The sequence below is a fragment of the Bos javanicus genome, chromosome 20 (genome assembly GCF_032452875.1).
Source record: "Bos javanicus breed banteng chromosome 20, ARS-OSU_banteng_1.0, whole genome shotgun sequence".
Classification (NCBI taxonomy): domain Eukaryota; kingdom Metazoa; phylum Chordata; class Mammalia; order Artiodactyla; family Bovidae; genus Bos; species Bos javanicus.
In genome coordinates, this window is record NC_083887.1 from 21,850,818 (window position 1) to 21,992,975 (window position 142,158).

At 39.2% G+C, this 142,158-nt stretch overlaps 1 protein-coding gene and 1 long non-coding RNA gene across 5 annotated transcripts; one reads left to right on the top strand and one right to left on the bottom strand.

Moving 5' to 3' along the window:
• Positions 1-55,612: 55,612 nt before the first annotated feature.
• Positions 55,613-120,046, bottom strand: GPBP1 (GC-rich promoter binding protein 1). 4 transcript variants are annotated; one of them, XM_061393478.1, is made up of 13 exons: positions 120,014-120,046; positions 118,511-119,473; positions 86,185-86,304; positions 74,343-74,466; positions 73,987-74,210; positions 73,044-73,110; positions 71,942-72,001; positions 64,901-65,085; positions 64,159-64,299; positions 62,187-62,354; positions 61,544-61,731; positions 58,256-58,358; positions 55,613-56,582 (listed from the first exon to the last, which is right to left on the bottom strand). In XM_061393478.1, exons 3-13 carry the CDS (start codon positions 86,245-86,247, stop codon positions 56,424-56,426), a joined length of 1,482 nt encoding a protein of 493 aa, XP_061249462.1. In that variant the 5' UTR covers positions 86,248-86,304; positions 118,511-119,473; positions 120,014-120,046; the 3' UTR covers positions 55,613-56,423. The 4 variants fall into 4 exon arrangements, with proteins under 4 accessions (XP_061249462.1, XP_061249461.1, XP_061249464.1 ...); XM_061393477.1 differs by lacking the exon at positions 120,014-120,046 and having other exon boundaries at positions 118,497-118,585; XM_061393480.1 differs by lacking the exons at positions 71,942-72,001; positions 120,014-120,046 and having other exon boundaries at positions 118,511-118,600.
• On the top strand, positions 87,941-89,151 carry LOC133233555 (uncharacterized). Its single transcript, XR_009731752.1, has 2 exons — positions 87,941-88,299; positions 88,884-89,151. It is a non-coding gene; the product is annotated as an uncharacterized LOC133233555 (long non-coding RNA).
• Positions 120,047-142,158: the final 22,112 nt, after the last annotated feature.

Below are 142,158 nucleotides of genomic sequence, written 5' to 3' on the forward strand. Positions count from 1 at the left end.
TCTTCTGTGTATTCTTGCCACCTCTTCTTGATATCTTCTGCTTCTGTTAGGTCCATACCATTTCTGTCCTTTATTGTGCCCATCTTTGCATGAAATGTTCCCTTGGTATCTCTAATTTTCTTGAAGACATCTCTAGTCTTTCCCATTCTATTGTTTTCCTCTATTTCTTTGCATTGATCACTGAGGAAGGCTTGAAAGTGTTAAAAAAAAATACATAATGCAAAAAGCTTATATTAACATGAAGTTCCAAGCTGGAATTCATGGTCTGTGCCTGCAGAGCCTACAGTTTTGACTGCCCCATAAACATCAGTATTTTGCAATTTTCCTCATTATACAAGACCATACGGTACTTTATGGAAACATAAAATTGGTAACTCAGTCCTTAAACCATATGTTTTAATAAGCAGCAGCTCATCAGGCATCATGTTTGCAAGTCTGCTATTTTGGGACTATTTCAACATCTCCCAGGGACTGTAAATGTCCTTATTTGCAGGAAACTGCACCCAAAGTAGAAGCAAAGTATAAGCCACAGCTATGCAATTGTGCTACTATGAGAATGTGCTCTTTGCAGGTGAGAAGGTGAGCCCAGGCAAGGTGATTAGGAAAAAACCTAGCAATGAAGGTAGCCCTCGGGAGAGAACAGGTGAGGGAATGCAGCCTCTGAGTAGACATCACTTACCTCTGATGCAAAGAACTTAGCTTTGTCTAAATACTGAGCTCACTGTCATGAGATCAGTTGTCTACTAGCTTGGGACTGCCCTTGTTACAACCTTGGCTCAAAGGTCAGCTTTACTTACTTTTTACAAAGAGAGAGAAGCATGAGAAGACTGAGGAAAGCAGGGGAGAGCAAGTTGCTTCTCCTTGTTTGTAAGAGCTTGAAGTCAATCAACCTTTTATTTTTCTGAAATGAGGAATAGTGAACTATCAAGTGACGTCTGCTGCCCTGACAAATGATAAATGCTTATTAAGCAAAGAAGGTCTGGCCCCCCAAAGTAGCATAACTTGGACACTTTCACCCGTGCACTTGCAGGGGTCTTATCACCCTAAATTCCTCCTTAATTAGCATTTGAGGAAAACAGCTGCACCTTTTCCTGCTTTAAAGTGCAGAAGTTCAGGCTTTAAGACACAACTCAAGCAGAGTCTCCCTGAAGTAACTTTTTGGAATTCCCCTCTGAACTTTCACCCCTCAACCCAGTGGCTAGGTTGGACTAAATAGCCCCTTCTCCTTGTTCCCAAAGCTCCTGGGATATAGTGATTCCACTGGGATTTTTGAGTGTCTTCTTTCACTGCCACAATTTGGATGAAGAAGTACACAGTCAACTTATTCATTCTTGTCCCCTGCCTGCCCTGCCACAGTGCCCCACATCTCCCATTAGAATGAAAAGACAGAGACTGTGTTGTATTTTCTTGTTTACTGCCAGTGGCTGGAGGTACCTGGCACTTTAAGAACCTCCAACACACAAAACCAATAACAACAGCAACACCTGAATTTATTCCATTGTGAGAATTACATACACAGTTTCCATGTGGGTCATGGCACTAAGCTAGTTGGGGAGAGAAACTAAGGAGCATAAGTTATAGTCTCACCTTCAAGAGACATACAATCTAGTTCAAGAATGAAGTCAACTAGGAATTCTCAATGTGTAATCCCCAAACCAACAGCATCAGATGGAAACTCTGAGAAATGCAGATTATCAAGCTACAGCCCAGACCTATGGAACCAAAGTCTTTGGGGGAGGTGGGTCAGGGTTGCGTCATAACAAACTTTCCCTGTTAGTGCTTCTGACAGTTCAGGAGGATAGCTGGGCAAAAAGAAGAATCTAGACTCTGCCAAGAGGTGGCTCTACTGAACCACCCAGTGCCTGGGGTTAGTTTCCTGCAAACTGAACTCTAGAAATAAGTGCAAGCTCCAGATAAACCTGCTTTCATTTGTAGCTGGACTGCAAGTCATTTGGGTGCCCACAAGGTCTCAGATCCTAAAATTAAATCCACAGGATCCTGATATGTACCACAGGCATCCAGCAGAGGCAAAAGAAAATTCTCTCTGGAGACAGATAACATTCTAGGCCTCAAATTATGTTTACAAATAATGTTTTCAAATACAACGTCCAGCACACAATCAAATATAACCAGGTCTCAAGAATGCAAGACACTATGAACAACAACCAGCTCAAACGACAATAGAAATGAACACACAGGTTGTCCAGATGATGAAATTACCAGACACAGATTCTAAAACTACTGTGACTCATGTGCTCAAAGAAAGAAAAACAAAACTAATCAGTTTCAGCAAGGAACTGGAAAAAGAATAAAACTGACATTGCAGACTTAAAAAGGACACAGGGTGAAATTTAGGAACATAAAAATACAATGACAAAAATTAAAAACAACATGCTGGTTTACCAGCAGATTAGAGAAAACTGAATACAGAATGCATGGACTGGAAGATATGTCAGAAAAAGCAGAATAGTATAATGATGATAATACTATAAACAAATAGAAACAAAAACAGTAAAATGAATGAAATACAAGAGGCATGGAGAAGAGACAAAAAAAAAATCACAGTGAGAAAATCAAGAGTGTGTTTAACTGGAGGCCAGAAGAGGCCAGAAGGGGCCAGAAGACGACATGCTGCTGTGACATCCTAATCGGTCAGGTGAAGTGAATCTCTCTCACGGGCTCTTGGAACTGACCCTACAATCAACCACTAAGTGGCAGATGCTGTGTCTGGGAAGCGGGTGGGGTAGGGCATAGAGGAACCACTCACATTTATCCATTTCAAATAAATACTTTTTCAACCAATACAATTTAAATGTTTAAATTATTTAAATGCTGGCTTTAAATAACAAATTCAACACCAGTGGTTGATTGATTATCACATTATCCAAAAAGGAAACACTCCAGTTTGGAAGAAAGGCTCTGAAGGGGTTGGTTGGAAGTGGGTTAGCCGCTGAATGAGTGCACCGGAGACAGAGTCTGAGGGAAAAGACAGAGGAGGAGCCATCAGCACAGTCTGACACCGCGACTCAAGCCGGTGTCAGACTGGCTGAGTCCGAGAGGGCCTTTGCGAGGAAGCTGAAGGAACTGCTTTCAGGAAGGACACAGCAGACTGCTCTGTATATACGCGTGACAGGGAGCTCGGAGTTGGCAGTGGGCAGTCCCCAGTTCATCAAGGAACAGGGCTTGGCATTTCCTCAGGCAGGACTTCAGGAATGGGGCCTTCAGTTGGCAACTTGGGACCAGCAAACAGAGAGCTGGTTGCACAGCCTTCCAGGGGCAGCCTGCAGCAGGGGCAGTGGCCGTGGTGAAACAAGCGCCCTCCTGCATTTGCGGGGAACACACAACCCTGGGAAGTGTGAATGCTATGCTATGCTAAGTCACTTCAGTCGTGTCCGACTCTGTGCGACCCCATAGACAGCAGCCACCAGGCTCCCTGTCCCTGGGATTCTCCAGGCAAGAGCACTGGAGTGGGTTGCCATTTCCTTCTCCAATGCATGAAAGTGAAAAGTGAAAGTGAAGTCACTTAGTCATGTCCGATTCTTTGCGACTCCATGGACTGCAGCCTATCAGGCTCCTCCGTCCATGGGATTTTCCAGGCAAGAGTACTGGAGTGGGGTGCCATTGCCTTTTCCGGGGAAGTGTGAATAAGCACCCTTATAACTTGAGAGCAGGTGAGGCGAGCAATGCCCCAGTGAGGTGCTGAGGAACCACCATGGAAAAGAAGATCCCCTAGAATTCGCTGTTGTGATTTATTTACTCTGGTGCATTTACTCTGTTTAGTGTACAGAGAGCCAGAGATCAACTGTTCATCTGACCAACTTTCCTCCCAAGGACTGAATGGGACATTTTAATACAGAAATACTGCCCAGCCTTTATTTTGTGCTCATGTCAAAACACTTCCAGTGAAAAAGCAACTGGGAAGCAAAACAGAAGCCACTAGAGAAAGCAGATCCACAATGTAAACAGAAATTTCTCACCCTTTTTTTGTTGTTATATTTTAGGGAAAATCCAATGCAAACATGAGGCCAAGTTCTGATGGAGTATGGTAAAATGGTCGTGTTTAGAGGTCTTGTGCTATAGATTTCAGCTTTAGGCTGATGATAAGAATAACTCCATTATTTAAAACATCTCATTAGTATGTTCCTCCTTTAGAACATATCAAAACCTCAAATGTCACTGGAAGACCATTTATACTAAAAGAAACCGTGCTCTTAGTCTAAGAGAAAATTTGGGATCACTACAGAAAAGGTACATGGATTAAATGAGTTCTTGCTGTTTTTTAGTTTTGACGAAACAGTTTATTTTAGACCTAAACATCCCCCTGCTGTACTGTGAGCCTAAAATTGTTGTATATTTTAACTGGAAAGAGAAACTAGCCAAAAATAAAGGAGATAAACACATTGGCTCAATAGATTCTCATTTTCAAGCAAAACTACAGGCAAACTGTAAATGACGCAGAAAAAGCAAAGGCCTTAAATGTTGCAGTTCCAACTTAGCTAAATGAGTATGTGTGAGAAAAGGAACGTCTTGCTGTCCAGAGAGGACATCACGAGGCAGGTGGGTCTACCCTTACTCCCAGCTTGGCTCTTTCCCAGGGACTCTAATGGCCTCCCACGTAAGGAGCTAGCTGCCAGCTGGGACTGATCACATTGGGCTCACACTTCAAGAGTCATAGCGATGGTCCTGCCTAAGCCCCCTTTATCTTCACAGCAACTCCATGAAGTACCACCATCATGACCCCTGACTATCTACAGGTGAGGACACCAAGGCACAGGCTGGGCGCCCAGCCACAGTCACACGGTCGGCCCGGGGCTGCAGGCTGCCGGCCAAGACCTTCAGCAGTGCTTCCCAGAACATGGGCCACACACCTGTCCCAGGAGGAGGACTCTTTGTTTCTGATATCAACTGCAAGTAAATCCTCTGAGACTATTATAGAAACGTGCTCCAGAGTAATCTTATCTTTCTTTAAATCAGATCATTTTTAAGTGAGGCTTGTACTGGGTTTTTAATGTAATGTTTCACAAAGGTAAAATTTTCTTGTTAAACAAGTATCAATCTGTGATGGATTGGGAAAGACAAACATCATATGATATCACATATATGTGGAATCTAAAAAAAAAGACTACAAATGAACTTTTCTACAAAACAGAAACAGTTACAGGTGAAGAAAATAAACTTATAGTTATGGGGGGAAGAAGAGGAAGGGATAAATTGCAAGATTGGGATTGACATATACACACCACTGCACATAAAATGGATAACAAATAAGAGTCCACTATACAGCACAGGGAACTCTACTCAGCACTGTGTGATGGCCTCCGTGGGAAAAGAATCTAAAAAAGAGTATCGATAACATGTGTATTCACCATTTGAATCAGTTCTAATGAGGTGGATGAAACTGGAGCCGATTATACAGAGTGAAGTAAGCCAGAAAGAAAAACACCAATACAGTATACTAGCGCATACATACGGAATTTAGAAAGATGATAACGATAACCCTGTATGCGAGACAGCAAAAGAGACACTGATGTATAGAACAGTCTTTTGGACTCTGTGGGAGAGGGAGAGGGTGGGATGAATTGGGAGAATGACATTGAAACATGTATAATATCATATGTGAAACAAATCGCCAGACAAATCGCCAGGCCAGGTTCGACGCAGGATACAGGATGCTCGGGGCTGGTGCACTGGGATGACCCAGAGGAATGGGATGGGGAGGGATGTGGGAGGCAGCTTCAGGACGGGGAACATGTGTACACCCGTGGCGGATTCATGTTGATGTATGGCAAAACCAATACAATATTATAAAGTAATTAGCCTCCAATTAAAATAAATTTATATTAAAAAAATGTGTATTCCCTTTTCTGTACATCTGACACTAACACAACATTGTAAACCAAATACACCCCAATAAAATGTTTTATAAATAAAGATAAATATCTATTTGCTTTAAAATATAAAAGCAGGTCCTTCATCACAAAGATGAAGAAGACAATGGCAACCCACTCCAATACTCTTGCCCGGAAAATCCCGTGGACGGAGGAGCCTGGTGGGCTGGAGTCCGTGAGGTCGCACAGAGTCGGACACGACTGAAGTGACTTAGCAGCAGCGGCATCACACAGTGGGAGGAAGACTGGTCCCAGAGCTCAGAGAGCCCTCAGGTTCAGGGCTAATGATCAGGACCCTGGCTTCCCTCTGTCTCCAGCAGGAACTGCTCTTAGTGGCAGAGTTCATGTCCTGTGAAAGAGCCACCTGCCCACTGAGAATGACCACTGAGAAGACATGGGAGCTGGGGATGTTGAGAGTACAGGGGTTCAAGGCTGGTCATCTTAAATTCTCTTTGGTGATCCCTGAAATCTCCTGCTACAGTAGGTATGTCATTTTAGGAAGAAATTGTGTTTCATATCCTGCAGAGATCCATAAGAATGTCACTGCAAGTGAACCTGAATAAGGTCATCTAATGCCTCTCCTTTCCCCCGAGAAATGAAACTACACGGGGACAGGGCACCGCGTCCCTCAGGAACAGCAGCAGTCGCTGTGGCACCTGCAAGCCTATTTCATTGGTCTATCTGATCCCAAAGGGCCTCTCCCAATAAACATGGTGTTTGTGTTCCCTTCTCCTTGTAAAACAGGACACAAATGCATCAACCCCTCTCCTTAGTCTAGAAAGGAGCATAGAAAAGGACCCTGAATATCTGAAGCAAGTAAAGGATTAACTGGAAGCCCCAGATGGATAGTCCCTTGGACCTGCAAGGAGATCAAACCAGTCAATCCTAAAGGAAATCAATCCTGAATATTCACTGGAGGGACTGATCCTGAGGCTGAAGCTCCAATCCTTTGGCTACCCAGTGCGAAGAGCAGACTCATTGGAAAAGACCCTGATGCCAGGAAAGATTGAAGGCAGGAGAAGGGGATGACAAAGGACGAGATGGTTGGATGGCATCACCAACTCAATGGACATGAGTTTGAGCAAGTTCTGGGAGATGGTGAAGGACAGGGAAGCTTGGTGTGCTGCAGTCCATAGAGTCACAAAGAGTTGGACACTTGAGCAACTGAACAACAACCAGATGGATAAATGAAAGCCTTCCTGGCCCACAGCGGGAGGGATAAAAAGGACAGCACAGGACACACTAGGGTCAGCGTTCCTCAGACTCACAGGCTTTGTTTTCTTGGAAAGCCTATCCCAAATAAACCAAGACGGAGCTTTTGTATCTCCAAAGCCACAGTGCACCATAAAACCTAACATTTACAGAGAAAGTAAACAACTGTACTGGGGAAAGCTTCAGCTGAGGCACTCTGGACCACAAGGAACATTTTTTGGTAGATGAGATGCATGCGTGTGAAGGGAGCTTTGGAGAGGAGTCAGCCGAGGCCAAGCCTATGAAGATGTGGGCTGTTATGGTTCGTGGAAAGTGAAAGAGAAAACCCAGAGAGGTCACTCACCATGGACAAGCTAAAGCCCAACCTGGTCTCTTGCTACCTTTAAGACATTTGGCCTGAGAGGCAAAATTCCAACACTTCTGCTCAATAGAATTCGTGATAGCAATAATGGCAATATTATTATTAAGGTTTTATGGCTTTTTATAATTTACAAAGTCACATTATCTCATTTGATCCTAATCTTCATCCTGAGCAATAACCAGTAGAGATTTATAATCCCCTTTGGAAAGTAATCATGAGTAAAGAAGAAGAAACTCAAGACATTTTGCCAAGATTGCAGGGAGAGTCAGTGGCAGGGAAGTTCCTGGCACTAGAACATCAGCTTCTCTCTCCAGAACTTTTCATGCATCAGCTACTTGATTCTATGTCACTCATTTATCGGTTCATATGTCCTAAGGGGGGTTCATTTTGTCAGCTACTATCAGGTCAGGAGACTTAGAAAATAAATAAGTAATGATACTAATGTAACCTAACCAAGTACCTGTTACTATACAAATTTTAACTGTGTGTGTGTTTGGAATAGTTAATATAGTCTTCCTTCATTTTTTTTTACTGGATCTGAATTCCAAATGGACTCATGTAGACCTTTACATCAGCATTTTTTTTTACTAAATTTTTGGTGAATTAAAAATGAGTGAATGAATGAAAGAAGGTTAGAATACTTGCTATGATGCTCATATCCTGGTGACCTGACCAGAATCACCTGGAATGGGCTGAGTTCCCCTTCTTCCTCACCCCCACCACCCAAATACACATGCCAGGAGCCCAGCCCCAGAGACCGTGATTCTGTGGGAGAGGACAGGGTCTGGGGAGCTACTGGTTTCAAATCAGAAGCAGAGGTGTGCTTCTAATTAAGAGTTACTATCTAGGCCAACAGTATATAGTTTTTAAAAGGAGGAAATAAAGGTCATTTCATTTAAGAAATGAGGAAATGAAGGTCCCATGATCTGCCCAACCTCACACAGCTCGTGGGCGCACACCACCACAGCCCACCACTCCAGGTCATGCTGGAACCGCCTTTAGAAGAACTAACCAGAAAACATCACATGGTACCAAATCCTCTGTGAGTCCAGATGAAGACCTCCTCTCTCTTGCCAAAAACAACTATATTTGACCACTTGAACAATCCAAATGCAGCACATCTTTTTTACTTCAGTTTGGATGAACTATGCAAAGTTCTCGTTAAGAAGACATCTTGGGTAAATATGAATAATTCCTAGACTTAGCAGAGGAAACAGACCTCAGTGATTCAGAGCAAAATTTATAGACAAAAATATCAAGCCAAGTTAGCCTCTGAGTGTACAGAAGTTCCCTCGGGACAGTGCAGCGTCTCCTGGTCACCCCAGTGAACGCACCGTGGACTTGTCTCCTGGAGTCTTAGCACCTGTGAGGAGGTTCTGGGAGATAATGTGCTGAGAGACCCACAGCTGGAGACCGGCTCTTCATCCCTCAAGATGCAGGAAGTGTACCTGTCAAGCTGACTGTTTCCAGAAGAGGTGGTGTGTCCTTGAGGATCAACTTTAGGAGTCTGTGAGAGAAGAGCTAGGAGGGTGCCCTGTAAGAAAACACTGAGCGAAGTATATGAATGTGCCTCATGAGAAGGTAAGGAGTTACTGGGCTAGTGTTAGTTGCTCAGTCGTGTCTGACTCTTTGCAACCTAATGAACTGTAGCCAGCCAAGCTCCTCTGTCCATCGGATTCTCCAGGCAAGAATACTGGACTGGGTAGCTATTTCCTTCTCCAGGGGATCTTCCCAACCCAGGAATAGAACCCAGGTCTCTTACATTGCAGGTTGAGTCTTTACCGTCTGAGCCACCAGGAAAGCATAAAGAAACACTCAGGTAAGGAAACATTGAGCATAGTATGTGACTGTGCTTCATGAGAAGATAAGTGGATACTGGGATAACATGGAGGGAAATATTGAAAAGATTGAAACTGCCACTCAGGTTAGAGCAGCTCTGACCTCGGGGCTGCCCTTTATAGAAGACAGTTATCACACACATCATATTTTTCAAGGAAACCGTCTTTTTTCGCCCCACTGAATTTTGTGCAGCCTGTCCTGTGAATGGCGATTTGCTGCCCCCTAGTGTCCATTTTCTTTTACTAAAATTCACAAATCATTAGTCTATTTTCCTTTCCCTCCCAGTCTCTTCAAAAAAAATCATCCCTTGACTGTCACTACAGTAGCCAAATTAAATGATGACCAAGTTGACCTACAGACAAGGGCTTTCATATCACACCCGTGACAGATGTTCTGCCTCTCTTCCCATCACCACTCACAAACCCGAGCCATCACTGGTGGGAAGGAACCCAAGGACCCGCACGACAAAGCCAGAACTACAAAGTCACCCTTGTGTTACTCCAACTGCGTCTATTTAAGGAGAGTGTAATTCTCTCCCTGAGGAAAGCCATCAGCGACCCCAGTGGTTCTCATATCAGGTAGGGCATCTAGGGGGCAGTGTTTAAAACACCTAGTCCTGGGACTTCCCTGCTGGTCTAGTGGTTAAGAATCTGCCTTACCATGCAGGGGACAGCTACTGAGCCCAAGCTCTAGAGCCGGTACGTAGCAACAAAAGATTCTGCGTGCCACAGGGAAGATCCCACGTGCCACAGCTGAGACCCAACACAGCCAAATAAGTAACTATTTAAAATAAAATAAAATCCTGAGTCCTGCAAGGCAGGGGTCCCAACCCCCAGGCCATAGACCAGTACTGTCTGTGGCCTGTTATGAACACAGCAGGAAGTGAACAGCGGTAAAAACCAACACCATCTCCCCCACCCCCATCCATGGAAAAATTGTCTTCCACGAAACCAGTCCCTGGTTGGAGACCACTGCTGTAAGGGATTAATCTCCAAAATATACAAACAGCTCATGCAGCTCTATGTCAAAAAAAAACAAATAACCCAATCAAAAAATGAGCAGGAGATCTAAGTAGACATTTCTCCAAAGAAGACATACAGATGGCTAAAAAAAAAAAAAAAAACACATGGAAAGAAGCTAAACATCAGTAATTATTGGAAAAATGCAAATAAAACTACCATTAGGTATTACCTTACACTGGTTCAAATGGCCATCATCGAAATATCTAGAAATAATAAATGCTGGAGAGGGTGTGGAGAAAAGGGAACCCTCCTACCTTGTTGGTGGGAATGTATACTGGTACAGCTACTATGGAGAACTTACAGTGGAATACTACTCAGCCATAAAAAAGAATGAAATAATGCCATTTGCAGTAACATGGATGCACCTAGATCATACTAAGTGAAGTAAGTCAAAACAAGGATATCATATGATACCATTCATTGATCTCTCTGAAATGTGACCCTTCCGTATCTACAGTTGCCACTTTAATCCTGATATCTAGACAGGAACCAAGGTCAAAGGAGACAGGGTCTGTTCTAAAATATTTCTTTACAAAACCTCCTACTTAAAGATATTCCGCTGGTTCCATTTTGTGTGTTTTAAAGGATAATTTCCCCAGATTCACACTAGACTCCTCTTTTAATAAACCTTCAAAAAGTGATGGCATAAAGGCACCTCGTTTTTGTGGCCAACTGAACGTGTATATTTCTCTTCAATTCTTTTGCAAATTGGCAAAAAAAAACCAGGAAAGGCATATGAGAGGTATAAATCGGCAGGGACAATGTTCCAGGGGAGGACATAACAGCAGACGTCCTGTTGGAGAGAAGAAAAGAAAAAACACACAAGAAAATTTCCAAGAACTGTAAAAAATTCCTCTTGCCTAACAGAATAAACAAGAGACTCATTCAAAGTAATATTTTCACAAAATTTCACGGGGCTAGATAAACAAACCTTTTGGAAAGAATTAAAGTGAAAGTGTTAGTTGCTCAGTCATGTCTGACTCTTTGAGACCCTGCCAGGCTCCTCTGTCCATAGAATTCTCTAGGCAAGAATACTAGAGTGGGTAGCCTTTCCCTCCTCCAGGGGATCTTCCCGACCCAGGGATTGAACGCCAGTCTCCTGCATTGCAGACAGATTCTTCACCATCTGAGCCACCAGGGAAGCAAAAAGAATTAAAGCAGGTCACATACTGAAGATCAGAAATCAGAATACCATAACCTTCTCAATTACAATAAGAGAGACTGAAAGGCAATGGAGAAATTCTGCAGGAAAAAGATTACCAACCTGGAAATACATAGCCCACCAAAGTGCATATCAAGAATTAGGACATGCTCAGACTCACAAGGAACTCAAAATAGTAACTGTGACCCTATCTTGAGAAGTTCCTAGAAGATGTGCTCTAGCAAAGAGGGAATAAACCAAGAAAAGGGAAACATGTAGTAGAAGAGAAACTGAGGCCTATTACAATTTTAAGTGTTGACTGGAGCTACAGCCTATTCAAATTGGGCAGAGCCAAACCTCACCCGAAGTGATTAGGAGCACTTTGCCTATAGGAGCCAGGAATAAAAGACTTATACAGAGGAGGTGCAGAAGCAAGATTATTGATTGCTGAAGGAGGAAATGGCCCTCTCTCCAGTATTCTTGCTTGGGAAATCCCATGCACAGAGAGGCCTGGTGGGCCACAGTCCATGGGGTCGCAAAGAGTAGGACACAACTGCACGCATATCCATACATACACACACAAAAAGGGTAAAATAATGCCATTTGCAGCAACATGCACAGACCTAGAGATTGTCATCCTAAGAAAAGAGAGTCGGACAGAGAAGGAAGAATATCATATGATATCACCTACATGTGGAACCTTATGCAAATGAACTTATTCTAAGAAACAGACTCACAGACACAGAGAACAGACTCGTGCTTGGTTATCAAGGAGGAGGTGGGGCGGCAGAGGGATGGATTGGGAGTTTGGGGATTAACAGATGCAAACAATTATACATAAAATGGATAAACAAGGCCCTACCGTATAGCACAGGGAATTGTATTCAATATCTTGTGATAAACCATAATGAAAAAGAATATGAAAAATAATATATATATATGTATAACTGAGTCACTTTGCTATACAGTAGCAATCAACTATCCTTAAATAAAATAAATTTAAAAAAATTTTTTAAAAGATTGTTGATTGGCTATAGCTGAAAGCCTGGTCAGCTGTTTGTGGTGGGCTGTCCTTGGTTTTGATTTCTTAACCTTGAGGCATTTACAGGCTTAGATGTTGGTTTGCTCATCTTTGTAGGTACCAAAGCATTAGAGGCCCCTCCATCTGGTGGCCTCCTTGAAACTTAACACATGGGACCCAGACATGAGACTATTCCACAGGGTAGGGGTCAGAGGTAAGTGGGAGGGTCAGAGCTCTGCAGGCTACGAGCACAAGCAGTTATGCTTAGAGTAAAAAGACAAAACATGGATCAAGATATGCAATATATTTGGTAATTTGGGAAATATCATTGGTGTTTGACAAATCTGATGGTGTGCATGGAAAAATCAGTGATAAGTGCATGAAAAAAGCTAATCCAATGAAGCAATGACTCCAAGAAAACCTAATGTTTTATTTAAAAAAAAAAAATAGGGTGGGGGGAAATTACTGCAGTATTTCGCTCAGCAGTGAAAAATATTGTCTACCAAAATAACATGATTATTGGGACTTTCCTGGCAGTCCAGTCAATTAAGACTCCACACTTCCAAGCAGGTGTTGTGGGTTTGATCCCTGCTCAGGGAACCAAGATTCTACAGCCAAATAATAATAATAATGTGCTTATTATGTTTATATCAGGTAGTAGGGGAAGGGACTGGCATGAGGAGTACAAGACCAAACCTTCATCTAACATGTTATAAAGTCAGTAGCTAAATTCTCAGGTTAAGTGGAGAAATAGGACTTAATATGTAAATTCTGAGGGACATAGATGGGAAGGAGACTTTTCTCTGAATTCCTATTGGAAGGTTTTGAATCATGTGATGGTATTGCTTTTCTAGAATTATTACATTTTTTAAAAGACTCATCACATAGAATCTCTCTGGCAGGATATTCAATGAGCTAATTATAGTGGTTGCCACTGGTGAAGGGAGCTGTACTTTCTAAATCTGTACTTTGTTAGCGAATTATTAAAAAGATACAAATTTTTCCCCAAAGGAACAGAAACAAGAGTTGAAAATGATGCCCTCTTGGGAGTAGGACTGGAGAGAGTGAAGGGGTGGAAACGGTAAGGATCTTTTATATCATTTTGTGGTTTTATACACAAAAAGCTTTCTGTATTAATTTCTGGTATTACACTTTAAACAGTGTACATGTTATTCTATATGTAAACTTTTTTTAATTTTTAAATGGAAGCTATGGAATTGCTTCTTGAACACAAAGATTAAACACTGTATATTCTGTACCTTAAGGCAGGCAAAGGTAATTCTGAGCTTCTTCCTGTAGTCAGGAAGTTTCTAAACAGTGGAAAGCTCGCTGGCTCCCTCTGCTGGTAAGAGATACTCTTGTAAAAGTGTATTAGTCTTGTTAAGAACCTCTGGTAGGCTAACAAATTCATTAGATGAATAGTTTCATTTCTGTTAAAAACCCCATTAAGCTGTCTGACTATGTTCCACATTCACTGGTGAGGTCATAGAAGAAAAAATTTCATACTTTTCTTTGAATTCCAAAACCTTTCTTACCCTCAATCAATATTTTCACATACTTAAATAAAACCCTGTCTTCTGGTATTCAGAGAAGCTTTCCTCTTGTGCTAGAACAGTACAGAGAACATCAAATTGTAAAGTTATGAAATTTTCACCCTTGTCGTGTAAGTTCCAGGTGCCAAGTGGACAGAAACAAGCTCTCTGAAGGCTTGTTAGTCTTTGCTGTTTGACGAAACTTTCTCCATCACCTGCCTCAGATAGGAGGGCTCCCTGGAGAGAGTCCAGACAGATGGAAATCTATCTAGTCTCACCCACAGTATCTGGAGGACGTACAGAGTTGCAGAACACCTTTACAGATTTTCTTTATTTTTGAATGCCTAAGTAATATATGCTTGCCTTAAAAGTTAGACAATTTTTTTAATTTAAAAAAAAAATTCTAAATGGCACAACTCTTTTAAAGAAAATTCCACAGGATCTATTTTAAAACTTTTTTTAAATTTTATACTCTATGATCGATCCATTTCACTATTTGGTGACTCTCCTATAGAAACAGGAACACATGTACAAGTCCACAAGAATGGCCGATGGGGCAGCTTGTAATTGCTAAAAAATGGGAACAATTTAGTTGCCCACTGGCAGGAGAATAGCTAAACAGATCATCTATTATCCATGCTATGGCATCCTACTTTGCAAGTTAGAAGAATAAGGTAGTTTACATATACTAACATGGATACATTTCTTTAAAATACTATGGAATTTAAAAGTGTATTGTAGAAAGATCCACACAACATGGTATCATATAGTTTTAATACGATAAATTCTCTCCATGATATAACCATGTAAATACACAGAAAATATCAGGAAGGCAACATCAGTTCAGTTCAGTTCCGTGGCTCAGTCATGTCCGACTCTTTGCAACCCCATGACTGCAGCACGGTAGGCTTCCCTGTCCATCACCAACTCCAGGAGCTTGCTCAAACTCATGTCCATCGAGTTGGTGATGCCAACTGTGATGCCATCACAGTTCAAAAGCATCGATTCTTCAGTGCTCAGCTTTCTTTATAAGTCCAGCTCTCTCATCCATAGATAACTACTGGAAAAACCATAGCTTTTACTAGACTGACCTCTGTCGGCAAGTAATGTCTCTGCGTTTTAATATGCTGTCTTAAGTTTGTGCTAGCTTTCCTTCCAAGGAGCAAGTGTTTTTTAATTTCATGGCTATAGTCACCAGCTGCAGTGATTTTGGAGCCCAAGAAAATAAAGTCTCTCACTGTTTCCATTGTTTCCCCATCTATTTACCATGAAGTACTAGGACTGTATGCAGGTCAGGAAGCAACAGTTAGAACTGGACATGGAACAACAGACTGGTTCTGAATAGGAAAAGAGTATGTCAAGGCTGTATATTGTCACCCTGCTTATTTAACTTATATGCAGAATACATCATGAAAAATGCTGGGCGGGAGGAAGCATAATCTGGAATCAAGATTGCTGGGAGAAATATCAATAACCTCAGATATGCAGATGACACCGCCCTATGGCAGAAAGTGAAGAGGAACTAAAGAGCCTCTTGATGAAAGTGAAAGAGGAGAGTGAAAAAGTTGGCTTATAGCTCAACATTCAGAAAACTAAGACCTTGGCATCTGGTCCCATTCATGGCAAATAGATGGGGAAACAGTGGAAATAGTGGCTGACTTTATTTTGGGGGGCTCCAAAATCACTACAGATGGTGATTGCAGTCATGAAATTAAAAGACGCTTGCTCCTTGGAAGGAAAGTAAAGACCAACCTAGACAGCATATTAAAAAGCAGAGACATTAATTTGTCAACAAAGGTCCATCTAGTCAAGGCTATGGTTTTTCCAGTAGTCATCTATGGATGTGAGAGTTGGACTGTAAAGAAAGCTGAGCGCCAAAGAATTGATGCTTTTGAACTGTGGTGTTGGAGAAGACTCTTGAGAGTCCCTTGGAGTGCAAGGAGATCCAACCAGTCCATCCTAAAGGAGATCAGTCCTGAGTGTTCATTGGAAGGACTGATGTTGAAGCAGAAACTCCAGTAATTTGGCCACCTGATGAAAAGAGCTGACTCATTTAAAAAGACCCTGATGCTGGGAAAGATTGAAGGCAGGAGGAGAAGGGGACGACCGAGGATGAGATGGTTGGATGGCATCACCGACTCGATGGACATGGGTTTGGGTAGACTCTGGCAGTTGGTGATGGACAGGGAGGCCTGGCATGCTGCGGTTCATGGGGTCGCAAAGAGTCGGACACAACTGAGTGACTGAACTGAACTGAATTGATGGTACTGGAGGCCATGATTTTAAGTTTTTTTAATGTTGAGATTTAAGCCAACTTTTCACTCTCCTCTTTCACTTTCATCAAGAGGCTCTTTAGTTCTTTGTGTCATCTGAGTATCTGAGGTTATTGATATTTCTCCTGGCAATCTTGATTCCAGCTTGTGTTTCATCCAACCCAGCATTTCACATGATGTACTCTGCATGTAAGTTAAATAAGCAGGGTGACAATATGCAGCCTTGACATACTCCTTTCCTGATTTGGAATTAGTCTGTTGTTCCATGTCCAGTTCTAACTGTTGCTTCCTGACCTGCATACAGATTTCTCAGTAGGCAGGTAAGGTGGTCTGGTATTCCCATCTCTTGAAGAATTTCCCATAGTTTGTTGTGATCCACACAGTCAAAGGCTTTGATGTAGTCAATAAAGCAGAAGTAGATGTTTCTCTGGAACTCTCTTGCTTTTTTGATGATCCAACCAATGTTGGCAATTTGACTCTGGTTCCTCTGCCTTTTCTAAATCCAATTTGAACAACTGGAAGCTCATGGTTCATGTACTGTTGAAGCTTGGCTTGGAGAATTTTGAGCATTACTTTACTAGCGTGTGAGATGAGTGCAATTGTGCAGTAATTTGAACATTCTTTGGCACTGCCTTTCTTTGGGATTGGAATGAAAACTGACCTTTTCCAGTGCTGTGGCCACTGCTGAGTTTTCCACATTTGCTGGCATATTGAGTATAGCACTTTCACAGCATCATCTTTTAGGATTTGAAATAGCTCAACTGGGATTCCATCACCTCCACTAGCTTTGTTTGTAGTGACACTTCCTAAAGCCCACTTGACTTCTCATTCCAGGATGTATGGCTCTAAGTGAGTGATCACACCATCATGATTATCTGGGTCATGAAGATCTTTTTGTATAGTTCTTCTGTGTATTCTTGCCACCTCTTCTTAATATCTTCTGCTTCTGTTAGGTCCATACCACTTTTGTCCTTTATTGTGCCCATCTTTGCATTAAATGTTCCCTTGGTATCTCTAATTTTCTTGAAGAGATCTCTAGTCTTTCCCATTCTATTGTTTTCCTCTATTTCTTTGCATTGATCACTGAGGAAGGCTTTCTTATGTCTCCTTGCTATTTTGTGGAACTTTGCATTCAAATGGGTATATTTTTCTTTTTCTTCTTTGCCTTTAGCTTCTCTTATTTTCCCAGCTATTTGTAAGTCCTCCTCAGACAACCATTTTGCCTTTTTGCATTTCTTTTTCTTGGGGATAGTCTTGATCACTTTCTCCTGTACAATGTCATGAACCTCCATCCACAGCTCTTCAGGCACTCTCTCTATCAGATCTAATCCCTTGAATCTATTTGTCACAATTTTACACTATTTCCACTGTATAATTGTAAGGGGTTTGATTTAGGTCATACCTGAATGGTCTAGTGGTTTTCTCTTCTTTCTTCAATTTATTCTGAATTTGGCAATAAGGAGTTCATGATCTGAGCCACAGTCAGCTCCTGGTCTCGTTTTTGCTGACCATATAGAGCTTCACCATCTTTGGCTGCAAAGAATATGTAATCAGTCTGATTTTTGTATTGACCATCTGGTGATATCCATGTGTAGAGTCTTCTCTTGTGTTGTTGGAAGAGGATGTTTGCTGTGACCAGTGTATTGTCTTGGCTAAACTCTGTTAGCCTTTGCCCTGTTTCATTTTGTACTCCAAGGCCAAATTTGCCTGTTACTCCAGGTATCTCTTGACTTCCTATTTTTGCATTCCAGGCCCCTATAATGAAAAAACAGAGAAGGCAATGGCACCCCACTCCAGTACTCTTGCCTGGAAAATCCCACGGATGGAGGAGCCTGGAAGGCTGCAGTCCATGGGGTCGCTGAGGGTCAAACATGACTGAGCGACTTCACTTTCACTTTTCACTTTTCACTCTCATGCATTGGAGAAGGAAATGGCAACTCACTCCAGTGTTCTTGCCTGGAGAATCCCAGGGATGGAGAAGCCTGGTGGGCTGCCATCTATGGGGTCACACAGAGTCGGACATGACTGAAGTGACTTAGCAATAGCAATAATGAAAAGGACATCTTTTTGGAGTGTTAGTTTTAGAAGGTCTTATAAGTCTTCATAGAACCATTCAACTTCAGCTTCTTCAGTGTTACTGGTTGGGACATAGACTTGGATCACCGTGACATTGAATGGTTTGCCTTGGAAACAAACAGAGATCATCCTGTCATGTTTGAGATTACACCCAAGTACAGAATTTTGGACTCTTTTGTTGACTATGAGGGCTACTCCATTGCTTCTAAGGGACTCTTGCCTACAGTAGTAGATATGATGGTCATCTGAGTTCAATTCTCCAATTCCAGTCCATTTTAGTTCACTGATTCCTAAAATGTCGACATTCACTCTTTGCCATCTCCTGTTTGACCACTTCCAATTTACCCTGATTCATGGACCTAACATTCCAGGTTCCTATGCAATACTAAATACATAAGAAGGGAAAGAGAAGGGAGGAGAGCCAGGAGTGGTATTCAAAAGGGCCAACTTACAAAATATGGGTTCATTAATTACTTGAGTAATCAAAAATTAATGTAAAGATCATCATCTCTCCATTCTCATCCAATCCCACATCCCCCGAAATAATCAGTCTTAAAAGTCCTCCCATAACTTGCTCTACTTCCATATAAAGACATACAAATATACATGCACACACATTGTTTTCTAATTTTCTAAAAGAGGATCAGACTATACATAACACTCTGCAGTTTTCTTTTTTCACTTAGTAATATTTCAAAGATACCTTTCCAGGTAATATACAGAAATATCTCATGCTTAATAGTTTCACTATAATCCATAGTATGAATATATCATTGTTTATTCAAAATTCCCTTATCTATGAACATTTCAGTTGTTCTGGTGACTTTTTTGCTACCATATCACATAAGTGTATGATATATACACATGTATCAATTAAAGAGTTTCCCAGGTGGTTCAGTGGTAAAGAATCTACCCGCCAATGCAGAAGACACAAGAGATAAGGATTTGATCCCTGGGTTGGGAAGATCCCCTGGAGTAGGCAATGGCAACCCACTCCAGTGTTCTTGCCTGGAAAATTCCATGAACAGGGAAAGGGGATGGGCTATAGTCCATGCGAGTCACAAAGAGTTGGACATGACTGAGCAACTGAGCATGTAAGAACTAAGCAAGTTCATCTACCACAACCTCTTGCTTTACAGGTACAGAAGCTAAGACCCAAAGACATGAACGTATTTGCCCAAATCACACAGCACCTAAATAAATGAACTGGAAACTAGAACCCAAGTCACTTGCCTAGTATCCATTCCCCCCTTTATCTAGTAACAGCTCCCTGATTGAGGGGAAGGTAGTGAGTGGAATATTGGGCGCCCCCGAAAAAAAATCTGTGACCTAATCCCCAGAACTGTGAACGTGTTACCTCACATGGCAAAGGGACTTTCATGGTGTGATTAAGTTAAGGATTTTGAGATGGGGAGATTAACCTGGATTTATCTGGGCCAGAATGATAAGATTTCCAGCTTTGAAGGTAGAAGAGGGCCATGAGCCAAGGAATGCAGGCGGCCCCTAAAGGCTGGAAAAGGCAAGAAACACTCTCCCCTAGAGCTTCCTGAAGGAATGTAGCCCTGCTGACTTTAGCTCAGTGAGACTCATTTCAGAATCCTGGCTCCCAGAACTGTAAGATAATGAACTGGTGTTGTTTTAAACCACACTGTGCTAATTTGTTATAGCAGCGAAAGAAACAAATATGGGGAAAGAACCAGCTTCCTCCTACTCTGTAGTTATTTTAATTTCACTAATAAACTCAACATTCAGAAAACTAAGATTATGGCATCCAGTCCCATCACTTCATGAAAAATAGATGGGGAAACAATGGAAACAGTGAGAGACTTTATTTTCTTGGGCTCCAAAATCACTGCAGATGTTTACTGGAGCCATGAAATTAAAAGACTCTAGCTCCTTGGAAGCAAAGCTATAACCAAACTAGACAGCCTATTAAAAAGGAGAGACATTACTTTGCCAACAAAGATCCATCTAGTCAAAGCCATGGTTTTTCCAGTAGTCACGTATGGATGTGAGAGTTGGACTACAAACAAAGCTGAGCACAGGAGAATTGATGCTTTTGAAGTGTGGTGTTGGGGAAGACTCTTGAGAGTCCCTTGGAGTGCAAGGAGATCAAACCAGTCAATTCTCAAGGAAATCAGTCCTGAATATTCATTGGAAGGACTGATGCTGAAGCTGAAACTCAAATAATATGTTGGCCACCTTTTATGAAGAACTGACTCCTTGGAAAAGACCCTGATACTGGGCAAGATTTAAGGCAGGAGGAGAAGGGGACAAGAGAGGATAAGATGGTTGGATGGCATCACCGGCTCGATGAACATGAACTTGTGCAAGCTCCAGGAGTTGTTGATGGACAGAGAAGCCTGGCGTCCTGCAGTCCATGGGGTCGCAAAGAGTCGGACTTGACTGAGTGACTGAACTGAATTGAACTGAATATACATTAGTCCACAACAAAGAAGAGACACAGAAAATTGCAGTATATACAAGATTTGACTACTTACAATACATTACAATAAATAGGGCATTTTATAAGCAATTCAGCATTGGATTAGAATCTTTCCAGGGATGGCTAATTCTAGTTAGCAGAAATATTACAAATCCATTGCTATTAGGATGACAGAAGGCTTTCATTGTTGCTATTGAGTACTTTAAGCTTAATGTTTTTAAATCTGAGTTTTCTGTGATTTTACATTGTAATCAATGTTTTTTAAGGAAAGTAATTTAAATCTAACAGTGTTTACTCTGACCTTAGTTGAATTTTTATAACAAAGGTGAAACTTTTCCCCATACCTCATTTTTCTTTTTGCAAAAGTATGAATCATTTAGAAGCTTGGTGCTATATTCCTCTTCACCAACTCTTCAGTTTAGTTGGGGAATGTGGAAAAGTTAGCCAAGGGCATATTACCCAGGCTTGAGTAACCAGCATATGCCATGCCTCAGGCCAAGGTGACTTGGATCAGCAGGTCGACAATACTAGCCTATGAGAGCCAGACCCAAAGTTTGTACTGAAACTGTTTGTTAAACAGAATTTCTATTTTCCACTGGATTTTACCTGAAAGCATATAAGCTTGGAACTTCCCAGGGCTCCTATGAGGGGGAAGCCTGCCTGAGAACAGAACAGCACAGAGATGAATGATGGACAGAACCAAGAGATGCACGTAACAGCTCCCTCCCCAGTGCTGTTTACACACTTGATCAATCTGAGTATGAAGACAATTTCAGTCTGCTTTTCATTGTTTGTAGCCTAAAACAATTCTGCCTAGTTCACCAAATTCTCAGTCTTTTGTCATTATGATTCTTTCTGAAGAGAATTTTGAGCTATTTTTTCAGGCAACTGACATACTAGAAGATGATACAAAACCATAGAACTATCTACAAGCACAAGGTTAATAATTATTTAATAGAGCATTAGCCAAGATGCCAGGGTCATAAGTTCCTTTCCTCAAGTGTAATAAGGAGCATCACTTTCAGTTAAAAGCAGAATGAATTGAAGTTTGACACAGGAAAAAAAGAACTTATGGACTTCATGGTTGTAAGATAGGAACATGTTCTAAAATTAACAATGTTTTCCAGAAATCTCTAAGAGCATGCAAGCCAATTAGGGACAAATACCAGGGGGAACAGTAAGTACCTCTTGCTCTTTTGTCTGACCCTTGGAAAGAAAGTCATGGTCTAAACCAGCCTGTTGGTTACAGATATAAACCTGATAGAGCAGGGGTAGCCAGGTAGTTTGTAAATAAAGTTTTATTGGAAAAAAATCCACACCCACTTGTTTTCATATTGTCTATGGCTGCTTTCCCGCTACAAAAGTAGAGTTGAGTAGCTGTCCACAAAGCCAAAAATATTTACTATCTGGACCTTTAGAGAACATTTGCCAACCTTTGAACTAGAGAGTTGCCTTATTCTGGGTCAGGCTGGGAAATATGGCTTCATCAGAAGTATGGTTAAAGGCAGGGAAGCAAACTAACTGTCCATCAATTGATGAATGAATGAAGAAGCTATGATATGTATATACAATGCTGCTGCTGCTGCTACTAAGTCGCTTCAGGCCTGTCCGACTCTGTGCGACCCCATAGATGGCCTCCTACCAGGTTCCTCTGTCCCTGGGATTCTCCAGGCAAGAACACTGGAGTAGGTTGCCATTTCCTTCTCCAATGCATGAAAGTGAAAAGTGAAAGTGAAGTCGCTCAGTCGTGTCTGACTCTTCATAACCCCATGGACTGCAGCCTACCAGGCTCCTCTGTCCATGGGATTTTCCAGGCAAGAGTACTGGAGTGGGGTGCCATTGCCTTAAAAAAGAATGAAATTTTGCCATTTGCCACAACATGAATGAACCTGGAGGGTATTATGCTTAGTAAAATAAGTCAGACAAAAAAAGACATACATATATTATCACTTATATGTTGAACCTAAAAAAATGAAACAGATTAATCAATATAACCAAATAGAAAAGAAGAAGAAGAATTAGACCAGTCTACCAGAAGGGTTAGACCTCACATCAAACCAAACACTCCCCGATGCTGGAGTGCCTGTTGTGTGCGGTACTGTGCTAGTGCTGGGAGTGTAAAGATGAAGAGCATTCAGGCCCTGACCTCTAGGAGCTGAGGAGTCTTCTGTCTCCAAGAAAACACAGATACATAAACAAAAGCAGCACAGCATGATATGGGATTTGAGAGATGCATTTAAACAAAGCAACATGCAGAGAATGTTTGGCCAGTGCCTAATACCTGTTCAGTCGCTCAGTCGTGTCCGACTCTTTGCAAACCCATGAATCGCAGCATGCCAGGCCTCCCTGTCCATCATCAACTCCTGGAGTTCACTCAGACTCATGTCCATTGAGTCGGTGATGCCATCCAGCCATCTCATCCTCTGTCGTCCCCTTCTCCTCCTGCCCCCAATCCCTCCCAGCATCAGGGTCTTTCCCAATGAGTCAACTCTTTGCATCAGGTGGCCAAAGTATTGGAGTTTCAGCTTTAGCATCATTCCCTCCAAAGAAATCCCAGGGCTTATCTGCTTTAGAATGGACTGGTTGGATCTCCTTGCAGTCCAAGGGACTCTCAAGAGTCTTCTCCAACACCACAGTTCAAAAGCATCAAATCTTCGGTGCTCAGCTTTCTTCACAGTCCAACTCTAACATCCATACATGACCACAGGGAAAACCATAGCCTTGACTAGACGGACCTTTGTTGGCAAAGTAATGTCTCTGCTTTTTAATATGCTGTCTAGGTTGGTCATAACTTTCCTTCCAAGGAGCAAGAGTCTTTTAATTTCATGGCTGCAATCACCATCTTCAGTGATTTTGGAGCCCAAAAAGATAAAGTCTGACACTGTTTCCACTGTTTCCCCATCTATTTCCCATGAAGTGATGGGACTGGATGCCATGATCTTCGTTTTCTGAATGTTCAGCTTTAAGCCAACTTTTTCACTCTCCTCTTTCACTTTCATCAAGAAGCTTTTTAGTTCCTCTTCACTTTCTGCCATAAGGGTGGTATCATCTGCATATCAGAGGTTATTGATATTTCTCCTGGCAATCTTGATTCCAGCTTGTGCTTCTTCCAACCCAGCGTTTCTCATGATGTACTCTGCTGCCGGGGTCCAGCCCCGGCTGATCCAGGGGACGGCATCGGCGAGGATCAGGATACAATAGCTTCAATTAGATATTAATTAGAGATGTAAATAGTAATAGAATGAGGATAGCTCAGCAGGAAAATTCAGTGGAGAAAAGAGGCTGAGTAGCTTGGTTTATGCGGGAAACCAATAAAACTTCAAGACAAGAAGCTTGCACCACTTACATAGGCCGCAGGCGTCCTTCCATTCTCCCGAAGGAGAGGAGACACTGAGGCCTCCTCGGTTGGATCTTAGAAGCCCAGGCATAATTAGTAAGCATGGCGGCTCCACGCTCCAGATGGAAACTCAGCCAGAGTTTGAGAGAGAGAGAGACATGGGGAGACCAGTATTTCGAGGAACTGATCCCAATTCTTTATTTTCCAGAGTCTGTTTTTATACACTGAGATGTTATACAAAAGTCACGCAGGGACAGCAGTCCTGACTTTTATTAAAGTCAGGTGCTTCATACAAATGTATACAGAGGTCTTAGGGGTGTTACATCATCTTCTGGCCAGGGGGGCCTGCTGACAATTTATGACCCTCTCCTTGTGACAGCGGTCAGTCAACACTTTTTTCTCCAGGGGTGATTATTCTTAAAACAGACGCCACCCAAATAAAATTACATTCCTATAGGGTGAGGGTGTAGTGGGTTTTAGTTAAGGAAAGAATTTACTTAGCCTAAGGTCTGACGTGATTTACATCAAAGGTTAATACTTATTTCTTCTATATATTCATTAATGTGTGTAAGGGCAGGGGATGTGGAGTCTTAGCAAACATGGGCTCAACAAATGAAAAACCCTTCACCAATACAATTTCTAATCAGCCCACTATACTTATACTAATGGTTTTCTAACTTTTCTAAGGAACCTGTTTTTAGAAGATTTAAAGCATCTCATGCCTCTCACAGTTGGGAGGCTGTGAGCAATCACATGTGGCCGGACAAGCCTGTCAGACAGGCTAGAGAACCTTCAGAGGAGTTTGTAGGTTAAAACACTCTTGTCACGCCCAGGAGTTTTTATTAACTGGAGCTCTAAGTTAACTCCTTCTCCGAAAGAGGTGGTAGGGTACAGCCCCCTGTAAAGTCAGAGGTGTAGGTGAGAGCACAAAGTAGTAAAGTAGGCAGGCTCTGGTTATGGGGGTAGATGCTCGAGAATTTCCAGGGGGACTCCTGAGGCTCGATCCCACCTTTGCGTATGTCAAGCCTCCTTCCTCATAACCTTTGCCATGGGTGGAGGTCCTCCCGCCAGCTCCCCACACTCTGCATATAAGTTAAATAAGCAGGGTGACTATACAGCCTTGATGTACTCCTTTTCCTATTTGGAACCAGTCTGTTGTTCCATGTCCAGTTCTAACTGTTGCTTCCTGACCTGCATACAGGTTTCTCAAGAGGCAGGTCAGGTGGTCTGGTATTCCCATTTCTTTCAGAATTTTCCACAATTTATTGTGATCCACACAGTCAAAGGCTTTGGCATAGTCAATAAAGCAGAAATAGATGTTTTTCTGGAACTCTTGCTTTTTCCATGATCTAGCGGATCTTGGCAATTTGATCTCTGGTTCCTCTGCCTTTTCTAAAACCAGCTTGAATATCTGGAAGTTCATGGTTCACGTATTGCTAAAGCCTGGCTTGGAGAATTTTGAGCATTACTTTACTAGCGTGTGAGATGAGCGCAATTGTGCGGTAGTTTGTAAGCAATTAATAGATGGTAGCTCTTTTTGTTGTTCAGTTGCTAAGCCATGTCTGACTCTTTGTGAACCTATGGACTATAGCATAGCAGGCTTTCCTGTCCTTCACTATCTCCTGGAGTTTGCTCAGACTCATGTCTATTGAGTCAGTGATGCCAATGGACTCTGCCAGCTCTATGGTAAGGGCTAGTGGCAACCTCCTCCAGGAGGATTTGTGCCAACATGCCACACCTCCCAGGACTGCTGCTGCCAGTGCCTTCTGTCCCCACAGAAGGCCACGGCTGACCCACACCTCTGCAGGAGACCCTCAAACACTCACAGACAGAAGATGAGCACACATCCTTCTACTCTGCCATCAGCAGAAAACTGAATGAAAGATTTACCTAGCATGGCCCTGCCCACGAGAGCAAGACCCAGCTTTCCCCACAGCCAGTTGCTCCCATCACCAGTAGCTCTTAACTTTTAAGAGCTACTTAACAATTTTTACTGTAACTCCCCAAATGCTCTGAGAGCTACCTAGCCCGAACAAAGGTCAGAGGGTTTTCTCCAGTTTAGTCTCTGAAGCAACAGAGCAAGAAGGAATAGCATGACTCCAGGCGTGGATAATTAGCCTGTGAGTATGAAAAATACCTGTTTTGTCAGAGTGCAGCGAGTAATCTGAAAGTCCTAGGCTTAGCAATTGCAGAAGGGAAGACTCTCTTAAAGCATCTGAGACTCAACCATGAAGGATTCCTTGTGTTTCAACATACAAAGAGCAAAAGGATGAAGAGAGAGATAGGCTCAAGAAAGAGTTTGTTTTAGGATAAAGAAACACTAAAAGGCTTGTAGGCACAGAGAAGAGAAAAGAAGGGAAGGAAAAAGAGACAAAAACACACGCCTTGAGAAGTAGGTATCTTCCTGTGCTGTGCTGTGCTAAATCACCTCAGTCATGTCTGGCTCTTGGCAACCCCACGGACTGTAGCCCACCAGGCTCCTTTGTCCATGGGATTCTCCAGGCAAGAATACTGGAGTGGGTTGCCATTCCCTTCTCCAGGGGATCTTCTCCACCCAGGGATTGAACCCGCTTCCCTTATGTCTCCTGCATTGGCAGGCAGGTTCTTTACCACCAGTGCCACCTGGGAAGCCCAGGTGTCTTCCTGCTGCTGCTGCTGCTAAGTCACTTCAGTCGTGTCCGACTCTGTGCAACCCCATAGATGGCAGCCCACCAGGCTCCCCCGTCCCTGGGATTCTCCAGGCAAGAACACTGGAGTGGGTTTCCATTTCCTTCTCCAATGCATGAAAGTGAAAAGTGAAAGTGAAGTCACTTAGTCATGTCCGACTCTTTGCGACTCCATGGACTGCAGCCTATCAGGCTCCTCCGTCCATGGGATTCTCCAGGCAAGAGTACTGGAGTGGGGTGCCATTGCCTTCTCCAAGATGTCTTCCTAGGAAAAAGCAAAGAAGGTGTTGCTTCAAAATCTGACCCCGTACACTGTAGGTAAGGAGAGACCAAAGGAAGAGACTGGTCACTCACTCCAGATGGGTAGGTGGCAGGTTTAATAAGCATGGAACTTATGTACAAGGCTGGTCCTGGGACCTGTAAGATGAGCAGACCTACACACTGGTCGGCAGGATCTTAAAATGTATATAACAGCTTTAATGGGGTTCAGTCCTGTATTCAGAAAACTCAGATCATGGCATCAGGTCCCATCACTTCATGGCAAATAGATGGGGAAACAGTGGAAACAGTGGCTGACTTTATTTTTCGGGGTTCCAAAATCACTGCAGATGGTGATTGCAGCCATGAATTTAAGATGCTTACTCCTTGGAAGGAAAGTTATGACCAACCTAAACAGCATATTAAAAAGCAGACATTATTTGCCAACAAAGGTCCATCTAGTCAAGGCTATGGTTTTTCCAGTAGTCATGTATGGATGTGAGAGTTGGACTGTGAAGAAAAGTGAGTGCTGAGGAATTGATGCTTTTGAACTGTGGTGTTGGAGAAGATTCTTCCTGGGTGTTCATTGGAAGGACTGATGCTGAGGCTGAAACTCCAATATTTTGGCCACCTGATGCAAAGAGTTGACTCATTTGAAAAGACCCTGATGCTGGGAAAGATTGAGGGCAGGAGGAGAAGGGGATGACAGAGGATGAGATGGTTGGATGGCATCACCGACTCGATGGACATGGGTTTGGGTGGGCTCCAGGACTTGGTGATGGACAGTGAGGCCTGGTGTGCTGTGGTTCATGGGGTCTCAAAGAGTCGGACACGACTGAGCGACTGAACTGAACTGAACTGAGTCCTGTATAAGGACTGTCCAGATGGTCTCAGCCATGCATCGCCATCTCAAGGCCCTGTCCTTGGGGCAGCTCTTAGTGCAGGAAAGGCAAGCAGACACCTGTGCCAAGGACAGGGGATGGGGGAGGGGCCTCCGGCTGCCCGGGCCCAGCACGAAGGTCAACCAGCAGTCATGTCCTCTCTGTGACCTCCTCCAACACTCCATCTCTCAGACAGGCTCTTATAACCTTACACAGATCCTTCAGTATTAGCATTAGGGGCCCCTCCTCTAGTGGATCTCTGACTGTACTGGAGGCAGATCCTACAGCAGCAATAGAGGCACATGCAAGAGAAAACACAGATCAAGATAATGATTTTCAAATAAGTAATTTTTTCCACCAAGAGCTCCATGATCTAAACCACTGATCACTTAGTCCACTGGGCTGGGGGTCAGATCAACTGGGATGTTCACTTGTGTCTGCGTGTGATTTTACAAAATGATATATTAGCAGACTCATCAGCTCTGAACACATAGCACTTCATCTGGATGATGGCACAGGTGTTTCTCAGTGAGGCAGTCATAGTGTCCAAGGCCATCCTATTTATTTTTTTTAATAGTTATTTTTTATTCGGCTGCACCAGGTCTCAGCTGCAGCATGCAGAATCTTCAGTTCTCGTTGCAGCACGCTGGATTTTTTAGTTGCAGCATGCATGATCTAGTTCCCTGACCGGGGATCGAACCCCAGCCCCGTGCATTGGGAGCATGGAGTCTTAGCCACTGGACCACTAGGGAGGTTCCAAGGCCATCCTATTTTAAAGGACAGCTTTCCTTGTTAGAGGCATTTCAGTGTTGCATAAGAACAGATTTTGGTAGCTATCACTAAAGACTTGGTGAATTTCATCAGAGCTTCCCTGTGTGCTGTCGTGCCCTCCAGGCCAGTGGAGCAGCCAAATGATGGAGCCAATGGAACAGAGACCACCTGGCCTTGAGGAGAGGGAGGCTGGCAGCATTAGGAATTTGATCTGATTGTACAGATCATACATGTTGGCCAGGGGAAGCAGCACTGTCTGACATGACATGAACAGGGTGGTGGGTCAGGGGCAGAGTTAGGGTTCAAACCAAAGCTTTCCCGACTCTAGTCTTAATGACCTTACCATTTCCCATGGTGGTTAGCAATCATCTCAGGCTTCTGACACTTTAACTTAAAACACGGCCTTCTCTCTTCGGCCACTTGCCAGCGTTTGACACCATCCTCCACCTTCCTCCCTGGCTCCAGCACACTTTTCTAGTCTTCTTGCGGCCACTGGCCACTCGCTTCACATCCCCTGCACCTGGTCTTCCTTTGCTTGGCCACACCTCTGCACATGCTCCTCTTCCAGCCCAGTTCTCTCAAAACAAATCCTCATGAATTTCTTGCTGAGTTCAAATGAAATACTAACCTAAAAAAAATTTACAACATATCATCGTGACAAGAAAAGAGACAACAACCTGGTTTATAAGTGTCACCATTTTAAAGATTATTTAAGATTAGCCCCTGAATAAGAAAAGTTGTAATGCCTAAAACCTGACAGTTCTCTCATTGGTGAAGCACATTTGATAGAAGTTTTCTCAATTTAGCAATTCTAAAAATTTCCAAGTCATGAAACTAAAGGAAACTTTGCTAAAATATCAGTTCAGTCCAGTCACTCAGTCGTCTCCAACTCTCTGTGACCCCATGAACCGCAGCACACCAGGCCTCCCTGTCCATCACCAACTCCCAGAGCCCACCCAAACCCATGTCCATTGAATCAGTGATGCCATCCAACCATCTCATCCTCTGTCCCCTTCTTCTTCTGCCCTCAATCTTTCCCAACATCAGGGTCTTTTCAAATGAGTCAGCTCTTCACATCAGGTGGCCAAAATATTGGAGTTTCAGCTTCAATATCAGTCCTTCCAATGAACACCCAGGACTGATCTCCTTTAGAATGGACTGGTTGGATCTCTTTGCAGTCCAAGGGACTCTCAAGAGTCTTCTCCAACACCACAGTTCAAAAGCATCAATTCTTTGGTGCTCAGCTTTCTTTATAGTCCAACTCTCACATCCATACATGACCACTGGAAAAACCATAGCCTTGACTAGACAGACCTTTGTTGGCAAATAATGTCTCTGCTCTTTAATATGCTGTCTAGCTTGGTCATCACTTTCCTTCCAAGGAGTAAGTGTCTTTTAATTTCATGGCTGCAATCACCATCTGCAGTGATTTTGGAGCCCAGAAAAATAAAGTCAGTCACTGTTTCCACTGTTTCCCTATCTACTTCTCATGAAGTGATGGGACTGGATGCCATGATCTTCGTTTTCTGAATGTTGAGCTTTAAGCCAACTTTTTCACTCTCCACTTTCACTTTCATCAAGAGGCTTTTGAGTTCCTCTTCACTTTCTGCCATAACGGTGGTGTCATCTGCATATCTGAGGTTATTGATATTTCTCCTGGCAATCTTGATTCCAGCTTGTGTTTCTTCCAGCCCAGCGTTTCTCATGATATACTCTGCATATAAGTTAAATAAGCAGGGTGACAATATACAGCCTTGACGTACTCCTTTTCCTGTTTGGAACCAGTCTGTTGTTCCATGTCCGGTTCTAACTGTTGCTTCCTGACCTGCATACAAGTTTCTCAATAGTCAAAGATAAATTTCAGTTAATGACATTAGAGGGAAGAGGGGATTACCTTTCTATTCCACTAAAAAACATAAGAAAATGGCATCATATGAAAAAGAGATCAGAGAAAAAGCAGCCAAAAACTGTACTGGGAGAAGTGTTATATAGAGGTATGTCTGGGAACTATTAATAATTTTAAAATATTATCTTTCTGGACATTTTCAGTTTGTAGCACTTGTCATCTTTTTAAAATTTATGATCTGTTGTGATTTGTTCTCATTCTAAATAGTCTCTTTTGTAATTTTGAATTTTTCTTAACGTCCCCCAAATTGCATAAGTTTTAGACCACAAAACCTGAATCACCCCAACTAAGCTGAAATGGTATATTAGTTTTGTACAGGCAAATTACCACACACTTAGAGGCTTAAACGACACAGATTTGCCTTACAATTGTGTAGATCAGAAGTCTCACACGGGTCTCACTGGCTAAAATCAGTAGCAGGGCTATATTCTTTCTGGAGGCTCCAGGGGATAATATGCTCCCTTGCTATTTCTGTCTTCTGAGGGCTGTGAGCCCTTCCTCCATATTCAAAGCCAGTAATGACAGTCAAGTCCTCTCACATCGCATCACTCCGACCCTCAGTAGTCACAGCACCCTGTTAGCCTCCCGCCTCACTCTTCCATATTTAGGGAACTTTGTGACTCCATTGGGCCAACCTGGATAATCCAGGGTGTCTCCCTATTTTAAGGTCAGTTGATTAACAACTGTAATTCCATCTGCCATCTTAATTCCCTGTTACTATTATGTAAGTAACATGTTTACAGGTTCCTGGACTCAGGACGTGGACATCTTTGGGACTTATTCTTCTGCCTTCCACAGAGGGTTGTCAGTCTGGACTACTGTGCACCAGACTTCTCCACACCCATCCCCAAAGGCCAAAGCCATCAACAGAAAAGAAAACAAGAATAAACCCCAGGAGGTGGGCAAGGTGTGCAGTGAAGAGAGGGAGAAGGAGAGAGGGAGAGAAGGAGGAAGCATTCACAAGCCCTGGTCACACCGAGTCCCTGACTCTGCCCACTGTTCTTCCTTGTCCTTCCGCTTGAGCAAGTTTGAGTTCAGTTTCTGTCACTTGCCACCAGCAGAACCCTGATTAATAGTATAGTCATTTATTGAGTCTACTATATGGAAAGCACTGTGAAACACTTCCCACGCACTTGCATTTTTTTTAATCGTCATAACCATTCTGCAAAAAATATTAGTTTTTGCATTTTAAAAATGAATAAGCTAAGGCTCTATGAGGGGAAATACCTTGCCCCCGGTCAGCCACCAAGGCTCAAACCTAAGTCTGTTGAAAGATTTAAACAGACTTTATAGATGGGATTCGGGGCTTCTCTTTTGTGGGTCTTTTCCTTCTGGAATATCCCCCCTAACTTTCTGTCCTGTGGTTCTTCAGCCAGAAAGAATACAGGTTTTCTGTTGGAGTTCTAGCTGTTTGTAACTGGGGCCTGACTCAGGCTAGATGCCAGAAAACAGAAATCTCGGACGGTGCTATCCATTTTTTCAGAGCCAACGTCCATCCAGGTGTTTCTGGATGGTCTCCTGCCTGTGCCCCTCTGTGTATCAGTCACTCAGTCATGTCCAATTCTTTGTGATCCTATGGACCATAACCCGTCAAGTGCCGGGGTCCAGCCCCGGTGGATCCAGGGAATTCGAAGCGGGGACGGCGTCGGCGAGGATCAGGAAACAATTGCTTAATTAAATGTTAATTAAGGATATAAAGAGTAATAGAATGAGGATAGCTCAGTAAAATTCAGTGAAGAAAAGAGGCTGAAATAAGGATAGCTCAGTGAGGAAATTCAGTGGAGAAAAGAGGCTGAATAATTCAGCCAGAAGGTAAGAGAAAGAACGACATGGTGAGACCGAGTTTCGGTGAACAAGGCCCGCACTTTATTTTTCAAAGTAGTTTTTATACCTTAAGTTATACATAGAGGATAATGGGGGAAGGGGTAGAGTCAGGCAGCAAACCAGGCTTTCTTCCTGCAAACTTATCATATGCAAAAGCTTAGGTGATTTGCATCATCTTCTGGCCCGGAGGCCTGTTAACATTTTAAGACCTTTTCTTCAGAAAACTTATTTTTCTCTAAAGGTGATTGGTCAGGAGCCACCCTCCAAAAGCATTAGATAAAGTTGCATTCCTACAGAGCAAAGGTGTGGTGGGCTATAACAAGAAAAAGAATTAACTCAAGGGTCCCAGGTTACAAACATTAAAGCTACTACCTACACCAATTATATTAATCAATACACTGCCAGGGACACAGCAGGTAAGGGATATGGAAACTTAGCAGCAAACATTGGCCCAACAAGTGAAAATCCCTTCACCAATACAATTTCTAATCAATCTTTTAACTGCTCAAAGGAATCTGTATTTAGACAGTTTAGAACATCTCATGCCTCTCAGTTTGGAGGCTCTGAGCAATCACATGTGGCCGGAAAAACCTATTCAGGCAGGCTAGAGGACTTCCAAGGGAGTTTGTAGGTTGAAACACTGTCACACCCAGGAATTATTAACTGGAGCTGTAAGCTAACTCTTTTTCAGAGAGGTAGTGGGGGACAGCCCCCCGTAAAGTCAGAGGTGTAGGTGAAAGCACAAAGCAGAGAGTAGGCAGACTCTGGTTTTGGGGGTAGATTGCTCGAGAATTTCCAGGGAGACTCCTGAGGCTTGATCCCGCCTTTGCGTATGTCAAGCCTCCTTCCTCATGACCTTTGCCACGGGCGGAGCTCGCTCCCCACAGTCAAGTTCCTCTGTCCATGGGATTCTCCAGGCAAGATCCTGGAGTGGGTTGCCATTCCCTTCTCCAGGGGATCTCCCCACCCAGGGATTGTACCCAGGTCTCCTGAATTGCAGACATTCTTTACCACCCGACCCACAAAGAAGCCCTAGTCTTCCGCTCTCCAAATCTGATGACTAACTGCCTTTGAGACATTGCTATTTGAATGTCTCGAACGCAGTCATCCTTATTCCCAGAATACACTGTTCCTTCTGAATTTCTTATTTTAGTGATGACACAACCATCTAAACCAAACACAGGGCCGGCGTCCTGGACGTCTTCACTCCCTTACCTACCAAATCCTACTGATTCTCTGTCCTTAACGTTTCCATTTCATTCCTATTGAATTGCCTGAGTTCACTTCTTTTCCATTTGTTGCCAAAATGCAACATTTCAAATTCACTCCCTACTCCTCAGTTTACCCCCTTCTCATCTTCTTTTCACACTGTGGCCAAAGTGAACTTTCTGAAATGTGTGTACCTGCTCATATGACTCCCCAGTTTAAAACTTTTCGGCAGTTTGTGGCCTCCAAGAAAACCTGCCAGATGTTTATTTGAATAGTCAAGATCTCTGCCTGCCTCTTACAGCTATTCCTCCACACAGTCCTCCAATACCATCCACACACTAGCCCCGTTGTTGAAACATCCTTTCCTCCACCATCCAACTAACACTTAATTGTTCTGCAAGACAGGATCAGAATTTTACGTCTGCAGAGGATTTTCTGACATGCCTATATGCTTGTCACAGCACTTACGACGCTGCCTTGTTTTTAACTTTGCTGGCCTCTCTAGGAGAAGAGCTTCGTGAAGGACGAGACTCCCTTTTCAATATCCGTGTTCCCACAGCCCAGGATAATGGCTGATACATATTAGACTCTCCATAAATATTTGAACAAATAAATGAAATAAAATGTTTTAAAAATGGAAGGGTGGTCATGTTGTAAATATACTCTGTGGATGCATCTATCCTAGACTTTTCTCTATCTAGATAAAAATTTTAGTTCTTCCAAACTTTTAACACTTTGGTGAACTTCCACCAAAAACCAAACAAAAAAATCTCTTTAGTGTCCTCACATGGCATTCAACCTTAAAGCAAGTATAAAATTCTTGGTTCTTTCTACTACATTGACCATCAGTGTGGCTGAGTGATCCGCAAGTCTTTTTAATAATTTGGGTATTATAAGGAACTCAATACACCTAAGGCATGTCAGAACTGCCAAATTTGTTAATGATAACTGGGGAGATCACCCACATTTTCCATTTATGTAAGAGTTCCCTGAAAATAAATGCGGTCACCTTTGCTCTTTTGGTTACAAGTATGTGCACCTACAAAACCACAGAGTAAAAAACCTCATTTATTTTGGAACAGGTATAACAAGATAAAATAATTAAACTCAATTAAAAGAAAATTTTAAATATGCCAGACATTCGTAATATGAAATAATGTCTGCTCTCAAAAGAAATATAGACCCATAACAGGGTGAAATAACAAAGATTTGAATCAAAGGCAAGAGGTAATTTCAGAATATCAAGTACAAAACTCACCTCTCTCATCAGAGAAAACTAGCTGCAATGATCAGCTTTTCTTGGCAACAGGAAAGTAAGAAACCGTGGAGTATAGTCAATTGGTCAGCATCTTAATGCTAGTAAGAAACTATTCAGTAAAGAATATTATCATTTCAACCTGTATCAACATGAAATGGGACATAAAAAGTGGAATACAAGAATCTGTTTGACACTTGTAAGATAATTTGGAGTGGAAGAAAACTCTTATCAATCCAGAGAGGTAGCAACCTAAACCCAAATTAGGCTCAAAATTAAAAAATAATGCATGCAGTATTTTCCATAAGCTGCTTTGCACTACTATGCCTCTTGAGGGCACCAAAGATTTTTAAATACTTTGACCATGTTTTCTGATGAAATTAAAAATTCTCAAATTTTTTCAATGAACATTTATTGAAGACTGTTAATATGTTTTATGGACAAGGAGCCATGATAAAGATGCAAAGATAAACAAAACATGATCACTTCCTTGGTGACTGAGCTCAAGGTCTGGTGGGAGTGGCCTTAGCACTATTAAGATAATGGAGAACGTAATTTGGTGAACTAACTACTGGCATTAGGTATAAGCATATCTAATCTAGCCTTTACAGGGGTTCTCTAAGTAGGGGCCAGACTCCTGAGGCTATGACTCCCTTTTCAGGTTGGGAAAAGTCAGAACTCCTTTCACTGTAATACTAACATGTTTTTGCTTCTGTAACTTTCATTTTTCCATACATGTACAGTGGAGTTTTCCAGAGGCTACGTGACACATGATAGTGTTACTGCTCTGCTGACTGATGCAATGTGTATTTGTATATTGTAATTTTTTTTAGAAATTTCTAAGGCATAACTGGTTTAGGGTATGAATCCCTGCATTTTCAAAGATTAATTTTGTCCTCTGTTCTCCTACAGGGCTCTTGCTAGCTATCTTCAGTTATACTTGCTATGTTTTCTGCTAATTCATTATCCAATAAATCGTGATTCTGAAGCCCACAATATTTTCTTGTAACTCTGTGGAAACAACACTACTGAGTATAATTTTATATTTTTATATTCTTTAATATTGAATATAAAATTCAATATTTTAAAATTCTTGAAACTGTTTTAGAGTTTTACATAAAATATTAGGGTAGCTTAATATTTTATATGAAAATTAACTATATATTTTTCTTATGTTTTAGCATAGATGCCTTAAAATAGGGAGATTGAAAGACTGTTTTTTTCAATCCACGCTTGTGCCATCTACATTTAAAGATGTTGAAAGAGATGAAACTGACACCCATAGAAGGGTCCTATCTCATGGAAGGGAGAAGAATCTACATCTACTCCAAAGAAACCGGGCAAAACTATAAGCAAACAAAAGTACAATTAAAACTATCTTCCCCTTGGCTTTACAGATGTTTATAACTTGCCTTATTGTGCCTTATACAGGAGAATATTTTCATATAGTTTTTCAAATAGTTTTATAGTGCTACTTAAGTTGCAACATCATTTTGAGACCAGAGTTTAAAGAAAGTATATAAAGAGTTTAAAGAAAAAGGGATTGAGTTCCCACTGAGTTGTGTGCCGCCCCTCAAGTTCCTGTCTACCTTGAAAGTGAGAATGTCATTTGATGGAGGCAGGGTCTTTCAGACATAATCAACTAAGATGAATCATAATAGCTTAAGCCCTAATCTAATCACTGATGTCCTAAAAGAAGACAGATACTAGATACACAGAGGGAAAAGAACCATGTGAAGATGCAAACAGAGATTTCGTGTTACTTCTTGTTACTGCCACAAAGCAAGGAATGCCAAGCATTGTCAGAAAACACCGGAAGCTAGTTAGAGACAAGGAGGAACCGTCCCCTAGAAACTTCAGGAAGGGGATGGCCCTGCCAACACCTTAATTTCAGGCTTCTAGTCTCCAGAACTGAGAGACAATAAATTCCTGTTGTTAAAAGCCACCTAATTTGTGGTACTTTGTTATAGCAGCCCTATTATTTTTAACATGGACATGATGAGCTCTTTAAAAGCCAAAATAGTTTTAGGCATTTCCAGACTGGAAATGAAAAGGTCATCAAAGCATCTCACAGGTTTTTGTATTCCACTAACTAGAGAAACTCACACATTAGCTGAGAGGCATTTAATTTCAAGCCCTGATAGAACAGACAATATGGAATGCCTGAAAATTAAGTAAAGAAATCACAAGCGTGCTATTTTCCAATGATATGGTAATTTGGTGAATTAAAATTTTAGCTGCAAACATGGAGACTGAATTAATAGCTTATCTTTAAAATTGTACTTGCCATGTAAATGACTGAATTTGGGATTTGTTGTTTTGCTTATATTCACCTGGTATCAATATCAATTAATTACCAAAGAATATCTTCTTCTTTCATGTAAATGCTTGCCAACAAAAAAATTATTCAGTGCTTAAACAGTCAAACACTGAATGATTTCTTTAAAATATATAGTTCATAGTAGAACAATTGTGTTGAATGTGTACACCAATAGTACTTCAGCATGAATCGAGGTGCAGGCACCAAACAATATTAGTAATCATTGTATCTTTTCACTCCCAGGTACTAACAGTAAAGGAAAACAAAACAAAACAAAACACCAGCTTCATTTAAAAATGTTCTGCATAAAACAATAAGTTATTTTTACCAGATTTCAATTCTTGAATACATGTCTTTTTAATATTCTGTGTGATGCAAAGGGACACACACCTAAGGCTAAATATTCCAGGTCATGTTAGTCATAGAGTGCTATTAGAAAGCATGAGGCAAATGAATTACACAGAGCATCCAAGGGAGAAGCAGCTGAAGTTATTTATGACCTTGTAATGAGTCACAGTGAAAAATGGCAATTTAAAGAGCACAAGTTAACAAATTTCCCCTACATGAAACCACACAATCTAAGTCAAAAGGGCCATTTCAGTTATCTAGGTCAAGATTTTCCCAAATACAAAAAGCCCTTAATAATATCTATCAAAATTGGTCACCCAGCTCCTGCTTGACTACTGTCACTGCTCATACCTTCTCAAGGAAACCACTTTGTAAGAACTCTAGTAGGAAGATTTTTCATTCAGTGAGCTGAAACCTCCATCCCTCATCCAACATTCTCGGACTGGCCCTTAACCTAGTAGAAAGCACACTGAATTAGGAAATTAGACAGCCCCATTCATAATTTCCAGCGTACCCACGTGCTAGGAGGGTGACTTGAGGCAAATTACTAATCTCCTTGGATTTCAGTTTGTAAAAATAAGAGTACTTAGTCTTTTCAACTACACTCCAGCAACTGGTGTAAGGACCAGTGAAGAATATGTTTAAAACTACTTGTTAAACATAAAAATAATGTTTACTCATATGACACATTTATTTAGAAAAATACTTGCTAGATTTCTCAATAAGCTACATAGGGGAAAAACAATAGCAAAAGCTAATATTGCTGGTTGTTGACTACCTGCCAAGCTCTTAAAAGGGCTTTACATGTTTGAGAGGTTTTGTTAGTCTTCCCCCAATTTTTATAAGACAGCTCCAAATAGTATCCAATTTTTTACCTAAGGAAACAAGTACATACAAGTTAGGTAACTGGACCAACATTGCACAAAAACTATCTAATTAATCCCTCTTTTTCCAAGAGTCCTGCAAACTCTTAAAACCAGCCTTCTTACTTGCTCTCTACTTGCCTCATCTTTGGGGGACCCTTGCACACACATTTATCTTTTGCTAAAAATAGCCTGGAGTCTCAGCAATTGATAGATGGACCTTCTGAGACCCAAAAATGCCTGTGCTAATTAGATTCAACAAGATGAATGAATGCCTATGAAGAGTCACCCAGCCTGCATTGAGAGAGATGCTAGGAAAATCTAACCTCTCTTCATAATTATCTCCAAGTCAAAAACAACAGCTTGGAAATTTGCCAAAGTTAGCAACTGCAATTTCAGCAAAACTCCTGTCTACCAAATCAGTAGCTAAAATTCAAGGCAAACAACAAGTAATACTCTAGGAATTTTTTTATTAACATTACATCTTATAAAACATGTGATTTTTATTTTTTTTAACAAGCACACTGGAACTGGACCATCCAAATGACTATTGTTTCAGAGTAATCACATTGGTAGGCTGTACACTTCGGAAGACTCAGGAGAGGACCTGGACACACCAAAGTTGCTTAGATGTGCAAATAATTTTGGTGATATTGCCATTACTTAGATCATTTTTGGAATTCTTTTGGTTCTGTCCTCCAAAGTCAAGACATGTATTTATTTTAAATAATCTTTGATAGGAGCACTTCTTGGCCTTAGAGGATACAGCTTAGCACTTTGTGAATTTCTTCCTCTCAATTGTGAAATAAACCACAGAAAATTACATACAACATATGAAGAATTTGAACAAGCTTTAAGTGTAAATTCAATTTATTTTTGGAAATAACACAAATACCTATTCAAAGAGATTTTTTTAAAACAAACGTTCAGATACTAAGAATGTATCTAAGTAAGCTATACAAAGAATCAGACTTATCTTCCCTGGTCTTAAAAATACAGATATTTAGGTAAAAAGAGCATGTCTCTCGAGGAAGGACCATGTCTTTATATGTTGAGTCTCCTCATTCACTATTGCTACATTTTGTTTATGGTAATTGTCAAATAATTTTCAACTATTTGCTTTTTAGTATGAATTACTTTGGACTACCGGAAGCTGACTGTGGCTCAGATCATGAACTCCTTATTGCCAAACTCAGACTTAAACTGAAGAAAGTAGGGAAAACCACTAGACCATTCAGGTATGACCTAAATCAAATCCCTAATGATTATACAGTGAAAGTGAGAAATAGATTTAAGGGACTAGATCTGAAGGACAGTGTGTCTGATGAACTATGGACGGAGGTTCCTGACATTGTACAGGAGACAGGATCAAGACCAAGAAATGCAAGAAAAAGAAATGCAAAAAATCAAAATGGCTGTCTGAGGAGGCCTTACAAATAGCTTTGAAAAGAAGAGAAGCAAAAAGCAAAGGAGAAAAGGAAAGATATACCCATTTGAATGCAGAGTTCCAAAGAATAGCAAGGAGAGATAAGAAAGCCTTCCTCAGTGATCAATGCAAAGAAATAGAGGAAAACAATAGAATAGGAAAGACTAGAGATCTCTTCAAGAAAATTAGAGATACCAAAGGAACATTTCATCCAAAGATGGGCTCAATAAAAGACAGAAATGGTATGGACCTAACAGAAGCAGAAGATACTAAGAAGTGGTGGCAAGAATACACAGAAGAACTGTATGAACAACATCTTCACGACCCAGATAATCACGATTGTGTGATCACTCACCTAGAGCCAGACATCCCGCAATGTGAAGTCAAGTGGGCCTTAGGAAGCATCACTACAAACAAAGATAGTGGAGGTGATGGAATTCCAGTCGAACTATTTCAAATCCTAAAAGATGATTTTGTGAAAGTGCTGTACTCAATATGCCAGGAAATTTGGAAAACTCAGCAGTGGCCACAGGACTGGAAAAGGTCAGTTCTCATTCCAATCCCAAAGAAAGGCAATGCCAAAGAATGTTCAAACTACTGCACAATTGCACTCATCTCACACGCTAATTGGAGAAGGCAATGGCACCCTACTCCAGTACTCTTGCCTGGAAAATCCCATGGATGGAGGAGCCTGGTAGGCTGCAGTCCATGGGGTCGCTAAGAGTCAGACTCGACTTAGCGACTTCACTTTCTCTTTTCACCCTCATGCATTGGAGAAGGAAATGGAAACCCACTACAGTGTTCTTGCCTGGAGAATCCCAGGGACGGGGAAGCCTGGTGGGCTGCCGTCTATGGGGTCGCACAGAGTCGGACACGACTAAGCGACTTAGCAGGAGCAGGAGCAGGAGCAGCACACGCTAGTAAAGTAGTGCTCAAAATTCTCCAAGCCAGGCTTTAACAATACGTGAACCGTGAACTTCCAGCTGGTTTAAGCTGGTTTTAGAAAAAGCAGAGGAGCCAGAGATCAAATTGCCAACATTGGCTGGATCATCAAAAAAACAAGAGAGTTCCAGAAAAACGTCTTTTTCTGCTTTATTGACTAAGCCAAAGCCTTTGACTATGTGGATCACAATAAATTGTGGAAAATTCTGAAAGAGACGTGAATACCAGACCACCTGACCTGCCTCTTGAGGAATGCGATGCAGGTTAAGCAGCTACAGTTAGAACTGGTCATGGAACAACACACTGGTTCCAAATAGGAAAAGGAATACATCAAGGCTGTATATTGTCACCCTGCTTATTTAACTTATATGCAGAGTACATCATGATAAATGCTGGGCTGGATGAAGCACAAGCTGGAATCAAGATTGCCAGGAGAAGTATCAATAACCTCAGATATGCAGATGACACCACCCTTATGGCAGAAAGTGAAGAGGAACTAAAGAGCCTCTTGACGAAAGAGGAGAGTGAAAAAGTTGGCTTAAAGCTCAACAAAGATCATGGCATCTGGTCCCATCACTTCACGGCAAATAGATGGGAAAACAGTGGAAACAGTGTCAGACTTTATCTTTTTGGGCTCCAAAATCACTGCAGATGGTGACTGCAGCCATGAAATTAAAAGATGCTTACTCCTTGGAAGGAAAACTTATGACCAACCTAGACAGCATATTAAAAAGCAGAGACATTACTTTGCCAACAAAGGTCTGTTGAGTCAAGGCTATGGTTTTCCAGTGGTCACATATGGATGTGAGAGTTGGACTATAAAGAAGGCAGAGTGCCGAAGAATTGATGCTTTTGAACTGTGGTGTTGGAGAAGATTCTTGAGAGTCCCTTGGACTGCAAGGAGATCCAGCCAGTCCATTCTCAAGAAAATCAGTCCTGAATATTCACTGGAAGGACCGATGTTGAAGCTGAAGCTCCAATACTTTGGCTACCTGATGTGAAGAGTTGACTCATTGGAAAAGACCCTGATGCTGAAGGGATTAGGGGCAGGAGGAGAAGGGGACGACAGAGGATGAGATAGTTGGATGGCATCACCGACTCAATGGACATGAGTTTGAGTAAACTCAGGGAGTTGGTGATGGACAGGGAGGCCTGGTGTGCTGCAGTCCATGGGGTTGCAAAGTCAGACACGACTCAGTGACTGAACTGAACTGACTTTGTACAAAGGAGAGAGAAGAAGTTTACTTATTGAAAGAGAAAAATCATTCATTAGAACCTCATTTTTCTGGGGTCATTATCTAACATGGTATTATTGATGGGCTGCCTTGGGGAACTTCTCTTGTGCAAATCAGACCCCTGTTCAACCTTTCTCCCAACGTGCCGGTTTTAGTTTGCCTCTTCTATTGCTAACATGCACCCCTCAACCTAGATGACTTTACGTACGCAAACCTGCATGAGACATTGGCAAGCTTTCCCTCCTACCTGTCCCTGAGATTTAAGAAAGCATACATATGAACCTTGACATAAAAAGATTTAAAGCTCAAGCTTACACTGAACCCTGTAAGGTTTCCTGAACTCAGTATGGGCCAATTCCCATAATTTGCCTACAATTCCCTTCTGTCCTCTGTGTGCCTTATAAATTATTATTCGTTAAAACCAAGCTAAGACATCTTCTGGAAAGCCTCCCCTGAGACCTCTTACCCTACCCCTAACTCTACACACTGCACATATTTTGAAAACTCATTTACATTAATTTATCCTACAAAGCCGTGATCAATTTCAGCACAGGGGTTATCTTTATTCTTTGTACTTTCAGCACAGGGCCTGGCCTAGCAGGCCCTCCTTTTACAGACTTTTCTATTTGTTTTAACTTGGGAAGTTCCAGATATAAGGAGTATTTACTGCTAAATAAGTCACTGGTCAAATTTAAATGTAAGCTAACAAGAGTTTATATCTCCACATTTTTTCATTCTCCATTTTAGATCAAATCCCTCTTATCTAGGTTGGATGACAGAGTATTTAAACCTGGAGCCAGTTAAAGACCATTTAGTCCTGTCTCTTGTGAGTTATGGCTGGGTTCAGTCACTGCTGCAGGAACTTACTCCTTATTCTTTTCTATGGATTTAGACCCCATGCGGTATCTGTGCAGTGGCTTGACTGCACTGTTTTGCAGCTTTACTAGCTGAGGAAGCTGTTTCCTATCATGAATTTCTGGGTTCAGATTCAATACACTAGTCTTACCTTTTTCCCTGTTAGAGACCTGAGACCTTTCCCTCACTCAAACTTGAGGAATAATTTTGTACTGTCCTCTTTTCTGTGCCAAACTGCTATTCTGAACATGCACTAATGAGAGATTATCCAAGTTATTATCTGGGCAGTCATCTAAGCAGCCACCATACTTCAAATGAAGGGACCCAAAATCTAATGGGAACCTGATGTGTTGTAATAGTAACTTCCAGTACCAAACAGAGTTGCTTCTCTCATGTTTAACAGATAAACTATTCTTCACCATAAACTGCCGCTTCAGAGAAAAATTCTAATTTCTACCAAAGGCTTTGCCTAAAGGCTTTTCCTTTAAAATAAGTGGTTCATATTACTGTTGACAAAATAAAAAATGAAAAAAAAGTTTCTTTTTATGTTTATAGACACATGAAGTCCAGAATGCTGGCAGAGTAACAGAAGTCAGGAAAGAAATTACTGCACTTTTAGAGGAGAAAAAAGTTTGTACTTCTAAAACTCTCCATGTGTTACTAAAGTTTTTCCATTTTCTCAGTAGTCTCTACTTATATGGTATTGATAAATCTGCATTTCTTTCGATGTGATTCAGGATGCAATGTATTTTATCCTGCGTAGATACATTACTACAATCATCTTTACAAAAACAGGAAAAATATTTTAAAGGTTTTTTTAACAAGACAAAAAATCATCCAGGTAATGGTGCAAAGATCAAATACCACAATCCAACTTTTACTCATTTCCAAAGTTCTGGTCCTTAAGACTGAAAAGTTGTTGAGCAGTCACCAGGTCATATCCGACTCTTTGTGACCCCAAGGACTGCAGCACGCCAGATGGATTCCTTGTTGTTCACTATCTCCTGGAGTTTGCTCAGACGTGTATCCATTGAGTCAGTGATGCCATCCAACCATCCCATCCTGTCACCCCCTTCTCCTCCTGCCCTCAATCTAGCCAACTACTGCCCCTAGATAGCTAGTTTTATTGGAACACAGGACACATCCATTCATTCAGGTATTTTCTGACTGCTTTCATGCTATAATGGCAAATTTGAGTAGTTGCAACAGACCATATGGGGCTTCCCTGGTGGCTCAGATGGTAAAGAATCCACTTACAATAAGATCCCCTAGAGAAGTGAATGGCTACCCACTCTGATATTCTTCCCTGGAGAATTCCATTGACAGAGGAGGCTGGCAGGCTACAGTCCACAGCATCACAGAGTCCGACATGACTGAGCAACTTAACACTTTTCAACAGATTATATGGCCTAAAATATTTACCATCTGCCGTTTTATAGAAAGTCTGCCAACACCCAACTTAAAAAAAAAAAAAAGTCCCCCATAAGGAAATTATAGATATCTTGATGGGTGGCATGAAGCCTTTACATCTCTATTTGGGCATAAAGATGGGCCCTATATGCCTCACTTCTCACTACCCAGGTTTTATCTATTCCACCAAATGACTCTCTGCTCTACAACTCACTTCACCAAAAATAGCAGTGCCATTGTCAGGACATTTCAGCTCAATTTTGAGGAGAAAGTACTAACTCCAAATAAAATACTTTTTCACCTCACCAAATCAGCTTCTTGTAAAGCAACTACTACTATTTCAGTACCCAGACTAACTGAAGGAGGCGTTTAAAGTGTGCTTAGTCTGCCAGGATTCTTTGCAACCCTGTGGACTATAGCCCACCAGACTCCTCTGTCCATGGGACTCTCCAGGAAAGAATACTGGAGTGGTTTGCTATTTCCTTCTCCAGGGATCTTCCCAACCCAGGAATCAAACCTGGATCTTCTGCATTGCAGGTGGACTGACTCTTCACCATCTGAACCACCAGGGAAAACACCAGTTAATTGCTAGTCTGCAAATTCCTCCTATCTTTAAAAAAAACCACATTCAGTTCAGTTCAGTCACTCAGTCGTGTCCGACTCTTTGTGAGCCCATGAATCACAGCACACCAGGCCTCCCTGTCCATCACCAACTCCTGGAGTTTACACAAACTCATGTCCATCGAGTCGGTGATGCCATCCAGCCATCGCATCCTTTGTTGTCCTCTTCTCCTCCTGCCCCCAATCCCTCCCAGCATCAGGGTCTTTTCCAATGAGTCAGTTCTTTGCATCAGGTGGCCAAAGTATTGGAGTTTCAGCCTCAGCATCAGTCCTTCCAATGAACACCCAGGACTGATCTCCTTTAAGATGGACTGGTTGGATCTCCTTGCAGTCCAAGGGACTCTCAAGAGTCTTCTCCAACACCACAGTTCAAAAGCATCAATTCTTTGGCACTCCGCTTTCTTTATAGTCCAACTCTCACATCCATACATGACTACTGGATAAACCATAGCTTTGACCAGACGGACCTTTGTTGGCAAAGTAATGTCTCTGCTTTTTAATATGCTATCTAGGTTGATGATAACTTTCCTTCCAAGGAGTAACCATCTTTTAATTTCACTGCTGCAATCACCATCTGTAGTGATTTTGAGCCCAAAAAAATAGTCTGCCATTGTTTCCACTGTTTCCCCATCTATTTCCCATGAAGGGATGGGACCAGATGCCATGATCTTCGTTTTCTGAATGTTGAGCTTTAAGCCAACTTTTTCACTCTCCTCTTTCACTTTCATCAAGAGGCTTTTGAGTTCCTCTTCACTTTCTGCCATAAGGGTGGTGTCATCTGCATTATCTGAGGTTATTGATATTTCTCCTGGCAATCTTGGATTCCAGCTTGTGCTTCTTCCAGCCCAACGTTTCTCATGATGTACTCTGCATATAAGTTAAATAAGCAGGGTGATAATATATAGCCTTGACGTACTCCTTTTCCTATTTGGAACCAGTCTGTTGTTCCATGTCCAGTTCTAACTGTTGCTTCCTGACCTGCATATAGGTTTCTCAAGAGGCAGGTCAGGTGGTCTGGTATTCCCATCTCTATCAGAATTTTCCTGTAGAAGGCGATGGCACCCCACTCTAGTACTCTTGCCTGGAAAATCCCATGGACGGAGGAGCCTGGTAGGCTGCAGTCCATGGGCTCGTGAAGAGTGGGACATGACTGAGCGACTTCACTTTTACTTTTCACTTTCATGCATTGGAGAAGGAAATGGCAAGCCACTCCAGTGTTCTTGCCTGGAGAATCCCAGGGACGGGGGAGCCTGGTGGCCTGCCATCTATGGGGACGCACAGAGTCGGACACGACTGAAGCGAGTTAGCAGCAGCAGCAGCAAAATGAATTTCTTACTTTTGACTTATATTTAAAAAGAACTAAGATCTTTTTACTTATATTTCTTTTTACAATAAAAATGGATTAATTATGAAAAAAGAAAAAGAATTTTCCGCAATTTACTATGATCCACACAGTCAAAGGCTTTGGCATAGTCAATAAAGCAGAAATAGATGTTTTTCTGGAACTCTCTTGCTTTTTCCATGGTCCAGCGGGTGTTGGCAATTTGATCTCGGGTTCCTCTGCCTTTTCTAAAACCAGCTTGAACATCTGGAAGTTCACGGTTCATGTATTGCTGAAGCCTGACTTGGAGAATTTTGAGCATTACAAAACCATGTTAAAGCTGCATTAAAGTTGTAACAACAAAAGTAAATCCCTTACTGAAAAAATACTCTAATATCTAAAATGTCATTACAAGGGAACCTTACTACACTGTTGGTGGGAATGTCAATCGGTACAGCCACTATGGAGAACAGTATGGAGGTCCCTTAAGAAACTAAAAACAAGAGCTACCATATGATCCAGCAATTCCACTCGTGGGCATATATTTGGAGAATACCATAACTTGAAAAGATACATGTACCCCAATGTTCACTACAGCGCTATTTACAATAGCCAGGAAGCAAACTAAATGTCCACTGGCAAAAGAATGGATTAAAAAAATATGGTAAATACATATACATAGGTCTTCCCTGTAGCCCAGACAATAAAGAATCTGCCTGTAGGAGAACCAGATTCAGGAAGATACTCTAAGAGACTGGAACCAGAGTGCGTGTGCGTGTCTGTGTGTGTATCTGTATGTCTGTGTGTGTCCACTCCACTGTGTGTGTGTTGCTGCTTAGTTGCTATGTCATGTCCAACTCTTTGCATCCCCATGGACTGCAGCACACCAGGCTTCCCTATCCTTCATAAACTCCCATAGTTTGCTCTGATTCATGTTCGTTGTGTCAACAATGCCATCTAATTATCTCATCCTGTTGGCCCTTCTCTTCCTGCCCTCAATCTAGATAGATATCTATATATTTAGATCTATATCTAAATATATAGATATCTATCTAGATATATACATACACATACAATGGAATATTAGTCATGAAAAAGAGAATGAAATCATGGCATTTGCAGTGACATGGATGGGCCTAGAGATTGTCATACTGAGTGCAAAGAAAAGAAATATACTGCTTATATGTGGAATCTAATAAAATGGTACAAATGAGCCTATTTACAAACCAGAAAGTCACAGATGTAGAAAACAAATTTATGGTTACCAAGGGGGAAGGCAGGAGAGTTGGGAAGGATAAATTGGAAGGTTGGGTTGATATATACACAACACTATAATAAAATACATAATTAGTACCTATTGTGTAGCACAGGGTACTCTACTCAAGGCTCTGTAATGATGTATATGGGAATAGAATCTAAAAAAAAGTGGATATATGTGTAACTGATTCACTTTGCTATTCAGCAGAAACACATTGTAAATCAACTATGCTCCAATAAAAAATTTTTAAATATTACAGAATCATAAACTTCTTAAAAGTTGATACCTATAATCTTAATTTTCTTGTGACCCAGACCTAGTAAGCTTGTCCCATGATCTAGTGTCCATTTAAGGGTAAACAGCTTTTAAAAAGTCATATTCCTCTCATCAAAATTCTCCACATTATCTCTGATCATCTTTAGCATCCTAGTAAAAGGATAAAACCTTGAGAGAAATAAACTCCAGCTTAAAATTATTTCTACAAAAAATGTCACTATTAAATGCAATTCTATTTTCAAAAATTTGAAAGTACTGAAGCCCACCTTTGTAATTAGTTGACAAGAATATGATTTACCACTAAAGTTTAATGACTGCATTTCAGAAAACTGGTAAACTTCTCCTTAGAGTAAAAAAAAAAAATATCAAGTTTAGTTCATAACTGAGTATAATGTCAAATAAATGAAGTAGAAAGGAAGTCAGTTTAGTAAGAACTCAACCAGTTGTTTTACACCACATATAACCATTTAGAATAGTTTCTGTTTAATCTAACATGTAACTTTTAAAAATATGTACTACATGCTTCAAAATCACTGCAGATGGTGACTGCGGCCATGAAATTAAAAGATGCTTGCTCCTTGGAAGCAAAGCTATGATCAACCTAGACAGCATATTAAAAAGCAGAGACATTACTTTGCCAACAAAAGTCTGTCTAGTCAAAGCTATGGTTTTTCCAGTAGTTATGTATGGATTTGAGAGTTGGACTATAAAGAAAGCTGAGCACTGAAGAACTGATGCTTTTGAACTGTGGTGTTGGAGAAGACTCTTGAGAGTCCCTTGGATTGCAAGGAGATCCAACCAGTCCATCCTAAAGGAAATCAGCCCTGAATATTCATTGGAAGGATTGATGCTGAACTTGAAACTCCCAATCCTTTGGCTACCTGATGTGAAGAACTTACTCATTTGAAAAGACCCTGATGTTGGGAAATATTGAAGGTTACCTGATGTGAAGAACTTACTCATTTGAAAAGACCCTGATGCTGGGAAATATTGAAGGTAGGAGAAGGGGACGACAGAGGATGAGATGGTTGGATGGCATCACCGACTCGATGGACAAGAGTTTGAGCAAGTTCTGGGGGTTTGGTGATGGACAGGGAAGCCCTGCAGGCCGCAGCCCACAGGGTTGCAGAGTTGGACACGACTGAGCGACTGAACTACATGCTACTGGGATCCTGTTGAATTACGTGGTATTAACAGTAGTGATTAACAGCTAAAATTCATGAACACCTACTGTGTACCCAGGATTTACACTAGGTGTTAGTGATTCTCTTCATCCTTACGGTAATTCTACAGAAGAGATATTAACATCTCAAGAAATTAACTATCTGGATTAAGATCAAAGCTCACATAAAGGGTAAAGCCAGGTTTCAAATCCAAGTGTGACTACTCTACCATACTGCATGTCAATACATTAGAATCTTTTTTAAGTTCTCTAGTAACACTAATGTGTAGACAAATTTGAGAACTACTATTACAGGGGGCCTTATGTATACCCAAGGGTTGGGTATACACTGCTGCCATTAAACATGCTACAGTAATGCCCTTCTAACATGATTTAACATTATGAATTTCAGTTTCAGATTAGGTTTCTACAAAACAAAGATTATAAATGGATAGGTAGAGTGAAATCTACAGGATAAATTAAATGTCAGCAAGTGATGAACTGCACAAGTAGTGATTAACTGCACTTTATATCTCATAAGGACAGAATTTCAATTAGAAAACCTTTTAAAGTAGATAAGTGAGTTATACATATTCTCAAGCCCTTAAGTAGTAACACTTTGGGTCCATGTGTCAGCAAACAAACTACCTACTAAAATAATCAAAAGTTCTCTTGGGAGACCCATCATTTTTCTAAATTCTAGCATTCAGCCCTAAGGCAAATTTACATTAAGTAGCAAAATAGAATAATGGAAACTTCTTTACAGCCCTCGGAGATTTTAATGGATTTTGCTATTGCTTGAAATGTCCTGCTCACTCACTCCTGAAGAGCCAAGTAATGATTACAACCTCCAGAAATGTAACTGTTTTCAAAAGAAAAAATCATAATACCCACCTCTCACAATTAGTGATATTCTTATTTAAAAATCTAGCAATATATCCCTAGGCCTTCCCAGGTGGCGCTAGTGGTAAAGAACCCGCCTGCCAATGCAGGAGACATAACAGATGTGGGTTCAATCTGGTCAGGAAGATCCCCTGGAGGAAGGCATGGTAACCAGTATTCTTGCCGGGAGAATCGCATGGGCAGGTGGTACAAGTGGTCATAACCTGCCTGCCAATGCAGGAGACAGAGAGAGACGCAGGTTCAATCCAATCGGGAAGATCCCCTAGAGGAGGGCATGGCAACCCACTCCAGTATTCTTGCCTGGAGAATCCCATGGACAAAGGAGCCTGACAGGCTACAGTCCATAGGGCTGCAAAGAGTTGGACATGACTGAGGCAACTTAGCAGCAGAAGCAATATATTCCTAAATTTATATGGCAAAATAAAAACCTCACTTTAATGAAAAATTTCACAAGTACCTTTTCTAATCCAGGTAGCTGAATTCTAATAAAACACATTTAATAAAACATCTTTTACAAAGTTTTAGAGTAAGGGATTATGAATCATTTAGGCAGAATCTGAAGGTCAAGGTTAGTTATGTTTTGGGAGTCAGTAATATACACTTCCTATGTATAATCATAAAGGATAAATCAAATTCCTTATGATTATACAGTGGAAGTCAGAAATAGATTTAAGGGACTAGACCTGATAGACAGAGTGCCTGAAGAACTATGGACAGAGGTTCATGACATTGTACAGGAGACAGGATCAAGACCATCCTCAAAAAAAAGAAATGCAAAAAACCAAAATGGCTGTCTGAGGAGGCCTTACAAATAGCTGTGAAAAGGTAAGCAAAAAGCTAAGGAGGAAAAGAAAGATATACCCATTTGAATGCAGAGTTCTACATAGCAAGGACAGATAAGAAAGCCTTCCTCAAAATCAATGCAAAGAAATAGAGGAAAACAACAGACTAGCAAAGACTAGAGATATCAAACTACTGCACAATTGCACTCATCTCACACACTAGTAAAGTAATGCTCAAAATTCTACAAGCCAGGCTTCAGCAATATGTGAACCGTGAACTTCCTGATGTTCAAGCTGGTTTTAGAAAAGGCACAGCAACCAGAGATCAAACTGCCAACATCTGCTGGATCATGGAAAAAGCAAGAGAGTTCCAGAAAAGCCTCTATTTCTGCTTTCTTGACTATGCCAAAGCCTTTGACTGTGTGGATCACAATCAACTGTGGAAAATTCTGAGAGATGGGAATACCAGACCACCTGATCTGCCTCTTGAGAAATTTGTACGCAGGTCAGGAAGCAACAGTTAGAACTGGACATGGAACAACAGACTGGTTCCAAGGCTGTATATTGTCACCCTGCTTATTTAACTTATATGCAGAATACATCATGAGAAACGCTAGACTGGAAGAAGCACAAGCTGGAATCAAGATTGCCGGGAGAAATATCAATAACTTCAGATATGCAGATGATACCACCCTTATGGCAGAAAGTGAAGAGGAACTCAAAAGCCTTTTGATGAAAGTGAAAGAGGAGAGTGAAAAAGTTGGCTTAAAGCTCAACATTCAGAAAACAAAGATCATGGCATCCAGTCCCATCACTTCATGGGAAATAGATGGGGAAACAGTGGAAACAGTGTCAGACTTTATTTTCTTGGGCTCCAAAATCACTGCAGATGGTGACCGCAGCCATGAAATTAAAAGACGCTTACTCCTTGGAAGGAAAATTATGACCAACCTAGATAGCATATTAAAAACCAGAGACATTACTTTACCAACAAAGGTTCGTCTAGTCAAGGCTATGGTTTTTCCTGTGGTCATGTATGGATGTGAGAGTTGGGACTGTGAAGAAGGCTGAGCGCCGAAGAATTGATGCTTTTGAACTGTGGTGTTGGAGAAGACTCTTGAGAGTCCCTTGGACTGCAAGGAGGTCCAACCAGTCCATTCTGAAGGAGATCAACCCTGGGATTTCTTTGGAAGGAATGCTAAAGCTGAAGCTCCAATACTTTAGCCACCTCATGCAAAGTTGACTCATTGGAAAAGACTCTGATGCTGGGAGGGATTGGGGGCACAAGAAGAGGACAACAGAGGATGAGATGGCTGGATGGCATCACTGACTGGATGGACCCGAGTCTGGGTGACTCCAGGAGTTGGTGATGGACAGGGAGGCCTGGCATGCTGCGATTCATGGGGTCGCAGAGTCGGACATGACTGAGTGACTGAACTGAACTCAACTGAGAGATCTCTTCAAGAAAACTAAATATACCAAGGGAACATTTCATGCGAAGATGGGCTCAATAAAGGACAGAAATGGTATGGACCTAACAGAAGCATTAGATATTAAGAAGTGTCAAGAATACATAGAACTATACAAAAAAGATCTTCATGACCCAGATAATGGCAATGGTGTGATCACTCATCTACAGCCAGACATCCTGGAATGTGAAGTCAAGTGGGCCTTAGGAAGTATCACTTCAAACAAAGCTAGTGGAGGTGATGGAATTCCAGTTGAGCTATTTCAAATCCTGAAAGATGATGCTGTGAAGGTGCTGCACTCAATCAGCCAGCAATCTGGAAAACTCAGCAGTGGCCACAGGACTGGAAAAAGTCAGTTTTCATTCCAATCCCAAAGAAAGGCAATGCCAAAGAATGCTCAAACTACCACACAATTGCACTCACCTCACACGCTAATGAAGTAATGCTCAAAATTCTCCAAGCCTGGCTTCGGCAATATGTGAACCATGAATTTCCAGATGTTCAAGCTGATTTTAGAAAAGGCAGAGGAACCAGGATTCAAATTGCCAACATCCACTGGATCATCAAAAAAGCAAAAGAGTTCCAGAAAAACGTCCACTTCTGCTTTATTGTCTATGCCAAAGCCTTTGACTGTGTGGATCACAGTTAACTGTGGAAAATTCTTCGAGAGAGAGGAATACCAGACCACCTGACCTGCCTCTTGAGAAACCTGTATGCAGGTCAGGAAGCAACTGTGAGAAATGGACATGGAACAACACACTGGTTCCAAATAGGAAAAGAGTACGTCAAGGCTGTATATTGTCACCCTGCCTATTTAACTCATATGCAGAGTACATCATTAGTACAGAAACACTGGGCTGGACGAAGCACAAGCTGGAATCAAGATTGCAGGGAGAAATATCAATAACCTCAGATACGCAGATGACACCACCCTTATGCCAGAAAGTGAAGAACTCAAGAGTCTCTTGATGAAAGTGAAAGAGGAGAGTGAAAAAATTGGCTTAAAGCTCAACATTCAGAAAACTAAGATCATGGCATCTGGTCCCATCAGTTCATGGCAAATAGATGGGGAAACAGTGGCAAGTGTCAGACTTTATTTTTCTGGGCTCCAAAATCACTGCAGATGGTGACTGCAGCCATGAAATTAAGACGCTTACCCCTTGGAAGGAAAAGTTATGACCAACCTAGACAGCATATTAAAAAGCAGAGACATTACTTTGTCAACAAAGGTCCATCTAGTCAAGGCTATGGTTTTTCCAGTAGTCACGTATGGATGTGCGAGTTGGGACTGTGAAGAAAGCTAAGCGCAAAAGAAGTGATGCTTCTGAACTGTGGTGTTGTAGAAGACTCTTGAGAGTCCCTTGGACTGCACGAAGAGCCAACCAGTCCACCCTAAAGGAAATCAGGCCCGGGTGTTCATTAGACGTGATGTTGAAGCTGAAACTCCAATATTTTGGCCACCTGATGTGAAGAGCTGACTCATTTGTAAAGACCCTGACGTTGGGAAAGACTGAAGGCAGGAGAAGGGGACGACAGAGGATGAGACGGTTGGATGGCATCACTGACTCAATGGACATGGGTTTCGGTGGGCTCCGGGAGTTGGTGATGGACAGGGAGGCCTGGCGTGTTACGGTTCATGGGGTCGCAAAGAGTCGGACACGACTGAGTGACATTAGGACATTTAGGACATTAGTATTTAAACTTATCCTTAAGTAATTTTAAAATGCTTATGTAATCTTATTCTAACAAGAGTACAAACACTAGCCAAGAAATTTGAAATGTTTATAGATACCAAGCCCTTCAACATACTGTATTTTAATAAGGTATACCTGATGCTTTCAAATCTGATTTTTTTTAGCTCAACATTTCTATATTCATTTCAACTTTAATAAAAATGTCTTTATGGAAATAAGTTACCCTAATCCTGAATATAAGACAAGATACAGTTTTGGAAATGCTATTTAAAATCCATTACCGTAAGAATTTTGCTCATTAAAAAAAGGCTGGGAAGAGGGGGTAGTAGTAGTAGTAAAAGGGGAAGATTACAATGGAGGAAACATAAAACTTCTCAGCGTGACATACATATTCAGTACCCTGACTCCAGCAATGGTTTCCACAAGGCAAAGATAAACTATATGCTTTAAATATGTAGTTTATGCCAATTTATACCACAATAAAGTGGTTGTAAAAAAGAACTTACCATAGAGAAACAGTTTGAAGCAATTAAAAGCAGTAACTTTTCCCCCCAGGCCTCCATGTCCTGGGTTTGACAATTTCACACTAGATGTACAATTTAACTAGTTTCCATAATACTCACGGGTTCCCTTTCAAACAATATAGTCCAAACTCTACCAGCTGCCCATATTTCAAAAGCAAGTTTAAATCATGCTATGCTTTAAACATTCTATCAAAATAAAATACATCCATATGGCTCCATCTACTCCATAGCCAAACTGGTTAATGCTATCATTAAATACACAGAATAACCATACCATTGTATCTTACCACAATGGAAACATTCAATATCACAATATGTGAATGCACAATAAACAGTAACTGCTGAAAAATGAGACTTAAGGCAAAATTATCGGAAAGCAGAAAACGACAAAAAATTGAAAATTATAGAATCTTTTCAAAAAGCTATTTAGAAAACAATAAATTAATTTCAAACATAAACCACATTTTTCAGATCCCTTCGAGCTTGTGTTAGCAAATACAACTTGCATCTGATAAATTTTATTAAGCCATAAACCAAACAGTGCAATCTAAGGGTTCCAAAAACATTCGATACTGACAAAGCTTGTTTCAGTTTCACTGTGGCTAATGCTACCATTCACTTTAAGTGATTAGACTGATTTATGGCATATTATATAATAAAAGCCTATTATAAAAGATAAATTTTAAGATATATTTAATACTAATATCCACTTTAATCCATCCTCAGAAGTTTTGTGGGGGTGAAACTTGTGTTTTGTTTCAATTTCCCCATCACCAGCAGTCTCAACGTGAACCAAAAAATCTGGCTTCTGGTGAAAGCTGGGGATCCTGCAAAGGATTTCTAAAATGGAAAACAGCAAAAACACTGCAGCTTTCAGAGAAGACATCTTGAGGATGTTAAACATTTTTGCTTTCAGATTATGCTCTTTACAATCAGAATATATTTAAACATGGAAACGGGGTGGAAGAAGCTAAAAGCAAATGTGGGTAAACAAAATTAGAACAGTCAAAAATACTAAAAAAAGGAGAACAAAATTACTCTTACAGTGAGCAGTAAAGAGAAAATTCTATAATTAATGTGCAAATGAAAAATAAAGTGTCTTTTTTTTACCATTCAATAAACTTGTTAAGCAGTTGATAATAAAAGGGCTATTTTAAGTAGTTTTCTTTTTCTAAACTCAAAAGTAATCACCATAAAGAAATAAAGTATAACTTTGTTTTAAAAAGTGAATAAACCACAATGTGTTTAGAGACCAATATCTTGAACACTACAGAGAACGACAATATTCTGAAAATCCAGTTTATTTTCCATGTGGACAGATCCAGTCAGTGTGATCAGTTTTCTGCATGTGTAATAATTTATCAAAATAAGTTTTCCCACAGACTCTTTTCCATCAACTCTGAAAATCCTGGTCTTACAACATACCCAAATAAAGCTCTTGAAAATCACCTCCTTAAATTTGGAAGAAAGTGTGGCAAGTCTTTCCTGTTATATTTACTGAACTACAAATGGCTAAAGAGCAATTTATGTTTTAAAACGTGACTAGCACAACAGTTGAGTTCAGGAAATTAACGTTTTAGTGCACTTTGCTCCAGTTTTAGCCAACATGCTACATTGTCCTTTTTTGACGAGGGGGAAGGCTGGGGACAGCGCCACACAAAGTGGACTTGAGGATTTCCATTGTACGAAAAGATATGACTCTGCAAGCAGAACAGTGTAAGCTGCCTTTTTTCTTAAGACCTGGACATTTTAAGACAGAAGCTTTGCAAAACATTACACAATTTTTTTATTATTAAATGAGAAACTCTCATTTGTTACATCGTCACATTGCTAGTCAGAGAAATGCTGCAGTGATGAAGAAAGTCAATGTTGGATCAACCAAAGTCCTCATTTCTACAACATTCATTTACAAAGAAATAATGTTCAACACAGCCCAACACAACATTCTTGGTTTTCTTCATATTGAAGTCCCCCAAAAAATCATCTTCTAATGGGGTATTTTACTACATAAATTATAGTTCTTCATTTTTACAATTCACCCCAAACTGTATGAGAGATGTATCACACTAAAATTTCTAAAGCTGTTAGGAAATCCTTCACACATCGTCGTCATCTGATGTGTCACTGCTACTTGTCTCTGTGTCGTCATTCTCAATAGTGGGTTTGAAAGTGCTGTTTTTCCAGGGTCCAAACTTGAAGTCACAGATCAGGCCATTTTTCAAAATACCATTTTTCCTCAGACCATTCTTCTGTAACTAAAATATCAACAAAAATAAACTGAATAAATTATCCTCCAAGAGTTACTACAAACTAAGAATCCTCTAGTAATTAAACATAATCAAGAACACAGTAAAGGTAAATAGAACTCCACAGATTATGGTATCATTTCTGAAAAACTAGCTATATAGGTAATTATAGATCACACCAATATAACAAAATATTTCCTAGGAATAAATCACTACTCTTGGGAGAGCTGCATTTACAGCATACCAAACCATTTATATATATACACATATATATTCTAATGTTTTGGGGTGGGGGTGTGTGTGTGTGTGTGTGTGTATAGAGAGAGAGAGAGAGACAGAGAGAGAAAGAGACACTACTTATCAACCTATAGCCATGTAGATAGATATCTATACACCCATATTCACACAGCATTATTTACAACAGCCAAAAGGTGGAAGCACATCAAGTGTCCATCAACGGACGAATGGATAAACAAAATGTGGTACATACACATATAATGGATTATTGTGTCTCGGAAAAAAGATATTCTGATTGACCCATGCTACAACATGGATGAACCCTGAAGATATTCTGCTAAGTAAAATAAGCCAGTCACAAAAGGACAAATACTGCATGATTTCACTTACATAAGGGGCTAAGGCAGTCAAATTCATAGAGACAGAAAGCAGAGTGGTTGTTTCCAAGGGTTGGGAGCAACAAGGAATGGAGTTATGGTTTAATAGGTACAGACGTTCAATTTTACAAAATGAAAAGAGCTCTGGAGGTGAGTGGTGGTAATATCTGCGTAACAATGTGAATGTAGCTAAATGCCACAGAACTGTATGCTTAAAAATGATCTAAATGGTAAAATTTATGCTATTTGCATTTTGGCACAAATTTTTTTTAGGATGATGAATCTACTAATATAACTAATTTCCTCAAAAATTTCATTCAAAGCATGTGAAAAGTGTTTGGAAGATTATTAACATTAATAATACTTGAAAATCACTTCTGTATGACCAGAACTATTTTCAAAAAGTATAATGGATTTGAAAAAAAAATTTGAAAAACTCCCTCAGATTTCCCTCAACTCTACCATACATCTAAGAAACACTCCCTGGTGGCTCAGTGGTACAGAATTCACCTGGCAACACAGCTGATCAGGTTTGATCCCTGGGTTGGGAAGATGACCTGGAGAAGGAAATGGGAACCCACTCCTATATTATTGCCTGGGAAATCCCATGGACAGAGGAGCCAGAACGGCTATAGTTCACTGGGTCAAGAGTCGGACACGACTTAGCAACTAAACAACATAGTTGCAAAAAAGCAACTATGCAGACATTAAAATATATATAAGATGTTATAGGATATCAAAATTCCTGTGCCAAGAAAACGATAAAAGTGAAATTACATTTGAGAAAGCTACTGTTGTTTTCTACTTATCACCAAGTCATTTTTTAAATGCCTGGAAAATGATAAATCAGACACATTCTTTACACTAATTTCTAAGTACTGTGGATCCATGGATTTAAAGAAATTAGCCTTGAAGACCTATTTAAAACAAAGGCAAATCTGACCTATAATGTGATGCTCAACAAATCCCTAAATAAAACTATCTTACCCCTTAAAAATGCTTAGTTATATGTTGTTCTGATTAAGGAAGGGCTATTTTTAAAGTGAGCTTACATGATTCAGTTCTTACCTGTTCACTAATAACCTGGAATTCTCTCATTTCATCCTCAGTTAAGGGTGCACATGTTTCATCATTTTCACTGTCTTCTTGCCAACCCATCTCCTTTAACAATCTGGAAAGGGGAAATGAATACATTTAATTTAGAATTTCACCCAAATTAAGTCCATATTTTATATTATGTGCAAGAAAATATGATCCATTATACAAAGTCCACACAAAAGATGTTATGTGCAAGAAAATATGATCCATTATATGCAAGAAAATATGATCCATTTTTTATATTTTATATTTTGTGCAAGAAAATATGATCCATTATACGAAGTCCACACAAAAGATGTTAGGGTTTATGCTTTAAATATCTTTCTGAAAATGAATAGGTAAGATTACGCCCAATAAACTATTTTAAATAATAAGATCAGAATGAAATGCCTAATTACTTTATCTTTGGTGTAAGAGGTTCTCTAAGGCTGGAAACCTGCAAAAGGTTCTTTAGGATAAAAACTGAAGAAAATTTGCTAAATTCTTACACTACAAGTAGAAGCAATACACCTCCCCATTTTCTTTAGGGCCACTACAGTTCGTCATGTTCTTAGCTATTCATTCGGTTTTCTACTTGTTTTTTTTTTTTTTTTTAATAATTACATCCCTTAAGCACTTGTTACTCCTTTTTATACCTAACTCATTTTTCAAACTGAACCTGTCACAAACTGACTACTCTTTACACACTGTCAAACAATCTCATAAAAAATCAGTGCTCAGAGACTTGAAATATACCCACAATTTCACCTAAAGCCTTTGACTATGTGGAGCATCACAAACTGTAGAAAACTCTTAAAAGAGATGGGAATACCAGACCATCTTACCTGTTTCTTGAGAAACCTGTATCCAGGTCAAGAAGCAACAGTTACAACCTTTTTATGGAACAACTGACTGGTTCAGGATTAAGAAAGGAGTACAATAAGGCTGTTTATCGCCATCCTGTTTATTTAACTTATACACAGAGAACATCATGCGAAATGGCGGGCTGGACGAGTTACAAGCTAGAATCAAGACTGCCAGGAGACATAGCAACAACCTCAGATATGCGAATGATAATGGCAGAAAGTGAACAAGAACTAAAGAACCTCTTGATGAGGGTAAAGGAGAGTGAAAAAGCAGGCTTAAAACTCAGTATTACAAGAATTAAGATCATGGCATCTGGTCCCATCACTTCATGGTAAATAGAAGGGGGAAAAGGTGGAAGCAATAACAGATTTCCTCTTCTTGGGCTATAAGATCACTGTGGACGGTGACTGCAGCCATAAAATTAAAAGACAATTGCTTCTTGGCAGGAAAGCTATGACAAACCTAGATAGTACAGTAAAAAGCAAAGACATCACTTTGCTGATAAGGTCCATATAGTCAAGATTAGGGTCCTTCCGGTAGTCATGCATGGATTTGAGAGCTGGATGATAAAGGCAGAGTGGTAAAGAATCGATGCCTTCAAATTGTGGTGCTAGATAATGCTCTTGAGAGTCCCTTGGAGAGCAAGGAGATCAAGCCAGTCAATCTTAAAGGAAATCAACCCTGAATACTCATTGGAAGGACTACTGCTAAAGCTCTAATACTTTGGCTACCTGATGCGAACAGCCAACTCATTAGAAAAGACCCTGCCTGATGCTGGGAAAGAGTGAAAGCAGGAGAAGGGGGCACCAGACGATGAGATGGCTGGATGGCATCACTGACTCAATGGACATGAGTTTGAGCAAACTCCAGGAGACAGTGAAGGACAAGGAGTGCTGCAGTCCATGGGGTTGTGAACTCGGACATGACTTGGCAACTGAACACCACCACACTATACCCACATTTTATAGATCAAGAACCATGATCATGTAAGTAAAAAATTTTGCCTACTTGATAGCAAAGAAGCAGAATTCTGGTTTTCTGCCTCCCAAGTTAATATACACTGCACCAAACTCTGTGGCCTCTGGACTAAACCCACACTTAGGAACAGATCATAACAGTGATCTGCACTGTCCCTTTTCATTAGCATTTCTTCTCATTCTCTTTCAAACTATTATCAAATCACTCTAATACCACTTTCACAATGACCATCCTCTGCCAAATATTTTCAACAGCTCCCCAATTCCTAAAAGAGCAAACTCCGTAACACACAATGACCACAAATTCAAATTCCTTACATTAGAGAAAGCACAGCACTAGAAGTGGAAGACCTGGGTCACAAATCCTACTCTATCAAAAACTAGGTATAAGACAGAGCTCCTTCTTCATCTAAAGCATTCAGAGTTTGACTAGATCTCTAAGACCCTGTCTTTGCAATGTATCTCTAACTCAATTTAGGACTCCACACTCTTGTCAAGTTATGCTATACATCACCCTAAAACAAACCATGCATGTATTCTATTCTAAACATCCTTTCATACCCCCATTTAAAAATGACTACCCAGTACCCTTGCCTGTATTGTCTCAGCCTTTAAGATTTAATTTAGGTCCCAATTAAAACTTTCTAACTGGTACTCAAGCCATAATGCTATCTAACCCCAAATCCCTTTGAATTTTTCTGGCACTCATTTCTATTAAATCATTTGGTACTTAGACAAGGTAACAATTACCTCTCTGATGTTGAAACTATCCTCAATATTTTGATGATATACTGAAACTTGGTAATAACTAGTAATATATACGCCAAATTATTTCATTTTAAATTTTAATTTACGCATTTGAACAAAAAAAGTCATCCATGAGAACTGTTATCACTGATACCTAACTTTTTAAATCAAGCAACATGAGTACTTAAATATGTATGTAACTTAAGAAAGTTTACAGGGAGGTCCCTAGTGGTCTAGTGGTTAGGATTAACGCTTTCACTATTGTGGGCTGGGTTCAATCCCAGGTCCGGAAACATATCCCACAGCCCTCCCCCTTGCTCCCCGCCAAGAGATTTACAGAAAATCTGAAGCCATGGAAAATAAATAGCACTCAATTTTCAGAGAAACACATTACAATATGGATGAACCTTGAAAGTATTACTGAAAGTAGACTGGTGGTTACCCAGGAAAGAGAGTAACAATGAGGTGTAACTGTAAATGAGCATGGGGTTTCTTTATGGAGTGAAAGAAATGTTCTGAAATTAGACTGTGGTGACAGCTACACAACTTCAAATATACCCAAAATTAATGAACCGAGTAAAAAAATTAAGAGTGTATATAAATTATATCTCAATGAAGTTGTTTAAAAAAAATCAATTTTCCATGTAAAATCAAAAGTTTGGGTAGAGAAAAATGTAAAAACACTGACCTGTGTTCTGCTTCAAGTGAACTAGAAAGAACATCAGTCTGTGGGAAGGCTGAAGACCGAATGATCTGTTGGGAAATTACTGAGGCATTGCCATTCTCTTGTGGAATTTCATTTTCATCAAAGTTTCGGTTTATATCCCTTTCTTGGTGAGTACTATTGCTGTTATGCAAATTAAATGAGTCGTCATCCTGATTTTCGAAGAGTTAAAAAAAAATTAGAGAATAGTTATTAAAAAAGGAAACTTTAATAGATCCTGGTTAGATTTTCATGGATAAAACATAACTGTAATGTTTATATAATCATGTAGAAAACAGTTTCGTAAGATGTAAAACTAAGTTGTGAAGGCAACTTACTAACTTCAAGTATTCACATCTATTCAACCAAAAATTAAAAGGACAAAGGCAGGCAAGATGGGGAAAACCAAAAATACAAATATGAACAGCAATCTTTTAAATTTCATTTTTGCACATCAACTAGAGTAAGAAAAATCTATTAAGAAAGGAATTCATTATTTATGCAAATAGCTAACTAGGCCTTGCTTTCATAAATATGAAAATATTCAAAGATCCTAAATAATATCTGTCCAACTATTCCAATGACATGCTAATGTCAAGCCCAAGAATTACACTACAGGTTCAATTACCTTTTCTGAGCCTACATGGCTTTCATCTTCATGTTCCTCTTCCACTCTGTCCCTTTTCAATGCTTTCAAAAACTCACTCTTTTTATCTGTGCGCATTCGTGTCAGTTTGGTTAGACGAGGCTGCTGATTAAGTTTGTCAACAGGTGAAGAAGAATTTGAGCGATTACACTAAGAAAAAAATTTAGAATGTTGATAAATACATAGAGAACTAATATCAACATAAAGTTCACAACTATAATGACTTTCTATTTCACTTTCTTCACAATATACAAAATTGATTTTAAATTGTATTTTCTACTATCCTTGTTATTTTTAATCTATCGCACTGAATGACTAAATATAAAATCTTTCTTATCTGAGAAACAAAGTCTGATAATACTAAGACCTATGATTCTAAATTAGGAGTTTTAAATACTATTTTATAAAATGGATCCTGAAATTGTTTAAATATTTTTATATATATTTTTTAAAAAGCAGTTTTTAAAACTGTGTTCCACAGAGTTCGAAGGTTCTAATAATAGTTTCCAAAACGAACTAGTATAATTATTTATGCACAGGTACACTAAGGGTTTATCATATAGAATTTCACAAGGGAAGTTTTGTGGAAGAGCAGAGGAGCGTGGTAAAGGGACTTGTATTGGAGTCCTTTTATTTTTCATATATTGAGAGTGGAATACAGAAGGAAAGAGAATGTTGGAATTCTGTGTCACAGGAATTTTAAGCCTTGGGAATACATCAAAATGCTTAACTTAGCAATAACATCTGCAGACTATAATGAATTGAAGCCACAATTAACCAGCTGGTAATGTGGGTCCTTCTAGCACAGCTCTAAAATTCTATGACTGAGAACTAGTCAATGAGGGGTTATAATATTCCATTATAGCACCCAGAACAATCTCAGTTATTACAATATAGTCACAAGTGTCTTTTGTCCCTGAACTGGTCAGGAAAGTCCCTCATCTAAAAGTTTCAGAAAGCTGGCCAAATGAGAAAGAAATGTGTAAGCTATTAAGTATTCAAAGTCAGTAAATATACATCTTTCTCTCTTCTTCCTCCTCTCCATCCTGAGTGTTGATACTAATAAAATGTCCATAATCCCCAAAAGAAGAGTATATAAATCCTGATTTTTTAGTCAAGGTTTAATCCTACATCATAGCATAACTTTATGACAAAAGTAAAAACATCTGTTTTCATAATTCTTTTCTTAAAAACTACTCTTTCTGGGGCTTCCCTGGTAGCTCAGTGGTAAAGAACCCACCTGCCAAGCAGGAGACGTGGGTTCGATCTCTGGGTTGGTTAAGATCCCCTGGAAAAGGAAATGGCAAACCACTCCAATATCCTTGCCTGGGAAATCCCATGGACAGAGGAGTCTGGTGGGCTATATCTATGGGGTCATGAAGAGTTGGACACAGACTTAGCAGGAGACACGGGTTCCACCCCGATCTAGAAGATTCCACATGCCGAGGAGCAACGACACGTGTGCACCACAACTATTGAGCCTGTGTTCAAGAGCCCAGGAGTTCCAACTACCGAGCCCACATGCTGCAAACACTGATGCCTAAGCACCCTAGAGCACGTGCTCCACAAGGGAAACCCAGGCACTGCAACTAGAGAGTATCCCCCGCTTGTCAAAACTCAAGAAAAGCCTGTACAGCAGTAAGACCCAGCAGAACCAAAAATAAATACTTTAAAAACTCCTTCTGGTTAATGGGTTACACATGTTTATTTTACCATAGAATTTTCTACACTTTAGGTTATTTGGACGTTGTGTTAGAAATTTTTTAAATTAATCCTCCTTAAATTGCAAAATTAGTTAGCAAAGAGAGAGAAGTATCTGAATTCTAGAAGAACTAAAGTCTCTTACTTTAATGAATTTGTTCAATGAATCTATGCCTTTTGTTCACTGTTAATTAAATTACCATGATTGAGATACGTTTGGCTTCTCAGGACTACTTTTCATTAAATGCCATACCTCTTTCACTGAAGTTGTTGATGGACTAAAATTCTTGGCAGTTGATTTAAAAGCATTAAAGTTGCCAACACCGTATGTAGACTCATGAGGGAAAGAAGTCCCAACTTTATTTTCTTTAGTTTGGCTTTTCCATTGTGTAGGCTAAAGAAAAAACACACAAACATTAATTAATGTGTATCTAAACAGATTACATAGAGGAAAGAGAGAACAAAATAACTATAAAATAAAGATGACTAAATATGACTTAAAAAAACAATTATTTTGTATCTTAATCATTTCTACATGGTTCTCTCTTCTTTTTTTTAAACAAATAAAATCAAAATCTGGTATTCAGATAAAACATTTAACTACCTTGCCTTTTTTCCAACTTTTATAAACCTTAAGTTAGGTTTCCTTTGCCTAATACCAAGAGAACACAAGTGAGAGTTTCAAAAGCCTAAAACTGAAGATGAAGGACAGCATTTTATACCATTATTAAGCAAATATATCACAGACCCATCTGGCAAACACGTATTTACAGATTTCATTTACTACTAACTACTAAAACAAGAAAACATACACAGACAAACACACAAACCACTTAAAAGATAATTAAGGATACACAATGGCCCAACACTTTCCACTGAGAAATCAGCAGCCCATCAATACCCTCCCCACTTTGATGTGAATTTTTCAACATTTGGCCAAAGTAACTCAGTTGATATCAACCTGTAACTTGCATGTTAAACAATTTAGAACTTACTTTTGTAGGTGGAGCAGCAGGTTTAGGAACTAAGCCTTTATAAACACTTGGACCAGTCCCATTCTTAACTGGCTGTGACTGAAGATTTCCTACTACTGGGAATCCAGATAGTTGTAAGTCTTTTGTATTACCTTTCTTAATGACCAGCATCCTTTGAGTTCTAGATTTAGGATTCGGGGGATATTCTGTATAAATAAAGCACGAGCAACAGTTATACAGTTTAGATTTTAGCATAAAATTAAATCACCAAAGAAAAGCATATTCCAAACTTTACTATATTTAAAAATAACAGCTGCTTCTTGGATAAAATGACTAAGCTATGTAAGTATGAATTATATCCTTGCTTGAGAAATAAAGCTTCAACAATCATCAGACCACAGCAAGGAACTGAGCAATGTCAAGTAACATTCAGAGATGAATTCAGTTAGATAGTAGCCTAGAATGCTATGACCAAGCCAAAATTAATTACATTTGAGTATATTTTTAGATTATAAATTTCATCCTAACAAGCTCTTAAGACTTGAAATACAAGATACATTTTCCTCTTTTCTATTTTGAAAAGAGTTTTCCTAATTCTTTTTATTTCATTCATAAAATTACTACCAATAAGAAAGGATCTACAGTCCCTCTATTTCTAAATTCCTGCTTAATCTATGACGAATGAAAAAGGGAACTATGTTTTCACAATACCAGTTCATTCAAATATTTACTAGCCATCCAAACTAAACTGAAGGCATTGTGCAAGCTGTAGGGGATCCAACTCAATCTTTGCTTCTGAAGATTATACTAGAAAGATTTTCTCAAGACAACTGAATTTGCTAAAATATGAAATATAACTTCTAGAGTTTAATCAGTTAATGTGTAACCAAACAGTTAATGTGTAATTAAACAGGTGTTACAATGAGCACGTTCCCAACAATGGCAGTGACATGTCTTTCTGCCTACAGAAATACTCTGAAAGCCATCAGTTTCGCCACTGAAGAGTTTTGAAGAAAAGAATTAACTGGAAACAAAACTGCAGAAAATGTAAATTAAAATTAGTTTAAGATATGATCCTATGAAACAGTGAGTAATACAAATGTACATAATGATGGCCTACATCAAACAAACTTTCTACTGATTTATCTCAGAAACTAAACAAGGACTACTAGGGATACAGAGGCATTCTCAAAGTCCCTCTGAAACTTAACTCTTCAAACTATAGGCTGATAAAGTAGTTCATTTATTGTAATGCTAAAAAAATAAAAGAACCTGAGAATTCCCTGGTGGTCCAATGGTTAGGACTCAGTGCTTTCACTGCACAAGCCCTGTGGTATAGCAAAAACAAGCAAACAAATGAAAAAACGTACCACCCAAGAACCTAAAGCAACTGAGAAAAGATTCATCTTTCTGAAAGTTAAACACTGAAAGTTTATCTACTAGGGCAAACATTCCAACTTCTCAGCTACCTACAAAGGCCCAAGATATGAAGGCTAAGAAAAATATTTTCAGGCACACAAGGACACTAATTACATCACCAGTATATAGTTTTTCTGAAAAACTAACACACTGAAGTCAAAACGAAAATGAAGAATAATGTTCTTACACAGAGATCCAATGAAGAACATTAGAAATAGTGCTGAACAATTTTAAGTTTTACGATTACTTCTGGTAAGCAGAAGGTGACACCATAAATAAAATAATAAAAAGACTCCTGAAATTACCAATTCTTTAAATTAGAATATAAGAGAAAATCTTAACAGTCTAGTACTCAAAATCTAAGTTAATGAACCTCAAGAATCTGAGGGATGACTGACTGATGCTGGGAAATGCAAAAAATCTAAGTCTCTAAGGTCTGATCTCAGAAAAATCCAAGTGCTGAAGTAGGAGGTGGTCTTATCTGTGCACCACAATAAGTTCATATATGACTGGCAAAGACTTCTATTCCAATATCGTCAATTAAGCACACAAGTTTATCTTCCTTCCCTTTTAGATCCTTATGTTAAAATTACCATAATGAGTGTTAGTCGCTCAGTCACATCTGACTCTTTGCAACCCCAAGGACTGTGGCCCGCCAGGTTCATCTGTCCATGGGATTCTCCAGGCAAGAATACTGGAGTGAGTTGCCATTCCCTTCTCCAGGGGATCTTCCCGACCCAGAGATTTAACCCAGGCCTCCTGCATTGCCTGCAGGCAGGTTCTTGACCATCTGAGCTACCAGGAAGCCCCCCAAACTATGCGGGAGTAAACAAATACAGCAATAAAGAACAGGAGAAGGTTCCTCAGCAATGAATGATATCAACCCATATTTCTAGAGAGTAAATAAAGTAAAGAAACTTCAGTTTAGTGTGTGCACAAAGAAACTCAACAGCTGAGGAGGAGAATAATTTCCGCTGTAGAGTGGATTGTAGAGTGGGACTTGGAAATGCCATATAAAGCAAAAGGAGGAAATCAAATCTTTTCAGACAAAAGTTAATCACCAAGAAAAGTAAAGTAAATCTACTAAAGTAAAATCTTTACTAAAGCAAATCCTAAACAATGCACTTTAGGGAGAAGTAAATGATTTCACATTGAAGGCTGAGGATACAAGATAAGAAATAATATTTTTGTACGTAAGTCATCACTGATCAAAAATAGAAGACAGAAGAGGAGAACAGATAAGCACGCAGGGATGATTAAGCCTCAATATAATTTCTGAATACAAAGTTCACCTTTCCTAAAACTGGATTTCTAGATACCTAAGAAATACTTTCACAGTTTCCTCAAAGAGGTCTTTGGTGCAAAGAATGAAAGGAAATCCTACAAAGAAAGATGAAGCCTAAGAAATCAATCACAGACAAGAGGTAGTAAAGTAAAAAAGATAATAAATGTACCTAAAAGATGATGAAAGGGACTGGGAGGAAAAAGAAAGCAGACACAGTGCTGATTTACTTACTAAGCATTCATATTCAAGTAGTATAGAAATTAAGACCATGTGCTTTTGTACCAGATTTACAGAATTTTGATACCTGCTCCAACATCACTAGTTAATCTCATCTATAAAATGAAAAACAACAGTTCTTGTCTCAGAGTTACAGTGAAATGGTCTCTTTAAAGAAAAATGTCCAGAAAAGTCATATACAATCTCCACTGTAATAGGTAACTGTATTTCAAATTAAAGGTGTCTTTTTGAAGAATTTTAAACCTAAAATTTAAACTGAACCACCACAAGAGTATAGAAGATGAGAAAAATTACAACAGAAATAAACAAAATAAAGACTAACCTATATCATATATATCTATGCTGAACACACTACATAAACCTGCCTGCTTAACAAGAAATGTGTCCTTAGTCTGATGGGCCAGGATGGCATGGCGGCCGCCAGCAGAGGTGTTCACCTGGTGAAGTGTTCCCAACTGTGTGTGCCACCAGTGTCTGTGTCCTCAGGGTGAGCTGCAGGCAATTCCCACCAGCCTTCCCTGCTGCTCTGGGAGACTCTCCAAGAGCAGCAGATGCTGGTTATTGAACTGCTGGTATCATGAGACTGGCTGACCAAAATTGAGAATTCAGACTTCAGAATCCCTACTTTTTGATAAGCGCTCAAATTAATGTGTTAAACATCAATACAAGAACACAGGAGCCAAAAAGACGAGTGGGGAAGAGGTCTGAGGGAGGGGGAGAGGGAAGGAAGAAGGGAAACAGGAAGAATGGGAAAGCTGGTTCTTGATGGTAATATCACATCTAAACAATAGCAAAGGTGATGGCAGCATTAGTAACTTAAATCTGCATCATTTCTATTACTTATAAACTGGTTTATCTATTCATAGATTATCTCTACAAATTCTCCTGACATGAACCTTCTGAGCTAGGTGCTGAATCTGTTGGATTCAAACAGTATCCAATAACTCCTTCTATATTTTCTTCACTTTATCAACTGGTAAACTTCCTGAAAAAGATTCAAACTGCTCATTTTTTTTTTAAGAGAAAATTTATGCATTGATGAAAGACATTAACACTTATAAGGAAGAATTAGTGACTTCGGTGACTTCCTTCTATAAATCATATATGCTTACTTATCAAGCTCATATAAAGCAAATATTCAAATTGCCTTCAAAATACCTAAAGGCAAATATGAGTTGTGGATTTTCATTTCATTACTTCCTTCTATCCTCACCAACAACTGTAATCTGATGATACCTGGCTTTAAATATTGTTTTATCATCTTGTTATTTCATGCTCTCCCAGTATCTTTGAATGTTGTAGTAAGTTTTGTTCCTTAAATACAAAGCCAATAGTGGAGGGGAGAGGCTCAATCTTTTGAAGAAAAATTAGAATTAAAACACTGCCACGTATAATACAAAGTAAGTTGGCCACACGCATAAGTCAGAGCTGACATCTCAATTCCTTATTCTCTTTTCTGTTTTCATGCTCTCCATACAGTTGGCTTATATTCTGAGTCAATCAGTTTTCACTTTTATTTTTGAATCTATCACTTTTCATCTTTTCGTAAATCTATAAGAATCTTCCTCACTTACTAGATTTGAACTTAATTAGCTAACTCATATTAAACAGCTGTTAACATGATCAAGGATACCAATTTAATAGACAACTTAATATTAACAATGCTTTTCTCATTAGTATTAGCATAGTGCTCCATCCTCATCTCAGAGACAAGAAAATTCACTGAGATTAAGTAACCTTCCCAAAGTCTAAATAACTAAAAAGTAAAAGACCTAATGTTAGCACCCAGAACTATCTGATAATGCACTTAACCACTATATTATATTACTGGAGAAAATGGATTAGAGTATTGGCTAGGTCAAACAGTTCAAAATGTATACGATTCTCAACTAAAATACTACTAGTAAGTCTATACTGAATGGTCAAAATAGGAGGCTTGAAAGTGTACACTACCAAGTCAGGGTCCACCTTTCCCCTCATCACAGTGATGACAATTACTATGTTTAGCTTCCTCGTAGTGATATAAGAGGCAACTTTACTGTGTGAATAGTAGTCAAGTGAAGGATAAATAGTATTAATTGTTTTCACATTAATTTGAAGAAGAAACTCAATCACATAAGACATAATAACATACAAATATCAGAAGCAAAGAATCGGTACCATAGCAATAAAGCCATCTGAACACTAATTTTAAAAAGATTTTAAAGATTATTTTTCTATAGATTGATATTATTTGAATATTGCTATTTTTGATATTTTATATAGTGTACAAATATTTTGTTTCACAGTAGTATGAGGCTTTTAGTCACATGAGTTTCACTAACATAATGTCAAAGAAGGGGCATGATATTCTTTCCTTTAACAAGGTACCCACATTACTCATATGAAAAAGAGCAGGCTTTTTAAAACAAAAACAACTTAACTGACGAACACTATTTCTAACTCTAACTCTTACTTATGTCAAGTCATCTAATCAAACTCTTAATTCTCCCTTCTCAACTTTGAACATGTGTTGTAGTTACCTTTTTCTTACTGTTAACAACTGTTTTCACCAGAGACACTGAAGGAACATAGACTCATACCAATATATAATCTACCTACAGAATACTTTTATATAGAGCAATCTGATAAAGATTATTCCCTTCTCTTAATCCCTTTACAAAGTCACCTTAAACACTTCACTTGTTTTCATGACCTAAAACCTCATTTAGTGTTATCATGTCACTCAACCTGTATGCTAGTGGCTAGTATCATTAGAATTCTCTAGAAAACAATCCATCTTTAAGAATTGGTCAACAATTTGCTTTAATTTAGAAGGCTAAACAAATAAAGTTCATAGTACTGTATCAAAAACAAGCAAAAATTAGGAAGTTCATCAAATTATCAAGGGATAAACACAAATGTAAATGCTGAGTTGCAACAAAACTAATTAATAGTGACTAAAGGTTTTCATTATTTAGTATCTTAAGCACAAAATGTTAGATCTGTTAATACTATGTTGCTAACATATTATGTCAACACAGAATAGCCAGTAGGACTTCTAAAAACACAAGTCAATTTGATAGTTACTAATGTCTCAAACTGCATACAAACACTTATCATTTTCTCTCTTTCTCACTACTCAAATCAATCACCCAGCTAAATTATTTTAAAATTCTCAAAGGAACAATGAAGTGCCTTGATTTTTTGTTTTAGATTTAAATTGCTAGATATAGGAGATAAATTTAGTATGAATCAAGCAACAGTAATCCTGGTTAAGATAAAAACACTACAAAAGTCAATTACAAACTACAAGGAGTTTCCAATAAAACTAAGTTCTAGGTAGAATTAAACATATTTAACAACAGGTTTAAACAGCTTAACTATTAATACTTCATTCAAACTATTTTTTTAAATTGGGATATTATGTTTAGACTCTTGCAATTTTTGATTTACAAAAGGACAGTTCCAGGGACAAACTGGTGGTATTTGTTTTTAATATATATTACATTTCCATTATTAAATTTTGACTTACCTGGAAGGAAGTAGCACTAGAAAAGTTCTACTGAAAATTTTCTGTCTTCCTCAGGAACAAAGCTATTTTAAATGTTGCAATGGGGATAACAATATTTGGGAACCCAGGGCATAAATTAAGAAAGGAATAGTGAAGTGTAACACAGTGAAAGTTTCATTGTATTCCTATGGGAAGTACTGGGAATTTAACAATTAATCAAGTCACAGTTTTTTTTCCTAATGCAGACACACTTTTTAGTTTACCTAAGACACAGTAAAGAGTACATCGTCCTTTTAAACATCTTTTCAACTAATGCTCAAAATCCTTAGACCAACTCTGAAACAGTAGTACCAAAATCTTTATATTAATACATTTTATGCTCAATATTTTCAAAAATGTATTTCTAAATCATTTCTAAAATTATTAACCAAGGATCAGTACCAGTAGTATCTACAGGTAGTTTTATATGACAATGCTCACTAACATTCTTGATTTTATTTACTTTCATTTTAATCAAATCCAAATTATTCCTAATTTCTTAAGAGATTTTATTTAACACCTTGCAGGTGGTTCTATATTCTTATGCAATCAGCTGTTCCCAGAAAAACTGAATAATAAGGAAACATACCTAAGAGAGGAGCTTGGGAGATTTTTTTGGTTGGGTATGTGTGTGTCTGGGCGTGTAGGCCTGGGGAGAGTGGTAGAAATACTAATTTGCAATACAGAAAAAACAATGCCATTCACATGGTTCTAACAAAAGTGTCTGACCACCCCCACCCCCACCCTCAAGAAGCCCTTAAATATATTGGGAGATCAAAAGAAACAAAATAATTCCCCCAGCATATCACCCCCAAATACAATAAAGAACAGCACAGGAAGTGGCAAAGTTTAAAATAATGCCTTTATCATTAGGACTATTATGCTGTCATAAGCCACGATCCTTTTGTTTTGGTAAATTGCTTATTTTCAACAGAAAAACACAAGAACGTGTGTACAAGTTCCAAAGCGGATGCATCGCCTCTGAATTTGGTATCAAATAATTAAATTTATTTTTCAGATATCAAATCTTCATATTTTAAATTATTCCATTATTTTAAACTTCACTTGAATCTCTAAAAAGCTAATTAAGTTACTCTAAGTGCAGTTTAATCTTCTGTAGATGCTATCAAATTAAACTTTCAGCAGTTTTAAAGAAAAGGGAGTCATTACCAGAAAAACTGTCAAGATTTGACAACCAAAAAGGCAAATAATTTCAAACATAGACTAGTTCTAGGCAAAATTTATACAATTACTTTTAATACTGTCTATGTAGAACCATTTTCATTAAGTAAAAAAATTATTTTTATAGCACACTATGATTAAAAGTACTTATCTTTCCAGTTAAGTTTTCAACTTTGAAAAACTATAAATTGAGTTAAATTTTTTGTTTCAACAGATTATCAAGCTGCTCTCCAAATGATATCAATTCATTACATTTAACTTACTTTAAAAAAACTCATATCTGAATATATTTAATGGTACTAATATGTATAATTATCCAAATCAAGCTTTTCTTCTGTCCCCAATATCTTGTTTTTTTTAAAGTGCTACCTTTTTTTTATAGCTTAGCACATCAAAAACAGGTATTTAAAAGATAAAGTTTAATTCTAGCCTACTATTTTAAAAAACACAAATGTGAAACCTAAAAATAACATTTTATACCCCTCAACAATAGATCAAAAATTACTTACCCCATACACCCGCAGCTAAAGATTTATTCTGATTTGGTTCTCTCTCATATTCAGGATTTAGAGATGGCTGGAAAAAAAAAGGTGGAATAAAAAGAACAAATGTTTAAACTAATCCTATTTAAGAAAAAAATTCCTTTTAAAAGTAATCTCAAGAATATACTGACAAATTTGACATAATGAACTCTTAACAACTAAACACTAATTATTCATAAACCTTACTTTCTACTTATTGTAACAATTAAAATGGTTAATATCTATACTCAAGCTAAGTTGAAAAAAACAAGGTAAGTGTCTTTAAATGCTCTCCTCATCCTCAATTACATGAAGAAAAACTGTTAAAGAAAAGAAGAAAGCAAATGTAGGAGAATGCAGTCTTTGCATCATTATGAGAAACCATCCTTTCTTAGCATAAGGTTAAGAGCAGACAAGAGGAAATCAGACCATTCCTTAATTCTTCTGTTAGGTTTGCATCACTGAATGCTTTAGTTAACAAGCTCATACTCAAAGCAAAGTACAAGTTTATTACTTCAAATAGTGATGCTCAGGTTATTAAAAGGAAACTGAGTTGAGCGCTGAATGTGTACTCTAAGATTAGCTTAGTAGATGTTTGCTCTTTAGAAAAGGGAAATTTAAACTTCTATGAAGAATAATATGACAAATTTATCCAAAGTTTAAAAAAACCACATGGTGAGACACAGGAATAAGTAGATGTAAGGAATGAAGAAGATTGGGGAATGAAAGAGTTATCTACAGAAAGTCTCACGAAATGTAAAGACTAAAGATACCTGAACCAAAATAAATAAATAAAAATTAAAAAATAATTGAACCTGTCAAGTGTGATCTCTGGAGAAAATGATATGTACTGATAAAATCTCCTGAGAGATTTGATGCTTAAATAGCACTTGTAGAAACCTCATTCGTATTAAAATTACAAGCAACTTACAAAATCCTCAGCCTCAAACTGCTTGCGTTCTCTCTTGTCGTCTTTCCTCCCTGTCTCACTGTCAGGTATGTTGTTTTCATGAAGTCCTTGGCTTTTTCCAGAATGGAAAATACTGCTACGAGAACGGGAACTTCCACCATGGTATCCCCCTCGATGATTTATGTTTTCAGTACCATTTCTTCCATGTGTACGCCATCCATTTTTTTCTTTCCTTCCAAAGTTACCTTTGAAAAATAATGGCAAAGTATTACAAATTCAAAGATGGTTATTCTTAAAGACTCAATCACAATCAAAACAATTCTTGCAAGAATGTGAACAAAATTCTTCTTAAACTCTACTATTTCTCAGCAACTTACCTCCATTAGGACGTCCAATACCAGAATCAAAGCCATCTGAAGAGTTGTGTCGTCGGCGGTTCACATCATAACGATTTTCTGTCCATGAAAAGTTTTCAGAATGCTTTTCAAAATTCAATGACGACTGAAACAAAGTATAAGCATACAGATAAACATACATATAAAATTTGACTAACTTTAGAAACTAGTAATAAATTGGCTTAATTAATTCCCAAGAATTTTAAATGGTTAAGAAGAATATTTTATAATTATTTCAATGTGTTTGGTAACTGAAAACTTATAAGAGGGATTCCACTGTTCATCTATTTTTTCTACTTAAGATAAACGACAGCACCATTCTTAAAGAGTTTAACAACTACATTCACCAGAAAACTTTAAAGGTAAAGCCACTGTAAAGGCGTCAAGACAAATATAGTACACTTCTTTTAAAATAAAACATAGTATCGTGTATTTCACATTCTTTGATTTAAATAGCTCAAGGTTTTCTTCAAGATCAGAAAATTATGGTGAATGAAGCTACAGTTCTTATTTTAAGTTCTCTATAGATTTATTTCCAAACTGCTCTTCCCCAAAACAAGTGTTTTAAAAAATCTGTCAAAGGAAGAATGTTGTAAAAACAATTACTACAATTCTCTCCAGGACAAACAGAAAAGCTCCTCAGTTTTAATACAAACACACTGCACACACTCTTTACATTTAACTAGGCTCCTCCACATGGCCACTGTGGGACTTACTGGTGCAAGTTCCCCTACTGCTCCTGGCTTCATCCTCATGCTGCTTCTGTGCATGAAGGACAAAGCCCTTCATCTGTCTTCCACCAGCATCCATGAAACAACAGTGACAACCTGGCTTGCTAAGCTTTTAAGTAGGGTAAAAACCCAAACACTTCACAACCCTACCAGTTATGGTGATGAAGATACCATGCTCTCAAAGCTAAAACTTTCTAGAAAAACAAGGGTAGGGTCTCTTAGGCCAGACGGGGGCACAGGATAAGATTCTTCAGGACCTGGCAACAATTGTTCTCATCCAAATGATGGGTAGAAGTAAAGGTTCCTCACCGTTTAGCAACTAAGTAAGTGGCAAGGGGCAGGACTGAAACAAGATAGTCCCAATAGTGCTTTAATGATGAAACTCTCCTCTGAGTAAAAGGAAGAGATGTATTATCATGAGATGGGGTCCCATCTGAAAGGCAATACAGCTTCAGCCGCTGAAGTCAAGAGGTCACCAAAGCTGAACAGCAATGAGAATAGAGAGTTTGGGAAAGACTGAAAATATTAGAAGTAAATCTGTTAAGGCCAAACTGCTACTGACATTGGAAACAAAGAAAAATGCAAAGCCTAGCTTTCTGGAGTGGATGTATTCTGTGCTCTTTGTACTTTCTGACTCCTTTCTTCCCCACATCAAACTCAGCTGCTTTAACAAGAAAGTCAGTGTGCGCCAGAAGTTAAGGCAAGAAAGAAACAAACTCTTATAGTTCTCTTACACACAGGTACCCAAGTTACCATCCTACCCACTCCCATGGAGGGGAGACAGCATTAAGCACAAGAGTAACTCAAACTTTTCCATACAGGGCAAAGCCATGGCATTGTGGTACACGGGGGCATGAAAGGTCCCAGCCTGGGGTGTTTCCTGGGGCCAGGAGGTACATAAAAGAGAAATCAACACCAATCTTGGCTTGAGAAGCCACAAAAGAAAAAAGCCTCCAGGCCACCCATGCAACCCCCAAAGGAACAGTCTCCCCCTCCACCCTGAACTTTCCCACATTCCATGCTAAAGAAATCATGAGCGGTCCTGAAAGCTTAGACTGTAACTCTGATATGCATATACATACTAAACTCCTTAGTCTAGGCAAGAATATACAACTGAGAAAAGACAATCTCTTTAACAAGTGGTGCTGGGAAAACTGGTCAACCACTTGTAAAAGAATGAAACTAGAACACTTTCTAACACCATACACAAAAATAAACTCAAAATGGATTAAAGATCTAAATGTAAGACCAGAAACTATAAAACTCCTAGAGGAAAACATAACCAAAACACTCTCTGACATAAATCACAGCAAGATCCTCTATGACCCACCTCCCAGAGTAATGGAAATAAAAGCAAAAATAAACAAATGGGACCTAATTAAACTGAAAAGCTTTTGCACAACGAAGGAAACCATAAGCAAAGTGAAAAGACAGCCTTCAGAATGGGAGAAAATAATAGCAAACAAAGCAACTGACAAAGAATTAATCTCAAAAATATACAAGCAGCTCATGCAGCTCAATTACAGAAAAATAAATGACCCAATCAAAAAATGGGCCAAAGAACTAAACAGACACTTCTCCAAAGAAGACCTACAGATGGCTAACAAACACATGAAAAGATGCTCAACATCACTCATTATCACAGAAATGCAAATCAAAACCACAATGAGGTACCATCTCACGCCGGTCAGAATGGCTGCGATCAAAAAGTCTACAAACAATAAATGCTGGAGAAGGTGCAGAGAAAAAGGAACCCTCTTACACTGTTGGTGAGAATGCAAACTAGTACAGCCACTATAAAGAACAGTGTGGAGAGTCCTTAAAACACTGGAAATAGAACTGCCATACGACCCAGCAATCCCACTGCTGGGCATACACACTGAGGAAACCAGAATTGAAAGAGACACATGTACCACAATGCTCATCACAGCACTATTTAACAATAGCCAGGACATGGAAGCAACCTAGATGTCCATCGACAGACGAACGGATAAGAAACCTGTGGTACATATACATAATGGAATATTACTCAGCTATTAAAAAGAATACATTTGATTCAGTTCTAATGAGGTGGATGAAACTGGAGCCTATTATACAGAGTGAAGTAAGTCAGAAAGAAAAACATCAATATAGTATATTAACACATATATGTGCAATTTAGAAAGATGGTAACGATGACCCTATATGTGAGACAGCAAAAGAGACAACAGATGTAAAGAACAGACTCTTGGACTCTGTGGGAGAAGGCGAGGGTGGGATGATTTGAGAGAACAGCATTGAAACATGTATATGACCTTATGGGAAATAGATCGTCAGTCCAGGTTTGATGCATGAGATAGGGTGCTCAGGGCTAGAGCACTGGGATGACCCTGAGGGATGGGATGGGGAGGGAGGTGGGTTCAGTTTGGGGAATACATGTACACCCATGGCTGATTATGGCCAAAACCACTGAATACTGTAAAGTAATTAGCCTCCAATTAAATAAATTAATTTAAAGAAATAAATAAACAAACACCTTAGTCTGTGTGCCCATGGTGGGAATGGAATGGACCCTAGTATCCCAACATGGCTGATAAAAATTTGGAAAAATCTCAGCAGTAAGAGTGGGAAATTAAAGTGATCTTGCAGGTGGAGCCACTAGGCCAATTCAATGTACCAGTGTGTTTTATAGTTGGTGCTAACGTTACATGCTTGTACTAAAAATGCTCTAGATTCTCCCATTCAGGAAATGTCACAGGTTGAAAGATGATTCCCATCCCCTTCAAAATGGTCTAATAAAAAGTACAGCTTCCAGAAGGAAAGAAAATAAAATCATATGTGGCTGAAGACTTGGCTCTGCAGTATTCAGAAAGACTATTTTCCAGTACAGCAATACCATCTGCCTGACACACACACCAAGTACACACTCCTTTTAAAAACTGAGTTCCCCTGGTAGCCTAATGGTTAGGATTCCAGGCTTTCACTGCCATGGCCAAGGTTCAGTGTTCAATCCCTAGTCGGCCAAAAAAAAGAATGTGGCTCCTGCCATAATGCTGAGCTCTTACTGAAAGCAAACTTAAACTAAGGACTAACCAATAAAAGAACCCAAGAGGGCTCTTGATCAAATGGAAATCATGTGTTCAACAACACAGCTGGCCTCGCCCTTGAAGTGCCAACCATAAATTTGCAGTATACTTTATTCCCCTTCCTGCCACCATGACAAGCCAGTGTTTCAATAAGCTCTCAAATCAGAAAAGTTCCCCTACATGACTGAGCCTGGTTCACTGATAGTTCAGCTAATTTAAAAGATGCTGGTACACACAGTAGCCACCCAGCCCCAACAACTCTGGAAAACCAAATGGTTAAGTGCCAATCACCTCAATGGAATAAAGCTATGATCCCTGCCTTAGATATTCTTAAGGACAAGACATTTTATATTTTTCTAACTCTTGTGTTGTTGCCAATGGCCTCATCATCTATCACTGAAAAACTATAGACTAGCCAATTAAAAACATCTCTTGGGGTCACACATGATGGGAAACTGCAGCTGCTGCTGAGACAATCTGAGTCATTTATGTTAATTCAGTAAGGCTTGCTATCTGATGAGAGTGAATGGCATTGAGAGTGACTGAAATTAGAATGCTGATCAAATCTTCAGCATACCACCTAGACCCATTATCACACCAAACATGGAACACACCCACTATCACAGACTGGTTACAAAAGAAAGGACTTTATCTTTCTGATGCAGAAACCTCTACTGCATGCCAGCTTGTGACTCCTGCCAAAAGCTGGTCCATCTGTCTCACTGTAAAGAATACCACATCACACGGAACTACATCAAAGATCTGACTTCTTCATGGAGTCCTCAACGGAGTTATATCACTACTGAAACTTTTTCAGGTTACATTATTACTGCTGCAGTCTGATGGGCTAACTCTGGTCACAGTATTGTGTCTCCTGAAATTAATTCACGTAATGGGTATATTCAGACCAGGAACAGTCCATTAAACAGTGCATCTTTTGTCAAAAAGGTCATCCTGCAATGAATCAATATTCAAAGTACTCAATGGATGTTTCATACTATTATTCACAAGTATAGACAAGCATTTTAACAGTCCCCTCAAAATTCAACTCAGAACCATTTATATTATACCTCTACACCCCTCATCTCTTCCCACATCTTAGTAAGATGAATGAATGCAGCATAACCAAAAGGGGATCATCTCCTCTTGGCCACTTCTTGTGTAGTAATCAGGATGACAGAAGTGGAAGAGTTATGACAGTAAACAGACTTACACTAAAAATTCTGCTCTGATTATCCCTAGATATAATGTTTCTTTCTTTTCCCTAAGAACAACTACAGGCCAGGCCAACCCACAGGGTGATGGCTAACCAAAATGAAATTCAAACAAATCTAGTTTGGCCATCTGGATTCTCCTGTTGAACTGGCATGGTCCTAGACATGTAGACAACAGCCATTTGCTTGTGTACACTTCTCACAGAGTCCCTGCCTACAGTATCCAAAGTAGACGAAGGTGAGGGTGAGATATCTTTAAAACGGGGTCTCTGAAAATTATTTAAAAATGCCCCTGTCCCACTCACATCCAGTTCCTCTAGATTAAAATATCTAGGTACAAGGAGAGTTTTTAAGTGAAGTTAGAGCTATGGGAATGGGACACACTGCATACAGATTACATGGCTATACAGGGAGAGCAAAAACCCTAGCAATTGGGAGAAGAAACATCTTTAACACCAGAAAGCACAGGTACAAAGGAGAACAATTAATGATCTCCTTATCCCTTGGAACAAGGGTCCCCAACACGCCAGGCCACGGACCACTACAGGTCTATGGCTTGTAAGGAACTAACCCACAAGCAGGTGAGCAGTGGGTGAGTGAGAGAAGCTTCAACTGTATTTACAGCTGCTCCCCATCATTCACATTACTGCCTGAGCTCCACCTCCTGTCAGATCAGTGACAGCATTAAATTCTCATAGGATTGCGAACTCTACCACGAACCATGCACAGAACAGACCTAAGTTTCACACTCCTTATGAGAATCTAATGCCTAATGATCTGAGGTGGAGCTGAGATGGTGATGCTAGCACTGGGGAGCATCTGCAAATACAGATTACCATTAGCAGAGAGGTCTGACTGCACAGTGAAAGTTGCTCAGTCCTGTCCAACTCTTTGTGACCCCACAGACTATACAGTCCATGGAATTCTCCAGGCCAGAATACTGGAGTGAGTAGCCTTTCCCTTCTCCAGGGGATTTTCCCAACCCAGGGATCAAACCCAGGTCCCCGCACTGCAGGTGGATTCTTTGCCAGCTGAGCCACAAGGTATGGACTCCTGACTGCACAGAGACCATAATAAATCAACTGCTTGCAGATTATCATCAAAACCCTATCAGTGAATGTCAAGTCACAACAGGGCCGCATCTGGTGGCAGGCTTTATAGTGGCAATAATGCACTTCATCTCATGAGACCTGGAAGTCTCATCTTCTGCCAGCATCCATGACAGTAACAAGCTAGCTTATTACAGTTATCTTGAAAGCAGGATAAAATTTCAGACCTTTCAGACTCTGACATATAGCCAGCATAGTAAAATATGAATAAGAAACACAAAACAGGATTGAAAATATAGAAAGAAAACTGATATTATTTGTGAATGATTGATTTTCCACATTAAAAATTCCAAAAGCATTCAAGTAAAAATTAATGTTGCTAGCAACAACATTAATACTTCAAGATACAATACATATGCTAGAAAGACTTAATAAGAAAGCGTTTTAAAATAGCATTTAAGGTAGCAACAAATAGGAACCTCCCTGGTGGTCCAGTGGCTAAGACTCCATGCTCCCAAAGCAGGGCACCCAGGTTTCATTCTTGGTCAGGGAACTAGATCACACATGCCACAACTAAGACCAAAAATCCTGCATTTCACAACTTAGAACCAGCACAGCCAAATAAATAAGACTTTTACAGAAAGAAAAAAAAAAAAGGAACAGCTACTATAAAGCAATTGAATATGGTGGGTACATGTGTGTGTGTGTAGAGAGAGAGAGAGAGAGAAATACTTGGGTGACTGAAAAAGAACTATGCAACTTGATGTAAAACAGTTAAAGATCACACACAGACATACATACACACACACTCTCTTTTTCTCTCCCCCGCCAAACCAGTACTCCCCCCAGAAAGGCAGCCCATAAGAAATAATAAACAAAGAACGTGAATAGGCAATTCACAGAAATATAACCCAATGTCCAAGAAACAGTAAAAATACATTTCATAACAAAGACCGGCAAAAATGTTAACCCTGATAATCTGACAAAGTCTTGACAAGAGTACAAAGTAAAAAGAATAGTTATGTACAGCACGCTATGCTATGCTAAGTCACTTCAGTCATGTCCGACTCTGTGCAACCCCATAGACGGCAGCCCACCAGGATCCCCCATCCCTGGGATTCTCCAGACAAGAACACTGGAGTGGGCTGCCATTTCCTTCTCCAATGCATGAAAGTGAAAAGTGAAAGTGAAGTCGCTCAGTCGTGTCCGACTCTATCGACCCCATGGACTGCAGCCTACCAGACTCCTCCGTCCATGGGATTTTCCAGGCAAGAGTATTGGAGTGGGGTGCCATTGCCTTCTCCGATGTACAGCATACAGGAGTATAAATCAGTATACCAGATGGAAAAGAAATTTGGCAGTATGGAACTGAATTCCAGCAATTTTTCTTCTAACTATAGGTAAGAGCCTTGCCATTCAAAATGTGGTCCAGAGACAAGCAGAATCAACAATACTTTGAAGATTGTCAGGACTAGGACCCCATTAGAGATTTACTGAAATTAGAATCTGCATTTTAACAAAATCCCCAGGTTACTTTCATAGCCATTAAACTCTGAGAAGCAGGAGTCTAAAGAATTCTTATCTATGCATGCTAGGAGACAGTAAAAGAATAGTCAATACAGTATTCATTATAGAGTTCAGTTCAGTCGCTCAGTCATGTCCGACTTTTTGTGACCCCATGAACCACAGCACAGTCCAGTGAGTTGGTGATGCCATCCAACCATCTTATCCTGTCGTCCCCTTCTCCTCCTGCCCTCAATCCTTCCCAGCGATATAAACAATCTCAACTTAATGAGATAAACACAGTGTGATACAGAGGCAAAAAATAGAATACAGAGTTTTGAGGCTCCCCTGGTGGTTCAGACTGAAGAATCCACCTGAAATGTAGGAGACTCGGGAACAGTTTTTAAGGTAATTACAGCAAATCTGCAGATATCAACATGGGGGGAAATCTAAAAGATATAAATAACAAATATAAAAACAAGGTTCAGAATATAAATGTTAATCATTTATATTAATGTTCTATATATACAGAAAACTCTTTTGATATTCACATACCTAGTAACAATATAAGAACATGCACTGAGAATATCTCTGGGGAAAAAACGAAGACAGAAAAAGGACTGTGAAGAAGTCAACAGCAGACTTCAATTGTTTATTTCCATAAGAGACACAAAGATAAAACTGCAAAATGTTATGATGTGACTTATTCTCCATGTTTCTCTGTACGTTTAAATATTTCTTTAGAACTATCCACATGGTTCTTTTAGAATTATTAAGACAAATATACTGTAGGAAAATATATGCAGAATATGCAACAAACCCCTCAATATGAAAAGAGCTATTACAAATAAATCACTAAGAAATAAATTACATGAATAACATTTCGTAAGACAAAACTATGCTCAGTCATAATTAAATAATGCAAATCAAAACAATGAAGTGTCGTTTTTCATTGAATTTCACAAATATGAAAAAATGGGGCAACAGCCAGCATTGCCAATAGGGAAAAATCTGCCCCCCTCCATATAATTTTTATAGGATTATAAACTGGTACAATCTTTCTAGACAACAATTAGGCACTATCTACCAAAAGGTATAAACTTCCTAATTCACAGATTCTGCTGCTAGGAATTTCCCCTACAAATACATTCAAGAGATGGCCAAGCATTCCTGCAACTTAGTCCATTAATAGGTCCAATTAATCTATGTAGATTCACTCAATAAAAGATTAAGGTTGACAGTTGAAAAATGCAGGGAGTTAGGGGTGCCGACTCTATGTATGGTCAAAATCAGTATCCACAGATCACGGAGTTGTACAGTACATATATTTATTGGGGAGAAAAAATCCACATAAGTGGACATAAATAGCCCAAACCCATATTGCTCAAGGGTCAACTGTACACAGCTACTGCAGAGTGAAGACACCCATGTACTAACTACATAAATAGATTTTTTTTTTCTTCAGAAATAGATTATTGGAGATGCTACCCTTGAAGGAAAAATAAAAGCAATTTCATTCGCTTACCCAAACCAAGATAAAATTATATTCTGATATATATATTAAAACATCCCAGTATTTCACTTCTGAAAATTAGTCTATTTCTTAATAATCAAAAAAAGGAAGTTATTAAACATAAATATTTAAAGTCAAGCACACATATGTTCCTACACTAACGCAAGCACTTTGGGTCAAGTTACTTGTCTCTGTCAACCTCAGTTCCCCATCTGTTTACATGGATTGGGGCAAGTAGTGGTGGAAGAGCCGAACAGTATTTTACCTTTTATGCTTTTGTTTGCCTTCTTATAAAGCGCTTTACACAGTGACTGGTATACAGTAATGACTTGAGAAATATTAGTTACCACATTTTAAATCTTTTTCTGAATTTTTAAAAATAATAGCATAATTTTCTGATTCCCAGAATATGTGAATCAACAGTTAAAAACTACTTAGTAAACAAGAAGTTTCAATGAATTCAGCTACCAGTCTAAATTTTCTCATCCTTTCTTAGCCTAAAGTTTAAAAAGCACAGTTTCAATGCAAACTGATACTACTTATATTATTGAAGGCAAGTAATTACAATTCTATTTTTCAAACTGCAGGTGAGGTCTCATTATAAATAAGACACATAATTAGTAACAATTTGTTTTTAGCATTTTTTTTTGATTGGAATAAAAAGACCCCAAGAGAAAGAAGAACATAGGTAAATGACTTTTTAGTTACAGCTATGTGAATATGAAAACATGATGTAAAATTTCTTACTGGGTCCTAATGAACAGTTCAAATGCCAGTATGTCTATTTCATAGACAGAAACAACCACATGCAGTTTAAAATTTCACCACATGATGGGGCTAAAATTCTGCACACCTTAGAAAACTGCTCAGGTGCAGTGTTGAAAACATTGTTAACCCTTAATTCAAGTACTCTTATCATCTCTTCAAATAATAAAAGAAAAGACTTAACACAAAGTTGAAAAAGAGAACCCAACAGTTATTTATGACTATCCCATTTATTCAGGAAAAGATTAAAAGGGCTCTGTCAGAAAACAAGAATTATAACTGAAAACCCACGAATAGTGATTTTGAGTGATACAGACAGCATTAATACCTAATGATGTGTGTATTTATTTATTTGTTAAAACCACTTTGCGAAAGGTCTAAGAAGGTAATTTCAAATATTGCTAGCTAAGAGTTCAAAGTGACATTATTTTCTGTAGGTAAGCTAAAATAAATTAGAATTAATTGAAAATTTAGAATTGGCAAAATCAAAACTTCGTTTCATGAGGGCCTATATTCAGATCAAATGTCTGGTTCTAGAAAACATTAAGAATTCCACCACACAAAACAAAGTCAATCTTAATCAACCTTAATCAACACTTCAATGAAGACAAGAATTATCCTCAATAATGTTTGTAACTAATTTTCCAGGTGCTGATAATTTTTATTGATATGTTTAAAAATGAAAACAAATCTTAACTCATTTCAAAGAGAAAAGGGAAACAAACGGAGGAGCAAGAAATTCATGTACTTCCAGGCTCTGAAGTAGGTCTGGAAAAAACTGAATCCAGGAAAAGCATAGCTGACAGCAACCGGGGGGTGGGGTAGACATAAACAACAAGAGCAAAGCAAATTTCAGAGACCTAAATAGAAGAGGAAAGGCAGGCAAACAGAGTCTGTAACTAAGAAATGGTTTTCCCATTTCCTAACAACTGTGATCCCATTTTATAATCTATGAAATAAAATGTTTAATCATTTTACAAAATTCACAAATGAAAATACTACAAAATAGAAAATGCATCCTAGATTCTAGTCTAGGCTCACACTAATCATATGAAAAGAGGCAAGTCAATGAGCCTTCCAGAGAATCCATCTGCATAAAATAAAGTCAGTTCACATGCTATTTCTCCAATGCAACTTTTCCAATATATTATGATCTGACAAGTCCTTACTGGGGAACAACTCTACAAATTTAAAATTGTTCCCATAAAAGCTGTTTCAGCAAACTGTTCTATAAGAACTGCTTGGACCCCCAAAAGGTCCTAGATGAATGCTTTAGCATGGTAGAGACTGATTAAAAGGTAAGCAGATGATTAAGACCTCCCTCTTGATTCCTTTGCACTATGGAAAAAACGAAGTGGAAGATAGTATGGAGCCAGATAGATTGATTCTAATCCATTTCAACATCCCTCTCAGCAAGGCTTATAAGCAGATGACAATTTCAAGCATGTCAAGCATGTCTTATACACTAAGTTCTGTTTCGGTTATATAAAATGAACATTTTAAAATCAGTGAGTCATCTGATATGTAGCAACACTGCAATGTTCTCATAACTCCTAAAGCTGAGTAATATGCCAAAGTCTTATTATTTGAAAAAGAATTCTTCCAGTTGTAAGGAAAGACTTAAAAAACTTCTGATGTTTTTTTAATGTTATCTATAGGAAAGTAAGCAAAGTTAGTTATCAGAAGAATAGTACACAGAGAGGTAAGCGGCAAAAGTAAAGTGCAATGTATTTAACTGGCTTGAATTGTAAAATGCAGAACTTTAGCACAAAAGATAACTTTTGAAGTAAATGGTTTAAGAATGTTGATGGTATACTGAAAATTGACATATATAGATAAACCAACACATTAAATATGAAATAATTTAGAAAGTTTAGGTGTTTCTCTGCAAAACATTAAGCTTTGGTTTAACTACATCTGTGCACAACATGAACTAAATAAAAGCAGAAAGACAAAAAGAAAAGAGAGATGCAAGAAAGAATACCTTTGTTGATGATGGTGGGGTAGGAAAATTAAGCCAGGCTGGAGCAAAGTCATGCTGCGCCATTTAGGTCCAGTCTCTCCAACTCAGCGAAACAAGGTTTCAACACCTCATGGCAAGTCCCTGTCATACAAAAGCGGAAAACATTAGATCTATATAGTTCCTGGCCAAAGTATCTTATACCTCCTTTAAATTACAATGATCTGACTACTATAAGATTTCAATTATAATTCTAGAAAAGGCAAAAATATAGTGACAAACCAGATCAGCACAGTGGAGGGTAAAGGGCCTGGAGAGAAGGGAAATGACTACAAAGGGAAGAAAGAAATTTTCAAGGGTAACTGGGTATTTATCTTAATTGTGGTGAAGGTTATTATACAAATGTAGACACCTGTTAAAACTCAGCAAATTATGCACTTAAAACTGGATAATTTTATTATAAACTACCTCAATGAAGCTTAGTTTTGAAATTATAATAGTCTTGAAACAGACTAGTTATAAAGTGTCTCCTGATGTGACACAATATGATGCACACAGCATTACCTATGTACACAGCACATGTTCTTCCCCCCTGGCCCATACAGAATCTGAATTCTGATCTAATTACCAATTTGCAGGAAATTCAACACAGATAATAAGTTAAAGGACAACTGAGGGAAGTAATCCCATCGAATGGAGATGACATGATATTCTACAGGTCAAATGACCTGGCTTCTTCAACAAATACATGGATTTCACAGACAGATCAATCAAATACATGTGGACCTTACTTACATAGATCCTTATTCCAACCAAATTCAAAAAGTGAAAATTATGAAACAGTCCAAAATTTGAACATGATCTGAATATTAAATGACTTTAAGAAATTATTAGTCACTGTAGATGTAACTGTTAGTGCAATGACGGTACAGTGGACCCTTCAATAATAAGGTCTCAAACTGTCATGGTTTGAGATACTTATATACAGATTTTTTTTCACTAAATATGTAATACAGCACTACATGACCTGAGGTTGGCTGGATCCAAAGATGTGGAGCAGCAAGTGGGGAGGGCCAACTGTAAAGATTTTTTGATTTCTCAAGTCAGACTTTTGAACTGCGTGGATGGACAGCACCCCAACCTCTATGCTATTCAAGGGTCAACTGTATATAAAAGGACATATACTGAAGTCTTTGCAATTAAATCCATGTATCTGGAACTTGCTTTAGGGGAAAAAAACAAGGAATATGGAAGTCACTGAAACAAAGTTGTCCGTGTGTTATAAATGTTAGTACAAGGTGGTACCTAAGTAGTCTCTCTACTTGCATGTATATTTGAAAATTTCCACAGTTAAAATGATTTTTAAAATTACAATCATCACAATGGGCATCCACTACTCTTCTACATTCTAAATTTAACTTTTTGGAAGCCTTTCTCAATTGCATCAAAAATTTCAAGTCACCAGCCCAATCTAAACACAGTAAATTCACAGATTTTTTTAAAATGGGGAAGAAGCCAACTGGGCAACTGTACTCATTTCAATATAGAGCTTAGAAATTAGTCAATGAAGAAATCAAATTTTCTGAACATTAATGTCTAAATTTACTAATGTCTTATAATTACAACTGCGGAATAATCTCAAAAGGGAAATTTTAAGAAGCAAAAGTATCAGTACTACTGATAATCATCCTTTTTCAAAATTCTTTCAAATGTAAGTGCTATGGCAGAATTTAAGTCATACCAAAGTATTTCCTAAAATAAAAATTCTCGAGATACTACACAAAAACTATCCAATGTACTGGAAAGGGGAAGGGGCGGAGTGAAGGTCAACAAACGTCAGATATAAGAAACAGAAACTGGTTAACTCACTAAGGTAAAGAAAATGTTTACATAATTAAATGAGCAGGGCTTCACTGGTGGTCCAGTAGTTAAGAATTTGCCTGTCAATGCAGGGGACACTGGTTGATCCCTGGTCCTCAAAAATCCCATATGCCACAAGGCAACTAAGCCTGCGTGCTGCAACTACTGAGCCTGCGCCCCTAGAGCCTGCATTATGCAAGAGAAGCCACCACAACACCAAGCCTGCACACAGCAACTAGAGAGTAGCCCCGGGAACCACAGAAAACCAAAGATTAAATGGTAAGTTACACACTAAACTTATTCCTAAGAGACACACCACTACTATTATCTCTTTCTGTGTGTCTTTATGAATTCTAATTTAAATCAATTCTTAAATAATAAAGCATAGATAGCTAATGGTATAAGTTTTCCTGTTCTGAAAAAAGGTAAAGAGCAATACTAGTTAATATCACATTTATGCCATGCCCTAAACAAGCCACCTTGATATAAGAAAAATTGAGCTGAAGGCATGCGAGTTCCTAAAATTTCTTATCAACCTAAATGCAGAAACTGCCAAAAGAATTTATTAATCCCCTCTCCTGGAGCAACTCATCTTCTCTTTTTGGGAGAACAAAAAAGAAAAAAAAAATTCAGCACCATACTCAGACACTGCCACAAACGCCTAAGGACCCCGTTATCCATTTTGTCTCAAAAATCATTTGCTTTTTTTCTACTAAGTATTCTTTCCCCCTGTGAAGTTACGTATACACACAGACCCCAAGTTCTACTCATCCTCTTTGAGTTACTCACGGTGAGAGGTACTGCCAAGTGACCGCATGCTAATAAACTTGTTTGTTTTCTCTTGTTAATATGTCTTTCCTCAGTTTAATTTACAGAGCCCCAGCCAGAGAACACAGGAACGGAGAAAAGAAATTTTTCCCTGGTGGTTGAGGGGTAAAAGAATCCGCCTGCAGTGCAGAAGATACAAGAGACATGGGTTTGATCCCTGCGTCAGGGAAGATCCCCTGGTGGCAGGCTCAGCAACCCACTCCAGTATTCTTGCCCAGAAAATCCCATGGAGAGAAGAGCCTGGCAGGCTACAGTCTGTAGGGCTGCAGAGTCAGACACGACTTAGCGGCTGAACAACAGAGGAACTAAGATGCCACATGCTGCAGGGCAACTAAGCCTACAGTCACAACTACTGAGTCCATATACCACAAATAAGAGCCCAGGCACCACAAAGAAAGATCCCGCCTGCCACAACTAAGACCCAATGCAGCCAAAAATAAATAAATATTTAAAGGAAAGACAGAGTACCCTAACACAGATCCAATAAACAATGACTGGGAGAGTTCTTATTTCTTTCATTTTCATTCCCTTTAGGCTCCAGACACGTATCTGCAACAAAACACAAGCTGGACAAGGTAACAATGGCTCTTGTTTGAAGAGCTCTGACAACAGCCATATCTACGGACAGCTGAAATAAAACTATTATATTGCCTTGAAACTACTTTCTATAACCACTGAACCTTTAGTAAAGTCTTATTAAAGGCTGCAACCTGTCTCAGCTGTGCTATGAGCACTAAGTTGATTTCTTGCTTGCCTATGTGTGAAGGATTTGCAACCTTTAGACAATATACTGAGCCTGATAACTTCTTATTCACCATGGACTTTTTGCATTAAACTTTATTAAAATATTATTTCTCTCAAACAACAAAACACTAGGTGATTACAATCTGAGGGACAGAGACCTCAGAAACTACCCAAAACAAAGAATACAGACTTTCAGAAATAGTTTAGAAAAGTCACTAAATGAACACACAACCACAACCCAATAGTAAGCAACTCCAACGATGGGAAGAAAAAAATATTTGACTCCTAGAGTCTCCAACTTATTGATTCAGTATTCAAAATGCTTGATTTTCTAATAAACATTACAGAGCATGCAAAGAAACAATACAGTACAGCCCATGGGGCAGCGGGGGTGGGGGGGTGGGGGGGGCCCGGGGGGGAGCTGTGACATTAGCAGAAACTGCCACTGATGAGAAACAGACATCAATTGTCTTAAATACAAAGGGCTAAAGGAAACCAGAACAATGTCTCAACAAACAGTATCATAAAGAGATAAGAAATACAGAAAAGAACCAAACAAATTCTGGAGCTAAAAAGTACGTTAACTGAAATGAAAATTTCACTACACAGTTTAATAGCAGATTTGAGCCAGCAGAAAGAAGAATCAGAGAACCTGAAGAGTGAAGAGGTCAATTAAAATTACCAGATTAAGGAGCTAGAAGAAAAGAAAACTGAACAAAAACCTGTGGGACATCATCGAGCATACCAACATACACATAACAAAAGTTTCAGGAGAGAAAAGAAGGGGGACAGAAAAAGAAATCAAGAAATAATGGCTAAACACTTAGCAAATTAGCTAAAAACACAAAATATACATATCCAAGAAGTTAACTGAACTCCAAGAAAGATAAACACAAAAAGATTCACACCAAGACACATAACCATCTAGTCAAAGCTATGGTTTTTCCAGTAGTCAAGTATGGATGTGAGAGTTGGACTATAAGGAAAGCTGAGCGCCGAAGAACTGATGCTTTTGAACAGTGGTGTTGGAGAAGACTCTTGAGAGTCCCTTGGACTGCAGGGAGATCAAACCAGTCAATCCTAAAGGAAAACAACCCTGATTTCTGTATCTGTGGGTAAAACTATAAGAGCTAATAAACTCAGCAATATTGTAGGATACAAGATCAACAAAGAAAATTCAGTAGCATTTCTATATACTAGCAGTAACAATCCAAAAGGAAATGAATAAACAAGTCTATTCAAAAATTATCCAGAAATAAATTTAACCAAGGAGGTTTAAGATTTGTTCACTAAAAACTACAAACCATTGCTACAGGAAAATTTTAAAGATCCAAATTAATATAAAGACACGCTTTGTTCAAGGACTGGGAAACTTAAGTATTGTTAAGATAGCAATAACAGATTCAACATAACTTCTATTAAAATTCCAAAAACCCTTTTTGCAGGAACAGAAAAGCCATTCTCAATTCATTTGGAACTGCAAGGAACCCCAAATAGCCAAAACACTACTGGAAAAGGAGAACACAGTTACAGGACTCACAAATCCCTATTTTGAAACTTACTACAAAGCTATAATGATCAAAATGATGTCTTACTGGTATAGTGTAAGGGATAGATATATAAACCAATGGAACGGAACTGAGAATCCAGAAAAAGTCATACATGTATGGCCAATTGACTTTTTTTTTAACCAAACTGCTAAGACCACAACAAATGGATTTCAACAAGTGGATACCCAATAAACTCCTATTGATATCTATCAAAATGGATCAAAGACCTACAAAAGCTAAAATTATAAACTAGCAGAAGAAAACAGAAGTAAGGTTTCACTAATTTGGATTTGGCAATAGAATTTTAGATACAGCACCTTTGGATTTCACTAAAATTTAAAAATTCTATACAAAGGATATCATCTAGAAAGTGGAAAGACAACAAAATGGAAGAAAATATTTTCAAATTTTATCTAACAGGTGTCCAGTGTTCAGAATATAAAGAATTCTTGAAGACAATGTAAAAATGTGCAAAGGACTTGAACAGACATTTCTCAGCATCCCTCCAAGAAAGGGGAAAGGAAACAAAAGAGTAAAACAGTAAGTGTTAGACAACCCTGGTGGTCCAGTGGTTAAGAATCCTCTTGCCAATGCAGGGGACATGGGTTTGATCCCTGGTCCATGAAGATTTCACATGCCACAGGACAACTAAGCTCATGCGCCGCAACTATTGAAGCCTGCATGCCTTGAGCCTGTGCTCCACAATGCAAGAGAAGTCACTGCAATGAGAAGCCTGCCCACTGCAGCAAGAGTAGCCCCACCTCGCAGCAACTACAGAAAGCCCAAGTGCAGAAAAGACCCAGCACAGCCAAAAATTAATTAATTAAAAAACAAGTGTCTGTACACCCATGGTTGATTCATGTCAATGTATGGCAAAAACCACTACAATACTGTAGTTAGCCTCCAATGAAAATAAATAAATTTAAATATATATATATAAATAATATAAAAATGAAATTTAAAAGTATATAAAATAATAACAAGTGTCGTCAAATATATGAAGAAACTGGTACCCTGGTACATTTTTAATGGGAAGGTAAACTGATGCAAGTGCTGGGGAAACAGTTTGATAATTCCTCAGAAAGCTAAAAGCATATAGCACATGACTCAGTAATACCACTGCATTCAAAAGAATTGAAAATGGATACTTAAATACTTGAATGCTGATGTCCACAGCAGATCTATTTACAACAGCCCAGAGGTGGAAACATCTCAATGTCCACCTATAGATAAATGAATAAAAAACAAACCGTGTACGTATTCAATAGAAGACATATTCTCTTATGATTAACCATGAAAATATGCTAAGCCACCAAAAACATCCAGAAGCCAGATCACATGCTATACAATCCCAATTTTTATGAAATATCCAGAACAGACAAATTCAGAGATGAAAAGCAGAGACCTAACCAGGGACTGCTGGGAAGGAGGAATGGGACTGGCTGCTAAATGGATTCAGACTTTTCTTAGAGGGTAATGAAAATGTTCTGGAACTTGGTTTCACATCATTGTTAATGTACTAAATGACACTGAATTATACATTTTTAAATGGTTAATTTCATGTAACATGGCTTTCACCCCATAAAAATAAATGTGCTATATTATAACCCCCTGAATAAAACACTATGAATCCAGATATATATACAACTGAAAAATTTTAGAAGGAAGAGGTTATTTATACAATTTCTAAGTAACTCAAAAAAAAAAAAAAAAAAAGGTTACTACAGTTTTGCAATGAAATGGCCTGGCACATAGCCTGGGAAATCCTTAATCAACAGACCAAAGTAAGCATCATCAGTAAAAGAACAAACTGAAATTGTGTGCCAATGAGCAAGACAGGGCACCATTTCACTTCTGTAATATCCTAACCAAAGCACAGCCTGTCTTCAACAGGAGAGGCGCTAACTTGAGAGACATTCAGTTCGGTTCAGTTGCTCAGTCATGTCCGACTCTTTGAGAGACTCCACGGACTGCAGCATGCCAGGCTTCCCTGTCCATCACCAACTCCTGGAGCGGTGATATTATATAAGACACATTGTATGTACTCTAACAACTAGCTCAAAATCTTCAAGAATCAGGTTTTTTTAAAAATCATTTTTCTAAAATGATAAGGCTGTGACATGTTTATTCTGTATTTTTGCATCATGTTTTTAACACTTTTTAAAGTTTTTTTTTTTTTTTGATGTGGACCATTCTTAAAATTTTTATTGAATGTCACAATATTGTTTCTGTTTTATGTTTTGGCTTTTTGGCCCTAAGGCATGTGGGATCTTAGCTCCCTAACCAGGATGGAACCTGAACCCCCCTTTCTTTGGAAGGTGAAGTCTTAACCACTGGACCACCAGGGAAGTTTCATATTTTTAACTTTTGAAAAGTATATTCTGACATCTTATTCCACTGTTGTGTCTGCTTCACTACTGCAATACCACTAATGAAGTCTGATTAACATTTAGTAAGCGTAGGTGATTTCCAGATTTCCCTAATAAAAAGTAAAAGATCCTTTCACTATAGATTCTGACTCAGCGGTTCTTAAGGCTGAGAATTCTATTCTTGAGTACTTTAAGTAATGATAATCAGGAAAAGATGGTAAGTACTGTAATATTTACCAAGAAAAAAACTCTTGCCTAAGGAACATGGCCTCTAAACACAGGAAAATAATTTACTGCTCTACTGTTTTTTGCAGTTTCAGTTATGAAACAAAGTGTCTAGTATCTTTTCTTAGTTATCAAACTCTCAATTATAGATTAGACTCTCAAATATAAAACATCAGCAAATTTCACAAGAAATCTAGAGTATTAGAAATTTCCATCCTTTAAAAAGCTTCATATTATTGGCTTGCTTTAACCTAGAATTTTGTTAGGTTCCCTACCTCCCTCAGCTTATCTCTTATTAAGTTGCTCAGAACCTGTTTTACTTACATATAAAAATAAAAAACAAAACAGAAGAATTTTATGAGAATTGTTATTTGCTAAATTGCTACATGTGAAAATTGCTACTTTCACCCCTACAAAAAGAATTCTATTTAAGGAGAAAAAAAAAGACTGGAAACAGCATGCTTTCAATTCTTGAGATTTTAGATTACTAAAGGCTTAATACACAAAATATAACTGAAGTACTCCAAAACTTATAATGAGCTAACAATTTTCATACAAAATGTACCACTACAAAAAAACAACCCCTACTCTATAAACAAATTTTTACTCACTGAGCTGCTCTGTCAAGCTCACAATACTAAACAGTTTAAGTCATCCCTGAATGAGATCTTTTTTTAAGGGCTGGTAAAGATACATTTTAATTTAGAATTATACTGCAAACAATATGGTCTATATAGGATAAAATTTAATTCAAATCAGCTCATTTACTGAACAGCCAATGTAAGCAAAAACAAGCAGCACTAAACACTGCTGAAGATACTAGATTTAAAAGGGCAGTCTTCCCTCTTTAACAGCTAACAAATGGAAACAAAGTTGCTGCCTCATATCCTTCATAAGTTAAGGTATAAGCAAATTATCCATCTGAAGTACTTAACCAAAGAAAAGCGCAAACTATGTGTGTGCGTGTATGTGTGTGCGCACGCGCGTGCACTTCGTCACTCAGCCCCATCCAACTCTTTGCAACCCCACGGACTGCAGCCCACCAGGCTCCTCTGTCCATGGAATTTTCCAGGCAAGAATACTGGAGTGGGTTACCATTTTCTACTCCAGGGGAATATTCCCAACCCAGGTCACCCCTTGACTGTGGACTAGTCTTAATAGCTTGCTTCTAATGAAAAGAATGTGGTAGAAGAGACTTCTAAGACTAGGTCATAAAAGGCACTGCACACTTCTACCTACTTTTCTTCTCAGATCACTTCCTCTTGAAATGCAGAAGCCAGGCAAACAGTTGGACATCTACATATGCAAAGGAAATTTGAGTGCTCTAGACAACAGCCAGCAGCAACCTGCTAACCCAAAGAAGAACACCTTCTTAGAAGGAGATCCTCTAGGCAGCAGTGTCAAGCCTTCAAATGACAGCAACCTTTGAGATTTTTATGAAAGAAATGGAAGAAGCCAGAACCACTCAGCTAAACTGCTACCAAATTTCTGGCCCACAGAAAATTCACGTGCAAAAGTATTTTAACTCCCTTGTTAAAAGAATATACAGTTTAAGGGGAAAAAAAATGATGTTTTGCCATTAAAAAAATGCCAATATTGTTAGAGTTCAAATAAAGTAAACAGATACACTTTAAAAAATAAATGTGGCATCAGTTTATATATGTTCTCTGAAAGGGGTGGGGTGGGGCGCAGAATAGGAAGAGATAATTTACCCCCAGACTAGGTCCTTCCCAGGTGGTTCAGTCAAGAATCCGTTTGCCAATGCAGGAGAAAGCAGGTTTGATCCCTGGGGGTCAGAAGAACCACTGGAGAAGGAAATGGCAACCCACTCCAGTATTCTTGCCACGGACAGAGGAGTCTGGCAGGCTACAATCCATGGGGTCACAGAGTCAGACACAATTTAGCAACTAAACAACAACAAAAAAACTACAGAGCCTGTTAGGATATGAACTCAAATCTTCCTGCCTCAAAACCATGCTCATTGTTCATTATCAGTATATTTCTCAAACTTTTTCCCACAGAAGTTACTTACAAAGTTAACAAACCTGCACCCTCCAAAATGTATTTTCAGAAAGTAACCAAAACAACTCGTCCTCAAGTCCTATTGTACAAACTCATGAAATTTCTGCACGGTACTTTATATATGTTTCAATATAAAAAATTTTAAGTTACTTATTCAACTAAAATAACCTTGGATCAGAGATGATTGGTTTACCTTAAGGTTTCTTAAACCGTGTGTTTGAGAAAACACTGCTATAACAAGGTAAAATCCCAAAGATGACTTAGTTCAACTGGAATATAAACATGAGAAAAAGAACAGAAAGATGTATAACTATGGTTAAATATAGATATATATCTTAGATACAACTGACAATGTTTCATATAATATAGAATATTTTAAAAAAACGGTATTATAAATTAGAATTACCAAGAAGCTTCTAAATTACCATCCCTTAAGATTTAAAGATCTTGTTATTTAAAATCTTCAAATTTATTTAGCCCAAGACACAAAACCATAATGTTTAATGTCATGTTTCAATTAAGTACAAAGCAGAAAACAAATTACACTCTCTGGCACTGACACAGGAAGGAAATGGAATTTATCACTGTTTCTCCTTGTCTGTCCCCACACCTTGGCCAGTAACATAATCCTAAAAAATAAAAAACCTGAAGGAATCATTTTGTGTGAATAATTTAGAGTAAGCACAGAATATTTCTAAACAGGTCTCTTAAAACCACTGGGGGACTTCCCTGGTGGTACAGTGGATAGGAATCTGCCTGCCACTGCAGGGGACATGAGTTTGATCCCTGGTCCAGGAAGATTCCACATGATGCAGGCAACTAACCCTGTGGGCCACAACCACGGAGACCGAGTGCTGAAACTACTGAAGGCCACGTTCCAGAGCCTGTGCTCCTCAACAAGAGAATCTCCCACAATGAGAAGCCTGAGCAGCGAAACAAAGAGTTGCCCCTGGCTCGCTGCAACTAGCAAAAGCTCGTGAGCAGCAACGAAGATTCAGCACAACCAAAAATAAGTAATTTAAAAAACAACCACTACTACTAGGGGTTTCCTTTCTCAATGGTACTAAGTCATTCTGTTACAAACTTCTTTGAACTAATGAATCTAGCCAATAGACTCTCAACACATCAACCCAGTAATGAAAATGTCAACCAACACCACTCAACACGCCAGTATATCTAAAACCAAGTAGAGAAAGTACTCTGAGGACACTACGTACTGCCTTGAACAGCACACAGGAATGAGAAATCGGAACTAAATGCAGCAGGCAAAGGAAGCACCCAGAAGTTTTAAAGTTACAACTGTATGTCTGGAAATGTGCTTAGAAAAAACAAATCTGGTATAGTTTGTTGTAAAATAAAGGGGGCAGGGAGGATTCAGAAAATCACCTTGAGAGGAAAGGTATTGGTTCCCATTACCACTCACTCATAACAGAAGCTTTCAAAAGATGTGTTACTTTAAAAATTCCAATTTAATTCAGTGGAAAAGAGCTAGCTTCCTTCAATTTTCTAAAAACTGTAATATAAAAGCCAAACTCAAAGCTCTCTTATAAAGAATGGAAGTAAAGAGAGCAAGAATAAGGAGATAGTACATGCAAATAAATGAAGTCAGAACACTCTCATACCACACACAATAACAAACTCAAAATAGCTTATAGACAAATATAATACGTGACACTGTAAAACTCCTAGGAAAGATCATAAACAAAACATTCTGACATAAATTGTACCAGTGTTTTCTTAGGCCAGTCTCCCAAGACAATAGAAATAAAAGCAAAAATAAACAAAAGGGACCTGATAAAACTTATAAGCTTCTACACAGCAAAGGAAACCATAAAGACAACCTACAGACTGGGAGAAAATATTTGCAAACAATGTGACCAACAAGAGCTTAATTTCCAAAACACACAAACATCTTCTACAACTCAGTAACATAAAACAAACAAACCCAAACAAAAAATGGGCAGAAGACCTAAATAAGATATTTGTCCTCCATATCTAGAGATATTCTTCTCCAAAGAAGATATACAAATGGCCAAAAAAGCACATCAACAGACGCCCAATACAATAATTCTTAGAGAAACACAAACCAAAACAATGAGTTATCAACCTTACTTGGTCAGAATGGCCACCGTCAGAGAGTCTAGAAATAACAAATGCTGGAGAGGTTGTGGAGAAAAGTAAACCTTCCTACACTGTTGCTGGGAATACAAATTCCTGCAGCCACTGTGGAAAAGAGTACGGACGCTCCTTTAAAAACTAAAAGAGAGTTACTGTATGACCAGCAAATCCCTCTCCTGGGCATGCATATGGAAAACACAAAAATTCTAATTCCAAAAGATACATGCACTCTAATGTTCATAGAAGGATTATTTACAATAGCCAAGACATGGAGGCAACCATGGACATTTATCCATACAGATGAAAGGATAAAGAACATGTACCGACCGACACACACAGGAGTATTACCCAGCCATAAGAAAGAATGAAATACCATTTGCAGCAATACGGATGGACCCAGAGATTATCAAACTAAGTGACGTAAGTCAGAGAAAGACAAATATTATATATCATTTATATGTAGAATCTAAAAACAGTAGTACAGATGAATTTACTACAATACAGATTCATAGAAAACACTTACAGTGACCAAAGGTGAATGGGAGGCATAAACTGGGATTTCGGTATTAAAAGATGCACACCACCATATATAAAATAAACAACAAGGATGTAAACCAACTATACTTCAAGTAAAGAAAAAAACAACAAAGAATAAGGGGGTATTAACGATGGAAATGATGTGCAGGGGGGGAGACAGAGGGAGACTGCAGAAACACAACCTATAGGTGGGTGATTGCAAAGGACTGGATGTGAAGACAGAAACTGGATGTGGAGACAGAAAGGGAAGATGAAAAACATTTCAAAGTTAGAAAATGAGAAGGACACAAACATTTGGGGGTGCTGGTAAACGGTGTTAATACAGGGTGTTCACTTGTGAACACACTGCATACTTAAAATTTTGTGTGCAGTGTCCATTAGTGCATGTGTGTTACAAATGAAAACTTTTTACCAACAGAAAACCAGAAACAAAATTTTCAAGAACTACTGGGCAACTTGCAGCAAATCACTAAAGGCCAATGATTTAATCACTCACTCCTAGGTACTAGAACCTCTGTAAAAACCCTAAAAGAACGGGTTTGCAGAACTTCCAGGTTGCTGAATGTGCCTACTTGCTGAGGCAGTGGTATACCCCAAACTCCAAAGGGACTATTCCAGACAGCACCCTATGTACTGCTTCATTTGGCTGTTCAGTTGTGTCTTCTAGAATATCCTTTACAATAAACCAGTAACAGTAGTGTTCTGTTGCATTCCATGAACCATTACAGAAAAATATGAAACCTGGGGGATGGCAGGGGGGAACTGGTGGTGGTGGGAGGGGTGTCCATGGGCATCTCTACTTTAAAACCAAATCAGACAGAAGTGTGGGTAACCTGAAAATCTAGTACTTGAGATTCATATCTGAAGTGGGACCAGAAGGGCAGTCCTATGGGACTGAGCCCTTAACCTGTACAGTCTAAACTAACTCCAGGTGATAAGTGTCAGAAAATCCGAACTGAATTCAATTGTAGAAAACCCAGCTGAGTATCCACAAAAAAAAACTGGAGAACTGCTTGCTGCTTGGTATACGAATGTACATAGAGTATGGAGCAGTACTCGAAAAGAACGGAATTAGGGTAGATTCTCCAAATAAAGAGCTAAAATGGGCACTAACACCACAAAGATATTTGGCTTTCCAGAGTCCTTCAACATAACAGCCATTCAAAAAGCACTGTTTACACACATAAAGTCCCAAAGAACTTTTTAATCATTTTTAAATGTGAAGTAATAACCAAACATTTTAAGACAAGTGGCAACAGCAAGGAGACCACTAAAAACCATGAACACAGAGGAAACACATAATTCAAGAAATAACTAGCAAAATGGAATTTTCAGAACCCCCAAAATACAGAACAACTTCTTGAGAGATAAAAACATTTCCACATGAAGGGGAAAAAAATCATACGGCATCAAACTACTTAAACATCTCATGCTATAAGACAACAAAATGGCAGTCAAGGTGCTGAGGGAAAAAGTATTTTGAATCATGAAAGCTATACTCAAAGTATCAAAAGTGAAGCAGATAAATACATTCTTAGACAAGCAATTCCTAACAACCGGGAGGAAAGAAAAAGAAGAGTGGGACTTCCCTGGCTATCCAGTGGTTAAGACTCCAGGGTTCCAACTGCAGGGGGTGCAGGTTTGATCCCTGATAGAGGAACTAAGACCCCACATGCAGTGTGGCGCAGCCAAAAGAAAAAAAGATTAGACCAGTGACCAACATTTTCTAGTCACTTTATGGACAGTTCATAAAAAAAATTAACCATTAGGGGCTTCTCTGGCGGTATAGTGGTTAAGAAATTTGTCTGGCAATGCAGGGGATGAAGGTTCAATCCCTGGTCAGGAAACTAAGATCCCACATGCTATGGAGCAACTAAGCTCCCAGGCACCACAACTATGGAGCCGGTCCACTATGGAGCCCATGTGCCACAACTAGAGCACCCAAGTGCCACAACTTCTAAAGACTGAGAGTGGCTGAAGACTCCTGGAAGCCTTGAGCCACACACAACTAGAAAACCCAGGCACAACAACAAACATCACATACAATGCAACAAAGATCCTGTATGTTGCAACTAAAAACCCGAGGCAAATTAAAAAAGAAAAAAACTATTAGACGGGAAAAGATGTCCAGCTATTTTAATAACAAATTAAAATACTGGAACTACTCAGCTACCAAACTTACAAAACTCTTGGTTCAGTTCAGTTCAGTCGCTCAATTGTGTCCGACTCTTTGCAACCCCCATGAATCGCAGCACGCCAGGCCTCCCTGTCCATCACCAACTCCCGAAGTTCACTCAAACTCACATCCATCGAGTCGGTGATGCCATCCAGCCATCTCATCCTCTGTCGACCCCTTCTCCTGCCCCCAATCCCTCGCAGCATCAGAGTCTTTTCCAATGAGTCAACTCTTCGCATGAAATGGCCAAAGTACTGGAGTTTCAGCTTTAGCATCATTCCTTCCAAAGAACACCCAGGGCTGATCTCCTTTAGAATGGACTGGTTGGATCTCCTTGCAGTCCAAGGGACTCTCAAGAGTCTTCTCCAACACCACAGTTCAAAAGCATCAATCTTTGGCACTCAGCTTTCTTCACAGTCCAACTCTCACATCCATACATGACCAAAGGAAAAACAGACAGACCTTTGTTAGCAAAGTAAAGTCTCTGCTTTTCAATATGTTGTCTAGGTTGGTCATAAGTTTTTCTTCCAAGGAGTAAGTGTCTTTTAATTTCATGGCTGCAGTCACCATCTGCAGTGATTTGGGAGCCCACAAAAATAAAGTCTGACACTGTTTCCACTGTTTCCCCATCTATTTCCCATGAAGTGATGGGACCAGATGCCATGATCTTCGTTTTCTGAATGTTGAGCTTTAAGCCAACTTTTTCACTCTCCTCTTTCACTTTCTGCCATAAGGGTGGTGTCATCTGCATATCTGAGGTTATTGATATTTCTCCCAGCAATCTTGATTCCAGCTTGTGCTTCTTCCAGCCCAGCATTTCTCATGATGTACTCTGCATACAAGTTAAATAAGCAGGGTGACAATATACAGCCTTGACGTACTCCTTTTCCTCTTTGGAACCAGTCTGTTGTTCCATGTCCAGTTAGAGTGGGTCCAGAAAAGCTTGTAGTTTAGAGTTAATTTTGCACCACTAATTGGAGCTAATCCTTTTGAAGATTTTGCCTATATTCTACTTACTGCCTATGCTCCAAATCTTAGGTGGGTTTTCCACTGAAGCTGATGTAAACATAAACTTTTCCTGACCCTACGTAAATCTTTGGAATTGGTACACCTACTCCTTTCTGGTGGTTGTATTCCCTGGCTTCAGTCACTTCCAAACATGCACATGCAGGTCCAGTTGTAAGTCACAAGCCTTGAGTAGATTCTTCTGAGTTCTCTCTCCACTCAACAGTTTCCTATTACTTTGCCCCACAAATTCTATCTACTTTGACCTTTCCAAATTTTCAGCTGTCTCCTCAACTTGTAGTAAGACCACCAGACTGTTGGAATTCAACCCACCACTCCCCCGCCCCGTGCTATAACCTATTACTCTTCTTCAAGCAATGAGGGCTTTTATAAGACTGACCACCTCCTGTTATCCAATGTATAAAAGCCTGCAACATACGTTTTGTCTGGCTTTTTAAATTTCCGAGATGAGTGGGTAAATCTGGTTATCTGGTTACCTGTTACTCTGTCATAGCCAGAATTTAAAAACTGCATGCCAATTCAATTTTACTATTACAGGATTTTCACGAAATTCAAAGTTTTACTTGTATAAATTTCCTCTTAGAACTTTTCTTGAAAGGATCCAACTAATTCCAGCTTGTTTCCCAAAGCAAAGTCCAATGACAAAACCTAACACTTAACAATATGAAATTCATTATCTTTAGCATTCAGTCAAAAATTATCAGTCACTCAAGACTTCCCTGGTGGTCCAACAGTAAAGAATCTGCCTGCCAATGCAGGGGGACACAGGTTTGCTCCCTGGTCCGAGAAGATTTCACACGCCGTGGGGCAACTGAACCTGTGCGCCACAACTAGTGAGACTGCACTCTGGAGCCCACATGCTGCAGCTACTGAAACCTGCACACCTACAGCCTGTGTTCCGCAACACGAGAAACCACGATGATGAAAAGCCAACGCACCGCACTAGACTAGCCCCAGCTCCCCACAACCAGAAACCTGCTTGCAGCAATGAAGACCCAGAGAAGCCAAATAAACAAAACAAAAATAATTAAAAGTATCTGTCATGCAAAAAAAAAAAGGGGGGGTGGCTCCCCCACAGGAAAATACTACCAATAACAAGAGGAAGAATCTACTTAAAGAGATAGCCAGATATGATGGATATGACAGCATTAGCAGACAAGAACATTAAACCAACTATTATAAAAATATTTACGGACAGGGAAAATAGGAACATAAAGGAAAAATAGAGAACATAAAATAATGCTTCTAGAAATAAAAAATGTAATATCTGAAGTGAAAAACACTGGACAGGATTAACAGCAGATTAGATAATGTACAAGAAAATGATCAGTAAGTGTACTAACAGGGTAGCATTCAAACTAGAAAGCAGTGGACAAAGACAGACTTTATAACTGAAATGTACAATAACAAGGTAATTCTAATATTTATGATCCCAATAACAGTGATACACTTTCATAAAGCATAAAATACAGGTAATACAAGAAAAATACAGACGACTTGAACACATCTTGCTCACTTCAATACAAACCTAGTGGATAAAATATTAGTAAGCATACAGAAGATTTAAACCATACTCATTTAAATTTTAACAGATTTTATGTATCAAATGCTAAACCCCTAAACACAGAAAGAATATCTTCTTTTCAAGCACCCATCTCAGGTCACCAAGAAATCTTTAATAAATTTCAAACATACCTACAAATGACATTACCTGACCAAAATTCAATTAAACTAAAAATAACAAAATCAAGCCTCTTCCACGTGCAATTTTAAAACAAAATAAAAAGAAGCAAAGTCACAAAACCAATAGTTAATAAACTGGAAAAGCTGAAGAACTATAAATCCAAAACTGCTGTGGGGTGGGGGTTCGGACAGATCAGTAGAGAAGCTACTAGCACAAATATATAAAATAAAAAATGACAACATTTAAAATCATAAACCATCTGAACAACTCTATGTAATTAAAGCTGAAAATATAGAAATAGACAATTTTTAGAAAAAGACAATTTACTAAAAATATCCCCAGTAAAGAGAAAATCTAAACAAATTACCATGAAAGCATCCCATTACTAAAAAAAAAAAAAAAACACAGACTAAAGTGTCCTTGAGAACGAAGATTCTAAACGTTGAAAAAAGGAAAATACACATGTAAGACAGAAGGCGATAAACAAAAACCCAGTGGTCCTAAACTTGAACTGGAAGTATCCATATGAACTCTACAGTACTGCAAAGTAAATAAATATACATTAAGACTGGTTTATAATTTAAATTGTGCTTTAAATATCAAGCATTCAAAATTCAACTCAACGTGATAAACAACTATTACCTTTCTAAGAAACTCTTCCATCCACGGATGAATGGATAAAGCAGATGTGGTACAAAAAAAAAGGAAATCTTGCCATTTGTGACAACAAAAAAGAGTAGACCTTAAGGGCATGATGCTAAGTGAAATAAGTCAAGGAAAGGCATATACTATATGATTTTACTTTTATGTGGAATCTCTTAAAAAAAAGAAAAAAAACTAGAAAGAGATCAGATTTGTGGTTACAGAGATGGAATGAGGAACCCAATGGAGAAGCATAATCAAAAGGTACAAACTTCCAGTTACAAGATAAGTACTCAGGATGTTATGCACAACATGAGAAAATGGATGCTAACTAAACTTACTGTGGTAATCATTTCACAATATATGTTAAGTGAAAACATGCTGTTGTAGACTTTGAACTTACACAAATTACATATGTCAATTTATATCTCAATAAAACTTAGAAAAGATTAAAGGCATAAAAATTTTTCATAAGAAAAACCTTAATCATTTCACAAGTTATCAAAAGATTCAGCATAAATATATGCTATTCTATTAAACAAGCTTCCCATAAAGAAATATCTGACATTTGTTTTCGTATAACAAAAATGAAATCTAGGGAGTCAAAACTCCAAACCAACACTCTAAAGAACATCCTTCAAAAGAACACATAATAGTACGGAATGAATGAAGAACTGGATGGAGAACAGGAGAGAGGGAGGGAAGAATTCATGTCCTGTTTAGAGAATAATGGGCCTGATAATTTCCATTTCAAAGGCAAATCAATTTTCTAAAATTAGGAAATAAAAAATTAAACATTAAATATGCAGTTCCTTAATTACGGATTAAATGGCTTTTTAACTCCTTTTTTATTTAACATAACTCAACTTTAAAAGTCACAGTGACTTTAAGGCACCATAACATTAATATGTGAACAGAAATAAACCTCAGTGAAAGAAAGAAAAGTCCACATAGACAACACATACAGAAATTTAGTATAAGAGGAAAGTCTGGACAAGTCTCCTACTTCAAAGTTTACTTAAAATAATCAAACAGATTAACGATTTAAAGGAGAAAAAAAACAAAGTCATTACAGAAAAAGTAAGAGAAATTTTTATTATCTCAGAAAAGGGAAGAAAGGCCTTCCTAAGTATGACACACAAGAAGAGAATAAAAACATATTCACATATAAACTCAAAAAGCATTCTATTTGATGAAAATCACAATCAATGTCAAATAAAACATCATTATACTGGAGGAGGGCAGGGAATACTTGTCACACAAAGCATATATAAAGGTCTTTTACCTTTATACACAAATGTTCCTATAAATCAACAGAAAAAGAACTCATAGAAAAGAGAGAAAAATGAGAAAAGGATATAAAGAGTTCACAGAAAAAGATCTTATATATAAAATCTTCATTCTCAGGAGTTTCCTGGTGGTCTACTGGTATTAATATGGAATAATCTTCCAAGATAATTCCTTAAGTAAAAAAGGTTAGATAGCAAGATGGAGAGACTTTCCCTAGTGGTCCAATGGTTAAGAATCCATCTTGCAATGCAGGAGACACAGGCTCAATCCCTGGTCTAGGAACTAGGATCCCACATGCTGCAGCACAACTAAACGTGCACACCACAATGAAACCCAACTCAGACCAAAAAAAAAAAAAAAAGCCAAGTGGACATCATGCTACTACTTGTATTAGAAAGAAAAATATCACGTGCTTATATATCTATAAAATCTCTAGAAAAATTCATAGAAAACAGTTTCTTCAGACAAGAACTATAGCTGGATAAAAGGAGGTGACTTTTCTATTAAAAAAAAAACAAAATTCGTGTACGATTTGTAATTTGCACTAGGTGCATGTATTCAAAATAATTTTAAATCCTCTTAAGTCTGACTCAGCTTTACCAGTTCTTGACTCCTCACTTTAATATAATCCATCTTTAATTTAAAGATTTGGGGAATTCCCTGGTGGTCTAGTGGTTAGGACTCTGCTTCCACTGCAGGGGGCAATCTCAGGGAACCAAGACCCCTCAGGCTACACAACATGGCTAAAAGTAAAAAATTAATTTTTTAGAAAATAATTCAGGGAACTTTTTAAAGGAACTGACTTAGCAACAGCAACAACAGCAAACTGGTTATGAAGACAAAATATACAATAAATATATATATTCACACGCACACAATTTGTTAGGCAATCTGCTTAGGATTTTACAAGTATTATCTCATTTAGTTCTCACTATCCCCAGGAGGTTGATATTATCTTTTCTTCAAACAAGAAGAACAGGTTTTTAGATGTGAAGTAAATTTTGAAGTTCCCAGGGTCACAGTACTAATCAGTGGTAGCTCAAATTCTTAACCTCTATATACACCCTACACGTACTGTAAATAACCCAGGGTACATCAGGTAGAGACGGTGTGTTATATAAAATATTAGCTTTAAGTTTAACAAGTATTTCAGTCAGTCTCTATTTTCTGAGTTTTAAGTTTCTGCCTTACCTGTCAGGCACCATCTTGAGTTATAGCTTTATATCAAACCATAGAAAATACAGATCTCAATCTCCCAGACAAAAAGTCTTTTAGGTGGCAAAAAGAAGACAAATAGTCTAAACTTCTACAACAGTCACAACTTGCTTTCCACTAACCTAGCCAACTTTATCTTCAAATAAGACTCATTTTCTCATCAGATTCAATCCTTGGAAGGCCCTAATTTAAAGTACTAAGGTGAAAACATTTTTACTCACTTTTCTCCATTTCCACAAAGTGCCTATAAAAGGAACTCATTTTAAATGTAGATCAAAGAGTACATAATGTGAAAGATCTAAACTATGAGTTAAAAAAAAAACCTAAGGCAACTAAGCTTGCATAGGAAAAGTCCTTAAGACATCTTGATAATCAAGTAGTTTTCAACCTAGCTAGTGTTCATGAAGCAATGATTTCATTACTCACCTAATGACATCTGCTACAGCAGCCTTAAGTCTACCATCCTACCAGAGTTTTATTAAATAAGCCCCCTTGGAAGGGATCTAAAAGATTCAAAGCCAAAACCAAACTGAGAAAATCTGCAATACTAAAAATAATTAAAGCTCTATGGACACAAATCTGCATTTGCCATCTCTGAGGACGGAAGGTAAAAGGATTATGTTTCCTCCTTAAATAAAGACATCAGTTAATATAAATGAATTGTCATGGCCTTTCTGATTTCTGAAAATGAGCCCAAAATTGGCTACCCACGTATTTCAAGGTCACTTCTTGAAATGTAATGTGTTCTATCTCCTTAAGCCTGAGAGGCCAATTCCACTAGATTTCAACCCCTCTGACTGAACATTTCAAAACTATGGAAATTTTTTTAAAAGGCCAGGATTATAATAAAAAGAAGTCTTTATCAAGCAGTCCCTTCAGAAAGGTTACAGCAAACCCAAAGTTAGCCTTGAATCTAGCAAGCAGACTAGAAGTTCATGTAACAATTATTTAAGTCTAGGCAGATAAAGCAGAGAAGGCAATGGCACCCCACTCCAGTACTCTTGCCTGGAAAATCCCATGGACGGAGGAGCCTGGAAGGCTGCAGTCCATGGGGTTGCTGAGGGTCGGACACGACTGAGCGACTTCACTTTCACTTTTCCCTTTCATGCATTGGAGAAGGAAATGGCAAGCCACTCCAGTGTTCTTGCCTGGAGAATCCCAGGGACGGCGGAGCCTGGTGGGCTGCTGTCTATGGGGTCGCACAGAGTCGGACACGACCAAAGTGACTTAGCAGCAGTAGCAGCAGCAGGCACATTAAGAACTTTGCTGGTGGCTCAGACCATAAAGAATCTGCCTGCAATGCAGGAGACCTGGGTTTGACTCATCGGTTCAGAAGATCCCCTGGAGAACGAAATGGCAACCCACTCCGGTATTCCTGCCTGGAGAATTCCAGGGACAGAGTAGCCTGGCAGGCTATATATAGTCCATAGGGTTACAGAGTCAGACACCACTAAGCAACTAACACTTACTCTCAGGCAGATAAAACCGCTTCTAAATGGTCAGACAACAAAGAAATTCACCTGTAAATAATCCCCTAACAAATTTTACCTAGCCCCCAGGCAGTTAAATAGAAGTTCTACAATAAAATACCGAGGGTGGTGACGTAGGTGGGGTATGGATTACATTATCTAAGATGTCTTTGCTCTACATTGCACGGAGCATGTAACAATAAACAAACGAGACAAGGTACCTCTCCTCAGAAGTTTATGCAATAAAGATAGGTGAGAGGAGATAATTAAGAGACTGATCTGAACGTAATACAGTAACAAGAGAAATCAAAGGTTATAGGAAGGGGGTTGCCCACTTCACACAGAATGATTAGAGACAGTCATTCAGAACATAACATATGAGTCAAAACTCAGCTAAAAAAAGGAAAAAGAGGCATAGCATAAAGGCCCAAAGACAGGAAGGAAAATGCCTGGTGTATTTAAGGAAGAAAATGCCGGAAGTCAATGGTCTAGGATGACAGTGACCAATGTTGCAGAGAAAAAGAAGGGACAATGAAGTTGCTTGTAGGCTATATCCTCTGCGTGTTATTCTTAGGTCCGATGAAAAGACCATCCTCTGGGAATAATGAACTATAAGAATGCAAGAATGACACAAAGTTACGAGGCTACAACAAGTAGTTCAAGTAAGAGAAAATCAAGGCTTGTAACAAGCCCAGTGACAGTGGAGCAGAAATGGATATATTTGGGAGAGCAAAGAGACTTCCTCCCATCTAGTCAATTGACTAGATGGGAGGAAAATAAATCAAACATAAGACTTGATTATTTAGTCTGAATAGGCGGATACTGTATCCATTTATTGAGCAATGGAAGCTGGGAAAGACTCAAAGACAAGTTCAGTTTTGGATATGTTAAAGAGGTCAAGGTTGGTTAAATTACAAGCGTAGAATATGGGGAGGAGGCCTGGACTGGAGATTTAAATTTGAGATCTTTTGCATAAAGACGCCATTTAAAATTATGGTACCATATTGCAAGTTAAGCAATTACCTCAGAAGAGTGTAACGACTATGGCTCAACAATTTTAAACAGGTCATAAATGCAATCTAAATATACCTGGTTTCTGCTCAGTTCCCTACTTTCCCTTATCTACAATCTCCCTCCTGGCTGATCACATGATCCTCAAATACTACTATCTATATGGCCCAGCCATAACAATACTATGTTGCCATCATTTTACAATTTCAAAGCATTTAACATTCATTATCTCACTTGATTGTAATGATAACTTTGTGAAACAGGAAAAAAAAAACTAGTTTTACCTGAGCAGAAAATAAAGTCTTAAAAAGGCTGGCCTGGCCAACATTAAACAGTTATTATTTACTAGATGATATGAAATCAGCATTCAAATTTAAGGACTGTGTTTACTCTATATTCACAGAACTTCAGAGAAGACAAACTACATGAGTTTAGGAATCTTATATTATCACCTTGTTTGCTACTAAATGCCCAGCACCAATCAAAGTACAGGCACATAACAGACAAACATCTACCAGGCAATAAACATCTCTAGCACAGACTAACACTCAAATAAAAATCCCAGATCCACTGTTGAGTCAATATTTTACCATAAATAAGATGATATGCTTGTGTCTTACTTTCTCATTTGCCACATGAAAATGTTGTCATTTATTTTTCAAGTACGCTTACGTATAAATTAGATAATATCTAACATCACAAGCCATTCAAAAGACAATTGCTCCATGAATTCAAGATGGTATTATTTTGCAACAGGTCATATTTCATATCCCCACAAAAACAATTTCCCCTTTTAATCCAAATTTCCTATAAAAGATGTCAATCAGGTTTTAAAATAAAGCAAAAAGTCAAAAGCTACCATTTGTATTTATCGACTACTGCTTTGTGGAACTGACATATATCAGAGAAGCCACAATAGTTCCACATGTATAAAGTCAACTGACATTCAACAGAGGGATTTCAACATCATTCATGGGAAACAAAGTCTTTTCAACAAACAGGAGAGTAGGACATCTATATTTAAAAAAGAAAGAAATGAACCTCAACCCTTTCACAAGTAAAAAAAAAAAAAAATTCACTCCAAATGGATCACAGACCTAAAAATATAAACTACAGAACTTTCAGAAGAAAGCTAAAAAGGAGAAAATCCTATGAATTCGGGTTAAGTACAAATTTCTTATGACACAAAAAGCACAAATCATGAAAGAAACATAACCAATTTTACTACAAGTTTTAAAATGTTTGATCTCCAAAGCATAGTTAAGAAAATGAAGACAAACCATAGATGGGAGAAATTTGCAAAATACATTATCTAATACACTTATAGCCAAAACAAAGAATTCTAACAATGAAACAAGATAATCTTTTAATGGATCAAAGACTTGAATAGACACTTCACCAAAGCACATTAAAAGATGCTTATCATGTTACTACACTGTATGATAGCTTTAATGTTGGCTAACTACCCGTTCAACTACCCTAGCAGTAAATACTATTAAAGGAAAAATTAATCAACTTGAGGAACTTTTCTTCCTTAAAGGACAAGAGTATTTATTAGATCATCTGCTTCTTTTTAAGAAGGGCAAATAACCTGTAGAGTATGGTCTGGAAATTAGGGGGCAGAGAGGAGAGTATCTCATCATACTTATGCTATTATATATTCAAATACATTATCATAAATGTCTATTTTCTTATTACAGCTGTATAACATTGTGATATTACTATATGCATAGGCTATTTTATTTCAGGAGCACTTTAAAAAGTATTTGTCACAAACGGTTAGGAATCTGACAGAATTCTGTACCACTGCTCTAGAGCTGTGCTGTCCAATATGGCAGCTAGTGGCCATAGGCTGTAATTTAAATTTAAACAAAAATTAAACAAATCTTAAAATTCAAATCCACATCTGCACTAGATGCATTTCAAATCTCCATAATGACATATGAAGTCTTGAAGTGTTGGTCGCTCAGTCGTGCCCAACCCTTTGCAACCCCATGGACTGCAGCCCACCAGGCTCCTCTGTCCATTCAATTTTCCAAACAAGGATTACTGGAGTGGGTTGCCATTTCCTTCTCCAATGACACATAGCTAGTGATTATTATACCGAAAGAAGAGACACAGAATCTTACACCTTTTCACAAAGTTCTGTTGGATAGAATAAGACCTACTACTTAGAACCTTAGAATGCTAAGGAAGCTGATTGTAACAGAACAATGCAAATAATCCAAATTATGGTTCCCTCACTTAGTGAGAAGCTTGCATAAATTATTTAATTTCAGACTGACTTTCTTAAACCACTGAACAGAAATAACATTTATTTTACATGATAATTGGCGAAAACACTTTCTAAATTAAACTGCTATATAAACATTAGTAATGAGGTGATTCTAAAGGAAAACATTCCTGAAAAAGAACTTATGTGAGCATTTTATTAACAAGTCACAACTGTATCACATTAAGGAAAATAAATTTAGTTGCTGCTTAAGAATAAAGTTTCTAAATTCCTGAAATAGAATAGAATTTTACTTTCTTCCTACTGTCATCCTAAAATTATGAACCATAATGGTTGGGAGTTCTAGGTTCTGGATGCAGAATGTACGGATTCAGAAATCCCACTTATAGGCTGTGTAACCTTAATAAGCAATTTAAAACCTCTGACTTCATTTTCTTACCTATAAAATGAGAATAGAACCTTTCCACAAGCTGCACCTATGAGGATCAAATTAGTTTATATAGTTAAGAAGCTTTGAATACTGCTTGAAACACAGTAAGCATTAACATGGATTAACCCACCCATTATGGTAGATGTTGATATCAAGAATAAAGAACTTCTATAACTCAACAACAATCTGGTTTAAAAATGGGCCAAAGGCTTGAATAGGTATCGCTCTAAAGGACACAAATGACCAATAAGCACACCAGACATCACTTATCACATTACTAATCATTAGGGAAATCCAAGCCAAAACCATAACAATATCACTTCACAACCATTAGAACACAATACACAGAAAACAACAAATGCTGAGAAAAATTTGAGGAAACTGGGACCCCTGTGCATTGCTGGTAGAAATAAGAAACGGTGCAGCCTCTATGGAAAACAATATGGTGGTTCCTCAATTAAAAATAGAATTACTGTATGATCAGCAGTTCCACTTCTGGGTATCTATCCAAAAGAATCGAAAGCAAAGATGCAGACAAATATTTGTCCTCCCATGTTCACAGCAGCATTTACTACAGTCAAAAGGTGGAAACAACCCAAGTGTCCATTAACGGATAATGGATAAACAAAATGTGGTACATACACATATAATGGATTATTTTGTCTTTAAAAAAAAAAGGGTATTCTGATCGACCCATGGTACAACACAGATGAACCTCAAAGACATTCAAAGGAAATAAGCCAGTAACTAAAGGACAAATTTGCATGATTCCACTTATATGAGGTACCTAAAGTAGTTAAGTTCATAGAGACATAAGGAGAGTGGTGATTTCCAAGGATTGGGAGGAGCAAGGAATAGTTATGGTTTAATGGGTACAGAGGTTCAGTTTTACAAAATGAAAAGAGCTCCGGAGGTGAGTGCTGGTAATGACTGCGTAACAACATGAATGTACCTAAATGCCACACAACGATACACTTAAAAATAACTGAAATGCTGAACTTCATGTTATGCATATTTTGCCACAAATTAATTAGAACCCAAAGGTTCTATTTTATTAATTAGAATTAATAGAACCCAAAGGTCTATTTTATTATAAACATACCTGATTTCCTTGAAGATATCCTTCAAAATATTTAAGAAGTGTTTCAAAGAGTACAGTATCAATAGGTAAGAGGTACCCAGAGTAGTCAAACTCATAGAAAATACAACAGTGCTTGCCAGGGGCTTGGGAGAAGGGAAAATGGACAGTTAATGGGTAGCGTTTCAATTTAAGATAAAACAATGTTCTGGAGACGGATGGTGATAATTGCACAATGTGAAGGTACTCAAGGTCACTGAAGTGTACACTCAAAAATGACTAAAATGGTAAATTTTATGTTTATTTTACCATGATAGACAGTTCCTCATTACACAGATTGGGAGATTAGTGCAAAGGGGGCCGAAGATTTTACTTCTCTATCTCATACAGTGGCTCAAAAGGCAGAAAAGACTTATACCTGCTAAACTGATACAAATTTAGAATCTATTTTCTTCTCTAAACTTAAAACAACCTATTTGTGGGGGTGAAGACTTTAGCTAATTATATTGACAACATGTGGGTATCATCGGTCACTCAGTAGTATCCAACTCTTTGCAATCCCATGGACTGCAGACTTCTCGGGTTCATGGAATTTTCCAGGCAAGAATGCTGGAGTGGACTGCCATTTCCTACTCCAGGGGAAATGTTTCCAACCCAGGGATCAACCAACGCACCCCTGCCTCTTGCATTGGCAGGCAGATTTCTTTACTACTGAGCCTCCTGGGAAGCCCCCATATTGACAACAACAGGTTGTAAAGAATTACCCCCTAGTTTTTTTTAACTATGTCCACAAAATCTTTTGACACAAGGTGGAACCTAATTTCTCACTCCTTGACTGTGGGCTAGACTTAATAGGCTGCTTCTAATGCAAAGAATGTGGCAGAAGTGACTTCTGAGACTAGGTCATAAAAGGCACTGCACATTTCTACCTACCTTTCTTCTCAGATGACTTCCTCTGGAAATGCAGCTGCCATGGAAACAGCTGAAGATCTACATATGCTAAGGAAATTGAGTCCTCTAGACACCAGCCAGCAGCAACCTGCTAGCCCAAAGAGGAACACCTTCTTAGAAGGAGATCCTCTAGGCACCAGTCAAGCCTCCAAATGACAGCAACCTTTGAGATTTTTATGCAAGACATAGAAGAAGCCAGAACCACTCAGCTAAACTGCGATCAAATTTCTGACCCACAGAAAATCCACGTGCAATAGTATTCTTTTAACTCCCCTGTTTAAAGAATACAGTTTTAAGCAAAAAAAAAAAAAAGTTTTGACATTAGAAAGAAAAAAACAAGAACATACAGTTGACCCTTAAACATAGTCATTAGAACTGTGCAGGCCACCTTACATGTGGATTTTTATCAATATTAAATATTAGACTACTACACTATCCAAAACTGGTTCAATTTGTGCATGCAAAACTGCAGATATCAAGAAACGTCAGATATAGACGTCTGGCCTACTATATGCAAATCTTCCAATTCAAAGATCAATCAGATCAGTCGCTCAGTCGTGTCTGACTCTGCGATCCCGTGAATCGCAGCACGCCAGGCCTCCCTGTCCATCACCAACTCCTGGAGTTCACTCAGACTCACGTCCATCGAGTCAGTGATGCCATCCAGGTGCCTATAATCCCCGTGTCATTCAAGAGTCAACTGTGTTATTTATGTTCACTGAAAGCTAACTTGTTTTTACTAGTATACATACATACGTAGAGACAAAAAAAATGACAATGTTTCAGTTAAATAATTTTCTAAAGGCATCTGCGAGGTACAACCAAAACAATCCATTTAACTAGAATTTTTAAGATCTTGCTTAAAAAAAAAAAACAAGTATGGAACAACTTCTAAATACGGTTTTAAAAATACATAACCTGGAAACTGAATTAACAGGTAGGAAATGAAGATGAAAACACTGCACTGCCCAAGTTGTGAACAGAAAGATGACTAAAGAAACTGGGGCTTCCCTGGTGGTCCAGTGGTTGGGAGTCCACCTGCCAATGCACAGGACATGGGTTGGCCTGGCCTGGGAGGATCCCACATGCCTCACAGCAGGAGCGCAGCTACTCCAGTGCTCTGGAGTCCAAGCAACACAGCTAGAAAAAATCTGCACACAGCAACTAAAACCAGCACAGCCAAAAATAAATAAATAAAAACTTTTTAAAGAAACTGAGTATGATCTCTTACATAAAAAGACGCAGAAAACAGCAATTACTTTAAGAGATACAGCACATAAGCTTTAAGTATTCTGCTGGGTGGGACAGCTAACAAAAAGGGGAAAAGCAGGCAGGTAAAACTGAAAAGGAGATCCAATCATAAAAGATCTTATCAGTAATTATAACATTTTCTGTCTCATGATCCTGCTGTTGAAACTGCTCTTCAAAAAAATACATGGAAGCACCTTCAAATACATCTATTTCAAAGACTTCTCAAATCAGTCTCCCATCCACATAGCCAAAAAAGAATTCATATTAGGAGCCTCTCACACATGAAACATTAAAAGAGGGGAGGACATCAGATAATCTCTTTGCAACTTGCTCTTTCCGAAATATTCCAAAAACATTAGCTGAAAGGCTGCTAAAGTAACAAAACCAAGAACTGTAATTTAGGCAGATTTCTCTGGCCACAGGAAAAGACTTTGTAAACTCAACTAAGGACCTCCTTGGTGGCTCAGACCGTAAAGAATCAGCCTGCAATGGGGGAGATCTGGATTTGACCCCTGGGTTGGGAAGATTCTCTGGAAGAGGGCATGGCAACCCACTCCAGTATTCTTGCCTGGATAATCCCCATGGACAAAGGAGCCTTGTGGGCTACAGTCCATGGGGTTGAAAACAGTCGGACACAACTGAGCGACGAAGCGCACACACACAAACTCAACTAAAGTAGGGTATTTCCTTAGCCAAAGATCAAGCTAGGACGATAGATTAAACTGGAAATGAGGAAAGCATGACTAGGATGCAGGTAATACTGTTAACAGAAACAAGAGACACAAATAATTTCAGAGCCCATAATACTAGTTTAACATGTAAAATACATTAAACAGAATTTTATGTTACAAATAAAACTTTACCTGTATATTAATTACACCTCACAATTAACAAAAAAGCCTTCACATACATTATTTCCATCATTTTTATGAAAAAAGTAAAGCCAAGAGATTAAGTAAATATGTGCGTGCATGCTAAGTCGCTTCAGTCATGTCTGACTCTTTGCAACCCAAAGGACTATTTTTTTTTGCAACCCAAAGGACTACTTTGCAACCCACCAGGCTCCTCTGTCCATGGGATTCTCCAGGCAAGAACAGTGGAATGGATCGTCACGCCCTCCTCTAGGGAATCTTTCCTGCCTAGGGATCGAACTCCCATCTCTTAGGTCTCCTGAACTGACAGGCAGGTTCTTTACCACTAGCACCACCTGGGAAGCCCTTAAGTAAATATGCAAGGTCACAAAGACCCTTTTCTAATATTCCAAATCCTAGATCAAAAATCTCCTAATTCCCCAAAACTACCCTTTTCCTACATCACTACCCCTAACTGGATCTAAATTGTTATCTAAACCCGTTTATTAAAAAGTGGTTGAGTTAAAGACAATTAGATAATCTGGCCTGTTTAGGTTCTATCCTCACTTGTAATTTTACTTTCAGATTAAAGGTTCCCATCCTTATTCCCTTCCCTTGTTGAATTTTATTTTCTTCTCTCTTCTTTTCACATTTCATAATCTGAAACCATATTTTAATCTTTAGCTAAACAAAGTTAGCACTCAAATAGCTACTAACAAATAGTAAAACAGTGGTTTTTCTTCTTTTAGCTGGTCTCCAAGCTCCACCAGTAATCATTATTTACCAAAGAAAAGCAGTAAATGAGAAGAAAAAAACATCAGTGATAATGTTCAAACTGAATTAATAAACATAAAATCCACATGAAGACAGTATTAAACATGGCTAGTGATTAAGTTTGGGTCTCTCTAGTCCAGCTTGGAGACTTGGTCAAGACTCCTACACCAGTCTCAGTCTCTCTAAAACTTTTAATTTCTCACCTATACAACTAATAGTTTTCTCTACGATACACTACTATGTATCACACAATCATCATCTATAAATGTTAATCATTGTAATTGTTATTTTAGACCTATATATTGTTCAGGCACAGAGGTAGGGGAAAAAATGGGAGGAAGGGAGATAGAGGTACTTAGGGTGAGGGGGGAGAACCCAGCCATTATTTCAATTACTCTGGTACTGTATATTTCAATGCCAAGAAAATAATGAAATATTTATGAAAACACTCAAGTCGAATAAAGCTGCCCTTGAACAACTACTGTAAGCAAATGTTACTATTCAAGGATTAAAGTTAATTGTTAAAAATCCTGGTCACGAGAGTCATCTTTATCCTGATACTACTGCTTGGAGCAACAGGAGAAATTTAAAGAAAAATAATCACAAACAGTAAATCTTATGTGGTTCTTTTCTATAAAAAAAAAAAAGGCCATTCACTTCCAGTTCAAATTCCTAATCACATTCAAAATGTATGTTCTTAGATAAGTAACTTGAAAACCCACTAAGTTTGAGGAATATATAAAATACAGGCTCTCCGAAGCAAAGAAAAGGGCAGAAGGGGGGTTGTTCTCATCACAGGTTTATATAAATCAAAGTGGAAACTCAATTAGAAGTACTACACAAAGCTCTGACAAAGAACACAAGAAATATCCTATTCTTTTCTGACAGATTTATTTAACTCTAATCTCAATTTTGTATCAGAAAATAAAATACCACGTATATCTAAATACCTACCATCTTTTGGACTCTCCTACCTCTCCTGCTTTAAGGGAGCTAACAGGATTCAACAGCATAACAACAACAAGACAATAAATGAGCCAAATGACCAGTTATTAGGCTATCCTGGCAAAGTGTGCAAATATTATGGTATTTTTTAATTTCAGAGAGATAATTAAGTGAAAAAAAATAACCTTAACTTTAGCTACATTCGTCTGTTAATATAAACTGCTTCAAAAATAAATTTTAGTCAATTTTTTAAAAACAAACACTTCTACTGAATGCCTATGACTCACTAAAAAAAATTAAATGCAGTAACAAATCATAATACCAGTCAATCCTCAAATAAACAATTAAAAGATACTCTTGTCAAAGGATTTTCATTACAGCAATTAATATTCACAACTTTTTTTTTTAACCAAGATTTGTTTATAACTTAAGGCAACATTACCTTCTGGAGGCAGAGAATGTATACTCATTTTTTTTTTTAAGTTAAAGGTTCTTAGTGTACCTTCTCTTCCTCTCAGTTTCTGTTCCTAGTAATGACTTTTTGAAACTTTTTGGAACTTAAGGAACAATCTGAAATACAAAGCCACTTCAAAATTTGTTTCAAAAAATTTCTGTAATGGATAGGAATTGTTATCCCTTAAAACAATTTACTTCATGAAAGACCAGATTAAAAGTCAAGCCCTGTAATTTGTTTAAACAACTACCTAATTCTACACTGGAACACTAAACTGCATTCAGAATGTAATCTACAGTCATATTTAGGAAGTAAAATGACTATTTGTTGATTTTTTTCCTACCTTTCTATTAATCCATAAAGCCATACTGACCATATGGATTTGTCTACTTCAGAAGTACAAAAACTTCAAATGTGAACAGTTTCATCTGAAATATTCTTAACAATTCTTTCTGCATTTCAATTTACTTAACAGTTCTTTTCAGACTGCCCAGGAAATTGAAGCCAAGGAATCGTACTGCAAGAAACTGAAAGGCTTCCAAAGAATAACACAGGATAAAGTTGACTCATTACAGTTTACAAATGAACATTTGATTTGCTCACCATATAGTACTTACAAATTCCAACAGGACTGCACAGGAAGGTGTTGGATTTGTCTCTGTAATCTTTATGTTTTCCAGTTTGTTTTTTTATTCTGTATCCTCTGAAATAATATCCAAGTTCTTTGAAGACACTTAACCTATGGCTATTTGACATAGAGTTACTTCAGTCAGCTACCCATACTTCTGTTTTAAAGTTTTCATATGGCTATCGCCAGAATTAGCCAAGTTCCTTGGATTTTAAGATTTTAAAGTCTTCTTTATTATTCCATGTACTTGTCACTGTTGTACTTATCCACTCCAGATGAAATAATCCAATTTATGAGTCAAAAAGAAAAAACAAAAAGAAAATTTCACATCTGAAGAGCATTCCTAAACATCAGCATAAACAAGAGACACACAGCTATCTCAATACTACCATGCTGCTGGGAAACTGCCACATCTTAAATTTCCACGTAAATAAAAGATAAAAGCAAAAAAACTCTGTATTCATTCAATGTCTTCATTTAGAAAAGCGGTCCCATTGTGACATGAAAAGGGCTGAGGTCAAAAATTCCTAAAACTTTTAATAAAGGTAAAAATAAACTGCCATGAAACTTCAGCAATATTTAAACAGTAATTTGAAACTGCCGAAACTACTCAGTACACAAATCAAACATATCTTACAGTTTTGGCTGAAGAACAACAACAGGGGAGGGGTTGGGGGGAAGGCAAAAATACCACCAGCTGAAAACACTTTAAACCAGTTATATAATCCGTTTGAACCAAAATACTGAAGAAATGCCTGGATCTCTTTTTAAGTAGCTTGCAGAACTGTTCACTACTATCAATTCACTTCAGAGATGATTCTTGCCAATTTTAATAAACTTCTGGGGTAAAATTATCCAAAAACATTGTAATTCCAAAATGGCCACTTGAAATATCCGGGGCCTTTTACACAAAACCTAGAAGATGATCTTCATATCTGAGTAATTCAATCACCTGTAAAAGTTATAAAAAAAATTTTAAATTACACACTGAATTTTAATTTTGAACTAAAAATCAATCCCCATCCTCAACAGTCAACCTCTGGAGAGAAATGCACTTCCGCACCCAAAAAAGGTCTACTGTATGAAAAGGACTTCAAAATATGTTGAGGGGGAGAAAAAACGGTGGGAAACGGTATTATGGAAGACAAGTGCTGATTCCAACTGGGAAGGGTGTGCGGATATAAGGTAGAGGGATTATATAAGCAAACCTTCCTATACTTTGAGTAAATGTTACAAACGAGCAAACAATCTTCTAAGAGATCTTCCGTATTTTCTATTCAAATCTACCAAAAGAAAACGCAAAGACAGGTGTGCTGCTACCGAGCATTACTAAATGCAACTTAGCGAATGAGGGATATAAAGAGAAAGACGCTCCCTCCAAACCAGAATGCCCAGAGGAAAGGGGCACATTTCCCCCATTCAGAGTAGGAAGGTAAGTGGCCGAGAAGTGGGACAAGAACATTCCTTAAATTGGCCCGAGGGTGAGACTTACCCGGCAGCCACGAGATGTGAGGGTTCCCATTTCCTTGAATTAAGAAAACAGGTTTCTCTCAACACTGAGGGGGTGGAAGGTACTGAGCCCTTCTCGTATACCACGTTAAGAGTGCTTTTCTCCCCAACCAGACCGAGTCCCCTCAGACCCTACAGGACTCAGAGGGGCAAGGCTGCGCTCGCCTCGGTCCACAGCCACGGACCTGGAGAGGCGGGCTGAGCGGGTGCGCTGAGAAATCACCAAAGGCCACAACTCGGCCTCGACTCTCTCAACCCTCCGACAGCGGCAGCGGTGCAAAAGGAGGCGGGCGCCTGCGAGAGGCCGGAGGGAGGAAGACCGAGCACGAAAGGCGTCGGACCCATTCCCAGCCTCCGCCAAACAACACCCCCCACCCTCAAGCCGCCCGGGCTAAGCCACCCACCCCCTCCCACAACCGCCACCTCCGCTCCACCCGGACCAAGCCAATACCTAGAGGGGCCTCGCCGCGCCGTCCTTCCCTCTCTGTCCTCGCTCTCCCGCCACCCTCCCCCCGTCCTCGGGCAGCTTCACACCTCACGCCGCCAACGCCGCTCCCGACCCCTCAAACCTCAACGCCGACACGGGTACCCCCTCCCATCCCTAGACCCTGGCGCCGAGCGCAGAGAACGCTATTACCTTCTGCCACACCAGAGGTGCCCCTGGCCTAGGGGTGCCGCTGCGCTCGATCCCGGGAGAAGGTTTTCGGTACTTTGAATAATCCCCTTTTGCCGCTTTTCCCTCCCCCACAACCAGTCTCAGTCCCAAAATGGCGCCGACCCGATCCGCAATGTTCTGGGCCAAGTCTCGCGAGATCGTGGATGGTGGCGAGGCGGGGAAGAAACTAAAAGGGCTGAGGATAAGGGAGGGGAAAGGCGGGGCGAGGAGAAGGAGGAGGGAGATAGGGTGTGGAAGAAGCGGTGCGAACAAACCTACTGGGCGGGGCAGCAGGAGGAGCGTCTCCACCAGAGAACCTTCTGGCCTAAGCAACCGCTCACGCCTCGGCCAAAGAAGCCCCGCCCGCTACGTCGAGCGGCTGGGGGAGGGGAAGAGGGCGTGGTTATGCTTAGGGGAGGGGCTTCGAGGAGGTCCCGGAGGCAGGGGCGCGCGGGGGGCGGTGGCTCCGCGCGGTGACGTCAGGAGCAGCTGGAGTCGGGGATTACCCCCTGCTGCTGACGTGAGGCTGGTGAACAATCGGGAACGTTCGGTGGAAGGGGGAATTCCCCGCTGCTCCCTGAGGAGCCCCTCCTCCCGCCCTTCCCCGGGTCCGCGGCCGCCCGGGAGCCTGGGATGGTGGGGCTGCGGGAGGGCGAGAGGGGAACGCCGATTCGGGAGGCGGCCGCGCCGGCTCGAGTGGCTCGCGCCGCGGCGTCTACCCTGGCTGGATGTTCTGAGGAGCCGCGGCGCGCGCGAGGCGCCGGATACCTCTCTCAGGCCTGCGAGGCTGAGAGATCACATGCTCGGCGGTACACAGCCTTGCGCGGGCGGAGCGCCGGCGGAGTTGGCGCAGGACTAATCCGGCGCCGTGAAGCAGTGGATTCACTGTCGTATGCAAATACGAGAGTGTCGGACATAAATAATATACGCGAAGCCAGTGACTGAGGAGACGAGACTCGCTGGTTGGGAACGAAGCCCAGATTCTCAGGGATAAAAGTGGCTACTGGATATGACCGTGTTAATTATCGTTTTTCTCTTTATTAAATCTACAGCAGGGTAGGATTATTTCAGCAGTGTCTCGGTCCCTCACAGCTCGTAAGATTCGGTATAATGAATTTTGTGGGCGTCACCGTTTTCTAATCGCGATACCTTTTTGCCTTGAAACTGAAGACTCACGTTGAAACCTGTGAAATCAGCCTTTCAAGGGGTATCGCGAAGTAAGAAAAGTAACCGTATTTCTTTAGGAAGTATGTGGGGGAAGGGTGTCTTAACGAGGGAAAAACCAGAGAAGAAAAAATCCTTGGCTCTTCGCCCTCCTCCAAGCCATGAAGATTTCATACACGGAAACTTTATGGTTCTTTTATGTGCATTATGGGGTTTGTAGTTTAATGAAATGCTTCTAAAAGCTACCTGAAAGAATGTTTGAATATAAACTCACCAAAAATTACACCTCCCAATCTTTTCGTTTTCGTGAACACTTGGCAATTAATAATGCCTCGCTGAGTGCAAAGAAATGAGAATTAACACTTGCTGGATTCCTTGTCTGTGCCAAGTACTTAATTCTTATTCTAGTCTCTGAAGTGGTGTTGTTTTCCTCTTTTTGCAGATGAGGAAACTGGTTCAGGTTACACAACATAGAATGTGGGTGCCACCACTTGGCTGTACCAGACTTGAACTCAAATGTGTTTGGGTCTTAATTCACGTTCTTTACACCACACCACATTGCTTCCATAGAAATAACTTACGTATTGGGACAAGACCTGCTGCTGCTTCTGTTTCTAAGCATGGTGTCAATTCAACAAAGGAAAATATTGATGCTTTGAAAACACGAATTGTCCCTTTCATATGGCAAAAGATATAAAGCTGAAAACCCAATAGTGAATGGAGAAACAGTTGTAACATGGATGACGAAAGTGTTAATATTTAATTATATACAGTTGGTTACTATTCGAAATATCTAATAATGTTTAATTTACATAATAAATACATTAAGAGCTCTTACAAATTATTAAGGAACAGGCAACCATACTCTTAAAAAGGTCAAAGTACATGAAGAAGCCAGTCGTGTGTCAGTAATTATATGAAAAGATGTTCTACCTCACTAAAAATCAGAAAAAATGAAAAAATACTAATAGTGACCTACTGTACTACATTTCACCTAGCAGACTGGCAAAGATTTAAAAAGAATAAAAACTAGATGAAGGTATAAGGAATAGGCATTTGTGTATCAACAGCCTTTCTACATCTGAGAATTTTTATTAGTAAAAGGAAAGGTGTCCAACAATTTATAAAGATATCCATTGATAAATTGCTTATAATTACAAAAGCCATTTAAAATGATGATACACTTTTTGTAAAAAATGATAACATTAAAAGATGTTCACAGCAGACATTACTGAAAAGTAAATCAGTGACAGGACTGTCCATTTTCTGTCACCTAGAAAAACTTTACATCAAAAGATTGTCTGAATAGATATCAAAATGTTACCAATGTTTATTTCCAGGTAGAGAATCTTTATACTGTGTTACTTTTCCAGTCATTAAAAAACAAGCTAACTAAAAAAAATACAAGAATCTGTCTTCAACCAGTAATATGGTTTCCATTATTTTATTCATTTAGTGAAATGTAAACAAAGGATTTATCACATAATAGATTAATTTATTAGTTAGCATAACATTATAATAGTTTGAAAAATGCTTTTTTAACCAACCCCCGTATAAGAAATAAGGGCTTCCCAGGTAACTCAGTGGTAAAGAATCTGCCTGCCTATGCAGGAGATTAAAGTGATGCAGGTTCGATCGTTGGGTAGGGAAGATTACCCTGGAGTAGGAAATGTTAACCCATTCTAATACTCTTCCCTGGAAAATTCCATGGACAGAGGAGCCTGCCGGGATACAGTCCATGGCATCGCAAAGAGTTGGACACAACTGAGCATGCACACACGCTTCACTTTATATAAGAAATAGTGATAAATTTGACAACTCTTTCAGTGATTTTATAAATATTAGTCATAAAGAGATTAAGTAACTTGCTTCAAAATAATGTTAGCTCAAGTATACATGATGTGTAAATGAAGGTATTCATTCCAACTTATATGTAATAGTGAAAACCAGAAAACCTAAATGTCTGCCAACCAAATGTGTGTGTGAGTGCATGCTCAGTGGTGTCCAACTCTTTGCGACCCCAGGGACTGTAGCCTACCAGGCTCCTTTGTTCATGGGATTTTCTAGTCAAGAATATTGGAGCGGGTTGCCATTTCCTACTTCATGGTATCTTCCCAACTCGGGAATGAACCTGCCTCTCTTGCATCTCCTGCACTGGCAGAAGGATTCTTTACTACTGTGCCACCTGGGAAGACCCTACCAGCCAAGTACTGGTTAAAAAATTAATGTGCATACATATAGTAGAAAACAGCTGCTAAGAATAAGGTAGGCCAATATATGCAAAGATATTCAATATGTCAAGAGGTAAAAGTATGTGACAAAACAATATATATATATATATATATATATAGCATCAGAATCTTTTTTAAAGTATGTATATAGCAATAATGAAAGAATAACTTTACTATTCATCAGATCAAGATTTTTTTGTTTTATTCACTTTTGTGCTATTTGAATATACTATTTTATAATAACTTGATGTTTAAAACTTAATTGCCAAAAATCTAAAGCAGTTGGGAAGCAAAATATTTCTGCAGGAAACCTTGAATCTTTCCAAACTATATCCAGTGTTCCTTTTCTGTGTTCCCATTATGCAATCCTGTGTTCATATCTATGATTACCCATTTTTACCTCTATCTTGATCCTGGAAAGTGTCTAGGAACTTCCTTATCATCCCTCTACATATAATTACAGTTGCTGATTTCCTTACTTGTCTCTACCACAGAACTCAAAGGTCCCTGAAAGCAGCAATTATGTTTTTCATATTTATTCATAGCAACTAGTATAGTTTTGGCCACAGCATAAATATTTGTTAACTGCATGGCTTCCCCGCCTTATTCTTTGTTTTTGCCACATTCTATTATACTTGTGGGCTTCCCTTGTAGCTAAGTTGGTAAAGAATCTGCCTGCAATGCAGGAGACCCAGATTCAGTCCCTGCGTTGGGAAGATCCTCTGGAGAAGGAAATGATAACCCACTCCAGTATTCTTTCCTGGAGAATCCCATGGACAGAGGAGCCTTGCAGGCTACAGTCCATGGGGTCACTAGAGTCAGACACGACATAACATCTAAACCACCACCAATAACAATTTTTAAGTACAAAAGTTGTACATGCAGAACGTTTGACAGATACAGAAGAGTATAAAGAAATAAAAATTACCTGTAGTCCATGACCCAGAAATAATGGTTCTTAAGTTTTATTAATGTGTTCCTTTCAAGGATTTGTTCTTAGTATGTCTTTGTATCATCGTATATGTAAAGCTAACCTTTATATCCCTTCTTTATTCCATATGTTCAAAACTTCCCACATTTAAAAAATTCTTCCTTTTGTCTACGGTTCATTTTCAGGATTAGCATAACATTTGATATATAGTTTTATGATCTGTTTATTTTAACACAATAAGGATGGTCATTATTTTTGAGCCACTTTTCTAACCTACCTTTCCCTAGAAAAGGTCCCTGCTCCTATTAAGTTTCACTCAATTCATGATTATAAATTTAAATTTACCATGTATTTTCTCCTTTTGATGAGTTTTTCAGTTGTGACAGTGTTAGTCAGTCAGTCATGTCCAACCCTTTGCTATCCCATGGACTGTAGCCTGCCAGGCTCCTCTGTCCATGGAACTCTCCAGGCAAGAATACTGGTATGGGAAGCCATTTCCTTCTCCAGGGGATCTTCCTGACCCAGGGATCGAACCCAGGTCTCCTGCATTGCAGGCAGATTCTTTACTGTCTGAGCATAGAACTAATTGCTGGAGAACTGACCACTTACTCCTTACTCAAAGCATATATGTGAATTGACAAATATTCTCTGGGCTCCAGTTATGGGTGGCCCAGTTTTGCTAATTGGCACTTCCACATCTGTGTTCCTCTCTTTGTTCTAGGAGATATGGAGGAACACCATTAGCTTGGGCACAATTGTCAAGGAAATTTTTAAATGTTCTCTCCAATATGTGACTTTCAAAACACAGACTCTTCTTGCATGGTATCTATAATTTAAAGCTATAACATGTAAATGCATGTAAATCACTGATGATAAAGTGAAGAAAACGCTTTGTAGAGTTTTTAAAAGTCTTAGAATCTATTTCAATATGTTCCTCTGTGATCTCTGAAAATGAAACATGAGGAGTCCTGGAGGTACAATAGCCACCATCCCCTGCACCTTGTTACTGACTGAGTGACTTTAGAGAAACTGAGTCAAGATCTGGGCTATTCTGCTACCTCTTGACTCTAGGTACAATCAATATGTGGGAAACTGCTTAGGAATATTCTCCATGATGAAATTTCCCTGGTTTTTTCCTCTTAGGTTTCCAAGTTCATCTTGGGGTAGCTCCATCCTCTTTTGGCTCTGAATATTCATTCAGTGAAAGGAAATCCATCATGTACTTTAGAAGGTTTATTGAATCAATAGCTTCCCAGTAAAAATGAGTGGCAACACTGCCCGCCCCCCACCCCACCCCGGCAAATAATTCTAAATGTGTTAATGCCACTTGTAACACTAAGTCTAATTGCCTAATAAGCATATAGGGATACAGACTGGAGGCTAAATGGCCTGGTCAAAAGTCAGTCAAACAGATCTGGAAGTAAAACTAAAGATTTCTCATTTAAGTTTCAGAATTAAGTAATACTGCTAAGTCAATTCAGTCGTGTCTGACTCTGTGCGACCCCATGGACAGCAGCCTCCCAGGCTCCTCTGTCCCTGGGATTCTCCAGGCAAGAGTACTAGATCACTTCAACTTTGCTAAGACTAGAAGCTATGCTCAAACTAACCAGCTTTTAAAACAAAATCATAGGAATTAATATGGTAATAGTTTATGTTATCAGAGCATCTTTTATATTTTCACCCTTATCTTCCTTTTTAATTATGAAAATGATACAAGTTTATTCTAAAATCAAACAATACAAAAGTATATAAATTGAACAACCATCTCCTACTATATAACACAGAAAACTATGTTCAATATCTTGTGTTCAGTCACTCAGTCGTGTCCGACTCTTTGTTGTAGCCCATCAGGCGCCTCTGTCCATGGGATTCTCCAGGCAGGAATATGGAGCCAGTTGCCGTTTCCTCCTCCAGGGGATCTTCTCCACCCAGGGATCAAAGCTGAGTCTCCTGCATAATAAACTATAATGGAAAAAAATCCAAAAATACATATACATACCAACTGAATCACTTTGCTATGTACCAAAAACTTAAAAAAACTGAAAATCAATGATACTTCAATAAAACATTAAAAAATTTTAAAAACCTAATGGAGATAAAAGACGTTCATGGAGGACTTCCTAAGCATCCGTCTTCTGCATAGATGGTTCAATGTATCTTAGGTCAAGGATCATTGTGAGAACCTAATGATGATAATGCACACCATCCCCAGGGGAAAAAAGCACATTTCTACATACATGCAAAAGGTATATGCTCTGTCAGAGGGTGCACAGTCAGTCCCCCGTAGCCCAGGTGACAAAGCTCTAGGAGAGTCAGGGGTGTCTCTAAACTAAGAATCTCAGTCCTACTTATAGAAAACAAACTTGTGGTTACCAAGGGGAAAGGACAGGGGATAGATAAATTAGGAGTTTGGAATTAACATATACACCCTATTATATATAAAACATATAAGCAATAAGGACCTACTACATGGTACAAGGAACTATATTCAATATCTTATAATAACCTATGATGGAAAATAATCTGAAAAAGAACAGGTATACACGTATGTATAACTGAATCACCTTGCTGTATACCTGAAACTAACACAACATTGTAAATCATCTATACTTTAGTAAAAAGTTGTTTGTTTTGAAAAAGTATATATAAATGAGAAGATCCTACTATACCTCCAGAATGAAGATTTTGTCAACAGTTATGATCCTTGTAGATTTTTTCTTATTCATGTATGTATCATATCCATATATATTTTAATAAAATTGGTCTATACACAATATTCTGCAACTTGTTTTTTCAACTTAGTAATATATGGTCATCTTTCTTTGTCAGTTGCACTTAGTGCTAACTTAAGAATTGTATAATAATCCTTTGGAAGAATTTACCTTATGTAACCAGTACCTTATAGAAGAACATTTAGATTGTATCTAATTTTTTCTTCTATTAAACTGTATAGTGATAAATGTTTCTGAATTTAGAGAGTGTGTCTGGAGAGGAAGGAGAGAGAAGTGTTGGAAAATTAAGGTAATATGCCAGAGGGTGACTCATTGAGCCAAAGATGGTAGTTTAAAAGGACGATTTGGCAAAATTATTTATTGAGCATTTAAAATGAACCAGGTCCTGATTACTTATGATCCATGCCATTTTTCTTTAATAGTGTTACTATTTTTACTTTAATAGACTCGGATTCATCTGGATTCCACATAGTAGTGGAAAGACCATGGACTTTGAAATTAGGCAGACCTGGGCTTGAATACTAGCTCAATTCAATTCAGATTTAATTATATTTGGCACTGTTGTACATCTGTTGAGGATACAGAAATGATTAAGACACAATCAGTGCTCCAGATTCTCATAACCTGAGGGGCAAAGCTGACCTAATATCTGTTTTGTTCACTACTGTATCCTCCAGTGCCTAAAACAGTGCTAGCAATAGTAACCACTCAATATTTGTCAAATGAATGGATCACAAGACTTTGTGCCAAGTGTTATGTTAGAGGCATGCAGAGTGCTGTGAGGTGGCTTTCCAAGAAGAAACCTTTAAAAAACTGAGTCTGATGAGTTGAACATAATTCCAGGAGGGAAGGGCCTCCTAGTTAGAATCTGTTGCACAGTCAGAGGTACATGGATGAAAATAAGCCGGAGCAATGGGGTTACAAAGAGTCAGATACGACGGAGCGACTAACACACACACACACACACACACACACGCAAGTCATTTCCAAAGACGCAGATGAAGCGACTGCCACCACATAGACTGCTAGGAACCATGAGGGAGGAAGGCAGAAAAATACGTGAGAACAAATCCCAAGGGCCTTGACTCTGTGCTAGGGAGATTAGGTGTTTATCCCGAAGGCTTTGGAGAGTCTTTAAGTAAGAAAGAAACATGTTGGATTCATGCTTTACAAAGAGCCTCCTTGTGATCCTCTGAAGAAGAGATTAGGAAAATGAAAGTCCACGAAGAGAAAAGCTAAAATGCTATGGCAGTCATCCAGGTGAAAGACAATGATGTCTTGAGATTGCTGCAGCCATTTTTCAGTTTCTCCTACACCCCGTAATTCTCCACGATCCTTCTAACACATCCTCCTCCTACTCCTCCTAAGTCGCTTCAGTCATGTCCGACTCTGTGCGACCCCATAGACGGCAGCCCACCAGGCTCCCCCGTCCCTGGGATTCTCCAGGCAAGAACACTGGAGTGGGTTGCCATTTCCTTCTCCAATGCATGAAAGTGAAAAGTGAAAGTGAAGTCGCTCAGTCGTGTCCGACTCTTAGCGACCCCATGGACTACAGCCTACCAGGCTCCTCCATCCATGGGATTCTCCAGGCAAGAGTACTGGAGTGGGGTGCCATTGCCTTCTGCGTATAACACATCACAACTGTGTAAATGGTCATCACACAAACTTCCTCTTGGCTGGAACACAGGTGATCTCCCACTTTCTGCCAGTTCTTACAAGCTTTCAAGGTTCAACTTAAATGTCACTTCCTTAGGTAGTCATCCCTGAGCTCCTTGTTCCCCTTGTACTCACCCTTATAGCACTGATCATAACTATAAATTAAAGTTATTTTTATGGTTATTCATTTGATATATACCTGACCCAGTGGACTCAAGATTTCTTGAGGAATTGAGTGAGTGGAGTAGGTGAATGGACAGGGAAAGATTTGAACAGATTCAAGGGTGGATGCAGAAAATGTTATGTTTAAATGTTTGTGAAGATGGGCAAGTAAAAACTAGCTTCTAATTTGGTCATCTGTGTTGATGCTGGTAGCATTTTCTGGGTTATGAAATCAAGGCAGAGAAACAAATTAGGTGGAAGATGGGAATCCCAATTCAGATTGAGACTTACTGTGAATTTGAATCTCAGATCACAAACTCCAGTGGACAGCAATGAGAACTCAGCTAGCTTTCCACAAAAAGCCCTATATCCCAGTTAATTTCAGAATCTCCCATGCTGACTCCAATGATAACTAAGGCTACCAATTTTCTCAGTAATAATTATGCTGCTGCACTCTTGGAGTTATTTTACATCTGTTTTATTTGTGTCTTTTTTTTTTCCTAATTTTCTCTCTTTCCAGGCCATAAAGTCGCTAAAACAAAGTTGTCAAAGTTTGACATCTCTCAAGATTCCAACAAAAAAGTAAATTAGAGCATGAGTAATCTTGATTGGAAATAGAGATGATTTCTGATAAAAATTTACTAAATATTGGAATTAATAATAGGATACTTTAAGAAATTGCCATCTTTTAATGTCAAACTTGAAAAAAGTTTAAAGTGGAGACCAATCAAAAAAATATTGATGGAAGAGTGGGGGCTGGCCAGTACTCCTTTCTTTTGAAAACTTCTAGAATGTCTGTTCCGAAAGGGACCCATTCTGTGTTGTACGATTTGGGGCTGACCCCACCCCTTAGCCATTAGCCTCCCCACCCCTCAGTTACAGGTATGAAGCTGGATCCTATCCCTGCCTAATCGGAATACTATCTCCATGGCCACAGTGCTGATTTGAGGCACCTCTCTCAAGCTAGACTCATCAGAACCTTCTCTGAGACTTTTTTACAGAAACTATCAAGAAAACATTCTCTATTAGGGTTACTAAAAATGGAGGGAGGCCAAATCTGGAATTTCCAGTGCAGAAACTCTGGAATTCTCATCCTGCCTACTATGTGGCTCTTACAGGTAAACATAGTCAGAACCCTAACGTCCTTTCAGTCCTTAGACCTAGTCCTACCTGAAATAATGACCATCCCTAGGTTTAAGAGTAATGCAAACAAATTTTCTTTATTGCTTTACTAGTTTGCTTTACATTTCTGTCACTTTCAGTTTAGGAGTGTCTATGAATTTAGGGTCTTTGTCCTGTAGGCTGGCTGATACTATGCAAGGTTTTCTTTCATCCGTGATATCCAAAGTCAGTTGTGAAAGACCTTCAGTTTCTGGTAAAGGAACTGGCCATCTGAAACCACCAATGGGGTAAGTGTAACAATTCCAGTGTTTTTCTCCCTTTTGTGTCAACACTGTGGCTAACCCAAAGAAGAATCAAATTCACTTATCCTATCTATAAATAAGTTTCCCTTTAAAGCAGGATTTCTTTTGTGGAAAATAAATTGAAAAGGAAGCAATTTATCCTATCCAATTTTCCTCTATTACCCAGGGCAGACACTCTTTTCACTTCCACAGAATGAAAAGGGCATCTGAGAAAGACTCTAGGAAGTCTCCCTACAGTTAGCATTCTTTTCTACTGTAAAGAATGAATTCAGCCAGACTTCTGGAGTGTAAAATGAATAGGTGAAGGAAGGCAATCACTTTAAGGGGAAAAAGTTGGTGACTCAAAGAGTGAGAGAAAAGCATAACTGGAATAAGAAAATAAACTGGATAAGAGAGAAGAAAACTGAAACAGAAAAATAACCTTATTTAGAATTTTCTTTGTTGTTCTTTGCCTTAACTTACATGCAAAAAATTTATTTATCAATTCCATAATCATTCATCCATTAAAAACAAACAACAAAGTCCTATAAAGCCTATTCCGACCTAGGCAGAGGCTAAATGCTGAGGATGCAATAAAGAATAAGATACCCATAACACCATCTATATTTATAAAAATCAAAGTTTGATTGTAGGCAGGATTGAGGAGAGGAGAGAAATAGGTGAGGGAGATTAAGAGGTGCAAACTTCCACTTACAAAATAAGTCTCGGGTATGAAATTTACAGTGTGGGAAATATGGTTGATAATTATGTAATATCTGTGTATAGTAACAGATGTTAACTAAGTTTAATATGGTGATAATTTTTAGCATATTATATGTAATATATAACATTTTATACACATATATTGTATAATAGTATAATCTAGTATTATAATGCATAATTATGTGATCTATTATATGTAATAGATTACTTGTGTATGTATCTTTATATATAAATTTGGACTGAGCAACTTCACTTTCACTTTTCACTTTCATGCATTGGAGAAGGAAATGGACCCACTCCAGTGTTCTTGCCTGAAGAATCCCAGGGATGGGGGAGCCTGGTGGGCTGCCGTCTCTGGGGTCGCACAGAGTCAGACACGACTGAAGCGACTTAGCAGTAGCAGTAGCAATACTGAAAAAAGCAGTATTACACATTCTTTTCAAGCATATACTGAACATCACTAAAAATCATCAACTGGTCTTCCCAGGTGTCTTCAGATCAGATCAGTCGCTCAGTTGTGTCCAACTCTTTGCGACCCCATGAATCACAGCACGCCAGGCCTCCCTGTCCAACACCAACTCCCAGAGTTCACTCAGACTCACGTCCATCGAGTCAGTGATGCCATCCAGCCATCTCATCCTCTGTCATCCCCTTCTCCTCCTGCCCCCAATCCCTCCCAGCATCAGAGTCTTTTCCAATGAGTCAACTCTTCACATCAGGTGGCCAAAGTACTGGAGTTTCAGCTTTAGCATCATTCCTTCCAAAGAAATCCCAGGGCTGATCTCCTTCAGAATGGACTGGTTAGATCTCCTTGCAGTCCAAGGGACTCTCAAGAGTCTTCTCCAACACCACGGTTCAAAAGCATCAATTCTTTGGCACTCACCTTTCTTTATAGTCCAACTCTCATATCCATACATGACCACAGGAAAACCATAGCCTTGACTAGACAGACCTTTGTTGGCAAAGGAATGTCTCTACTTTTGAATATGCTATCTAGATTGGTCATAACTTTCCTTCCAAGGAGTAAGCGTCTTTTAATTTCATGGCTGCTGTCACCATCTGCAGTGATTTTGGAGCCCAGAAAAATAAAGTCTGACACTGTTTCCACTGTTTCCCCATCTATTTCCCATGAAGGGATGGGACCAGATGCCATGATCTTCGTTTTCTGAATGTTGAGCTTTAAGCCAACTTTTTCACTCTCCTCTTTCACTTTCATCAAGAGGCTTTTGAGTTCCTCTTCATTTTCTGCCATAAGGGTGGTGTCATCTGCATATCTGAGGTTATTGATATTTCTCCTGGCAATCTTGATTCCAGCTTGTGTTTCTTCCAGTCCAGCGTTTCTCATGATGTACTCTGCATATAAGTTAAATAAACAGGGTGACAATATACAGCCTTGATGAACTCCTTTTCCTATTTGGAACCAGTCTGTTGTTCCATGTCCAGTTCTAACTGTGGCTTCCTGACCTGCATACAAATTTCTCAAGAGGCAGATCAGGTGGTCTGGTATTCCCATCTCTTTCAGAATTTTCCACAGTTTATTGTGATCCACACAGTCAAAGGCTTTGGCATAGTCAATAAAGCAGAAATAGATGTTTTTCTGGAACTCTCTTGCTTTTTCCATGATCCAGCGGATGTTGGCAATTTGATCTCTGGTTCCTCTGCCTTTTCTAAAACCAGCTTGAACATCAGGAAGTTCACGGTTCACATATTACTGAAGCCTGGCTTGGAGAATTTTGAGCATTACTTTACTAGTGTGTGAGATGAGTGCAATTGTGCAGTCGTTTGAGCATTCTTTGGCATTACCTTTCTTAGGGACTGGAATGAAAACTGACCTTTTCCAGTCCTGTGGCCACTGCTGAGTTTTCCAAATTTGCTGGCATATTGAGTGCAGCTGGTAAAGAATTCACCTGCCAATACAGGAGACGCAAGAGAAGTGAGTTTGATCACTGGATCCCCTGGAGAAGGAAACAACAGCCCATTCCAGTATTCTTGCCTGGAGAATCCCATAGACAGAGGAGCCTGGTGGGCTGCACTCGAGCAACTGAATACACCCATCCTCAGCATTTAGTGTTAGATCACAGGCAAGTTTCAACAATTACAGAAAAACTGAAATCCTGGTAGTTTGTTTGGGTCATTATAACAAAATACCATAAACTGAAAGTAGTCAAAGTGAAAATTGCTCAGTCGTGTCTGACTCTTTGCAACCCCATGGACTATACAGTCCATGGAATTCGCCAGGCCAGAATACTGGAGTGGGTAGCCTTTCCCTTCTCCAGGGGATCTTCCCAACCCAGGGATCGAACCCAGGTCTCCTGCATTGCAGGTGGATTTTTTATGAGCTGAGCCACAGGGGAAGCCCACCTGGGTGGCCTTCCCAGAAGGCCACAGAAATTTATTACCCAAGTTCTAGAGGCTAAGTCCAAGATCAAGATACCAGAAGTTTCACTGTCTGCTGAGAGTCTGTTTTCTGGTTCACTGTGTCCTCATATGGTATAAAGGTCATGGTGATCATACTGAAATGTATAGAAATACAGAATCACTATATTGTACCAGGGATTAAATAGTGTTGTATGTCAATTATATTTCAAAACAAATAAACAAATAGACTCATAGAAGAAGAGGTCAGATTTGTGGTTATCAGAGGTAGGAGGTGGGGGAGGGGTAACTGGATGAAGGTGCTTAAAAGGAAGAAACGCCCAGTTATAAGGTAAATAAGTCCTAGCAATGTAATGTGCAACATGATAAACATAATCAACGCTGCTGCATTGTCATCCATACCAGCCCCTGAGAGCTAAAGTATGCTTGTGTTAATTTATCCCTGTGTTTGTTTCTAAAGCACCTGGCATTTGACAGAGATGTTTTCCATCTGTGCTTTAAGAGAAATGCTGTGGTCAACTGCTCTGAACCAGCTGGCTCTGATTTAATCACAGAAACATACCTGAGCAGATGAGACCTGGAGGTATCCGAAAGTTACCTTTGCTTCATTACCATGCTAAGATCTCTGCCCAAGGAGGGATTTGTTCTCTGCTAGGCACAATTTGTACCATGTGCAAAGAATTGTGGAAGACTGTGTGAGCCCCAGCTGCCCCTGGCTGCTCAAGGAAATCTATCTCCACCACTTTCCTAGAGCCCTGATGACAGGTCTCCCTCCTACCCCTGAAAATTTCCTTGGGAAGAAGGTGTTTTTAGAGCATGAACTCTCTCTTCTCCATTCCTTGGTCAATGAATAAAGTTTCTGCTCTGCTATACCAAACTCCGTTTCCTTTGATTGGCATTTACAACTCCAGGCAAAGGACCCAAATTAAAGGATCATTGATCCATCAGGGATTGGTAAAGTATGTTTTATATAAAAGCTGATAAGACAGTAAATCTTGAGAATTCTCATCACAAGGGAAAAATATATCTACACATCTATAAATATATCTATTTCTTTAATTTTGTTTCTATATGAGATGATGGATGCCCGCTGAACTTACTGTGGTAATCATTTCCTGATATTCGTTTTCATTTCAAATCATTATGCTGCACAGCTGAAACTTACAGAGCACCCTGTATCAATTATATATCAATAAAACATAGAAAAAAAAAGTTTAAATAAAGACCAGATGAGTTTAAAAAAAAAATTGATCGTAGGAAGGAAAGAGAAATGAATAGCAAGAGTCCACTGTATCATTGTGTTGATGTTCTCCTAATCCCAGGAGGGTGCTTAGGCCATTCTGAAACCAACCAAGAAGGAAGCCTGGAGGACAAGACACTTGACTCAGACCTGAGGGTCTCAGTGTTGTGGTGAGCTGCTTTTCTGACAACAGAGTTAAGCAAGAGAACTCTGCTGGGAATGGCCTGAACCTGAAGTTTGGTGGGTTAGGGGGTGCATAAGTGACCCCAAAACCAGATGTAGACATAGGGAAGGGAGCTGGACTTGGCCCAAGATGATCACCCGAAAGGGTGTGGTGACTTCAGCAAAAAGGTGGGTCGCCTGAATCCTAAAAACTATCAAAGAAAAACAAAGCCAGATGCTAGTTAAAGTGGTAAGGACAAATTTTAATTAGTATTACACTATTGCCATAGGCGGAGAAGGCAGTGGCACCCCACTCCAGTACTCTTGCCTGGAAAATCCCATGGGCAGAGGAGCCTGGTAGGCTGCAGTCCATGGGGTTGCGAAGAGTCGGACACGACTGAGCGACTTCACTTTCACTTTTCACTTTCATGCATTGGAGAAGGAAATGGCAACCCACTCCAGTGTTCTTGCCTGGAGAATCCCAGGGACGGGGAGCCTGGTGGGCTGCCGTCTATGGGGTTGCACAGAGTCGGACACGACTGAAGTGACTTAGCATTGTCATAGGGAGAAGATTCCAGTGTAAACTGAACCCAACTTTTAGTGGAATTTGTGCAGAGGTGGCTGGGCAGTTAAAGGGGAGAAAATGGAATAGGGAGAGGGGAGGGCCTTAGCAGAGTCAGGGAAGTGAAAAATTATAAAAAGCTAAAAGGGTGGGGTGGTGCCTGTGAAACCCATCTGTGTTTGTTAGTTGGCCCTTATCAAAGTCTCTTCTCCCACAGAGAGGGAGGCAAGGCTCTATCTTCAGGTGTTGGCCGCAACAGTCAATTCTTTTGGCAGCATGGAGTTTTCTAGGGAGGCACTTGAAGGGAGTGAGACTCATCCTAGGGATATGGCCTTGAGCTGTTAGAAACTATGTTTGTGTTTGTTCTAATCTTTGCAGGCCAAGGTTGAGGCCTACTCAAGAGAGGGCTCAGAAGTGCCTGGCTGAAATGTAGTCAAGAAGAGAAACTTCGTCAAAACTCATGTGAAAGTGACAGTGAAAATACTGCCCAAGATATTGTACTGAGACAGACAAGGGCCATTCTAGAGAGTTGAAGGGGCTTCCCAGGTGGCGCTAGTAAAGAAACTGCCTGCCAGTGCAGGAGACATAAGATACATGGATTAGATCCCTGGGTCGGGAATATCCTCTGGAGGAGGACATGGCAACCCACTCTAATATTCTTGCCTGGACAGAGGAGCCTGAAGGGCTATAATACATAGGGTCGCAAAGAGTCAGACACGACTGAAATGACCTAGCACGCAGCAGGAGTAGAGTTTAAACATAAGGCTGCAAAGGAATAAGGGTTGTTTTCTGTTTACACTGGTCCAATTTTAATAGTTTAGTAAACTATTCACACGCATTCATCCAGTACCTCCTCTTCCAAATGTCCCTTTAGAATGAATCTATTTGCATATTCAAAGGGTAAGGTGCTTATGCAAGTGTTTATGCTTAAATGTAAATGTATAAGAAGTCTCCTGGTTTTCATGATGCTCTTAAAGGTCTATTGATCCCAAAGTAAAAAAAAAAAAATCTTACCCTAGGCTAATGGGTCTAAGCTCTACATATCTACACCCTCCTCCCTTTTTAAATAATAAGTGTTTTGTGTCACCCCCTTTACTTTAAAAAACTGGAAGTAATTTGTAATAAAACACACAGTTGGATGTGTAAATGCTTAGTCACAGTTTTACTGGAATGCATAATGGAATCGTCATATGTCTGTAGTGTTAAAAAATAAGACAACAGGCCCAAAATGGAATCAGTTATGCCAAGGCCCATGTTGCCAAACCAAAACCTAATTACAGTTTCTGTTCTCCCAGAAATGGAATCTTAAACTAGTTAATCAAGAATCATCTGATCAGCACCAGTTGGGTAAACTGCTTGACAGACTCCTGCCATCAACTGAAGGAAAGTAACCCTACAAAACAAAATGCTTTTATTTTTTTGCCTCCTCTAACTTCCTTGTTCCTCCACCCTTCTACGGATGAATCTTTCATGTTGTACAGCTCCTCGGAGCTCTTTTCTATCTGCTAGATTGGATGCTGCCCAATTCTAAGCATTTTTTGCCCAAACTTAAAATTTTTTATATAGCTCAGTAATTTCTTAACAGTTTCTGTATGTGGAATTTTTGACTGCAAAAGCTATAAATGCACACTAAAACAAGTGTATTATTTTGATTTAAAAAACATTAGCTGACATGTTACTACTGGTATTATTTCAAAAGTTCTGAATGTTTTTTGGTAACGTTCTGCATAAAAGGAGGTATAATTTTCCTTCAGTGTATTCAGTAGCTGCAGTCCCAGAAAATTCAACGTACATTAAAGTCAAGCAAGAAATATTTGGTGTTTATCTTTTAAAAGAAGTTACATTGATTACATTTAGCTTTACTAAATGCTATCTTTGTAACAGTCAAAAAACACTATCACAAATTTCCAGCTCACCCTCAGGGGACTATCCTGCCTTTGGGTGCTATTGCTCTGGGAGGGCCCTTTAAGGTCATCTAGTCCCACTTCTCCCTCTGGCCTTTTCAGTTCCTGCCTCCCCCTCCCTCCTACCTTTCCAGTTTAAGGGGAATTTCTGGATTAAAGAGAAACCACTTTGTAGTATTTTTCTTTTAGAAAAATTGAGAAGATCTTGACATCTGATCATCTTATACAGAAAGCCAAATCTTGATTATGTTTTAGATGCTTTGTGTGTGCTTGGTCGCTCAGTCCTGTCTGACCCATGAACTGTAGCCTGCCAGGCTCCTCTGTTGATGGGATTGCCAGGCAAGCATACTGGAGTGGGTAGCCATTCCCTTCTTCAAGGGATTGTCACAACCCAGGGATCGAACCTGGGTCTCCTGCATTGCAGGCAGATACTTTACCATCTGAGCCACCAGAGGAAGCCTAAAACTCCCCAAGTCACCCAGGTTCTCAACCCTCCCTTTTCAGTGATTTTGCTTTTAGGAGATTCTCTGTCTGTATTTGGGGACTCTCCTGCAGAAAATCCCAGAACCGTGCTGACTGACCTTATTACAGATTTACCTGTCTCCATTTCAGGTCCCTTGGAGCAGCATATTTTCTCACGTCAGCTTCTTTCATCTTCGTCAACTCTGACCCCCAAACCCTCTAACCAATTCCACTCCAGCTGAATGTCAGCTGAATGTTTCTTGGTAAAGTTCCTACCTCAGTTCCTACTTCAGTGAGAAAAAGTTGTATAATCCTTCCATTTCCTTGCTTTTCTCACCTGCCAAAGCAACAGCTTTCTACAGTAGCATGCATCCTGGCACCCTGTTATGGAGGACAAGGTGGAATGCTGAAGGAAGGTTTCTACTGCCAAGCAGGAGGATGCCAAGCCAGCTGAGTCTGGTCTCCAGTGGATGAAATTGGAGAGAGAGAAAATGGAGTCCTATTTTAAAGCCAAAAGCCACAGTCCCTACCATGTTTTAGGACAGTGTTAACTTTCAGCAGCTTCTGCTTCCAGCTAGCTGGTCAAGCGCGATTTGAAACCTCCTTTCCTGGTGGCTCAGACGGTAAAGCGTCTGCCTACAATGTGGGAGACCTGGGTTCGATCCCTGGGTCGGGAAGATCCGCTGGAAAAGGAAATGGCAACCCACTCCGGTACTCTTGCCTGGAAAATACCTTGGATGGAGAAGCCCGTAGGCTACAGCCTGTGGGGTTGTAAAGAGTCAGACGGGACTTCCCTTTCACTTTCCTTCTTGGACTTCCCTGGTGGCTTAGAGGGTAAAAGCATCTGCTTACATTGTGGGAGACCCGGGTTCGGTCCCTGTGTTGGGAATATCCCCTGGAGAAGGCAATGGCACCCCACTCCAGTACTCTTGCCTGGAAAATCCCATGGACAGAGGAGCCTGGTAGGCTACAGTGTATGGGGTCGCTAAGAGTCGGACACGACTGAGTGACTTCACTAGTCATTGATATTTTGCTTTCAGATGCCACCACTTTAACCTTCATAAAATGCTTAGATGGTTGGTCCATTTTCCCTTCACTAAGAAATGGGTTTTTTTTTTTTTTAGGATTTGAAATAGCTCAACTGGAATTCCATCACCTCCACTAGCTTTGTTCATAGTGATGCTTGCTAAGGCCCACTTGACTTCACATTCCAGGATGTCTGGCTCTAGGTCAGTGATCACACCATCGTGATTATCTGGGTCATGAAGATCTTTTTTGTACAGTTCTTCTGTGTATTCTTGCCATCTCTTAATATCTTCTGCTTCTGTTAGGTCCATACCATTTCTGTCATTTATTGTGCCCATCTTTGCATGAAATGTTCCCTTGGTATCTCTGATTTTCTTGAAGAGATCTCTAGTCTTTCCCATTCTGTTGTTTTCCTCTATTTCTTTGCATTGATCGCTTAAGAAGGCTTTCTTATCTCTTCTTGCTATTCTTTGGAACTCTGCATTCAGATGCTTATATCTTTCCCTTGCTCCTTTGCTTTTTGCTTCTCTCCTTTTCACAGCTATTTGTAAGGCCTCCCCAGACAGCCATTTTACTTTTTTGCCTTTCTTTTCCATGGGGATGGTCTTGATCTCTGTCTCCTGTACAATGTCACGAACCTCATTCCATAGTTCATCAGGCACTCTATCTATCAGATCTAGGCCCTTAAATCTATTTCTCACTTCCACTGTATAATCATAAGGGATTTGGTTTAGGTCATACCTGAATGGTCTAGTGGTTTTCCCTACTTTCTTCAATTTAAGTCTGAATTTGGCAATAAGGAGTTCATGATCTGAGCCACAGTCGGCTCCTGGTCTTGTTTTTGCTGACTGTATAGAGCTTCTCCATCTTTGACTGCAAAGAATATAATCAGTCTGATTTCGGTGTTGACCATCTGGTGATGTCCATGTGTAGAGTCTTCTCTCGTGTTGTTGGAAGCAGCCATAGGACTGGAAAAGGTCAGTTTTCATTCCAATCCCAAAGAAAGGCAATGCCAAAGAATGCTCAAACTACTGCATAATTGCACTCATCTCACACACTAGTAAAGTAATGCTCAAAATTCTCCAAGCCAGGCTTCAGCAATATGTGAACCGTGAACTTCCTGATGTTCAAGCTGGTTTTAGAAAAGGCAGAGGAACCAGAGATCAAATTGCCAACATCCGCTGGATCATGGAAAAAGCAAGAGAGTTCCAGAAAAACATCTATTTCTGCTTTATTGACTATGCCAAAGCCTTTGACTGTGTGGATCACAATAAACTGTGGAAAATTCTGAAAGAGATGGGAATACCAGACCACCTGATCTGCCTCTTGAGAAATCTGTATGCAGGTCAGAAAGCAACAGTTAGAACTGGACATGGAACAACAGACTGGTTCCAAATAGGAAAAGGAGTTCGTCAAGGCTGTATATTGTCACCCTGCTTATTTAACTTATATGCAGAGTACATCATGAGAAACTCTGGACTGGAAGAAACACAAGCTGGAATCAAGACTGCCGGGAGAAGTCTCAATAACCTCAGATATGCAGATGACACCACCCTTATGGCAGAAAGTGAAGAGGAACTCAAAAGCCTCTTGATGAAAGTGAAAGTGGAGAGTGAAAAAGTTGGCTTAAAGCTGAACATTCAGAAAACAAAGATCATGGCATCCGGTCCCATCACTTCATGGGAAATAGATGGGGAGACAGTGGAAACAGTGGAAACAGTGTCAGACTTTATTTTTCTGGGCTCCAAAATCACTGCAGATGGTGACTGCAGCCATGAAATTAAAAGACGCTTACTCCTTGGAAGGAAAGTTATGACCAATCTAGATAGCATATTCAAAAGCAGAGACATTCCTTTGCCAACAAAGGTCCATCTAGTCAAGGCTATGGTTTTTCCTGTGGTCATATATGGATGTGAAAGTTGGACTGTGAAGAAGGCTGAGTGCCAAAGAATTGATGCCTTTGAACTGTGGTGTTGGAGAAGACTCTTGAGAGTCCCTTGGACTGCAAGGAGATCTAACCAGTCCATTCTGAAGGAGATCAGCCCTGGGATTTCTTTGGAAGGAATGATGCTAAAGTTGAAACTCCAGTACTTTGGCCACCTGATGTGAAAAGTTGACTCATTGGAAAAGACTTTGATGCTGGGAGGGATTGGGGGCAGTAGGAGAAGGGGACGACAGAGGATGAGATGGCTGGATGGCATCACTGACTCGATGGACATGAGTCTTGGCTTGGCGTGCTGCGATTCATGGGGTTGGAGAGTCGGACACGACTGAGTGACTGAACTGAACTGAAGAGATGGGTACTGACATTTAAGAGTAACCTCTAGGTGGTTAAATTATGAGTAATTATTTTACTATTTTGTATCTTCCAGATTTCAAACAATAAACAGGTATTGTGGGGTTTCATTTTTAACTTTGAGATGGTAAAAGTACAGAATAGTACAGACAAAAACATAATACTTATGTTTCCATAATCTTAAGTTCATCTATAACATTTATATTAATAATTTACCAAGTAATATAAAATGAGTAACAGTTACAGAATGGAAGCATGAGATGACACACTTATCTGACAGGCTCAAATCCGCCAGGTGGGCTTTCAGCATGACCTCCACTCTTTGTGCTGCTGGTTTTTCTTTTTTCTGGTTATAAATAAAATAAAACTTTATCTTGTAGAACATAAAAAGCCAGAATGACAGCGGAATCTGAAGAAAGAGATCATTACTAAATGACTACTTC

Bases quoted from the DNA above. Each gene is read 5' to 3' on its own strand.
- GPBP1 (XM_061393478.1), bottom strand. From the start codon at position 86,247: ATGGCGCAGCATGACTTTGCTCCAGCCTGGCTTAATTTTCCTACCCCA. The intron at 74,467-86,184 runs GTATTCTTTCTT...ACTTTGTTTCAG, and splicing joins CCCCACCATCATCAACAAAG to TCGTCATTGAATTTTGAAAA. The intron at 73,111-73,986 runs GTAAGTTGCTTG...TTTTTTTTCCAG, and splicing joins AGTTTGAGGCTGAGGATTTT to CCATCTCTAAATCCTGAATA.